Source organism: Mus caroli, unplaced genomic scaffold, assembly GCF_978045245.1.
Source record: "Mus caroli unplaced genomic scaffold, Mus_caroli_1 scaffold_9, whole genome shotgun sequence".
Lineage (NCBI taxonomy): Eukaryota > Metazoa > Chordata > Mammalia > Rodentia > Muridae > Mus > Mus caroli.
The window spans coordinates 4,971,922-5,116,100 of NW_028227264.1; the positions used below are offsets into that span (position 1 = coordinate 4,971,922).

The 144,179-nt window shown below is 41.7% G+C and overlaps 1 protein-coding gene and 1 long non-coding RNA gene across 3 annotated transcripts; one reads left to right on the forward strand and one right to left on the reverse strand.

The window, feature by feature from the left end:
• Positions 1-26,803: 26,803 nt before the first annotated feature.
• Tab2 (TGF-beta activated kinase 1 (MAP3K7) binding protein 2) lies at positions 26,804-78,705 on the reverse strand. 2 transcript variants are annotated; one of them, XM_029482453.2, is made up of 7 exons: positions 78,360-78,705; positions 47,263-47,450; positions 41,098-42,598; positions 32,563-32,723; positions 32,264-32,357; positions 31,180-31,260; positions 26,804-28,638 (listed from the first exon to the last, which is right to left on the reverse strand). In XM_029482453.2, exons 2-7 carry the CDS (start codon positions 47,362-47,364, stop codon positions 28,496-28,498), a joined length of 2,082 nt encoding a protein of 693 aa, XP_029338313.2. In that variant the 5' UTR covers positions 47,365-47,450; positions 78,360-78,705; the 3' UTR covers positions 26,804-28,495. The 2 variants fall into 2 exon arrangements, with proteins under 2 accessions (XP_029338313.2, XP_021030399.2); XM_021174740.3 differs by lacking the exon at positions 78,360-78,705 and adding an exon at positions 55,715-55,853.
• A 26,965-nt stretch (positions 78,706-105,670) lies between these two features.
• On the forward strand, positions 105,671-116,475 carry LOC110304026 (uncharacterized). The gene is made up of 3 exons (XR_002378998.2): positions 105,671-105,729; positions 108,762-108,997; positions 116,253-116,475. It is a non-coding gene; the product is annotated as an uncharacterized LOC110304026 (long non-coding RNA).
• The last annotated feature ends 27,704 nt before the right edge of the window (positions 116,476-144,179 follow it).

A 144,179-nucleotide genomic window follows, 5' to 3' on the forward strand; every position in this document is an offset into this window, starting at 1 on the left:
AAAGATAGAAGGCCATTGTCCAGACAGTCAGACAGACAGAACACCTGTCCATAACTATGTTCAAACCTGAGGATTGAACCAAGCCTTAAGATGTCCCTAGCAACCTCCTCTCCTATTTGGTGACCCTCATATCTGCTTATCCACAGTTAGGTGGGGAGGATGCCACCCAACACCCCTATGGCTGAAGAGGTTTTTTTGGAGTAAAAGGCTGGCTTTGCTTCCTTTGTCTTACATCTGAGCTGATGTTTCCAGGACACTCACTGTCACAATGGCTAAGTGTGAAGGGGTGAGGGGTGGACGTGGGGGTGGGGCAGCTGGAAATGAAGGGCAATGGACCTGACCCCACTGGATAAGTAATTTGTTGTGAGTTTCCGAAGACACACAGATGAGGGACACCTGTCCAAGTCTCAGAAACAGAAACGGTGCTGAGAAAAACAGAAAGACAGCAGGCAAGCATTCAGAAACCTGCGAATGCCATGCTTAAGTCTGGCCAGCTGGCTGACAGTGACTGGTGTTGCTTGACTGACAGACACTGACTGACATCACTGAGTCATGGCCCCAGTGACCCACTAATGGATGTCTTTGGATCATTGACACAGACAGAGGGACACTGACAGTAGCTGGCACCAACACATTCACTAAGTTAACACTAATCCACTAACAGTGACTACGTCATTAACTGATGGACAAGGGTTGTCTGAGTGACAGTGATGGTGACTGACTGACAAAGACAAACTGGTCTGATTCACTGACTGGCACTTACCGGGTGGCTAGCATAGATTCATTGATCTACGGACAGGGATTATTGCCGCAGACCCTCTGGGCCCCTTTGTCTGCATGGAATAGGTCTCTAGTTGCGGGTGGGCAAAGCGTCGGATGAGATGACAGATAGATGTACACAGGAGAGGTTGTGTAGAAGCTAAATGTAATTTGTCAAATTGAGCATCAAACACTTTATACAGACTCCAGGAGTGAGTTTCCATGAAACTCTTCTGCCTCGTGAGTAGCTTCCAAGTCTCAGTCTGTCAAGCTGACTCGACCGGAGTGCATGGTAGATTATGACAATAAGGAAGTTGGGTGACATACCCGCAAGGTACAAATGAGGTTACCGGATGCTTAATGACTCTTACACAAAACAGAGGAATTAAAACACAAAGACTGGAAGGAACTGGGCAATAAAAATAACTGAGACAAAGTCAGCCCTATCTAAGGTCAGCTGTAGTCTTATAAGCCAGGTGTGAGGTCTTTACTCTCCTAGGGCAAGGGCTTTCACACCCAAGTCATGGTTCTAACTAAGGAGTTCCACTCTAGCTAACCATCTCATGAATAATGCAATACTCTAAAATCACAGCCTGATCTACTTCCTAAACCATTGTAAATTCCTGTATATGGGAGCGACTTGGCTTTTATTCTAAGTGATAGTGTAATGCCAGAGGCAATTCTGTATGTCACTGAATAGCAACATTCTTACTGAATTTCCAAGCCCATGGTCTGCTCAAGGACTTTCTAGGACTGTTGAAACATTGGCGAAGGCTTTAGCTATGTCAGAATTCAATCTTAAAAGGCACTTATAATAGGATAATACTAAAAGAGAGTACATGGATCCATACACATGGATCCATACACTAGAAACTTAATGCATGGGTTAGAGAGAACGCCAGACTCCAGGAGTGAGTTTCTGTGAAACTCTTCTGCCTCGTGAGTAGCTTCCAAGCCTCAGCCTGTCAAGCTGACTGACTGGAGTGCGTGGCAGATTATGACTGGCTGACTCTGAGTGACTGACATTGATTATCTAATCTAATTGGCTGTCATTGAGTGACTGTCGCTGATCATGACTCCCTGGTTGGTACTCTTAGATGGATGCTGAGCACAACCAACTGGCTGCTCTGCCCAACTGGCTGTTGAAAACGATTGCTTCAATAGGGTCACTTACTCTTGATCATTCCGATTTTATCTGCATTCAGAACGACTCTCGAATGTAGTATTTGTGTGACTATGGTGAGTCGCATCAATCTCCACAGCTAGGCAGTTGCTGAGAGGCATTCAGAGTCGCATTTCTTCACAAGTCTGAGGCCACACAGCAAGGGAACGAGGCTTTCTTTGCAGAGGTTTTGTTCATGCTGTCCCTCCCCTTTCTCACTGCCACTGTCACCATCTCTCATTTCCTCCACTCAAAACCACTTGTTTGTGAATCCTCTGGACTCCATGTTTTGCTTGACCGTGACTCTTTTCCTCCCCCACTTTCCTTGGTCTCTTCCTCATCTCTCTCTCCTACCCTTCCTTCAGCCATGCTCCACAATTCCTCAGCTAACAGCACTGGAATCTCCTCAGGCTCCTTCAAAGCTATCTTTTCTTAGCTTTTCATTCCCACAGTTCCACACTGCTTCAGGGCACCCTTGCAATAGCTTTGTTTCTCATGGTTGCTTTTCTTTATTGGGTACTTCTTTGTAGCTAGGCCAGACTTACTGAGCAAGCTACACACACTTAAAATGTATAGATTCTGCCTTATGCTGGTGTCCCAAGCTTCCTGGTCAGTTAGGACGAGGAGGCAATGTTCGAGAAAGAACAGAGTTCAGAAGCCCCTGTGACATTGGCTCTGACTAGTCACACCACAGCACTTCACTTCCTGGGCAGAGATGGGAAGGCACTGACTCAGCTCCTGGAATACTCTCTCAGAGAAGGGCATTCATCACAAGCCATTTGTGGCGACCAGAGAGAGATGCTGACTGACTGAGGACTCTGAGGGCTGGGAGACTTAACAAAAATACAGTTCATTCAATGAACTCGATGTGGTAAATTCTTAAGATGATATTGTTCAACGGTGCAGGAGTTGACCATATATTGTGAAGTAGGAAAGTAGATTCTTTGAAAAAGAGATGTATTACATGATATGTTCCAGGAAGACATTTTCTGCCTCCCAGTGTTCCTTGACTTGGTTCAACTCCAGGGAAGATTTTTGGGGGCTGGGGGAAGGTTGTTTTCAAAATAGTCCTTCAGAATCTGTTTGTTGCAAATGCAGTGGTTTATGGTGTTGTAGAGCTCTGACATTGGCCAAACTCTGCCGGGCTAACGTCAGAGCTTGGCCAACGTCTTGTATTTCTTGTATTCATCATCAATTCACACCCAGGGTAGGGCTCCTAGTGTTTGGCCTGTGACCATCTCAGAAGAGTCCCCCAAAGAGACTCCCAGAGCTGCTGTCTTCAGCACCCAGTAGCCTACACTCTGGTTTCTCCCTCTTTTTAGGCACCAGCCTCTTCAATGCTGACTGGCTGAGAGTGAGCAGAGTGTACCGTTGTTATTATTATTATTAAATAATTTCCATTTATACTGATAGATTATAAGAGCCTCTGGCACTCTGGAAAGCTGGACTGGTTTATAAACTAGGGAGGGTCAGAGGGGGCTCTGAGGAACCCCAGGATTCCTTCTTTGGGGCTGTAAGGGACTGCATGACTGTTGGGCCTTATTTGGCCAGATACTGAGGCCTAGTGAGGAAGCCTGAGCCTTTGCTCGAGTTTAGAGACCTGTCTTACTTACATACTGGAGTAACTCATTCACTTCCAACCTACTTAAGCCTGCCTCTGCCTAGCTACCACTGATGTGTCAATTTCTTATAGGCCCCATGAGATCACCATCCCACACATCATCACACCCCATACCCTCCATCACTCTTCCCCACCCGCTATGTCATCTCACCTCACCAAAAATGCCCACCTCCTTCCCCAACCCTATATAAACAAAAGACTGATACAATAAAAGGAGTTCCTGCTTTGACAGACTCCCAGCTCTGGGTGGTTATAGCTGCGACACTCACCATCCCGCTTCAGCCCCAGAGAGACTCAGCTGGACCCAGTGCTCTCCTCTAAGGCCAGCAGAGCCTGCACTGACTTAGTACTTTCATGTCATACGAGCAGAAGGAAACTCTGAGATTCCAAAGGGACCCCTTAGTAAAGCAGAAAACCTAACCCCCCTTTGTTGCTTTTCTCATACTTCATACTTCTTATACTTCAGGACAGTGCTTCTCAGCCCTTCTAAGGCTGCCACCCTTTACCATAATGTTATTTTGTTGCTACTCTTTGGACTGTAATTTTGCTACTGTTATGAATCATAATCTACACAATTTTGGAGATACAAGTTTGCCAAAGGGGTTAAGACCCACAGGTTGAGAACCACTGCCTTAGAGCATCTAGTACTTTGCAAAACCAGATGTGGCAATGACTGCTCTGTGTCCACACAGAAGCAGATGTGAGAAGTACAAACCTGCACCCACAGTCCTACAATGTTCTAACAATTTATTTATTTGATACTGAGACCAGGTAGAGGATTGACATCTTCTTCCACTCCACATCCCTTCCCCAGCCTCAGCTGGAGCTTGGTGTGGTGAACGAGAGTAAAAATGCCCAGGAGACAGAGCAGTATCAGATTCCACATGGATTCACCTGCTTTAATTTGCAGTTGATTTTTAAAAATTAAAAAAAGTTATTACTTTTAGATTTTTAGAGTCCAGTCATTATGATTTTTTAAAATTAAGACCAAAAATTTAATCAAAGTGGATTATAGGCCTCAGTGTGAAAACTAATGCTATAAAAGCTCATAAGAGCCCAAGAGACCTGCCTCCAGAGCTGATTGTGTGTTACAGAGCTCCATACCCAAATACCACTGGGAGAGAGCTGGTCTTCCAGGATTTCAGACACACCTGTGAGCACAGGTAAGACCACCACTTCTGTTCAAATTCCTGGCCCAAGAGAGACCTGCCCAGAGCCATCAGGACACAGGAACCAAGGAACATCTGGAGACAGGATCCTTCTGGTTTCTGTCTGCACCCTCAAGCTGACCCTCCAGGGCCATACCCAAATTCCTCCAGGAGAGAACTGGCCTCCCAGGAGTACTGACACACAGGCTTGCAGGAGGGACAAGCCACAGTCAGAGACAGCAAGATAACCAGATGGTGAGAGGCAACGACAAGAACATAAACAACAGAAACCAATGTTACTTGGCATCTTCAGGACCCAGTTTTTCCACCACAGCAAGCCCTGGTTACCCCAACACACCAGAAAAGCAAGACTGATTTAAAATGACATCTCATGATGATGATAGAAGACTTTAAGAGGGACATAAATAACTCCCTTAAAGAAATACAGGAAAAACAGCTCAAAGCCATTAAAGAGATAACACAAAAATCCCTTAAAGAATTATAGGAAAACACAACCAAACAAGTGAAGTAAATGAACAAAACCATCCAAGATCTAAAAATGGAAATAGAAGCAATAAAGAAATCACAAAGGGAGACAACTCTGGAGATAGAAAACCTAGGAAAGAGATCAGGAGTCATAGATGCAAGCATCACCAACAGAATACAAGAGATAGAAGAGAGAATCTCAGGTGCAGAAGATACTATAGAAAACATTGACACTACAGTCAAAGAAAATGCAAAAAGCTCCTAACCCAAAACATCCACGAAATCCAGGACACAATGAGAAGAAGAAACCTAAGGATAGTAGGTATAGAAGATTTCCAACTCAAAGGGCAGGTAAATACCTTCAACAAAATTATAGAAGAAAACTTCCCTAACCTAGAGAAAGAAATGTCCATGAACATACAAGCAGCCTACAGAACTCCAAATAGTTTGGACCAGAAAAGAAATTCCTTCCATCACATAACAGTCAAAACATCAAATGCACAAAACAAAGAAAGAATATTAAAAGCAGTAAGGGAATAAGGTCGAGTAACATATAAAGGCAGACCTATCAGAATCACACCAGACTTCTCACCAGAGACTATGAAAGCCAGAAGATCCTGGGCAGATGTTATACAGACCCTAAGAGAACACAAATGCCAGCCTAGTTTACTATACCCAGCAAAACTCTCAATTACCATAGACAGAGAAACCAAGATATTCCGTGACAAAAACAAATTTATACAGTATCTTTCTACAAATCTAGCCCTAAAAGGATAATAGATGGAAAATGCCAACACAAGGAGGGAAACTATGCCCTAGAATAAGCAAGAAAGTAATCTTTCAACAACCCCAAAAGAGGATAGCCACATAATCATAAAAATAACATCAAAAATAACAGGAAGTAACAATCACAATTCCTTAGTATCTCTTAACATCAATGGGCTCAATTCCCCAATAAAAAGACATAGAAAAAGAGACTGGACATGTAAACAGGACCCAGCATTTTGCTGCATACAGGAAACACACCTCAGTGTCAAAGATAGAATTTTCCAAGGAAATGGTCCCAAGAAACAAGCTGGAGTAGTCATTCTAATATCGAATAAAATCAACTTTTAACCAACAGTTATCAAAAAGGATAAGGAAGGACAGTTCATACTCATTAGAACAACAATGCTCCAAATGCAAGGGCACCCACATTCATAAAAGAAACTTCACTAAAGCTCAAAGCACACATTGCACCTCACACAATAATAGAGGGAGACTTCACACGCCACTCTCAGCAACGGACAGGCCATGGAAACAGAAACTAAGCAGAGACATGTTGAAACTAATAAAAGTTATGGACCAAATGGATTTAATAGATATCTATAGAACATTTCATCCTAAAGCAAAAGAATATACCTTCTTCTCAGCACCTCATGGTACCTTCTCCAAAACGTCTCCAAAACATATAATCGGTCACAAAACAGGCCTCAACAGATGCAAGAAGACTGAAATAATCCCATGCTTCCTATCAGATCACTATAAATTAAGGCTGGTCTTCAATAGCAATGAAAACAACAGAAAGCCCACATATACATGGAAGCTGAACAACACCCTACTCAATGATAACTTGGTCAAGGAAGAAATAAAGAAAAATTAAAGACTTTACAATTTAATGAAAACAAAGGCACAACATACCCAGACTTATGGAACACAATGAAACCAGTGCTAAGAGGAAAACTTATAGCTCTGAGTGCCTCTAAAAAAAAACTGGAGAGAGCATACACTAGCAGTTTAACAGCACACCTGAAAACTCTAGAACAAAAAGAAGCAAATACATTCAAGAGGAGTACACAGCAGGAAATAATCAAACTCAGGGCTGAAATCAACCAAGTAAAAACAAAAAGAACTATATAAAGAATCCATAAAACCAGGAGGTGGTTCTTTAAATTCTTAGCCAGACTAACCAGAGGTCACAGAGACAGTATCCAAATTAACAAAATCAGGAATGAAAAGTGAGACATAACAACAGGAACTGAGAAAATTCAAAAAATCATCAAATCCTACTACAAAAGCTGGAAACTTCAACAAAACTGGAAAATGTGGATGAGATGGACAAATTTCTAGCCAAATACCAAATACCATCAGATAAACGATCTAAACAGTCCCATAACTCCTAAAGAAATAGGAGCAGTCATTAAAAGTCTCCCAACCAAAAACAGTCCAGGACCAGATGGGTTTAGTGCAGAATTCTATCAGACTTTCAAAGAAGACCTAATACCAATACTCTTCAAATTATTCTACTAAATAGAAACAGAAGGAACACTACCCAATTCATTCTATGAAGCCACAGTTACGCTTCGTCTTCTTCCTTGGAGATGGAAAGGTTTCTGTCTAATCAGGAGCCTATCACAATTTCCTTTCATTTATGTTTTTTTATGTTTGTAGAACATGATTTTAATATTTTTGACTGTTGATAGTAAAAAAACAGAATAGTTATTTTAAGATATATTTCATTGTTATGTCTCATTTTTCATTTCTGGTTTTGTTAATTTGGATACTGTCTCTGTGCCCTCTACTTAGTCTGGCTAAGGGTTTATCTATGTAGTTGATTTTCTTTTCTTTTTTTTTTTTTTCTCTTTTTCTATTTTTTTTTAAATATTTTTATTACATATTTTCCTCAATTACATTTCCAATACTATCCCAAAAGTCCCCCATAGCGCCCCCCTCTTCCCTACCCACCCATTCCCATTCTTTTGGCCCTGGCATTCCCCTATATTGGGGCATATAAAGTTTGCAAGTCCAATGGGCCTCTCTTTCCATTGATGGCCGACTAGGCCATCTTTCGATACATATGCAGCTAGAGACAAGAGCTCCAGGGTTCTGGTTAGTACATCATGTTGTTCCAACAATAGGGTTGCAGATCCCTTTAGCTCCTTGGGTACTTTCTCTAGCTTCTCCATTGGGAGCCCTGTGATACATCCAATAGCTGACTGTGAACATCCACTCCTGTGTTTGCTAGGCCCCAGCATCGTGATTTTCTCAAAGAACCAGCTCCTGGTTTGGTTGATTCTTTGAATAGTTCTTTATGTTTCTATTTGCTTTGATTATTCCCTGCTGTCTATTCCTCTTGGATGTATTTGCTTCTTTTTGTTCTAGAGCTTTCAGGTGTGCTGTCAAGCTGCTAGTGTAAACTCTCTTCAGTTTCTTTTTGGAGGCACTCAGAGGTATGAATTTTCCTTCTACCACTGTTTTCATTGTGTCCCATAAGTTTTGGTATGGTGTGTCCTCATTTTCATTAAATTCTAAAAAGCCTTCAATTTTTTCTTTATTTCATCCTTGACCAAGTTATCATTGAGTAGGGTGTTGTTCAGCTTCCATGTATATGTGGGCTTTCTGTTGTTTTCGTTGCTGTTGAAGACCAGTCTTAATTTGTAGAGATCTGATAGGAAGCATGGGATTATTTCAGTCTTCTTGTATCTGTTGAGGCCTGTGTTGTGACTGATTATATGGTCAGTTTTGGAAAAGGTACCAGAGGTGCTGAGAAGAAGGTATATTCTTTTGATTTAGGATGAAGTGTTCTAAAAATATATGTTAGATCCATTTGGTTCATAACTTCTGTTAGTTTCACTATGTCTCTGTTTAGTTTCTGTTTCCATGACCTGTCCGTTGCTGTGAGTGGGGTGTCGAAGTCTCCAACTATTATTGTGTGGGGTGCAATGTGTGCTTTGAGCTTTAGTAAAGTTTCTTTTATGAATGTGGTTGCCCTTGCATTTGGAGCACAGATGTTCAGAATTGAAAGTTCATCTTGGTAAATTTTTCCTTTACCAGTATGAAGTGTTCTTCCTTATCTTTTTTTTAATACCCTTTGGTTGAGAGTTGATTTCATTCGATATTAGAATGACTACTCCAGCTTGTTTCTTGGGACCATTTCCTTGGAAAATTGTTTTCCAGCCTTTTACTCTGAGGTAGCGTCTCCCTTTGACACTGAGGTGCATTTCCTGTATGCAGCAAAATGTTGGGTCCTGTTTACATAACCAGTCAGTTAGTCTATGTCTTTTTATTGGGGAATTGGATCCATTGATGTTAAGAGATATTAAAGAAAATCGATTGTTACCTCCTGTTATTTTTGTTAGAGGTGGAATTTTGTTTGTGTGGCTATCTTCTTTTGGGGTTGTTGAAAGATTACTTTCTTGCTTGTTCTAGGGTGCAGTTTCCCTCCTTGAGTTGGTGTTTTCCACCTATTATCCTTTGTAGGGCTGGATTTGTGGAAAGATATTATGTAAATTTGTTTTTGTCGTGGAATATCTTGGTTTCTCTGTTTATGGTAATTGAGAATTTTGCTGGATATAGTAGTCTGGGCTGGCATTTGTGTTCTCTTAGGGTCTGTATGACATCTGCCCAGGATCTTCTAGCTTTCACAGTCTCTGGTGAGAAGTCTGGTGTGATTCTGATAGGTCTGCCTTTATATGTTACTCGACCTTATTCCCTTACTGCTTTTAATATTCTTTCTTTGTTTTGTGCATTTGATGTTTTGACTGTTATGTGATGGAAGGAATTTCTTTTCTGGTCCAAACTATTTGGAGTTCTGTAGGCTGCTTGTATGTTCATGGACATCTCTTTCTTTAGTTTAGGGAAGTTTTCTTCTATAATTTTGTTGAAGATAATTACCTGCCCTTTGAGTTGGGAATCTTCACTCTCTTCTGTACCTATTATCCTTAGGTTTCATCTTCTCATTGTGTCCTGGATTTTGTGGGTGTTTTGGGTTAGGAGCTTTTTGCTTTTTGAGTTTTCTTTCACTATTGTGTCAATGTTTTCTATGGTATCTTCTGCACCTGAGATTCTCTCTTCTATCTCTTGTATTCTGATGGTGATGCTTGCGTCTATGACTTCTGATCTCTTTCCTAGGTTTTCTAACTCCAGGGTTGTCTCCCTTTGTGATTTCTTTATTGCTTCTATTTCTATTTTAGATCTTGGATGTTTTTGTTCATTTACTTCACCTGTTTGATTGTGTTTTCCTGTAATTAAGGAATTTTTTGTGTTTCCTCTTTAAGGGCTTCTAGCTGTTTGTGTGTGTTCTCCTGCATTTCTTTAAGGGAATTATTTATGTCCTTCTTAAAGTCCTCTATCACCACCATGAGAAGTGATTTTCAATTAGAATCTTGCTTTTCCGGTGTGATGGTGTATCCAGGACTTGCTATCGTGAGGGAATTGTATTCTGATGATGCCAAGTAACCTTGGTTTCTGTTGCTTATGTTATGCTTGCCTCTCACCATCTGTCTATCTCTAGTACTACCTGCCGTGGCTATATCTGACTGGAGCCTGTCCTGCCTGTGATTCTGGTTGTGTCAGAACTCCACAGAGTTCAGCTGTCTCTGTGATCCTGTGAGTCTGGGATCCAGTGGTTCTGAGATCCTGGGCTTGTCAGAGCTCCTGGGAGTAAAGCTGCATCTAGGACCCTGAGATCCTGGTGGGACCAAGCTCCTGGAATCCTGTGATACTGTCATTCTGTGGACCTGGGTGTGTTAGAGCACCTGGGAGTGGAGCTTCCTCTGGGTGTTATGGGACTGGCTTCGGAGTTTGCACCCAAGGTCTGCTGAGGGCACCAGCCCAGACTGGAAGAATCTGTGCCACTGGTCAGGTGGAGTTCCTGGGCGCCTGAGTCCTGCTGCTCCCAGTTACTCCCGGTGTTGGGCAGATGTTGTGTTCTCCTCACCTCTGATCCTATGATTCTGGGTGTGTTAGAGAGCCTGGGAATGGAGCTTCCTCTGGCTGTTGTGGGACTGGCTCCAAAATTTCCTTCCTTAGAGGACTTCATAAGAGATTTTTTTCTACTATCATGTTTTATATTCCAAATAGATTTTAAAAACTGGTTGAGTGCATATTACTTTTAGCTTCAGAAGATATCATTTATATTTAAGAGGTATTTAACTATTATTATAAATTATTTTGATGACTTAAAATGTCAATACTGAGTTGTATATTTTAAAATAATTTTTATTAGTTTAATAAAAAAATGAGATCTAAAAAAAGCAATATTGTGCTCAGATGATGAAGGTACAGCTACAGCCTGTACCATAGTAACAATTTAATATTATACTAAAATGGCATCATTTAAATAGAAAGAATGGCCCAAGATGAGACCGTGAGTTAAACACTTTAAGTCACAGTACCAACAGCATGATCTAGCACACAAAATGTGGTAACCTGACCTGCTCTCTGGAAGGCAGTGTGGCGAGAACAAGACAAGCCACAAATGGGAAAATTTTTTATCCTCTCTATTCATATGTACAGAATACACCGAGAACCCCTAGAAACCAATCACTAGACTAATGAAAACATGGATACATAGCTTTATTTAAGAAAACACTGAAGGGAGATGGCTCAGTGGTTAGGAGCATTTGCTGCTCTTACAAGGCACCTGAGTTCAGTCCCCACACCGTCAGGTGACCCACATCTGCCTATAACTCAAGGTTCTGGATTTCCAATGCCCTGTGATGTGTAAACCCACACAGGCACACATATATACACAATAACAAAAAGCTTTTTAAAAAAGATATGAAGCTGGGGGAATTGCTCATCAGGTAAAAGGCCCTTGCCGTGGAAGCCTGGTGACCTGAGTTCAGTACCCGGAATACACATAAAAGTGGAAGGAGATATTGACTTCTTAAAATTGTCCTTCCATCTCCACAAGCACGCGGTGTCATGCAGTTCCCTCCCATCGTAATAAATAAAACAAAAAGGTAAAACTCTGTGGGTGGCCATGCATTTGAAAAGATGCTCAATATTCTTAGTTTCTGACGAAATGTTAATGAGAAACTACTACATATGTATTAGAAAACTTACAATTCAAAAGGACAGATGATATAAAAAGATCATCTCCCCTACCCTCTACAGTTATGGCTGGGGCAAGGAAGTGGGATATCACTATTGTGACCACTAGGTGTCGCGGTTGCAGCATGGCTCTTTTACCTGGGTGCCACCCTTCCTGCATGGCTCCAGGGCCCAGCGATCGGACAGCAGTTGGCGATTGAATGTGGTAAGTAAAGCCACATTTACCACCCATCAGATATAGTAACAGCACGGATAGCATGGATAACTAGAAAGGCAAATTAAATTCATTTTCACTTTATATCCTACCTCAAACTTTAGCAGATAGAAAAGTCCAGAGAATATAGCTATGTGCTTGAATGGAATCTTAATATCGCTCACGCTTGAGTTCAGTAATAATAATTTATAATTTTCTCTAAACAGATATTGATACACATTTAAATGGAACTACTCTTGGATGCCTTGCAGTTTTTCATTACTATCGTTCATATCATTATCATAAACATGTTCTTTTTCCTTCATATGCTTTCACTGTTTATTGCTCATACATTGATTTTTGTTTGACTAAATTTTGGATTCCAGAACTCAGTTCATCATTGTTGAGACTAATCTTGTCTCCTCTTTATGGTTTGTTTTCCTGTCTTGGGAACTATAACTCAATACTGTAGATTTCCCAGAGAAATATAAAAAGTCACTGGTGCAGACACTGGCCTTGTCATTGAGAAGGCGCCTCAGGCCTTTCTGTCATGTATTGGGTATCAGGATCAACCACTCCCAGTCAGCTTCCTGCTCCTTTCCTAAGGGAAATTACCACACACACACACACACACACACACAGACACACACACACATACAGAGCTCACATCTAGACTCCGACCATTTCTTTCCTAAAAGAAAAAAATCCATGCATTTGAATATGAAAGAAATAACTACAGACAGCAAGATGGCTTCCATGCGCAAGGTGTGAGCCACCAAGCTGGAAGACCTGATTTTTCATCCTCAAAATTCAAATGGTAGAAGGCGAGAACCAATCCACGAATCTTTGGCTTCCACACACACTGTGCCATGCAACAAATAAATAAATGTCAAATGAACCTAACGAAGGGGATTTGTGTTTTGTCTCAATCAAGAAATGAAGCGACCCTGCTGTACAGCTTGGGGCCGCTTGCCAGCTTCATCCAGGCCTCCGTTCTCTAAGGGGTTTCTCTTTGGGTGGTACCAAGCCCATTCCATCAAGACAGTTGGAAACACAGAGTGAGTAGGGCAGGGAGAACAAGAGAGTGGGGGCTGGAATTTGAAGGAGCTGTGCGGGCTTGTAGGGAGGAGTCTTCGGGGAGCACAGCAGCCAGGCTGGGAGGACTCCCCTGGTCAAGAAACTGATATTCACAATTTTTTTAAAACTAAATTTTAAAATTTTTTTCTTGTGTGCTGGTGCTGTGCTAATGGTGGTTTGGGGTTTGTTTTTTGATACATTCTTGCTAATGAAGAGCTGGGAAGGTGGATGTCTAGTAACAACGAAGCTTGCTTGTTACTAAGTACTTTGGCAATAGCATCAGAGGGCGTAAAATATGAGTTACTTTGCTTATATCTAACAATTTATCTTGGGTGAATTCCAGAAAGTTTTAGGCCAAGATATTTTTATGTCTCTAAATATCCTGGCCTAAAGAAGGGGAACTAAATAAGTGCGCAACAAACTAAGTAGATTCCTGTCTCCGCACGGGAAAAATGGAGTTCTAACCATATTGTATTTGTAATCTCTATCGATGAAAAAAGCCACAAACAAAAAAGCAAAACAAACCCCTCAAACAAAAACCCCAGGGGCCATCTTAGCTTTAACTGCCGTACCCACTCCCAAACATGCTTGCTGATTTTCCCCCATTACTTCCTCAGCAGATTATAAAGGATAAAACTGTAAGTGGAGCGTGTTGCTGTCCCTAGCAGAAGAGGGTTCGGAGTCAGCTTCAGATAAACCTGGGATTCCAGTTAACGTGGTGGTTCCTTGTGTCCTGACCCTTCTTCATGCTGACATTTCTGTGCTCATTTGGCGAGGATGGTCTGGTCTTGACGTCACCCAGGACGAGCTTCTGACAGTAAGTCTGCATCAAGCTACATGCTACACGGCTGGTCTGCTGGCCGCTTTCCTTGGTCCCGTGGCATCATAGGACCAGTTCTTAGACACTGGGATTGATTTGACCCAGAACACCTTGGGACTGCCACTTCTCCCACGCAGAGCAAAGACAGAGCAGCAGATAAAGGGTGGTGCATAATTTTACCAGACAGGAGAAGAACCAGTGTGAGAGAGAAACAGGAGAGTGTTTTTAGTAAATACCCTATGCAGGAATGAGCCCGGAAGCAGGGAGTGAAGACCGGAACACAGAAAACCGTGGCTGGAACCATGGCGAACTCCTTCCTGTTGTAGCTTCTGGAATGCTCACCGAGTCGCAGCACTGTGCAGGATGCTGTCTGTGCCTTGTCACTTCATCTCTATCTGTAATGTGATTTGGACACGAAGATATGCAGAGCAATGGACACAAGCACACAGGGCTCTGGGCACCTGATTTTGCCAAGAGAGAACACTGGAGAGCAGAGAGCCTCTTCAGTGTGCCATGCGGTTAAGCAAACTGGATATCCACATGTACAAGAGTAAAACCGGGGCAAACTACAGAGATGGCTCAGATGGAAGAGCACTGATGCTCTTCCAAGAGGATCCACATTCCATTCCCAGCACTCAGAAGTGTCTGTAAGTCAAGTTCCAGAGGCCTCTTCTGGCCTCTGTGGGCACCAGGCACACAACTAGCTCATAAACATGTAGGCAAAACACCCATATATCATCATCATCAGCAGCAGCAGCAAACAACAACAAAAGGAGTGTTTGTCCAGAGGACTCAAGTTTGGTTCCCAGCACCCATAGATATGTATGTGTGTGGATGTTTATGTATATGATGCATGCATATGTGTGTGTATGTATATAAATATATATGACATGAAGGAAGAATGGGCGCTATGAGGAGGAGGAGAAAGAGATTTAAGAAAAGGGAGACAAGGGGAAGTAATGAAACCTATGTGTCAGGAGAGCAGAAGGAACCAGAAAGATGAGAGAGGATAGGATGGGAAAGGCAGTGAGAAGGGCTAACAAAAAATGGAAGTATGATGATGTGCACACATAGAACTGTCAAAAGGAAACAGGTGTCTATATGCCAATACTAAGAAAAGATTAGGGTGGCGGGAAAGATGAGGGTTGGGTGACTTGTCAAAACCCTTTCCCAGTCAAGTACGGCAGCTTGTACCTGTAATAGCAGCATTTGGAAAGCTGAGGCAGAGGGATTACCATGAACTCCAGGCCAGCTCAGACTACACAGTAATCTCAAAGAACCAAAGCAAGAAAACATCACACTAATGGTGGGGTGGGGTGCAGCATGGGGACCCCTGCCCGGGCTTCCTCTCTTAAAGGGACCGCACTGTGGGTCTTCTCCCAGCTTGCTTTTAAAAATACTCTTTAATTGATTCATTTTTATGTGTATGAGTGTTTTATCTGAGTCTATGTATGTGCACTCCACACATACCTGGGGCTCCCACTTGGAAGATGGGGTTGGATCCCTGGAACTGTAGATTGTGAACTACCATGTGGATGCTGGGAACTGAACCCAGGTCCTCTGCAGCAACAGCAAGTGCTCTCAACCACTGAGCCTTCTCTCCAGTCCCATTTCCCTAACTCTTTTGATGTTGTTTTGAGACAGGGTTTCTCTCTGTAGCCTTGACTCCTAGAACTCACTCTGTAGACCAGTCTGGCCTCAAACCCAGAGGTCTGCCCACCTCTGCCCCCACCTCTGGAGTGCTGGAATTAAAGATGTGTGCCACCATGTGCCACCACCATCTGGCCTGCCATTCCCCCAACTGGACTCAGGCTGGCACACAGGGGTGACTAGAGATGTTTCTAACATTTAGATTCTCTGCTTTTGGGTGGTGTCTCTAGTGGATGAGGGAGGCCTATTAAAATCTTGAAAAACAGAAGCCTCTCATAGGACATCAGTTTAGACTCAGAGAGATTCTTTATACCAGGCATATTGCCCTCTTTCTTCAGATTACTGGGCAGAAAGCAGTTACAGATTGGGAACAGATTGAAGTTGGAGACCTGGACCCACCGGTGTGAAACAGACCTGAGCTGTCCTGTCTCTATGGCTGGCCAGAAGGGTGGTTTTTTTTTGGCCAGGCTTGAATCTAGACTGCTCTAGTTACCATGCATCGTTCTCATTACAGATTTGTGAAGTTGAGCAAGGATGGTCTAACTCAAGCTCACTTGCCTTAGTGTCGCCGTGAGGTGGGAGAGAAAGAAACTCATTCTTGTGCAGCCTAGGGAACAGTTCTGTTTAGATTTTCACATTGTGGCTTCTGGCATGGCCCTGACCATGGTCCAGGTAGAGTGTGGACACAGATAACTTCACTCCCCAGCAGGTACAGTGGAGGGCTGTGAGTTCTTTTCCCAGGGATCTTTTCCTAGAGTCAGCTGATGCTGTCTTTTGGAGTGGAAACCCTCCACTCGGATGGAAATCCTCCTCCGCTTTTGGACCATAACGGCATTGACCTTGTAAGACTATGTTTCTGGAGGCAGGACTGCGGAGAACTTGCTCAAGCTTTTCTCTTTCAAATTTTCCAGCCAAGCAATGTTTTCAACATAAAATGTTCCCTTGTAATTATGCTGTCTGTTTTTGGATTTTCCCCTGCTTGACTTCCGTTCTGTTTAGTCAGCAGTTCGGGGGCTCAGGCCACATACCAAGCCACCGCCTGAAGACAGCATCGAGTGTGTCAGGGAAGCCAGGACTCAGGGTCTGGAGGAAGAGCGCAGACATCATTTCCTCCCTATTGCTGAGTTTAATGTGGAAGGTGATTGTGTTTTTGAGGTGCTGTATTCTCCCCCTTCCCTGTTAGAGGGCACACAGACAAAGTGGAAGAGAGAGAAATGAGAAGTAATGTCAGCTACAGGACTCCCTCCAACTTAAGCAGGAGGAAGGAGGCAGACCACAGCGGAAGAGACAGCCAATGTAGGATCTGGGATAAAATTTCTAGCCCTCAGGGTACTGGGGTACCCCTGACTTTGAGCCTGCCTATGCCCCTTTCCAGCCTACCTCAACTACAGTAGCAACAGCAGCAACCGTGTCCAGCTAAAACTAGAACCAAAGTGACTAAGACTAAATTCTTGAGCATTTAGCTCTGAGCATCAGGGTCTCTACAGCACAAAAGACAGAAGCCTGAAAAATTCAGAACAGGTTTCTGTTTGTTGTTGCTGTTGTTTGTTTGTTTTGTTTTTCCCCATTAAAAGCACACACACTTGGAACTGTACTTGGTCTCTGAATTTGAGTTCTTTTCTGAGACAGAGTTTCATGGAATCTAGCATGGCTTCCAACTCCTTAAGTAGCCAAGACGACTTGGAAGTCTTGATCTTCCTGCCTCTATATCTCCAGTGCAGGGATTAAAGGTGTGTACCACCTCAGCTGCATTAAAATGATATTTTCAAAGTTGTCAATTCAAAGACAAGGAATCTCAGGAAGTGGGTGGCATAATGTTAGCCCATGAGTGCCAAGCCCAGGATGTGGCTATGTGTTTAGTATCACAGCCTCTTACCCCTTAGATATTGTAACTCTGAATAAATCTGCAATGGCAGTTCTTCTTTTTTAAATTGAATATTTTCTTTATTTACATTTCTTTTCTTTTTTGTTTTTTGTTTTTTTTTGTTTTTTGTTTTTCGAGACAGGGTTTCTCTATATAGCCCTGGCTGTCCTGGAACTCATTCTGTAGACCAGGCTGGCCTCGAACTCAGAAATCCGCCTGCCTCTGCCTCCCGAGTGCTGGGATTAAAGGCATGCGCCACCACGCCCGGCTTATTTACATTTCAAATGTTATTCCTTTACCCAGTTTTCCTCCCTCCTGGAAACACCCTATCACATTCTACCTCCCCCTGCTTCTATGAGGGTGTTCCTCCACCTACCCACTCCCATCTCCCTGCCCTCAATTGCCCTATACTGGGACATCTATACAGCCTTCATAGGACCAAGGAACTCTTCTTCCATTGATGCCTGACAAGGCCATCCTCTGCTATATATGCAGCTGGAGCCATGTGTATTCCTTTGTTGATGGCTTAGTCCCTGGGAGCTCTGGGGAGTCTGGTTGGTTGATCTTGTTCTTCCTATGGGGTTGCAAACCCCTTCAACTCCTTCAGTCCTTTCTCTAACTCCTCTATCAGGGATGCCACGCTCAGTACAATGGTTGGCTACTAACATCTGCCTCTCTATTTGTAAGGCTGTGCCAGGGGCCTCTCAGGAGACAACCATATCAGGCTCCTTTCAGCATGCACTTCTTGGCATTCACAATAGTGCCTTGATTTGATAACTGTTTATGGGATGAATCCCCAGGTGGGACAATCTCTGGGTGGCCTTTCCTTCAGTCTGTGCTCTACACTTTATCTCCATATTTGCTCCTGTGAGTATTTTGTTCTCCTTCTAAGAAGGACCGAAGCACCCACACTTTGGTCTTCCTTCTTATTGAGCTTCATGTGGTCTGTAAATTGTATCCTGGTTATTTGGAGCTTTTGGGCTAGTATCCACTTATCAGTGAGTGCATACCCTGTGTGTTCTTTGCTATTGGGTTACCTCACTCAGGGTGATATTTTCTATTTCTATTTATTTGCCCAAGAATTTCATGAATTCCTCATTTTTAATAGCTCTGTACTGGTCTGAACCATCTGATCATGGTTGGGAAATTGCTGGGCAGCCTCCAGGCTGTTATTTAGGGAGTGCAGCTGATGGTATTTTAGCTATAGGAAAATTGACCGATTTTTGTGTTTTGGAAGGAATTTGGAAACAGAACAGCCAAAGGTGAGGAACAGCTTTATGAAGAGAATCCAAACTTTGAGAATGCCTGATGCCTGGCCCAGATCATCTCTCATATCCCACCCCTGGCAAAAACCAAGGCTGGCTGTGTAGGACTATGAGCCCAGTTGTAGTGAGAATCTGTAATAAGCATCACCTGTCAATAAACAAGCCAATAGCCAATGAGCTGAGGCAGAAAATAGTAGGTGGGACACTGGCAGGAACAGCGAGGACTCTGGGAAACAGTGAGAGAATAAAAGGAGATGCATAGAGAGATGGAGATTGGAGCAAGATGCTGAGAGGGCTGGGGAAGACTTGAAGGAAGAAGGGGGCAGAGACTGAGGAGGTCAAGCCTCCTCATATGGTCAAGCCATTTAATAATAAATAATTAGTCTTAGAGCAGTCATTACGGGATCGTGGGTCAGGAAAGGAAAACTTAGAAATGGTTTTTACACACAGTGGGGTCATGAGGCTCCTTCCCAGATTTAAAAGAGCGATCCTGTGTGAGTGGAAGCCTAAGGTTCCAGGAGAGCAGGCATATGGGTATTTGCTACAGTATTCGTGTGGACAGTTCCAGAAACTGGATATAACTCATGAAGGCATAGCGTGTGTGTGTGTGTGTGTGTGTGTGTGTGTGTGTGTGTGTGTGTAGTGGTTTATGTACTATTATGTACTATTAATTCAAGTGAAGTTTTACATAAGACATTTTAGCGACAGTAAAGATCATGGTTGTTCCTCGGCAGGAGGATGGCTGTGCTTTCTAGTTGTCCATGGGATGGGGCCTTATTCTCTATTTTCTGACTCTTATGGGATCTCTGGTTGGTGACTTGTATGCTTCTGAGCCCTCCGCCCCAGGGGGAGGGGTGCTTCTCTCATGGGTGTTCGTTCTACACAGTAGACACTTCTTTTGCTAAAGCCTCTTTTAAAAAATATTTATGGTTTTACATTTCTATACATTATGGGTTACTGTTTGTGTCTCTATTGTAAGTCAGGCTTTGACATCTGATCACCAGGGCTCCTGAGGGACCTTTGCAAGGTAATCAGGTCACAGGGCTGAGTGAATGGGATTGGGGCCTTGTAAGGGGCATGGATGGGAAACACACAATCCCAGCACTCGGCAGGCTAAGGATGATAGTGAGCTGGAGGCCAACCTGGGCTACATCGGAAGACCAACAGAGTAAAACAATATGAAAGAGGCCCAGAAGCCCGACTTCCCCCTATGAGGGTAAGGCAGGAAGAGTCTATGATTCTGGAACAGTCTTTACCAACTTGAATTAGTGTTATCTTGATGCTGGGCTTCCCCAAGCTTCTAAAACTGTGAGAAATGTTATTGTGTTAAGGCACATGGAATGGACTCTATATGAAAAGATATACTCATGACAACTATATAGTTTATATACGATAGTATGTTCCCTCCATGAAGTTTACATTCTTTTAATATTGTACTTTGTGTGTGTTGAGTGGTGGCTTGTATATGCTTGGCCCAGGGAGTGGCACCATTAGGAGGTGTAGCCTTGTTGGAGGAAGTGTGTCACTGTGGAGGGTGGGCTTTGAGACCCTCCTCCTAGCCACATGGAAGCCAGTCTTCTGTATGTCTTCGGAACAAGATGTAGAACTCTCAGCTCCTCCAGCACGTCTGGTTAGACGCTGCCATGCTCCCACCTTGACAACAATGGACTGAACCTCTGAACCAGTAAGCCAGCCCCAATTCAATGTTGTCCTTTATAAGAATTGCCTTGGTCATGGTGTCTGTTCACAGCAATGGACACCCTAACTCTGACATCACCGAGGGAGTCAGTACTCTTCTCCCATGTGGGTACTGGAGACTGACTTCAGGTCTCCAGAACTCACTGACCCCTGAGTATCGCTAAGGGCCAGTGAGTATCTCTCTCCTCATATATAACCTTGCTACAGTGAGCATGTAGCCCATTTTAATCACCCCCAGTCTGTGTGTTTCCCTCTGCAGCAAGTCCTGTCTTCTAGCCTCAGCTTGCCGTCACTGTAGAGCGTTTCTGTCTTTCCTGCGGATGATACAGACAGGATGGGGTCTTGTGTGTGTGGCCACCTTCATGCAGTACGACACACTGCAGACCTATCGACATTGCATCCGCCTCTGCCCTGGTAGTACTGAGCTGCATTCCGGTGTATAGATGTTCCAGAATCTACGCCTGCCTCTTGATGGTTCATTTCTAGTTTTTAGCAACTATGAGTAAAGCCGCCATTGACATCTGTGTGAGTCTGTGTCTGAGCTCACATTTTCCCCTCTTGGGCGGCGCACTCTCATTTCTTCAAAGGCAGTGCCTCACAACTGTTGAGGCATGAGTGGAGCCAGTTGATTTTCAACTCTTGCCCAGGTGCTATACTTTGTGATCTCAGTCCCTCCCTGTTTCAGCTCTGCATGCTGTCTGTTCTTTGAGTTCTGAGGATTACATGAGTTAATATTTGGGAGGCAGCAGTACCTAACACAGCTCCCGTCCATGCCCAGCTTGTCTGCCAATGTGATTGCTTTGGGTGAGAGAGAACTTTGTGGAATGTGTCACTTATGCTTGGCACCTTCACTACCAAGCTAAGCAACTGAGATCATGGCCACTTAAGTGGTCAGCATCTTGACATGTCATCTACAAAGTTCAAAGTTCATGTCTGAAAACTTCAAAACTGAGTTATAAAACAAACAGACAACAAGCTCCCTAATGTTTTGAGTAAGTTTATGATTTTGTGTTGGTTGCCATTCTTAGTGATCCTGGGGTTCATGTGGCCTTTCAGGCCTGGGCTGGACTCAGCTGCCAGGTGAGAAACCCCACAGTGAACTCAGATGCAGAGCTCTTTCTTCAGCATCAAGGCCCGAACTGTCACTCACCGCACATGATATGAGAAGCAGCGCCACTCTCTGTGCTTGGTTCTTGTGGGTGACACAGATGCAGAGAGATATGTTGATGAGAACCCCTGCAGGATGGAATATTCACACCAAAAAGAGTAAAGTTTAACTGAAAACATTAGATGTATGACTAAATAGCCTGGAGACCAATGTATGGATGAAGAGGAAAAGGAAACAGAAACCAGCAGACAGGGTAACTGGAGGTCAGCTGGGCCCAGGCAGAACACTATTTGATGACCCCTTGGTGGAACAGCTCCTGCATGTTCTAGCAAGGAACCTGAAGCACACAGTGTGTGCAAGTCCAGAAACCAGGCCACAGCCTGTTTCCCTAGTAAACCAGCACACCGACTCCCTTGCTGAGCAGTAATTTATGAGGTATAGCAGGGACAGCTGGGCCCTCAGCAATGGAGAACAGATCGTATTAGGGAAGACATAGCTGCTTTGTCCAGAGCAGGAAGAAGGGAAACGCTACCACTCAATTATATTGAGGATGAAAGGGAGCTTTTTCTTGGCCTCTCAGTATCATGCCTATTAGAACCTGGAAGAGCAGCCAGGGAGGCATTACGTAATCAAATGTCCCACTCAGGGAATGGTGACTGCTAGGCACACCAAAGCTCAGCCAGAATCCAATTCTAGGGTTGTCAGGTTTCTGTGCTGGAGACTTGCATTTGGGCTTTCAGAACTCAAACAGGAAGCCCGCACACTCTCTGAGAAGTGCATTATTGACTAGGGACAGAGAGGAGACAGGCTGGAGTTAACGGGGATGCAGGAGTAAAGCCTGAAAACAGTGTACTCTGCTCATTAGAAATGTAGCGACTGACATTCCGGGTCATTCACGACCATGACAAAATTCACTTCCTCTTCGCTGCAAGGAACTGCCAGCTGTGCCTCTCATCAGCTCAGTAAAGCTTGGCTATCTGGATTCACAAGGCATACGTGCTGCCCTGTTCCGAGACCACGATGGCAGGTTAGCACAAGGCCATGGCAAAGACTTAGTAAAACCACAAAGGTAGTAATTAGGACTTCAAGCCAACTGCTACAATAAGCCACAGGCCTGTTTCATGTCACATATTACACGGAGTCTTGGTTACATGGGCTCATTGTACAAATACACTCGTGGGTGCTGTCTTTGTCTGAAACCCATCTTTCTGTCTTTCCTGGGACACAGGAATGACAGGGTTATCATACACTTGACATTGTTCTTTTCTTCTCTTTTCTTGACCAGTGAGTCTTCTTTGTAAAAATATCCTCTCATGTCCCTCTCTGTTCTAATTCTCTTTACCCCTCTCTTTAAAAAGGCCAATTTCAGCCAGGCGTGGTGGCGCACACCTTTAATCCCAGCACTCGGGAGGCAGAGGCAGGTGGATTTCTGAGTTCGAGGCCAGCCTGGTCTACAAAGTGAGTGCCAGGACAGCCAGGGCTACACAGAGAAACCCTGTCTCGAAAAACCAAAAAAAAAAAAAAAAAAAAAAAAAAAGGCCAATTTCCAGCTTTGAAATAAAAATCAAATTGATGTAACAAAACCTAGGGACCTTAATTTCAAATGGCACCTTGTGAATGTTTTAGAGTATCCACAGGCACATACATCTCACCAGCACAAGCTGTGTAACTAACAATGTTATTACTAATAATTAACTAATAATTAATAATTATTAACTACTAGTGAATGCCATCCTTACATTTATGAATCCCACTTTACTTATATTGGCATTCCATTGTGGTCTAGCCTGGGAACCTATCATTTATAAGATAGCTACTATGGGGAAATACATGAAGCTCCAAAAGGCTGCCCTCATTGGTGAAGTTGAATAGATGTAGAAAACATTACTTGGCTTTCAGATTAACAGTCATCACCATTGCCAGAAAGACTTGGCACATCCCTTTAATCCCAGCACTCAGGAGGCAGAGGCAGGTGGTCTCTTGAGTTTGAGGCCAGCCTGGTCTACAGAGCGAGTTCCAGGACAGCCAGGGCTTCACAAGGAAACCCTATTTCAGAAAACTTAAAAACCAACACTGCCCCCCCCCCCCAAATAAAATCACCACCATCAACAATTATCAGTCTCTATGTCCCTTATTCCACCAGGGAATAAATCTAGGGTCTTGTGCATTGGTGGGCACATCACTGATTACATATCCAGCTGACATCTTACCGTGTGTGTGTGTGTGTGTGTGTGTGTGTATGTGTGTGTACTCTATCAGAATACATGTAAATGAAGTTGTCAGAACACTTCAGGGATATGAGGGGAGGTGCAATATAGAAGGCCCTCACCACTTTAAAAAACTTTTATGTGGTATGTGTATGTGTTCACACATGGGATGTGAGAGGAATACTGTGGGGAGCCAGTGTGTCTTTTCACCATGTGGGTCCCAGGGATTGAGCTCAAGTCCCCAGGCTTGGCAGCAGGTGCCTTTACCCGCTGAGCCATCTTGTTAGCCCAATGACTTCAAGGTCTTGGCCCTGTCCTTGACTGGTTAAACTGAATGAGAGTCAGGGCAGACAAGGCAGACAAAGGTGGGGATGTGCAAGGTCTCTCAGGGAAGCAACAAGGCCAATTTAGATGTCAGAGAGGCTTTTATGGAATCGATCCTGCCGAGGCAGCAAGGCAAGCCCAGTGAACCCTGAGGACAGGAAGGGCTCTGGACAGGAACCTGCAGACGAGGCACTCTCTCTGCCTCTCTGTAACGTACTACAATGCTGGAACAGGATAAGTCCCAGGCGTGGAGTGGGGAGCCAGTTACAAGCCTATGAACCCATGGCGGCTAGGTTCCCAGGTGGGACTGTCTGTAGCAGAGAAAGGAGGGAGATGAGGGAATCTGCAGCGAGAGGCAAGGGAGTGTTGGATCTATTTTAGGCCACACGAAAGTGCAAGTGGGCAATCCCCAAAGTGTCTTTTGAATGCAGCATTTGTCATCTTGGAGAAATAATTTGTTATACTTTGTTATAAAACACACTTCCTAGACAGCTGGACAAGCCACAGAAACATGCACGTGATCTTTAGGCCACATTTACATTATCCCATGTATGCACACCCATATGCATACCCTGACATTAAAAAAAAATTAAAAAGTATCTCTGTAAAAAAGCAGGCTGGAGGACAGCTGTTGGTAATGTGGTTTCCTAAGAGAACCCAAATTCAGCCCCCACCCCCACCCCACCCGGCATCTAGGTGTGCTGGCCCACACTTGGTGCTAGGAAAGCAGCTCTTGGAGGATGACTGTTCTCTGGCCTCCATGTACACCCCCCCTACCCACAATCTCTGAAGAGCAACCTACCTTTGACATTGAGAGGACTTCAGTCTCCGTGACTAAAACACCAAGTGATCCACAGAAATGAAATGTCCGTAGAGCCTGGCAGTGGGGGCTCACACCTTTAATCCCAGCACTTGGGAGGCAGAGGCAGGCAGATTTCTGAGTTCGAGGCCAGCCTGGTCTACAGAGTGAGTTCCAGCACAGCCAGGGCTACACAGAGAAAAACCCTGTCTTGAAAAACAAAAACAAACAAAAGTCTTTAGGGTAACTGACAAAATCAAAAGGCAGGGCATCTCACGTGTTAATTGTGCTGTGGAGAAAAGGCAGAGGAACCTCAGGGAGCTCACACTGGGGGACCTCTAGTCTCTGTGGGCACTACTCACATACAGCCACACCCAGACACACATTACATGGAATAAAAGAAAGCAAATGGCTGGGTACAGTGCACACAGGCCTGTAGTTCCTGCACTTGAGAGGCTGAGGCAGGACAATGAGCCTAAGGCTAGCCTAGGCTACTATGTAGCAAGACCTTGTATAGAAAAGATACAAAGTGCTGGGCTGTGTTGGCCCATATCTTTCGTCCCAGCACTCAGGAGGCTGAGGCAGGCTGAGTTCCAGGCCAGCCTGGTCTACAAAGTGAGTTCCAGGTAGCCAGAGCTACACAGAAACCCTGTCTGGAAAAAAACAGACATAAAAAGTAAAAAATGGTGACTTAAAAAATGTATTTTTGTTTACAAAAACTTACAACGCGTGTCTATGTATGTCAGAGGTGGTACCAGAAGGTAACTGCTACCTTGAACTCCGTGTGTCCGTGTGGATGTGGATGCTTGTGAGCACACCACACCCCTGTAGTTAGAAGACGACCACCAGGAACTGGCCATTTCTTCCCACCATGTGGGTTCTGGGGACTCAGCTCTGCCTGCTGAGCCACCTCATTGGCCCTGGCTAAGGTTTCAGAGAGTTCCTTCAACCTGGAAGAGAGTGTCAGTGTCTTAGGATGGTGGCACACGCTCCTGTCATTTCTAAAGTTGGCTTCCAGACACTGTCCTGTTCAGGCCTCCTATTCTTTGGCAAAGAAAAAATTTCTCTCACTAGGTTTCAAAAACTCAAGGTAGGCCTTCACACACAGACCACGTCAAAGACGCCAGCAGACACACAGGACTTGGCTTGTCTCCAAGTCTGACTATGAGAGTTCCCTTCAGAGAAGCACCACCGTACACCAGGACAGTACACATCATGGGGCTTAGTAAACATGAGCTGACACCTAGGCCAATGGGCCCAAGAAGTCACGTGCTTTTGAACAGTAGGGTAGAATTTTTAAAAATTAAAACGAAACAAACAGCTAAAGTACACCATGAAAAGAAGGCACCATCCACTTTCTTCCTCAGGTGAAACCTGATCGATAAACCGGACAGCCAGACATGGTGGTGCACGCCTAGAATCACAGGGTTTGGGAGGATGAGACAGGGGACTACAAACTGGATGGTAGTCTGGTCTTATCTAGTGAGACTCTGCTTACAAGACCGAACCAGGTAACTCATCAATCAAGACGCCCAAAAGAAACCGGTCTACAGCAATGGACAGAACTCACAGAGGCCATGCTGGGAGCTCGTGAGAAGGGTCGGGTGTGGGGGTGTGGGGGGGAGGGGTGCTTCCTCCTGACTTCAGCCAGCTATGGAACACTATGCTGGTACAACTGTCCCACAAACTTCAAAGACAAGCCACAAAATCCACATTAGAATATAAGTTTTTTTAATTTTTATAAATAACTTATCTGTTACAAAGATAGTTTACCCAGCTAAATCACAAAACCATCAACTCAAGATATCCAAATTACGTTTTATTAATAAAACAAGTAAAAACTGATTTACCAATCTTCACATAGAACTGCAGAGGAAGCTGAAAAACAAGGCCTACTTTTAAAACACAATGCATCAAATGTACGAGTTTTGGGGTCCGCTGCCTAGTGACCTATGGTTGCCGTATCTCTTTCCATACTCACAGTGCAAAGCCGGAAGGCAAGGCTCTGACCTTTTTAACACTCATCCATAATAATCCTGTTTATTTAAAACATAGCCACTTGTGAACATTTACAGTGGGACAATCTACATTATTTCCTATTTTTTTTTCTTATATTTCAGCACTTCCCTTAGCCCCATTCCAAGCACTGATAATTTCATAATTCTTTTAAAATGCATACGGTTATTTTTTCTTGATTTCATTTAGTTATATACATTCCTGATCATATGAATATTTATTTTCCTTACAAAAATATATCATCAAAATAAAGAGATGTCTGAGGTTGCTTCAGTGTTCAAGTCTGCTTGTTTTCTTTCTTTTTTCCAGCTTTTCTTCAGTTGTCCTAAAGATGACTATGTTTTATAAATACACATGACTGTGCCAACAGTACGGCAGCCACACTTCTTCCCGGGAAGAAGAGGCTGCAGGAACGGCTGCTGAGGCTGCTTCTTAAAACTGCATTTTCTCAACAAGAGCCTCCCATGGAGTTCTATGGGATACCACACAGATGGGGCAAGATGGCAGTGGGTTTAAATACTTTCTGCTTTAAGCTGCTGGAGAAGACAAAACGACATGTTTGGTCACCCACTGCTCAAGTCAGTGTAGAGCGTGACCGCGACCGTCCGATATGGCTGCAGTGTTTCTTGCAGTGACTCACATGCAGCACCTGCATGTCTTCTCAGCACTGGCACCAAGGGACAAAGGACAGGAGGAGGAAGGGGAGAGGGAGTTATGTTGTGCACAGTTTCATTTCATTAATGCTTTCTACCTTATGGCATTGCTTTTCTCAGGTAAGGCTTAAAAGGAACATGATCGTGCTTACTAAAGGGAAAAAGGACATTAGTTAACAAAAGTCTATTACACTATACATATAGAAATATAAGAAGATAATGGAGAAATCAAAGCAGACGTGAGAGATCTGTACAGTAGGAGAGGCTTGGGGAGCGAGCGCACTGTGGATGTACAGACAGACACAGCTTTCCTTTTATCTCACACCTAAATGCTGGCTTCACAGAGACGTCCTCAGAAGGCAGAGGACAGGGCCAAAAGTACCCCAGATTTGTGGCGTTTCCCACGTCTACTGGCACTGTGTGGCAGCAGAGTTCTTAGTCAAACCTTGTTCCTTCTCTTTGTGTATGTAGTGTTTCACCAAAAGCTTTAAAAACACAAAAAGCAATCATCCTGTCCCTTCCTCCCGCCAGGATCAGTAGTGACAAGAGGGGAGGAGTCCTGGGGACACCTAGGCATTGACACGGTGGCACTGGACATGGTCAGGCAGCAGGCAGCCCGGTCTCTCAGGCCTTTCAGGTGATGAATCTCACTGCCCATGACATTAGATTGAGGTATCGTTAGCTCTGTGGGCTGACACTCAACACAGCACACCACTGTCTCGTCACACCTTCAACTGGACTAACTCCTGTGGCGGTGAAACACTTTCCCGATGACAGGCGACGTTCTTGAACTTTAGATGTGGCTTCAGAGGAAGGCGGGGCCTTTGGCTCAGAAATGCCGCGGCATCTCACACTGTTCACAGCGGATTAAGGCCGGGTGATTGAGAAACGTACAGGCAGTGCAGTTCCACTGAGCACCCTCCTCCTCCTCTGCGTCCTGGGTCTTTGGTGCTTTGATGGTGGACCTTTGATCTGTAAGGAAGAAAAGAAAAAACAATTTTAAGTTAAAAAAAAAAAAAATCACAAAATCTACCAAATGGTGACCAGATAAAACAACTGCTGAACTGACCATGCTTCCCCTACGGGGAGGAGCACCGTGACTCGTGACTCGACACAAACACGCCCATGGCCTAAGGGAGAACACTGGTGTAGCTCCAAGTGCAAGGGAAGGAAGGGTGAACACTCCTTACCATCCCCACTGACTGTCATGTCAGACTGTGAAGGGTCCTGCTGACTGTCACCAACCCTCCTGCCTTCTCCTGGGTGCCGGGATTCAGTGTGTGCTGTGACACTTGTTTTTAAACAACTACTTTCTAACATTTATAGTTTACACTTATGGCAGTAACAAGCTGAAAAAGTAAGACAGAGTCAAAAAAATCATTCCATTTTCTTGTTGTATTTTTAAACCTCAGACATGACATAAGAGAGCCCTGAATCTGGTTTAGAACAGCAGGGAGCCTTCTGCAGTGTTCAGTCCTTTGGTATACAGCTACCTGCAGTGGTCAGTCCTACAGCTCCTTAGATGCCATACACAAAAGTCACCACCCTCAGCAATGCCAAATGTTTCCATCTACCAAGTGTCAGCTTCTATTTAAATTTATAATCTAGTTAATTTGTTTTACATTTATGCATTTTGTGTATGTAAATGCATAAGTATGCATGTATCATAGCAAGTATGTAGAGGCCAGAGGCCACCTTGGGGAAGTTGTTTCTTTCTTTCTACCATGTGCAGCCAGCCTGGGGAGTGAATTTAGGTCATCAGCACCAAGAGCCCTTAGCATTCAACCTTCGTGTGGCTACATTTGAGTCACTGTTTGGATACAGAGGGGCCAGCCCCATTTCTGTGCATGTGGCGACTTGACTTTACTAACTGGTCCCGTGAGAGGAGGTGAGCACTGCCGCACCTTGCTTGTCCCTCTTCTGTCCCACTGCTGTGTGTCAGGGAACATGCTTAGGCCAGTACTGCACTCTTCTGATCACTGTACCTCTGTCATCCGCTCTGAAGTAGGAGTGAGCTATCTCCAGCTCCATCCTCACTCAAGGTGGCTCTGCCTATTTAGAGTCCCGTCTGAGGTTTATAATATTTTTCTCCTTTTTATAATGACATTGGAATTTGGTAGAATGTGTAGATTGGGGCTGAAGAGACGGCTTCGCAGTTAAGCATACGGGCAGCTTTTCTACAGGACTGAGGTTCACTCCCCAGCAGCCACATGACAGCTCACATGTTACAGGTGACCTGACACCCTCACACAGATACAACACACACTAAAACAAAACAAACTGTACATCTTAGATATTGTAGGTAATTCAACAGTATAATTTTTGTAATCCATGAACATGAATGTTTCTGATAATTTCCTTCTTCAGCGTTTATAATTTTGGTATAAAATTCTTCTGCCTCTTTGGTGGAGTTTACTCCTATTTTAACGTTTTGATTGTTACTGTGAATGAAACCTTTTTTTGGTATCTGAATTTCTTTTGCATAACTGTAAAATAAATAACTGATTTTTGTGGGATGAATCTGTATACTGCAACATTAATGAATCCACTAAGTCGTTTTTAACAGTGAATGCGTGAGACTATGACTAATACTGAATCTGATAAATACGACATTTTTCTTAAAACACAAATACCTATAAAGCTTAATTTATAAATTAGGTATATTGAAGGAGCAGTAACTCATAGTAAAATAGATTATTAACACTGTATTAATGAAAGCTATCTAAAATTTTACTTCTCTTAGGGCTAAAAGCAAATTATGCATCATAATTAGTAGTGACAATAGTGACCTAAATAGACATGCCTATATATTTAACTTCAGCCAGTCAGATTTTTGCACATAATTTCATTTGTACACATATCCTAATGCTTGGCTCAAATACACAGGCTTATTTCATGTCTTAGCTCTTTAATCCCAGCACTTGGGAGGCAGAGGCAGGCGGATTTCTGAGTTCGAGGCCAGCCTGGTCTACAAAGTGAGTGCCAGGACAGCCAGGGCTACACAGAGAAACCCTGTCTCGAAAAACAAACAAAAAAAAACTAAAACAAAACAAAAAAAAAAATTCTGTGACTTTCAATGTTGGAAAATGTTTCTAGATGATAATACTTTTTTGAAATTTACCTGGAATTCAGGATATATGACTACTCAGAATTATACAAAACAATGTTCTCAAAAAAAAAATGAATTTCTCTAAAGTGCCTGCCTTATCACTATTTACACATTTAAAGACAGTAAATTGTTGCACTTTGTTTTAGACCCAAACTTTCTATTTTGGGAGTCCACAATAGGTACGAAGGTCTCAAACATACTCTAAAAAGTTACATACGTCACACCTTTGCATGCTCCCCACCCCAGACAACAAACAAACAAACAAACATCTCCCTGAGGAGTCAGCCCATGTCAGAATGCCCACGCTGGAAACACTTCCCAAGTGGAAGGTTGAGAACATAAAAAATAAACATTTTCTAGGATTTTGCTTTCCAAATAGTCTCACATTTAATGGATGCACTAACCTTTGGGTTTTGGTGGCACAGGGCCTACAAATCCAATATTGTCATAAAAGTTATGAATAGCGCTGGGGTTAAAATGTGGTCCTGAAATATATAAAAAGGAAATATATCAATATTTATAGCTCAGAAATACTTGATTTTACTTTTTAAAGCAAGAAATTCTAAAAATAAGCAGAAGAAATGCTTTAGATGATACCTGCTTAATTTCAAATTATATATAAGACTTCAAAAGCCTATCTCAGAACATAGATCTAAGATAGTGCGCATAAACACAGGCAAGTGATCAAGTGGGAAGGAGTGAGGTTAGCACTGTAAGAAAGAATCAGCAGCAGACCCCTGGTTCTCCGTGACAAGGTAAAACGAAGGCGTAGTGGCATTTTAACATCAATTAAGAAAGGTCCATCATCGTTCAGTTTAATGGATGCTCGATTCAACACAGAAATGGGACTCAAGACTTTTTCGTTACGTTTCTTTTTTCTACTTAAATTTTGTATATTTCTATCCTCCCTCCCCGCCCCACACTTCAGAATTAGGTTTCAGTGATAAAATTTCATTTATGTTTTCTATGGAACTGAGTGGAATCTAAGTATTTTTTACTACAATAAGAAATCAATGCTGGTGACTAATTGCTTGAAAAGTATCAAGTCCTATCACTGTCCATAGACTATAACATACTTTTATGTCACTTTTCTATTTTATGAACCAAGACAGTGCCAGTGATATGAGGACACACAATTCTTGAAAGAAGAAAGGGAAAGGGAGAAAGCTACATGGACACATCCTTACGAATACATCCTGTACGCAGTCTATACCCACAAGCCAACCCTTTGACATGCAGCTAGAAAGACAAGCACTGTCTTCCCTTACCTACCACAGGCTACAGCAGAGCTACAGGAGAGCTAAAGGCTACTGCCGTGTGTTTGCTTTTTTGACCAAGCACATATTTACTGAAGGCGAAAAAGTCAACTGTTCTTTAGCCCTTTCTGGCTCCAAAGCTAAATACTCTGAGACAGTGACTGGTAAGCCACAAGAAAAGACTTGGCAGATCAATTCAATGAATTTCAGCTGAGAATGCATTGAACCTTACCTCGGGCTTGAAAAAGATCAATTTCTTTGGTTAAGCAGTCAATGTCAATCTGGAGTTGTCTATTACAACTTCTCAACTGCTGCATTTCTTCGAGCTGAAAAATAATTCCATATAAAAAGGTTTGTATTGAATTCTCACGTCATCAGTGAACAAAGAATGGAGTTGGCAAGGGGAGGTAAGGACAGAAAAACAAGCATGAACTAAGAGCATCTGCAGAAAACTAGAGCAAGCCTTTACACTGTGGCAGGCAGCCTGCTCTCCTGATCGAGCACAGGCCAGGGTGGATGCAGAACACTTACTGACGGTATCTGGGAAATGGAATTTGATCTCTTCAGGCGCCTTCGAGTTAGATTATTTTCCATCTCATTGACCTCAGATTTGAGTTTATCCAGCTTTTTCTTTTGCATCTCGAGCTCTCTTTGAAGCCGTTCCATCCTGGCCTTCTGGTGCACCAGCAGGGCTGCAACAAGAGCATATGCGTGAGGACCCGCCCACTCCAGCAGCGACCTCTTCAGCAGACAAGCATTTCTGGGACAGTCTGCCAAGAACCCTAGAGCTACATTACAACAAAACATTGGGATGCACTTAAATTTTCAAAAATCTTGACCTGGAAACTTTTCATTACTTAAGCAAATATTGCCCAGCTAAAAATGTTTTCACAGTTTGAATGAAACCTACACTACTATGGCTGAAGACAGTAGTCTGTTACTTTTTAAAAGATCCTAGCTTACTAAACTAACCGAATTTGCTCTTTCAGTAGTTCACATCTGACTCGTGGAAAGGACAAACCTCTTTCCTCCAGTGTGACACCACGGTCTATATTCGAGATATTCTAACATGATCATTTTACAGACATTTTATACGGGAGTATGGAATGGGGTAAATAATTTTGATTATAACAAATAAGAATGACTTCAAACCACATGAATATTAACAAACTGCCCAAACTTCAAATTAAAAAGTGCCATTTAGAGTAGCAATAAGTCTTATGACATAAATGCTGAGCTATCTGGAAACGTTCATCAAGCTGTCAAAATTGATGTCTCTCCCTGGGAGCCAGCCCTGAGAAATGGAAACCTTGTCTTTTAGGACACTGGATTGGAAAGACACCTTGGATGATGCTACCCAGAAAAAAATAAGCTGATGTGAGAAAGTACCTCAAGTCTGCAGTATTTTTAGTGCTTCCTATGTTCAGAAATGTTTGGATACACACAAATACTTGCCATCGTATCACACTGCCCCAAATATCCAGTACAGTCGCATGCTATGCAGGCTTGCTATGCAGTCAGTAGGTCTACCAGGGCCTAGATATGCAGTAGCATTACCATACTGGTCTGGGCACTCCATGTAATTGTATGATAAATGGACTGGCTCCATGGCACAGTTTTCAGACTGACTCACTTCCTGCATGTTGTTTACCTGTTCAATTAACACAGGAACCCCAGGGGCAGGCAGAGTGTGTGGAGAAAAGTCAGCATCTGAAGAGTGCCGGTTAAAAAGGTCCCCAAGTGAAGAAAAAGAAAATATAATTCTACAAGATAATGGAACATTTGTTCACCTAACTAACCAAATCATCAAAGAGTACAGATGAATAAACACATTTTCAAAGTTTGGGAGAATGTGCAAACAACAGGCAGCTGCTGATATATAGACAAATATATGCTGATATCATGACAAATGACAAAAAGCTAAGTCTACAGAAAAAACCACACAGCAACTACGGTGAAGGGAGAGAGAATGCTGGAGACTGTGAAAGCGAAGTAAAACTCAAGTACTAGAAAATAGAAGAGAAATAGGAAGTACATCTTCCAAGAAGTCCGCCAAGGTCTTGGAAAGAATGCCCAAGCCCAGTGAATCATCTTTTCTTCTCTGTGTTTCCTCTACCGGCCGCGCTTCAATCTACACGGAAGCCCATTCTTAAATGCCAACATGCTAAGTGTTTAGGGATTATAAATGAAAGGAATCGAGATGTAATATCTAAATGAAATACCCAGTTTCTAAATTAAAATAACCAAAAGAAAAATAAAGAATGTGTGTTTAAACCTATTCACCAAGAAAGGACATGAAAGACATAGAAAACAAAAAAATTGACAAGAACAATAGGGACACAATGCACAGGCAATCCCTCACCCTGTGGAGCTCACAGAAACAGGGCGACTAGGGCAAGAGAAGATAGCAACATCAGGACTCCAGAGAACCTTAAACAGATGAAAAAGGGTGTGTGTGTGTGTGATACTAACACATTCAGTGCTTTTAAGTCTCCTTGTCAAAGTTAATGAAATAAAAGTAATTTAAGCATGCCACCCCCTACTGCTGCTACAAAACTGCAACGGAAGCTGTTGGTTACCGGGGCTGTCCCAACACTGCTTCTGGAACACAGGAATCCTAGAAGAAGCTGCCAGATTCTGAGGGACACAAATGTCTTTTAATTTTATTAAAAACTGTAAAGACATTTCCAAGTTTTATAGTGTAAATTTTAGGCACTAAAAATAATTCCTAGTTCTTACAGAAACACAAAACTCAAAACTACTAGAAGAGAATGCACTTATTAAAGACTATTCATTGTAAAATGTTCCAGGTATTAATGATTATAATGATTTTAGATTTATTTTTTTAAAAAGATTTTTGTCACTAAAATGTAGCAAGCCCTTATTTCTCAAGTTTAAAATTTATATGATTTAATATGCCTAAATTAGGTATATGACTAAGCCATATTCAAGTTAGAATGAAGAAAGTCCAATGTCAGCTTTTAAAATAAATCTAAATTCTCTGGACAGCAGAGATTGTATCTGTTTTATACATTCTGTGTTACTACTAGACATCTACTTGGTGCCTGAATTACAGAAGATTCAAAGATGGCAGCTTTTAAAAGCATCTTGTTTTCATTTGTTTTTACCATTTTTAAGGCTAGTTGAAATAAGATCTTGCAGCAGGGCCTGTATTCAAGCAACAGACACAACAAGGAAACTGAGCTGATGCAGAAGCTCTGTACCTGAGCCATCCACATCATTTACACTCAGTACTGACAAGACATGAGCACTCTTAACACCACTGCTGTGGCCTCTGCGAGGCACTCACTTGTTGGCATTATTTGCACATGCAGTTTTACAGCACTGAGGTACAGACACCATCTAAAGCTTACTTCAGAGCCTGCTTACAGCTTAAACAGATCTCTACTTTCAAAGGAGACACACTGCAGTCTTCACGTTTGTGATGGAATGTCATGAAGCTAGTTCCTTGTGGCTTCAAGGAGCATCACCATAACCAAAGGCAACATTTCTGCTGTCTGCTTTTCTGAATTGTGGACCAGGAAAAGGTTTTCTAATTATGATATAAATGCCAGAAACTCGAAGGGGAAGAGACCAGCAAATGTGAATACACAAAAGTAAAGCATTTACACCATTAGTGAGCACAGTAAAAGGCTCAGAAAGTTACAAGAAAGTAGACCAAGTCCCTTAATAACAGGCATGCTCACAGAATAAGCATGGCCCCTCCTGAAGACACTCATGTTCCCTCACTGACGAGTTAAAAACCTCCACACAGAACATTTCTATGACAGAACAAGGAAGTATGTTCTTTGCAGTCATCTACTCACTCGACAGAGGAGAACACTCTGTGAACACTACTATGAAAGAGCTCTATGTTCATAAATGGGGCACATGGACTGACTAGTCAAGAGGGCTAGGAAGCCTCACATAGAAAACGGCCACATTTCTTGTGGTAGTCGCATGGTGAGATACAGAACTGCAGTTTACTTAGAGCTGGGTCTGGCTAAGGGACCTGCTTTACCAAAAGAACTCTCTTACCCCTCCCCCCCCCCCCCCCCGCCACCCCCTAGCGTGACTGATCTGCTAGCATTTCTCTTGTCACAGAGCAGAGATGAACTTTTGCTATCTGGTTCTTGGGTGGAGATGGTGCAGAACAGACCCCACCAGCTAATCTAGTAATGACATGCCTATGAGGCAGGGAGAGCTTGAATTCAAAGCTTATTTGGGCATTATAGATAAAAGACCTATATCAGAAAAAGAAAAAAATATAATATAATATTATATATATGCTTATTTGCATAAGCATATCTCTGGTTTATTTGTGATAATATCTAATATCATATAAACATTACATAAACAGCTGTTATACTGTACATTATACTGTACATTATAAGCTGTTATACTTATTTAGTGAATAAGTCTGTATGTCTGCCGTCCAGATGCAATCCTGATTAAGTCCAATTTATAAACTAAGGTTAGATGTGACTTAACCCATATATTTACAGATATACATGTGCATAGTATGTACTAAAAATGTGCTTTTATGTGTGTATATGTAGTTGTATGTATATATGTGTATATATGACTGACTATAAGGAGAAAGAATGTTAATAGAGATTGTATTTAACAATTAAGTAGATAGAGGTGGAGACATATTTACTGTATCTTTTTAAATTTGCATACTACTTTTGTAATACTTTTAAGATACCATTTTTCTTTGTTTTTTTTTCAAGACAGGGTTTCTCTCCGTGTAGCCTTGGCTATTCTGGAACTCACTGTATAGACCACTTGGCTATTCTGGAACTCACTGTATAGACCAGGCTGTTCTGTAACTCATAAATATTCACCCACCTCTGCCTCCTGAGCAATGGGATTAAAGGTGTGCACCACCAACGCCCATCAAGGCACCAGTTTTAAGACATAGCTTGCTAGGCAGAGCTCTCCAATGGTGGGACATGCTGCTCCAGAAGGTAGCTGCTAATAGATCTACAATCACTGGGGCTACTGTCTGATGGTGCAGGATGGGGAATTAGACTGGTAACCCTGGATACAGAGTGCTGCACATTTAAGGAGTCTTTTAATTCTAAGAGTGACACCAAACTAATAATGGTTCCTTTAAAGAATGGAAGAGCCGACAGGTGGGAGACTCACTTGAAAAAAACAAATCATAAGGATTTTGATATCAACTTGTAATTATTGAGATGATTATTTAATAATGTGATTACAGTTAACATAAAACAAAGTTCTATGGGAGGCACTTCATAAGATTAAACCAATTTAAAAGCTGTAATTTAAATTTTATTTCCTTTTGAAAAAAAAAATCACTGACTTTGTATGCCAAGCAGAATTATTAACTCTCCATAGCAGTGCTGTGACTTGGAAGGAAGTGCTGGTGAGAAACGACAAGGAATGAGAAACATAAAACTCAATCAACTTTTTAATGCACAAGTTTTTTAACTTGAATTTCTTATATTTTGGTTGTGAGCCTAGTCTTTAATGGCTGAACCATTTCTCTAGCCCACAGACTATATGAAGCATGAAGCTCAAGAAGGAGGAAGACCAAAGTGTGGATACTTTGGTCCTTCTTAGAAGAGGGAACAAAATACCCATGGGAGGAGATACAGAGACAAAAATGTGGAGATGGAAAGGCCATCCAGAGACTGCCCTACCTGGGGATTCATCCCATATACAGTCACCAAACCCAGACACTGTTGTGGAGGCCAACAAGTGCTTGCTGACAGAAGCCTGATAGAGCTGTCTCCTGAGAGACTCCACCAGTGCCTGACAAATACAGAGGTGGATGCTTACAGCCTACCATTGGACTGAGCACAGGGTCCCCAATGAGGGAGCTAGAGAAAGGACCCAAGGAGCTGAAGGGGTTTGCAGCCCCACAGGAGGAACAACAATATGAACTAACCAGTACCCCCAGAGCTCCCTGGGACTAAACCACCAACCAAAGAGTACACATGGAGGGACTCATGGCTCCAGCTGCATATGTAGCAGAGGATGGCCCTTGGTCCTGTGAAGGCTCTAAGCCCCAGTGTAGGGGAATGCCAAGGCCAGGAAGCAGGAGTGGGTGAGTTGGTGAGCAGGGGGTGGGGGGGAGGGGATAGGGGATTTTTGGTGGGGAAACCAGGAAAGGGGATAACATTTGAAATGTAAATAAAGAAAATACCTAATTTAAAAAAAAAGAATTTTTATTTTAGGCTCAGTGAAGGCAATCAATTGCTCAGTAAAATCAATGCTTCTGTTGGTATTAACAGGATGAGAGAATCACAAATATGGCTGGAGACAAGACACTGAAATCAAATTATTAAACTATGATTTATGTGTGTCCCTCAATTATTCCTAGAGAGGTTGCTTGGAGAAGGGAGACTGAGTGCTAGTCCGCTGAGCTTCTGTCACACATAGTATGTACCTTTCTTTTCCCTGTGACAACAGTCTTACTGAGGAGTGTCAGCCCAATGACAGCATGCCACTGTGGGGGAGGAGGAGATAGCCCCTTCCTTTTCAGCAGCTACTGCTTGTAGTGGTCTCCATCAGGAGGGAAGAGGAATGTAGCTTATAGCTCAGCGGGTTCTCAGCAAAGTCCAAACACTAGGAACAGTAATAAGCACAGAGGCACCAAGGGATGCCTTTCTTCTAGGTTTATGGCAACCTGGAAAGACCCGAGGAGCTGGACTGATCAAGCGAGGTACTGGCTGAAAGGAAAAAGAGGGGCTCCGTGGGCAAAGCACTCGTCACATTCATAACTTGATAACCTGAGATTGATCCCCACAAGCCATGTAAAGGTCAAAGGAGAAAACTGACTCTGAGTGAATCCTCTGAGCTCCACTCAAATGCTGAAGTACATGCATCCCTACCCACATATGCAAGTACACAAGAATGCATGTGTGAACATAAACACACTCAGAACCACACATACTCATACTGTAAATAAACGTTAAAAAAAAAGAAAAAGCCAAAAAGTAGATGAGAAGGCACGGCAGGCATGAGAGCTTTTACTGTGAAGAGAGAGCTATCACCTGCAGTGACCGTTTTGAACAGTATCCCTCTGGCTGCTGGGTGCACGAGGACTACAAGGAGGCAAGGGTGAGGGCCAGGTGCTAATACACTAATCTGAGAGGTAGTGGCATTTATGAGGACAGGGACTATGTGGGTAGGTGGGAAGACAGGACTCTGGATAGACTTGGAAGGCTACCTGACAGATGTGACCATGAACTAAAGGAGTCAAGTATGTTCCCATGGTTATTCTAACTGACCAAGGGAAAAAGAACCTGGTGGGAAAGTCACAGGCTGCTTTAAGAATCAGTAAATTTGAGAAATCCATCAAACATTCCAATCAGAGCTTCTGTGCACACAAGGTGCCTCAGGGAAGAAGTCTGGCTTAAGAGTTACCAAGTTAAGGTATATATAATGTTATTTAAAATCAAAGGCCAGAGCTGGGCATGGTGGCAGAGGTCCATAATTCCAGCACTTGGGAAACTGAGGCAGAAGATTTTGTCTTGGGTAGAGATGGACTACATAGGACTATCTTGTCTAAATAAATAAGTAACAAAAATCAAGAGATCAAATGAGATACTCAAAGAACAGATAGGAAAGAGGTTAAGAATTTTATTAATCGTGAGCTAGGAGACTCTGGACTCACTAGAACCAAAGAAGTGGAGGAGCAAAGACGTGAGCAGAGTCAGGGGAGAATCAGTGCTTCATGGACAAGAGGGTGGCTGATCTCCAGAGAAGAGAGAGGAAGGCTCAGAGATGTCTACTGAGGATGTAACAATGCCATCACCAAAGACCTTGACAGTAGTTTTCTGGGTGACTGCACTGGGGGGAAACTTGATTGTAGTAGATTCTAGAGAGAATGGGAAGAAAAACAATATGGAGATAGTGTATTTAAGGAACCTTTTGTTTTTCATTTAAGTTAAATACAAATAACTAATACTTAAACTGTCCAGTTAAATGCAAATGTCTACGTTATTGAATTTGTCATCATAAACCCTTTGCTCTACATTTAAGAACCAGCAAATGCTCAAACCCAGGAGCCAGGCTGTTAGGAGAGGCGGCCAAGATGATGGAAGACCTTAGCAAGTTACAGGAACTCAGGCACTGCTGAATGTAAAGAGAACCAGTTTCAGGGAGTCATTGTATTGGGGTACTATCAATTTTAACCTAATTTCTAGTGCAAACACAATCATTCACAGACCTCTACAACACACATGAGCATCAGCTCACTATACCAAGATGCTAACTGCGAAATTTAAGCTGGGCCCTGGACACGCGATGTTTTAAAATTACAGGATTATGGAATGGGAAAACCACCACAGCCTAGCATGGATGAAGAATCAGTGCGATTTCATCTGTTTCAAACAAAACACGACCAAAGAGTCAGGGTACTCTAAGGGATCACCCTCACTGAAGCAGGGGGAGGACAACAGGAGAGGGAGGTCTGGAGGGGAAACTGGGAAAGGGGATAACATTTGAAATGTAAATAAAATATTCAATAAAATAAAACAGAAGGAAACTTAATAATAAAGTCAGTGTATCAGAAAAAGATTAAGGGGCTGGAGAGATGGTTCAGTGATTTTGAGCGCTTGTTGGGTTTATAGTGGACCTAGGTTCAGTTCCCAGCACCTACATGGTGCTCACAACCATCCTTAACTCCGGTGCCAGGGGATATAATACCCTCTTCTGACTTCTGTGGGCACCAGGCAAGTATATGGTACAAAGACACATAGGTAGAATAATAAAACATTATTCATACTATGAAACAAAATAAAGAAAAACATTTAAAAACAAGCCAAGTTGATTTTCTGAAGCACTACGAACTATAAAACTCCTGATTATAACCACATTAAAATTTACATGAATAGTTTCAAATTCTAAAATAGTATTTAAAGATGAACGTTGGGCCAGGGATATAGCCAAGTGGAAGAATAGTTAGTGTAGCAAGGCCAGTATTGCAAAACAAGAGATCAGAAGGCATGCTGATGCCCTCTTCTGTTGTGAAATCACATGTACAATAAATCCAGCATGGAGAATATCCACCCCCTTTAACATTAGCATTACCTTGTGTGTAGGCAGCATCATCAGATCCCATACTCAGTTTCCGGGCTTCGCTTATTCTATCCACATGTGCTAAAGCAGGGTCTGTGAGGTGCTGAATGTTCTCTGTTTCTACGTAATGGTCAGGATGATTTAGAAGATTTGTAAGTTCAAAGGTGGGGGAGACCACCCCTGGGGAAACAGCAGGGGGCTTATTGGGGGAAACTGTAATTTTGAAAGTATATTTTGTGTTGGGTTGAGTGACCACCACTCGAGGAGACGTTGCAGAGTTACCACCTAACACTCGGCTTTTGGGTGGATGGTGATGGATAAAGGCAGGACCCATGCTCACTTGCCCAGACATGTTCCTGGAGGCTGCAGATGGCCCAGAGTTTGTAGATATGAAGAGTGTTGGTTGATTCCGCATGCCTTGCTCATCTCCTGTGGTGGCATTGGCTGAAATATAGACCTTGGGTTGACTACGGGAGATCATCTCGTCAGTACTTGGAGGACTGGCAGCTATGTAAACAGTGGGCTGATTTCTATTTAAGGTCTGGCTGTTGACCAATGAGGAAGTGCTGGCAGTTCGAGGTCCAGGAGAACGTAATTTTGAAGAACTGTTTCTTTGTGGGGGTTCAAGTTTGATTTCTATCTGGTTCTTTCGAGGTCCTGTTGAAATATTCTGAATGTTATATTGGCTATGGGCAGAAGACTGAGAGCTACCAGATGAGTGAATGGTTGGCGGTTGTGGAGTAGTTGGCGAACTGATAGGCATGTAGACATGAGAGGTCTGATGGCCCTGCTGATTCGGCTGCTGGGTTGAGGTATGTGGCAAAGGATTGGATGCAGGATAAGTAGTCCAAGGTCCAGGCTGTGAAGGTTGATAGGCTTGCTGAGGGTTCATGGGATTAAACTGAGATACCCAGCCAGAATGTTGTTGTGTCTGTCGAGTTGTACCACTAGGAGTTGTAATATAAGGCCTAATATAGATAGAATTTCCCTGTGGACTGTTCAGTACAGGCGGAGGTACACCATGTATGTGCAAAGATGTAGGAGTACTACGGCCAGTCTGTATGTTTGGGGCTAAAGTTACCATAATAGGATTAAACCTGGGAGTCTGTTGAGAAAGGTTTGATGTCCCTTTGCTGCCTAGGTGAAATCCAAGATGCGGTGTTGAGTTTGAAGCACCAGATGTACTGGGCATCCCAAAAACATTAAAGCCTTGAGGAACTTGAGCTGGTGCTGTCTGTGGCTCCTGCTGAAACAGTTCGTTATTGGACTGCCCACCGTGAAGCTGTCCATCACTAACGCTGTGTGTTAAAGTCCTGCTTCCATTCACTCGACTTCCTTCTCTTCCATGGTGGTAAACATTCTGTGACTGCAAGTCCAAGTTGAGAGAAGTCATGTGATTGCGTAGACCAGAAATTCCAGACTCATCTGAAAAATTCAGGTCTCCTTCACCATAAAGATACCTTGTACTCTCCTGAGAGAGAACAGCACAGCAGGCATCCAGGTTATTATTGTTCTACAGAGCAAAATAAGGACAGGTTAATCTTAGTCATGAGAAGTGAATACACAGACTATCATTACCACAGAAATACTTACACAACTAACAAGTGAACAGATACTATAATCACAAGAGACCTCTTTTGATTTGAGAACCATTTTAGGTTTATGTTTATTAACTCTCACTACTAGTGTAATGGAAACATTTACTAGTAACAAATAAATGTAAACCAAACCACTGTCTAAGAAGCTACTTAGTAAATGGATGGATCCAAATACAGTAAAATGCAGCCTAATTAAAAATACAAGTTTTACAATGAACAAAGTAATCAACTTTAAGACTATAATAAGGTATAATTAAATTTTTTTTTAAAGTGAAATGATAAAATGCAAAGTTCTTCCAAGCACTTAGAAAAGAAGTCAGTATTTACATAGCCAACTGTTACACAAATTCTTTTAAAGATCGCCCATCATCTCAGTTCTACCTGTGCTTCTTCCTCTGGTAAAAAACATGCATCTACAAATGAAATATAAGCACAAAGTAGCCAACAAAAGAACTGAGTTCATGTCTCTGCCTTCAACAGAGCCTAACAAAAACCCATTCCAGAGCAACATGCAGAAAGAAGCAAAACCCAAAACAAAGTGTTTTTAAACGAAGTACCACACCATTGGTCATAAATTCTCCAGAAGCTGGGTGGTGGTGGCACACGCCTTTAATCCCAGCACTCGGGAGGCAGAGGCAGGTGGATTTCTGAGTTCGAGACCAGCCTGGTCTACAAAGTGAGTTCCAGGACAGCCAGGGCTACACAGAGAAACCCTGTCTTAAAAAAACCAAAAAAAAAAAAAACCCTTCAGAAAAATACTTTTTGGAAATCAATCATATATGCAGCAATCTTTGAGCTTGTGGAAGATTTGAGTTTTCATCCCACTAAAGAGCCTGTAACTCAATCAGGTAGACAGTTTTGGAAAATGGCAGTGGTCAGTTCTCTCAGTCCTAACCTCTCCAGCCAAGGACAGTTAGCTAGGTTTAGAATACTCCAGTTAAATTCTAAGTATTTATACAATACCACAGACAGGCATAGCTCTCACCTCTCACCAAAGCAGTTTCTTTTTGCAGCAGAGACCATTACATAAATTTACAACTGGTCATAATGCAGAGAACTATGGGGTGGGTGCCTGGCATCAATGGGTACATCTACAACACAACCTCTACACCACAGAACAGAGGATGATGCAATTTTAGGAGCTAGTGGATCAGGATGCCTGCTGTGAGACAGCGTCTTCTGGAACCACAGGGAGGCTACGTGCATGAAATCCTAACAATATGGCTGCCTAAATAAGACCGGCATAATGACAATACCACTTAACATGTCAGCATGGACAAGGAAGCTACACAAGGCACCATCCCTAGAAGAGGAGCTATAGGCAGTCAATGGCTGCTGAGAGAGGGAGACCCAGTCTTCACCAGGCACCATCCCTAGATGAGGAGCTATAGGCAGTCAATGGCTGCTGAGAGAGAGAGAGAGAGACCCAGTCTTCTCCAGGGATGAGCCCTTTAATTCCAAGTGGTCAGCCCTAAACACATGTACATTAGAGTGAGACAGCTCAGTGACCTGTTCCAAAGAGACAACATGGAAAGCTCCAGAAAACAGCAGTAGAGGTTTCTCTCTCTCATGAACATGTGTTCACATCCTTGCACCTATACATACTAATATACACATTAATGCACACACACACACACAGAGCCCTGGATTAATGAGTTAGATATAGCTTGATGGTTCACAGAGAACACACAAGTTGGACGAGGAGAAAACAGTCAAACAACCGTCCCCAAATCGAAACCAGTGCTGACATAGAAACCCTAGGCTCTCGGGGAAGGGAATGATAGCGTCAGGGGAACTATGTTCCAAACACAGTCAATGAAGCATCTCTAGCTATAGTAAAGGTTCACATTGGAAACTTCGTAAAAGGCATGGTTGGGCTTAAGTAATGGAGGATTTAAAGAAATGAACGGCACTACACTTTGTGATTATAAGCAGCTGAGAGAGCTACTGAACCCAGATGAACAGAGAAGTAACAACAAAAGAGTATTTTGAGAAAACAATTCTGTTAGTAGATAAAATGTAAGGAGATGAATATTCTTTTGACAAAGCAGCCAGTTAGAAGGCAGGCAATAATACGTATCTGATAATGCAGGTGAGTAATAAGAGACCAACTAATACATCTTAGACACGGGAGAAAAAAACTCGGAGCACTGGATGGAAAATTAGGAGCCAGAAAGAAATCAAGGAAGTTAAAATGTCTACCAGCAGTCAGAGAAAATCATGCCAGAACTTTCATTAGGAAATGATGGTCCACACACACCATCTGAACAAGGAGAGCAAGCAAGAAGAAAGACATGACTGATACACTTCCCCTTCCCCAGTGATCCTGCCTCTGGAATGCTTGGTTTGTCTTTTCAATACATCAAGATTACACTCAAGTATACATTAGAGTTCTTTATTTTTTGAAAACACCCTAAGCAGTTCTATAAAAGACTTTATGTTTCATTCCCAGTTTTCTGATTTTAAAATATAACTGGGTGCAGGGCAGTAGTGGCTCATGCCTTTAATCCCAGCACTCAGGAGGCAGAGACAAGTGGATCTCTTAAGTTTGAAGTCAGCCTGGACTACAGAGAGAAAAAACTCTGTCTCAAGACACCAAAAAAGAAAAAAAAAAAAAAAAAAAAAGGAACAAAGAAAAGAAAAAAAATCATTGAACTGTAAGTGTTCTAGGTAGTTCTTTCAATATCAAATCTGTGAAATTTGTTAAAGAAATTATATTATTTTTCTATTAGTTTTTCAATGACTCCCTAAACACCCTTAGTATAGCTTTATTTTCCTACACATTTCTACCTCCTATCTAACTAAAGAAGTGACACTTGGGCTTTGAGAGGCGGCTTGCCTTACCCCTCTTCCCTGTTTCTGGCTCTTTTCCCACCTTCTTAAAACGCTGACTCCCACTTTATTCCTTTTATGCTGGTTGGTCTCTGTGTACTTGACACAAACCTAGACAAATCTGGGAGTGGAGATCTCAGCCAAGGAACTGAATCCACCAGCCTGGCCTGCAGGCAAGTCGATGGGATATTTTCTTGATTAAGGACTGCTGTTGGAGGGCACCAGCCCGGGGCAGGTAAGTTACAGTTGCTTAAGCAAGCAAACTGAACAAGCCAGTTAGCAACACTCCTTCATGGCACTGCTTCAGCTCCTGCCTAGAGTTCTCCCTTGGGCTCCCTCAGTGATAGACTAATCTGAGAGTGTAAGATGCAATTAAACCCTTTCTTCCCCTAGTTGCTCCCCAGCAATAGAAACCCACCTAAGACACTTCCCTTTTCTCTTTCTTTTTTCCATTACATTCTACATTGATAACTGTCAACTAACTACTGACTCATTTACCAAATATTTAAAACGGGGAACTTCCATTACTGTTACTCTTTTTAGAACTGTGAGTCATGTATTCTAGCAGTTAATTTACCTGGATTATATATACTGTTCTGTGAAGATTTTTATTCTCCTCGAACAGTAAAGAAATGAAGTAAAAATGAGGCTCATAGATGTTACTGCTGGTAACCATCTAAACCTGAACTCCAGTCTGCTTATTCTAGAACACAGTCTACCCACTGTATAAAGGAAGCAGGTACGCGTGGACACTTTCATGTTCCTGAGGATAACTATGCTGTAGAGCATGACATGAAGCTATAGAGTAAGCTGGGATCCCAGACCCCAGACTAGTGTACTACAGTATTATAGTCAAGACACCCGAAATTCATCTTGAAGAACATGGAAAAAAAATTCAAATGGCAAATATATAGTAACCCGTATTTACACTGCCAAGAAACAATAATATCTTCATTTAGAAAGGATTCACTTAGGAAGATGATTGGTGGGACTCAAACTAGGTTAAGGCTGAAAACATACAGAACAACTCAAAATACAGATAAATGACGATAAGGGTATGAGTGACATATATGTAGTCACTATAAAATAGGATAAAAATTTCATACATTATCAAATTTTAAAAATAATCTTTCAAATTTCGAAGGATCTTCAAAATGCCTTTTGGGGGAAGATTTCCAGGTTAAATGAATGGCCAGCTGCAACTATCACTAAATACTAAGAATTATGGATTTCTAGAATTTTGTATACTAAGAAAATGTAGAAATTGGAGAGATTAATTGGAAAATTTATAAAGTAAACTTAGAAATATAAAAAACATTTTTCTTCATAATTGGGAAGTTATGCACTGTTCATACAAATCCCTCATGTCAGAGATAATAGACTGACAAGCAAACACTGTTTTGACAAATGTACCAATTAATAGAAGAACAAGCTTTCTGACTCAATTATTTTTCCCCCCATTTTCATACAAAGATCTGGGATTTCACAAGTCTGACGAGAGGATGAGGAAAAGGGAACAAGACTATAGAGAGCAGAACTCTTGTCTATAGGGCAGACAAGGCCTGTATTACAGGCAGGCACTGAGAACCGTATTTGCCAGAGGCCATGTTACTATGAGACACCAAAGATCATTTTTCATTACAGTACAGTAATGCTAACAGAGTTTTTCTCCAATATCTAAAAAAACACCAGGTTAATATTATAAATAGTATTGTATCAATAAATCCAAAAATCATTGAATACTAACCTGTAACATGCACCTGGATACAACAACTTCAGGCACTTCTGGGAATTTTTGTCGCAGGTCATGTAAAACCTGAAAATCAATTTGGTGGCTTCCTTGGGCCATTCGTATGTCGCCTGCTCAGGTCTATCTCAATAGGCAATTCTAGGCCTGAGTGGAATTAGTACTCATCTCTTCTGGCCAAGCATTTTCTGTGAAAGAAAGAAGAATTATTGAGAACTGATTTTAGAATGAATGTTGCTATGGATTTATAATCACAGCTCCTAACTATAAAGTATAAACGTGTTACTTAGGTTTAATGATTTTCATATAGCTATACATACTTTTGTTTCTAATAGACAATTTTGAAATGATCGAATTCCTCTATATTTGCATGTTCTACAATGGCAGAAGATGCATCTAATTAGGAAACTGCTGGGATGCTCTCTCGTCTTCCCTCATTCTTTAAGGGAGAATCAGGATCCCCTAACCTTTCTTAATGAGTACACGGGAGAGCCTTAGGTACAAACCTTCCTTGTTTTACCTAAAACCTTTAAGAATGTGGCTCTAAAAGACCACATGTGTTTTATCTAAAACTTAATGCTGCTATCTATATGTTGCTTTACAATCAACTCCTCTACACAAAATAACTAAGTCTTTTCTACTTCAGCTCTCCATTATCACTCACATGGACAGTCTCCTGTTCACATAGGTCATTCTCTTCTTCCATGTTCATCTACCACCAAGTCTTATTGTGTTTAGTTGCAAAAGTATTTTGTATCTGATGATTCTTTCTCACCCCTACTGCTTTTTTCTGGCCACCTTACTCCATCTTAGCTATTACTGCAAGTCTCCTAATGGTCCCCCTCTACCTCTGTTCTTTGTGTCAGTTTCCCTACCTCCCACATCCTCAGTCTTTCCCCATAAGCTATCTTTGTGAACAGTACAGCAGAGTAGCCCCTCTCTCACCGCTGTGGCTTTAAACTGCACACCATGCAGCCTCTTGTGAACTACCGCATTCCTGCTCCCACTGTTGCTAATGGCGTCGGAGGCTTTGGAACTGAACCCCCTCAGATCCTTGAAGGCTCTGTCTACTTCCTTACACTAGCAAGTGCCTCCCACTGAAAAACAGGTTCCCCAACCATTTTTCCTTTGTTAAAAAAAACAAGCCGGGCGTGGTGGTGCACGCCTTTAATCCTACCGCTTGGGAGGCAGAGGCAGGCGGATTTCTGAGTTCAAGGCCAGCCTGGTCTACAGAGTAAGTTCCAGGACAGCCAGGGCTACACAGAGAAACCCTGTCTCGAAAACAAAACAAACAAACAAACCAAAAAACCAAACCAAACCAAACCAAAAACACATCCACATACTATTTTTCCCTGTGTGACATTTATAAGTGACCTCTAGAGGATCAAGACCTCTAAGATTAACTACTGTACCCCCAAGACTAGACCAAATCTAGGTTCATAAAAGATGCAACATCATTAAATGAAAGTGTTACTGTAAAGTTTCTTTTCCATTACAGTTTCTAAAGCACATTTCAAATGACTTAAACTCAGAAAAATAATTTACATGCAATATTAGGAATGGGAAAATAAACACCTAAATGAGAAACACCTTCACTAACTAAAGATGAAGACTGAAAACGAATTCTAATCTCTTCCATCATTAAAGCATACACAGCATGTTACCATTGGCTTGCTTTCCTACACACTGAGGACACAAATGAGAAACATTCACATTGCCCAACTACACTTTCTGCCTACTTTCTGAGAGGTCAGAGCAGATCATGGAGAAAGAGGGACTTGAATTGGAAGGCTAATCTTGTGTACTCTCTCTACACTAGGTTTGCTCTCTGAACTCCATATATGAGAGAGACACTTTGGAACAGCCAGGTTCAGGTTAGAATATCCAATCTGAGATAGATTCCGGGGTTTATAGTTTAGGTTCAGCATAGTTAACTGTCCCCTAAAACAAACCAAGAGTCACTATCCACTGGGGAAACATAAAAGAATCCAGACTTTCTACATGCCATCCTTGTCCTTAATTATATTCTAAATGACTAAAATCAAACAAGAAAAACTAATCCATACTTAAGAAAAAGACAACCAATGAAGAACAGGCCCAAAATGACTTAGCTACTGGATTTAGCAATATGGACTTGAAAGTAGCTCATGAACGCAAGGGTGAATATACTTGGACTTCTCAGGAAATAAGTAGAATATTTTTTTTGTATTCACATATATGAAATTTGTATGTAAGATCTATTTAAGAACTAACATATGTGAAACAGAACTCCACTGGACATGCTTATCTACAGCAGAAGAGAAGAAAATAACGCAGTCTGGAGGATGGACAGAGAGAGCTGTAAGTGGACGGGGCTTCCAGACCCTTTGGGTGCAGCAGGCAGTACCCAAAGCTTTTAATGTCCTTGTAATTAGAGACCGGAAGCCAGGACACATGTAAGTAAGTGGATAGAAACAGACAGACAAACCTTATGGAAGTGTGATTACATTTTTCTCAAGTTAGTAAATGTTGCAAATTTACAGATTTAAGGAAAACATACAAAAGGCCCAATATTGTCTGCTACAAACCAGGGAAAGAAATCTTAAACACAACCTGAGAAATGACACCTATGGCCAGCGAAACAGCATACTTATAGACCGAGTTCACGGTCTAGCCCAAGGTAGTTTTGAATGTGGGGCAATCCTCCTGTCTTAGTTTTTTTCTAAAATACACAGTGAAGAGCAGTGCTGCAAAGTGGAGGAACCATGACCTCTGGTTAGCAGGAAATATGCATACAGAATTCTTAAGACACAGAGGGGTACTATGCCCAAGTTAAGGAGGAACAAGAACAAATTCAGTAATTCCAATGTTAAGAAATAATCTATTTGAGTCAGGCAGGCATGTTGGTGTACACCTTCAATCCCAGCACTCCGGTGACGGGCGGAGTTTGAGGCCAGCCTGATCTACATACAGAGTGAGCTCCAGGACGGCCAGGGCTATGCAAACACTGCCTCGGAAACCAAACCAAACCAAACCTAGCCACACCAAGCCATGCCAAACCAAAGAAAACTTGGTGTCACTTGTTTGTCATTTACTGCTTAAGTGTATTTCAGCAATATTACTGTTGTGCAGGAAAGTAAGATTTTGGTAGAATATATTCAAGGAATGTTGTTTGAGGGTCTCTTTACTACTTTAATGTGTAGTAGCAGAGAAGATGAGCAAGACAGAATTTTCCAGACTTCACTGGAACACCACCACATACTGGTATCTATCTTATGTGGAGATGCTGGAGGGAAATGCTGCCATACAGACACAGAAATTAAAATACAGCCCTTCGTTGGCTGGGAGCTTATGGAAAGGCTAGAATGGTAGACCAGGAACCCAGGAGTCCAGCTGTCTGCTCCCCCACCACTGGGGTTTTAAGTACACACCACCAAGCCTACATTTTATATCTATGTGTTCTAGTACTGAACTCAGACCGAGCCACCCACCTGAGCTCCCCCAAAGCCTAAAATCCTTAAATAAAAGGAACTGATAGGGTTCCTTCTATGAAATTCTTAAGAAATACACATAAACATGACAAGAATTTTCTTTCTATTAAAGCAATAAAAAAGAAGGTAACCATGGTAGATGAAAAGAACAAACTTTCCTACAAAGTAGAGTTCCCTAAGAGTAAAGGAAACAATATTCAGCTTTAGCCCTGGGAGTTTCTAAAGGGTTTTTGTTGTTAAAAAGGGTAAAGAAACAAAGAGGAAAAAAACATGTTAATAGTTAAAAATGGAAGTAACCAACACTATATTATCACAAACTAAATGAAGTAACTAATGTATATAGAATAGAACACACAGTAGTTGCTAAGTAAAACTCTGAGGATTCTAGAAATGTCCTCTTCGGCAAATCATTGAATTTCAATACTTTAGTTATCCTCCTATATAAAACAATGACAAAGTATTCAACTGTCATGAGAATCCAATGAATATTTCATGTTAAGATGACAATGACAGCAAAAAAAAAATCAAGTATCAGTAAAACAGTAAAACTATCATTTTATTTTCCTAAAACAGACAAACAACTCAGAAGTTTACAAGACCACACAGTGTAAGTTAAATATATTATTAAGCCTGACTAGCTTAGGGGAAAAAAGTATAAATAGGTAGCAATAATGATTATTTATCTTGAATAGTGTGGGTTCTCACAAGATAGGAAGGAACCACATTTTAGTAATCAGAGCTTCATGCTACCCTTGCTGCAGAATTTTGAAGTTGATTTAATCTTTGAGTTGTTCCTTTTCAGTTTTCATAGAACAAATGATTGATGTACGTTAGAAAAACTGAGACAGCTAAATGCAGATCTTATCAATATGTAAGCCTGTGGCCAAGCACTCGAGAAGTTGTAGAAGCTGTGTATACAAAGGGACCTTCACTGAGGGAGCTGGAAACTCAAAGTACAGCTATGTGAATGTGAGGGATGAAGCACGGTCATACAGTAGGTCGGCTCTGGAAATGAGGGGAAGTATGGGCAGAGGAAAAAGGGGACCCTGGGGAAAGCACACTAGGAGGACATAGAAGGGCGTGCAGTCGTTGACAGAAGAAACCTCACCGGTACAGTAGGTTTTATTAGCGGCCCAGAGATATACTTAAGTACAATTTTAATATTATTACTGTACACATACCATTTTGAGACAAGATCCCAGGCTGTCTTTGAACTCAGTCTATCTGCCTCAAACTCCCAAGTTCAGGGTTACTGTTTCACCCTTATACAATGTGAATTTACTTGTAAAAAAATTAATTATTTTAACAAAGAAAAAAATGTACCTGCTGAATATCAAACAATAATAGAAAGAAATACAACTTTCACTTCTCAAACACACAAGGATCCTCCCTCAGTTTATGGACAAGAAGGCAAGGAGTCCACTTAAGTATATTCTAGAATTGACTCTGGGGTGACTTTCTGTAGAGTGTGAAGTGCTGAGCTGGGAGAGTACAGTAGAGTACTCAAGAGGCTAGAAAACTGTAGTGGTCGTGCGCTGTCAGACTATTACCAACAATGCAATCGCACTGCTCAGGACCAACCCCTGACTGCTAACAAAAATCTTGACACAAAAACATCAGTTTCACTATTTCAAAGTGGTGAGTCTATCTTGTTCACTGCTGTACACTAAGTACTTAAAAACTATATGGTAGGGATACAGAGATGGCTGGTAGTTAAGAATTCACACTGCTAATTCAGAGTGCCCAGACTCAGTTCCAAGTACCCATGCTGAGATAGCTCTAACCACCTGTGACACCAGCTGAAGAGGATCGGGCCCCTCTAGGCCCTGCACTAGCCACACTGTGCACTAGCCACACTGTGTTACACTTTTCTTCGGTTTCAGAACTTTTTGTTCATTAATTCATAAAGCTCATTCTCACAGGCAAATGTTAGGTTTTGTTTGAGGTAAAGTACAATATTTGTTACAGTATTTATACATTATTACTTTTGTTTCAGTTTTTTTTTTTTTTTTTTTTGAGATAGGGTTTCTCTGTATAGTCCTGGCTATCCTAGAACTCACTCTGTAGACCAGGCTGGCCTTAATCTCAGAGATTTACCTGCTTCTGTCTTCCAGTCATCATCACCTGGTCATTTCTTGACTTTTAAACATGACTAAAACTGGATTATATTTGTAAAAGGTTCTTAGCTTTAAAAATGTTTACAACTCAAATTTTTAAAAGCTGTATCTCTTTTTTATTTTCCCTATCAGCTCTGCACTGTTTTAGGGAAGAATACTTTTAGTAATTTTTAGGAACATATACATCAAATTTTAACAGAACTAGATACATATCAACACCCCTCTGACCGTCAGATGTTAGAACAGTAGCCTCTCCAGGGTTCAATGGAAAGGCAGGCAGTTTTTCTCTCTCCCTACCAGTATGTCTTAATGCTAACTCTAACTCACGTTGCTTTTGTGGATTGGCTGACATTATCAATGAGTTATTTTGAAATAATGTCTTTCCCATAAAAAAAACTGCTGTGCAGTCGGAATAGTTGGATGATGTTATCTACCATCTTTTAAAGTTCCAGTAAGTTATAGAGTCTTCTGACCTAAATGAAGATTTCCAACTGAAACCTAAAAGGAGAATCAAATTATCTAAGCATACACGTTCCCCTGTTGCTGTAGTATATATCATATTATAGGCCAGGTAAGTAATACTTGATATGTGATTTATTTTTAAAGAATTTATAAATGTCATATGTCATCAGCCTAAAAAAGTCAGTTTTTTTTTCCTCCTCTTATTCAGACAGGGTGCTACTATGTCACCCTAGCTGGCCTGGAATTCTTTGTATAGACCATCAACTCATTCCATCTGCCTCTGCCTCTAGAGACCTAGGACTAAAGTGGAGTGCCACCATACACAAGCCATCAACACAATTTTTCTAATAAATTACTGGAATTCTATTTCTTGAAGTGTGATGTTACAATTTTAACAAGATAATCTAAACATATCTGTCAATATTATTTTTCTATGATAGAAATAAAAATTATAGCCATTCAACAAAAAATTTGAAATTTAAGTACTATTACCATTTAAAATAAAAATAAGAATTGCTAGACCTGGTAGTGAATGCTGTTAATCTTAGCCCTTGGGAGGCAGAGACAGATGAAGTGAGTTTGAGGGCAGCCTGGTTTATGTAGTGCTCTAGGACAACCAGGGCTATCTAGAGAGACCTGTCTTAATGAAGATTATAAACAATCTTCAGCACTGACTCTGTCATAGAATTTATAATATGGAATCACACTGCAAAATCAAATTAACTGCCAAGACAATAATATAGCAAACCAGCTATTCAAATGCTAAATTACTTTACCTTAGCTATTATGGTCTAACCTAATACATTTAATAACTTGAGTGAGCAAGTGAATAAGTATTCTATAAAACCAGACAACTTCGCAGGCTGAGAACATTTAACTTTTTAAAGAAAAGCCATATACATTAATAGTCATAGTGTGATTTATGCCCTCCCTTTTTAAAAGGAAACCTTCCTATGGTCCCATTGCTTGGGAGGCAGAGGAAGGTAGATAGATCTCAGTTTGAGGCTAGCCTGGTCTACAAAGCAAGTTTCCCAGGAACAGTCTGAGGGTTACATTGAGAAACTCTATCTTGAAAAACCAAAACCAACCAAGCAAATAAAAACCCATCCCAATTCCTTCACGTAGTACAGTGCCTTAAGGACATGAATGCTGACACTGATTCTGCCTCCCCTGTACAAGTTCTTGAAGGAATGTGCAGGTCAGCCACGGTTGCAATTGACGTTTTGTGGTTTTGTGGTGGGTGCTGCCATTTTCTATGGATTAAGGAAAGTGCAATAAATCTGAGACAAACATATTATATAATTGACTACCTTGTGCATATTTTCCACTTCATATCTTATTATTTTTCCAACACGTTAGCATTTTTCTATGGAAACAAATTTACTTTCCACTGCCTTCTTTCACTTAATTTTTCAGATAAGATATCCTGAACATAAATATTTCTAAAAGAAAACAGGGACTAAGCATGTTAATAAATCCTTATTTATAGGTAACAAGAGAAATGAAAACCAGAATGTTAGAAAAACTCATGTTCTAGTCTTAGAGCATAACCATAAGCATTTATAAGTAATGAATTAACCTGACATATGAAAATGATAATAAAGTTGAATATTAATTTATTCACATGTGGTGGTCTTGTACTATTTGGTGACAGAGCCATCTCAATGCCCCTCCCGTTCACACCAAACAACAATCACCTTCAAGGAGATAAACTATTGCATTGCTATATTAAGGAAAATTATGAGTCTTTTTCTTAGTGTAGTAAGACATCCAAATTACTAAATATAAGAAACTGATGGAAAATATCAAGATGCAGAGTCCATGTATATTAAACATTTTGTTATGGCTTCTTTTAAGCAATCAAGTAATATTTATTTGCATATACATGCAAGTTAACTGAAATACAATTGAATTCAGGTAAATACACCATGTAAATACAGAATTTTGTTTTATCTATAAACAACAAACCCCATCATTTCAAATGACTGGAAAATGTGTTAACTTCATGTGAACACAGAAGAAACAGAACAGTTAAGGACACTCATGTAGTCCCCAATACTACTTGTCTCTCACATGGACTCTGGAGAGGGACCGTTGTTTGATGCTTACTTTTCAATGGAGTCCAGTGCACTATTTTGCACATTTGCAGGACTTGACTCTGTAGCACTTCCACATCATTTCTCTTAAACTGCTTCTGCAGTAATTTGCTACTACTAGCAAACAAACTAAACTAGAAAGACTCATCAGGCAAAAGGTAAGCTACAAGTTAATGTTCACCATGTGTTACAAGATGTTAGGGAGGTGACCATGCCACTCAGGTTAAAGCAAGGGAACTAGAAGTTGTGAACTGTGTGTTGTTATAGATCACACAGCCTAAGCTTGAGTGCCCCAACTTTTGCATACCTGGAAATAGAAAAACTCAAACTGTAGCTGTCCTTGGATGGCTCATTTGCAGTTTACAAATGTTTAACTAAGTAACTGCAGTGAGCTCATCTCTACTGGATACTTCTTTTCCAGAGCAGGTCCAGGAACTGGGTCTGGAGCCTTGAAAGTAGAAGAGAAACTACAGTAAACCTAGAGGTAGGCAGAATAAGAACTGTGGAGCAGACAACGTGAGGTCTGAAAGCAGCAGTCCTACAGCCTCAAAAAGAACATTCAAGTAGGAAAAAGCTTCTTTGACACAGCAGCCAGGGAAATCGATTTACTTCAGTAGACAGTCTTCACTTGCCCCAAGCCTCACAATTCCCCATCCTGGGAAGTAGGAAGGAGCCTTTAGGAAATCTCCAATGGTTCCCAACACTAGCCTGTGCCTGAAATCAGTACAAACTGTAACAGAAAAGCTACAAGACCTATTGTGACTGATAAACTTGGAATTATAAGAATTTATAATCTCAGGTTATTTACTCTTCCCTCTCAATATTATGTTTCCTGTTATCTTTTAACTGCTCTCCTATCTCTTTGAAAATATTTTAGATATATTCAAGCAATGAAATGAATTTCAAGTTCCAACTTTCTTTTGTTAAGACAGGGTTTCTCTATGTAACCCTGGCTGTCCTGGAACTCTGTAAATTAGGCTGGCCTCGAACTCAGATATCCGCCTGCCTCTGCCTCTGGAAGAAGGCTGGGATTAAAGGCACTGGCTCAAGTTCCAATGCTTAAAGGGGATGGCAGATAACAGGTCATACGATGCGTTTCTTAACCAATTAAAACCTGCTTTTCTGTTACCAAGACAGTCATTTGTAAAAAATATTTCTTAGGCCCATATTAAAACAAAAACAAGGGCTGGTGAGATGGCTCAGTGGGTAAGAGCACCCGACTGCTCTTCCAAAGGTCCAGAGTTCAAATCCCAGCAACCACATGGTGGCTCACAACCATCCGTAACGAGATCTAGCGCCCTCTTCTGGAGTGTCTGAAGACAGCTACAGTGTACTTACATATAATAAATAAATAAATCTTTAAAACAAAAACAAAAACAAGCTGGTAACGCTAGAGGTTAGACAAACAGTAGGCTATTAAAAGTGGTAGTCAATGTACTAGTTAAGTTTTAGGGACCAGGAATGATGTCGTTGCACTTGATTCTCAGTAGGCTGGCCCCTTTAGAGTTCCTCTAAGAAGTGAATCCCACACTAGGTCAACTGAAGTATCTGTTCTATCAAATATGAGGACTGTAATGGACCAAGATGAAAGAGTGAGTGAATGCAGGTAAAGGTTGAACAAATAAACCCCTTGCAGTTCTCGTACAAACCAACCTAGAAAAAACACAGTAAAAAATACTTTCCTGCTCCTGGTGGCAAATACAAGCTTTCCATGTTTTGTGATGGTATGTTATAGAGAAAAGAATCCTAGATGACAGGGACCTTGGTTCAACTCTCACTTCAATATGGCCTTGAATAAAAATTTTCCGAGCCCAAAGTTCCTGTTCTACCAAATGGCAGACAACTGGCTAGTCATTCCACCTGGCTGCCTTAAGTTTCACTGTGTACAGGAAGCACCCAAAGCCTGCTGCATATTAAGTTTCCAATACATTGTTTTGCATCACTAAAAAATGAAACACATTCTTTTCTGTTTGCTTTATTTCTGCTCTGAACATCGAGGTGAACTTAAGCTTTCATTTTCATAAATCCTAAAGCAAGAGCCATGTTTAATAAGCTTTAGGTGTAATGAGAGTGCCTCACATTCTTAGAGATGTGAGTGATTTATCAACACTGGCTTCAGAAGAGCTACAACAAAGAATAGATGAGACAGCTCAATTCTCACAGCTGAAGATAAACAATGATGGAACAATTTACATTAAGGATATAAAGATAGTTGGTAGAAAACAAGATTCCCCCCCCCCTTCAAGTAAAGTAGAAAATAGGTGTGCCAATAGATTTGTTAGAACCTAGCTCTAGAATGCAGAACTTAAAACAACAACAACAAACCCAGGAAAGTAAATAATCCATGATATAACTTGATTTTTATACAGTTAAAGAAAATAGCCTTCTACCACATATGGGTAATAATTTCCCTCTTACTGATAGAATAGTGGTTTCCACACAAAATTATTATTTACCAAATATGGCTCTTAGATCAGATTACAACTCCTCTGCCATTTACCAAGTATAAAGCAAGTGTCACAAGCCACAAGGAATTTAAGAAAAACATTTCTTTACAGTTACTTAAAATGTATTCATATCACAACTTTCTTTCAAAATAGTTTTAAAAACTTGACATGGAAGTATGTCACTCAGATAGGATTTTATCTGTATATTCCTCACAGAGGGGAAAGAAAGTCCTGAGAGATTCCCTGTCACTAACTCTTTTGGAGAACTTTCACTACTTAAAGACTCCCAAGGAGGGAGAGCACTGTCGATAAACCAATATAATTTTATAACTCGCTCCCATATTGAAATCTCATTACTCACAGTAACATTTCAGCTTGTTCTCTTGGCTGTTTTCCATGTAGAAAGTATTAGAGAATAGTAGACTTGTCTCCTCCCTCTCGATCACACTTGGCTTTACTTACGTATTTACTTTTGGTCTAACTGTATTATGGAGCACCTCCAGGACAATGTTATCTAACAGTGATGTTGGGGGTAGGGAGGATGGCAGGCAGGTCTCATTACGCAGCCAGGTCTCCTTTTGCCTCAGCCTCCTATGCAGTTATAGGCAACATCCCAATAGGCTTTGATTTATGACTTCTTAATAGGAAGTTGGCATTTTCCTAAATACTAAAATGGGAATTCTAGCATCTTACCATTTTCTAGTACCAAAATGGTGGTTTCTGGTCTGAGATGTGAACACAGGAATATCGCTATATTCTTCTTTTTAAAAATAACTTGAAATTCCCCTCTTCCACTTTTTGATATCCTTTAGGTTTTCCACACCAGAGTTCAACTAACACTAATTAATCTACAATATTATTATAGTGATATAATGCTGGAGACCACTTGATAAATTAATTAAGCATTTTTTTCCCACTAACTTTCCTGAGACTGGTCTGTAGTCTTTTATTCTATTTTACTACCATGGTATGTTTGGCTTTGTAGAAAGAACCTCAAAGTTCACCTTTTCCTCTCTTATGTTGTGAAATAGTTACCTGATGCTTGAAGTTCAAAAAAAAAAAAAAAAAAATCAATGTTTAAAATCTCCAAGGTCTGGTTACTCTGTGTAGGGAGTGTTTAAGTTAGACCTTTCATCCTGTGAGTCCAGACCCTTCCATACTTCCTTTTCTCCCTCCCTCTCTCCCTTTTCAGGATCTCCCTTTAACTAAGAACATGTAGAAGTCTTAGTCATCTTAAACACACTGCCACGTGCATACACCGAAGTTGCCAGTTAAGTCTGAAAGGGATTCAGCAAGTACTAATTCATAAAACAACTTATTCCAACTGCCCTCTACATTTTAGCCTAGCTAGTGGGAAGCCAATGAGCACAGAAGAAATTACAGCAGCGGCGTAAGAACTGAAACAACACAAATAAGAAACAATATTCAGGCTCCTTTCCTGCTTGCCACTCCCACTAAAATCCATTCCAGTTTGCCTTCTCCAGTTTGGGTCTCTACATCAGAGGTCAACAAAGCTATAGATTCCCCCTCTAGCTTTTGGTTTTGAATGCATAAGATAACCATGATTATGTTATTTTGAAAATGCAATTTGACAGGTTCAATGTGACACATCCAAATATGGACTGAAATTGAGAACAGTGATTACACCGGAGATGAGGAGGAGAGCGGTCAATAAGTGAAAACAAGGTTGTAAAAGCCCAAGGTAAACAATTAGAGGGAAGCAAGGTAGAGAAGCAGCACAGTTACCTTAAAGAGGAACTGCTGACACTGCTGTGCTCTGCTGTGAAAACCCTAGCCCTTTCACTTCCGTGTGCACCTCTCCTTCAAATCCTAACCTTAGGTATCTTTAGGGTCATGCAATTTAGATTAAAATCTATTAAATGTACCTTTAAAAGAAAAAAGGCAGAGTCTCATATACTCTAAGCTGGCCTCAAACTCTCTGGGTGGTTGGCCCTCTTGCTTCCACCTCCCCGGTGGCATAACTACAGGTGTGCATCATCACGCATGGCTTATGTTTTGCTGAGCTTGGGGCCTTAGGCATGCTCAGTAAGCATTCTACCACCTGTGCCATTATTTACCTACTGCTAAATCTACTTACTTTAAATATTTAAGTTTCAAAAAAAATATTCTTGTGTATAGTCATCATCCATGGCCCTGTTCTTAGAAGGGCATTTTTTGACAAGTGCATTCTCAACACTGAGCACATTCCAGTCTTTATCTTCTTCCTTTTCCCTCTCCATTAGTCCCCTTTGCTCCCACTATAGCTTTATATCAGTGTTATATACAAATACATGGTTTTACATATTTTTATCACATCTAGCAACTGAAAATGAGAATGTATATGGTATTTGTCTTTCTGAGACTGGCTTGATCCACTTTCATCTACTTTGTTCTTCTAAGTGGAAAGCATTCTATCTGTGTACATACACCACATTTTCTTTATCCATTCCTCTGCTGTACCTCTGTGACTTGACTTGGAGGCCTGGTTTGGGTGCATGACATGATAGATCTATGTTTAGGTCTTTGAGAGGTGTTCACATTGATTCTCACAGTTGCTGGACTACCTCACCCGCCCATCAGCAGTGTACATGGGACTTTCCTTCTGCTCCTAGCCTTGCCAGCATTTATTATTATTACTTGTTTTCTTAAAACTGATCCACTTTTACTTCCCATCAGTTCTTATATCTGTAGAAATCCATTCTGGCTTTCTGAACATATTCAAACCACCTTTCTTCCCTCAGTGAGCAATGTTCTTGCTTAGAATGCAATCTCTCCACTTTTGACACATGCTAAAACTACTTCTTCAAAATCAACCTTAGTTTGACCTTCTTCTTGAATTCTTCTCCCCTGCTTCAGTCCTCACGGCGACACTCAGAACTACTAATGCGCCTGTGGACTAATAAACACCACGAGTCATCACCATTCTTGTACTGTTCTATGTTTTTGGTGACATGGACTATGTGCTTAAATATAGGACATTGCCTATATGCAATATTGACACATAAGGTGTACAAAATAACTAAAATGTTCTTAGTCCATTAGACTTTTGTTTTGCAATTTCAAATACCAGAAAATACATTGGGAAAACCAAAATTCCACTAGTTGATGTGGGTTGAATATGCTTGACTTAGGGAGTGGCCCTATTTAGAGGTGTGGCCTTGTTGGAGGAAGTGTGTCACAGTGGGTATGGGCTTTAAGACCCTGATCCTAGCAGCCAGGAAGCCAGTCTTCTAGCAGCCTTCAGATGAAGATGTAGAACTCTCAGCTCCTCCTACACCACGCCTGCCTGGATGCTGCCATGCTCCTGCGTTGATAATGGAATGAACCTCTGAACCTGTAAGTCAGCCCCAATTAAATGTTGTCCTTATAAAAGATGCCTTGGTCACAGTGTCTCTTCACAGCAGTAAAGACAGCAGCTAAAATGGATTATCTAAAACCCCAATGAGAACCTAGATGCTCATTAAAAACCCATGAAGCCGGGCGTGGTGGCGCATGCCTTTAATCCCAGCACTCGGGAGACAGTGGCAGGTGGATTTCTGAGTTTGAGGACAGCCTGGTAGCCTGGTCTACAAACTGAGTTCCAGGACAGCCAGGGCTATTCAGAGAAACCCTGTCTCAAAAAAAAAAAAAAGAAAAAGAAAAAGAAAAAGAAAAGAATCCATGAACTTATTTACTGAGCAGTAAGGAATTTCATGAATTTATTAATTAAGTTAGTAAATTAGGGAAGGAATACCTTAAAAGTAGGAACAAAATACTTCATTTCAAAGTATCTACAACACACACCTAGACTCTATGGACTAAGTTTCTTACATATCTTAGTGGCAGGCCTTGGATTAGAACCTGGATTTTGACTCATTCTGAAGCTATAAAACACACACTTTTGTCTTCTGCAAAGAGGTTTAGTATGCAAGGTGGGTACATGTGCATACGGTCCCCTATTTCAGAACGTCATGAAACATATGCAATATAAAGAAATAGACTTGGAACTAAAACATACATTTATTAATATAGATATATATATAACATACATGATGTAGTTTTAAATCTACATATAAAATTCATAAATACAAATTTGAGGGTTTTAATTACTTTACATAAGTAATTTTACCTAGTGATAGGAGATGAATGATGTCCTATTTACTGATTACTATTTGGATTGTAAACACAGCATGTGGTTGCAGTTTTCTGTAACTAGCTCTAACAACTTACTTTATTTCACATATAAAAAACCCAATCTATCCATGGTCTAGGGATGGGGTGAGATGATAGTCACAGCACTGGCATATCTCTAAGTATTCTTCACACAGGTCAGAGAAGACCTCAAGCGGAGAACAGGAATGAGGGTAGGAAATAAGGGACTGTTCTCCACACATAATAAGCTCTGCTGGTGGCTATGACTAAAAAGAACATACTTTTTCCTAAAGGGAAGCTCTTAGATTACAGCCATGGAATTAAGACAGTGAGGGAGGGAGAGAAAGGTGGGTCTGGAACAAGTAAACCAGCACCCCGACAACACACACACACTACCAGCTTTAACAGAACAACAGACCGAAACTCAACTCACTGACTCCTACCCAATAATGCATTGCAAGCAGTGTGACCCTGAAGCCAAGAACCTTTCCTATCTTAACACACTCAAGTATCACTGATCACTACCACCAAGCTTTCTTGCATTCATCCCGCTATTACTACCGTAATGTTCTGGTTCTGCTATCTGTTACCTTTATAACCAATTAACAACAACCTTTTAGCTGATACTTTGTCCTACTCAACAGCTTTTCTTCTTCTTTTTTAAATATTTATTTATGTGTATGAGTATACTGCCGCCATCTTCAGACATACCAAAAGAGGGCATTGGATCCCATTACAGATGGTTGTGAGCCACCATGTGGTTGCTGGGAATTGAACTCAGTGTATGAGTATACTGCCGCCATCTTCAGACATACCAAAAGAGGGCATTGGATCCCATTACAGATGGCTGTGAGCCACCATGTGGTTGCTGGGAATTGAACTCAGGACCTCTGGAAGAGTAGCTGGTGCTCTTAACTGCTGAGCCATCTCTCCAGCCCCTCAATAGCTTTTCTAAGCTGTGTTTTACAATAGCAACAGGCCTATTAACTGTCCAAAATATAAACTGGGTCCTATCATATTGTTCCTATGAGAAGCAAGGGATCTTTATAGTTGACTGGTATTGACTTTGGGTACACGTCCTTGGCGCTGAGATAGGGAACGCAAAGGAGGAAAAGTAAGAAGGGAACTTATAAAACAGAGCCAAGAAGGTTAGTGTGATGGTTTGTATATGCTTGGCCTAGGGTGTGGCACCATTAGGAGGTGTGGTCTTGTTGGAGTAGCATGTCACTGTCCTCCTGGGCTTTAAGACCCTCATCCTAATTGCCTTGGGGAGTCAGTTTTCTCCTAGGGCATTCAGATGAAGATGTTGAACTCTCAGCTCCTTCTGCACCATGCCTGCCTGGATGCTGCCATGTTCCTGCCTTGACAATGAACTGAACCTCTGAACCTGTAAGCCAGCCTCAATTAAATGTTGTCCTTATAAGAGTTGCCTTGGTCATGGTGTCTGTTCACAACAATGGAAATGCTATGACAATTAGCTACATGAAATCACAAATGAACTGGCATCAAATTCACTGTACCTGTTCATCTCTGTATTTCAACACTTGTAATACCCAAGGCCAGCTTAGGCTATAAAATAAGATGCTATTTAGAAAAAAGAAAAAAAAAGTACCAAGAAGGCCAAATGAAAAGAGAAAATGTAAAGCTTTAATAACAGTACGTGTCAGGTAACTGGGCCAAATGATTTATAATGTGTTTGCTCGTTGAATGCTGCAAATAATCATGAGAAGCAGGTACTTGGTCAGATAAGCACACTCTGCTTCACCCACATCACTGAAATAAATACGAGTTATTACATAGCCTCTTCCTCCTGTTCCCGGTGCTCAAACCAGGGCACTAAGTATTCTTATATTGGTGTCAACAATATCAGAGAGCATCATATACATCCTATTAGCTTGTCATAGACTGACTGTACTTATCTGTACACGAGTGTACAAGGATACATACATAACACACACTACGCATCTGGAAATAATACTTTAGTGCTAGTAGATAGCTCATTTGGAGGGACCCGAGTTTGATCCCTAGTACAGATATTTTTTAAAAAGCCAGGTGTGTGACCTGTATAATCCCAGCCTTTAGGAGGCAGAGAAGGTGTATCCCTTGGGTTTTATGTCCAACCAGCTTAGTTGAACTGGTAAACTTCAGTCCAGTGAGAGATCTTGTCCCAAAAACCATAGTGAATAGGCTCCTTACAGGAGGTGTTCCTTTGGCCTGCATATGCATTTGCACGCATGCACAAATAGTATTTAAAAATTACCTACTTTCCTGCTATTTAAATGTACAATAGAACAGTAAAGGTTCACAGTGTTTTTGTCTTATACAACTCAAAATGAAAAAGAATATGTAAATGTTTTATAAGTACAATATCTGACAAAGAAAAATGTAGCTTATACCTATTTCTGTCATCACCTGCAAACAGCAAGGCTAGTTAGAAAGGACATTTTCCAAGACATTTCTATGCTACTGTGTATTGTATGAGCCCAGGCTACCATAGGCAATGTGTAATCTACTCAACACCATCCTGGACCACAAAGAGGATGTATCTGTAGACCCAGCAGCACTAGGGAAGAATGACAGCACAAAGCAAAATGCAAGCTTTAGTAGCTTTGGCTGGTGAAGGTTAAGTTATGGTGCATTCTCCAGCAGTGAGATACAGATTTAAATGTCTCAAGGTCCTCCTACTCAGAAAGATACACAAATGTAACCTGGATTCTTAAATACATTTGTTTTCAAAGTCAAGTAAGTGTACTGACTTTAAACCTTGGTAGGCTGTGTGCATCATTCATTCACAAATATTTACTACTAGCCTCTGTGCCACAGCATTGTATTACAGTGTTAAAGGACTCCTGGGACGGCAGCTGTTACTGCCATGCCCGCTGCATCCTTGCATATACCCAATGAGCTTTCCTTTTTCCAAAAGAAAATGTTTAAAACAACTGAGTACAAAATATTGAAAAATTAAGACAATTATAACAAATTGGTAAATCCTACAAATAAAGCAATGTTAGCCATCTATAAATCACCAATAAGAAAGTACCATTAGAGCCAATGATCAGTTACAGCAGAAAAAAGGAGATGTTGTAAAAATATTTCCAGAAGTTAGTGAAGTGTAAAGCAAATCTGAGTGGGCCCCAAGGCTCATGCTTTCCTTCAGCAGCTGAGTCTGAGCTGTGCCTCTCCTCCTCAGCTATGTCTCTCTGGATGGCTTTGTGGACAAGAAATGCTGTCAGAGGACACCATCTGAGGACTTAACCATGTCAAGCTCTTCACAATACTCACAAGACCACTTCAGTTTATAAAGGCTTGGACAAAGCTCTGAATTATCAGTAAAGAACTAGGATAACTAATATTAGAACCACTCATTTATGTAACAAATAAGTATAGTTCAAAACAAATGTAATCTTTAAAAATCCATCCTCAAAATAATCTCCCAACTATACAATTCCTGGTGTTCTTAATATCAGATAGCCAATGTTTGTTGACAAGCAGAACTAATCCACACTGTCACAAAATCCTTTACGTTGCTACCACACTAAATGTACTAAACCGAAAGGAATTACAATTCATGACAAATCTATATTTCCTCAACTGACACACTTATCTCTAGCCTCAATCTCACGCCTAAATTCCACTTTAAACATTGAATGAATGGCCCACTTGATGCTATGAATTCTCATTAGAAGGCATTTGAGAGCTGATGTTCAGAAGCAAGCTCCTGACTGCCTAGCCCAGTCTCAACCTGCCATTTCCCTCCTTTCCCAACTCAGTCAACAGCAGCTCCACACTTCCAACTGCTCTGGAAACCCCTTGGGAGTCCCTCCTGAATCCCCGTTCATGCCTCACATACGATTCATCAGCAGCTCCTGCCCACACAGGGCCTGCAACACATCCACACCCTGACCTTTTCTCACCCTTTACTGTTATTACCCTGGTTCCAGCCACTCTGCCTCTCATCTGGATCACTGTAGTAATTTTCAATGATTTTTCAATCATTTTCTTTGCTTACACCTTTGTTCTATTTTCGTAATCTACTCCACACACTGCAGAGTAATGTTTTAAAAAGGAAGTTACCTGTTTAAAGAAGACTATACAATCAGTTAATGATGTATAAAAAGTATGTGACATCGTCCAGGACCCGACTGTGATAAAAAAGTTTAATCAACTAGAACTAGAAAGGGAACTGATAAACAGCACCTACAGAAACCATTCAGCCAATAGATCTCTCGAGATCAAAAACTGAACACATCCTGAGATCTGAAAATAGGTAGCAAGAGCTGTAAGACAAGAAAAGAAAAGGCACACAAACTGAAAAGGAATGAAAATGGACTGGGCTCACAAGTATACTGAAAACTCACAGAACCTATCTAAACAGTTTTTCAAAAGTCTCAGAATACAATGTGTGTCCTCAGAAATCAACTATATTGGTGTATGTTAACAATGAACAATTAAAAGGCAAAGTTTAAAACATAATAGCCACTTACAACTGCTTGTAAGGCCTAGGTATAAATCTACAAAAGTGTGTATAATATGTATGCTGTAAACTACAAAAAGTAGAGGAAGGAAATAAATAAGTAAGCAGAGAAAGAGACTATGTTCATGGACTGAGTTAGTAAGAATGTACATTTTCTTCAAAACTGACCTACAAGTGTAATTCCCACCAAAATCCCAGTGGTACTTTTTAATATGAAAAAGAAACAGAATAGCCAAAACAATTAAAAACAATGAAGTTAGAGAAACTTGATAATTTATCATGTAGTTACAGCAATCAAAATAGTGTAATACTAGTGGGAAGGACAGATCCAAAGAAAAAAGAAAAGAATAGAAAATCCAGAAATGAACCCTTGCTATTATAGCCATGTGACTTTTGTCAAAGTTGTAAAAGCAATTCAATTTACTCTAAAGGCAAATATTCAACCCAAACATCAGACCTTAATATAAAAATTAAATCAAAATAGATGGCACATTTCTGTATCACATTCAAAACTTTTATAATAGGAAAAAAAATCTTTGAGAACAGATGAGTTCTGAAAGTTAACAAAAAAGGTAAAATCCATAGAAGATAAAATGAATAGAAATAATAGCTAGACTTCATAAAAAAAACCAAACAAACCAACTTCTATGTAAAAGATGCTGTTAAGAGGCTAGAGAAGTCACACGCTAGGAGAAACTCTGCAAATCGCTAAACAAGAAACTTGATCTAGATGCGTAAAGCAATCTTTAAACTCAGTAAAAGAATGTAAAATATGTATAGAATCTAGGCACCAGACCACTGAGGAGACATCAACAGCAAAGAAGCACATGAAAACATATTTACATGTATTAGGGAAATACAAATTAAGCTACAATGAGATATTACCTATTAGGCTGGCTGAGATGAGAAAATTGACAATACTAAGTGCTGGTGAAAACACAAAGAAACCAGATTCTTGTACAGTTCTAAGTGCAATGTAATCGGCACAATAACCCTGGAAAGCCAGCCAGCCAGCCATCTTTAACAAGCAACCATCTTTACTTTTAGAAACTAAAGAAAATGAAGCATGATTTAGAAAGAGCTTATACCAGACAGTGGTCAAAGAAGAATCACCTATCCTATGCCTTTTCTAATTCCCTGATCCAACAAACTGCTATATGTACCAATAGTTCATTTCTTGTTAGTGTACTATGGTTTAGTCATATGCTAATCTGAAGGATTTTGGATTCTCTATTCTGGGGCTATAAAAATTCGGCTGGGAGTTGTGTTGTATTTCATACACAAACTCGATGTTAAAAGCCTTAATGACTGCTTCCCCCCTCACATTCTTTGTATCCAGTTTACTTGCCCTTACATATCTATCTGAGTGCCCTCATCCCATTCACATATATATGCCACATCTCCGAGGCCAAGTAGGAACATTGATTTTCTATGCCATGTTGTGACTAACATCCGCCATTTGGCACACTTCACTGCCCTGATGACCATATCTCATTGTTAGTGAGAATAATAGTCACCTGCTCACTCAAGTAACTATACAAAATCTGGCTACTTTCAAGAAGCGAAAAAACTTTCCAATCATTAGTCTTTTCTGTTGAAATAGGCAAGGTGTCTTTTGTAAAAAACGGTACTTCTGTCCAGCAACACAGAGAACAGAGAGGAAACCTCGGAATCCTCTGCTTCCGTGAGAGCCAAACTGACTCACCACTTCTACCTGGGTGCACTCACGTGCACACCCAACATACCACTCACAGCTTTATTCTCATAATGTCAAACTGGAGACCCCAAAGTCCTGCAAACTAATGTTTTTAAAAATTATAGTACACCCCAACAATATTATGCTTTTTGGTACTAACAAGGAATGAATACTGATTCATACAACCATCTGCATGGATCAAGGGTACTAGAGTCAAAATCAAAAGCTAATTTCAAAGGAAACATAATGCATGGTTCCATTTATGCAACTCTTAGTGATAAAACTAGTGTTGATGGGGAACAAACTGGTGTTTGTCAGGGGTAAAGGTTGAAGGAAACAGACTATGAAGGAACAAGACAAGAGTTTAATGATGACTAAAAAGTTTTACTCTGACATCAGTCTAACTATGATGACTATCTAAATCTATCCACATTATAAAAAGATACACACACACACACACACACACACACCAATGAATAAACCACGGTCTAAGATGTAAAGAAAAGCAAATTAAGTTTTATCTGAAGATTCTTGTTGGCTTCCTACCTCGTCTTGGGTAAAATCTAAAGTCTAACTGTAGTTAAAAGCCCTACAGGGATGTACATACTTAGGCATCATTTCCTATTTTCCCACTGCCTCACTCAGGTTCCTAAGGTGTTCCAGCTCCTGGAAGATAGCAAACAGGCTTCCCATGCACAAGATATCTGCATTCGCTACACCTTGTATTTGGAAACCCTTACCTTTATCATTTCATATTCAAATACCTGCTCAAATACTACTTATACAAAAATCTGTTTTCTTCCATGTAAATAAAAATCACCTCTTTTTTTCCCCTACAAAGGAGTGTTAAAACCCTTATACAAAACTCAAACAACTTGCAAACTTCATTGTTCCCTTGCTCTGTTCTTTATTGGCGATTGCTGTAAGGACCACCAGGATCAATCCAGGAATATGTGCTCTTGAGCTCTACTTCACAGTTTCCCTCCTCAACCCCACTCTTCATTCTCACAGCCTGAATTCTGATCCCTACCAACTCTAAAGCAGCACAAAGCCTGTCTCCCCCAGTCCAGCACTCTCCTGAAGCATTTTCTCCACTGTGGCCAGTCTTCACAATGTTAAGCACTTATGTTCCGTCAGTAACAAGACAAAGTCTTCTTTATAGAGGACACACATATCTTCATACGCTGTCCTCTTCCTAACTTACCATCTTACAAACCATTAGAGCTTAATGTATCATGGGGCTGGGCGGTGGTGGCGCACACCTTTAATCCCAGCGCTTGGGAGGCAGAGGCAGGCAGATTTCTGAGTTCAAGTCCAGCTTGGGCTACAGACTGAGTTCCAGGACAGGCTATACAGAAAAACCCTGTCTCAAAAAACCCAAAAATTATTAATTAATGTATCATGGAACTATAAACAATTTATAGACCTTCCTACCTCCATATTTAAGGCATACCTTTTCCTATGTGAAATGAAATCTCTACCCTCAACCTATGTATCTCTTCCTTGTCTTTCTAACTCTCAGATTAAGTGCAATCTCTCTTATGTTGGGCTGCTTAATTGCCTACTGAATCAGGCCCTCCCTCCCATAGATTCCTAAAGGGCTTTGTCTAACCCGGTCTTAGCATGTGTCGTAATATATCACATTCTTCTGCACACATCTCTAGAACAAGAATGACATTTTAGTAATCTGTCCATCCCCTTCACCTAGTAAGTACCTGATGCAAACAAAGCAGGAAGCCTAAACTACTCAGTCATTCTATCACGAGTTGCAAGACATCTATGGGTAACATACTTTTTAAAAAAAGTATAGGAACGAGACACCATGGAAGAGCTCCAAGATTTCTTTGCACAGGTGTGAAACTGAAGCAAATAAGTGTCTTCTGGTTCTTTTAATCGTGTGACACTATAAACACATTGAAATACTGATTAGTACCTACTTTTAGTTATAAGATTACAAGCTCAATTTTCCCATGGACCAGCTATCTTTCTCTAAAAGTACTTCTCGTTCTACTTCCAAACTGCAACAATGGTATAAGACAGTCATCCTCTAAATCTATGTCACTGTTCAGGAGTGGAAAATCTCATGAAAAGAATGAAGATGTCTCACTCAGGCCAAACAATCACTTCAGCTTAAAAAGCTTTCAGTGTGCAAATATACTTTTTTATGTAAGAAAGCAGAATCACCATATGTGGAAGTGGGAATTTTCTTTTGAAATCCCCATTTCCTCTTATATTTATTTTTCCATTTTCTGGGAAATCATCAAGAAGATAGCAGACTAGCACTTAATTCGGGTATAACTATTCTACCTGCCAGTCACAGAGCGAATACCAGCAGTTACTTTACCCTTGGTGTATACACAGAATATGTTTGTGCTAAGTGGTTTTATACTGAACATGTACTCTGTTCTGAATTCTTTTTTCCCCCTCGAGACAGAGTCTTATGCATTCTAAGCTAGACTCAAACTCACCAGAAAGCTAAGGATGACCTTGAACTTTGGTATCCTCTTGCCTCCTCCACCCCAGGACTGGGATTACAGATATTCTTTAACCATTTTTTAATCAAAACTGTTTGTGACTGTATTGCCTACTTCTCTATAACTATATCTACTTATGATAAACACCAATAGAAACCTATAATCCATAAATGTTAGTATAAAATAAGAACAAAGACACAAGACAATAAGAATAAAGTAGTTCCGGCGTGGTGGCGCACGCCTTTAATCCCAGCACTTGGGAGGCAGAGGTGGGCGAATTTCTGAGTTCAAGGCCAGCCTGGTCTACAAAGTGAGTTCCAGGACAGCCAGGGCTACACAGAGAAACCCTGTCTCGAAAAACCAAAAAAAAAAAAAAAAAAAAAAAAAAAAAGAAAAGACTAAAGTAGTGCTGGAAAGATGATTCCCTTTAAAGACTAGACTTATAACCAAAAAAAGAATATGGAAGCAAATATATATCCAAGAGGCTTTATGTACAGTTGAGTTCTAAAGGGCACAGGATTCATTTTACGTTTTTGGTGCTACTTCTCATTGACGCCAACTAGGGTCCAGGTAGATACTGTGCTAGGTAATATAACACAGAAAATATAGTCACAATTACTATGTAAAATAGGCAACACAATATTCATTTTGAAGAGACATCTTGTGTATACACCCTCACACACATAATACAAAATAATAGTCTTTTAAAAAGTTTGAATAACAACAACTAAACTCCAGTGATAACAGTTTAAACAACAGTATTTACTATATCTGAGTAATATGAAATTAGACTCGGATGATTTTAAAGCCAGATCTTTTAAAATTAACCCTCTAACACCCTGAAATTGATGTACTTAAGCAGCACTGTCTCCAGTGTCGGAGAGGAAGTACGCCAGGCGACTTCATTTTCTACACCTGTAAGTAACCTTCCCTCACTAGCATCCTTCAATGGTTTCTCTGCCTAAAAATCTCCCTCATTAGTTCTGCAAGATCAAAGTGTTCAGATGAAATTGTTATTTCTATTCCAAAGTATTTTCTCTCACTGATAAATCATAAAAAATCATCCTGCTGACCAGCAGTATCTTTGGATCACACAACTTCACAGACAGGAAGTCAACATGGTATGCTCAATCCTGCTAACACTATAAAGTTAACATTAATATATAAAAGGTCAAATGAAAAGTCATTAATACAAATATATGTGTATAAAATGCTAACACTCAAAATTATAGTCTTATTTAATACCTCAAATAAACTAGGAAGAATTTACTAATCAAAATTACTCTATAATGGACCCATGTCCATAAATATTTCTCTTAATAATAAGCATACAGTTCTACTAAACTCCTATTTCTTTACATTCTTGCCTTTCTTTTTTCTCTCCTCCATGGTCCTTCCCAACTCTACATTAGTTATTAGCTTCTGGGACTTCAATTAGAAGGCCTTAATTTAGTCACTTCTTCTTGTTCCTTGAAAGAAACAAGAATGCTATGTTCTCTAATAAGGCAAATAACAGAGTACATATTTTTACATTACTTCTGCTCTCCTCTGCTGGACCTGCCTGTGAATCAGACTCTTTTCCTGAAGCCCCGGGAGCTCATTCCACAGTTGATTAGCAGACAAGCAACGCAGAATCACAGACACTCAACTGCCACTTCATTTATTTCCCAAATAAGACCATAGTGTGCCAAATCTCAACAGACAACAAGTGCATGCAATGTGAGGGCTGTCTTGGCTGTTTTTATACTATTGGGTATGTCGGTGAGTGCACGCACCTACCATGGTATGTGTGAGGTCTGAGACAACATGGAAGGTTAGGTTCTCCTACTGTGGTGGTCTATGGACTGAAATTCGGCTTGTCAGGCTTGGCTATAGGCAATTATACCCGCTGAGCCAGCTCTCAGGTCCAGTGATGGAAAGATCTATCTTTCTTTCTTTCTTTTCCCCCTTTCTTCTTTCTTTTTTTTTGTAATTCAAGAAATACTTTGTGTAAATGGCTCAAGGATTTTTGGCCTGTTCAGTTTTTAAATGTTAGGAAATCTAGAATCATTATTCACTAGGTGAAGGACAGCCTGTGCCAGGAGAAAGCTGACCAGTGTTAACATGAAATGTACAGAGAATGGGCACTGCTAAAGAGAGTGCTGGATGTTTTCCCCTTCCTGTGCAAACACCATTATTCTTATGTCAGGAATTGAAGCAAATAATTGGACTATTTAGTTCATAAGATGAGTGCAGATCAACCGTCTCAAAGGGATTAAATAAATGACCTTTTAAATTAGTTAAGCTATATAATTATACATGAATTATTTTTCTATTTTGCCTTTAAAAGCTACTAAATCCCACGGGGTGTGGTAGTACATGCCAGTGACCCCAGGTACTTTGAAGGCTGGGGCAGAAATACAAGTTAAGAAGTCAGTCTGGACAACTTGGCTAGACCTTGTCCCAAAACAAAACAAAACAAACAAACAAACAAACAAAGAAAAGATTGTGCTACCTTAATGGTAGGCCATTGCTTAGCACGCACCGAGTTTGGTTCTCCAGACAGAAGGAGTTACTATTACCCCATTTCATGTTCATGTCAACAGCATAAGAGTTAATAACCAACAGCCTAGCTGCAAATATAATTAATCCATTTCTTTAGATTTCTAGGATTCTTTCTCAGAAGTTTTGCTAGACTTAAACATTAGTTATAAGATTTTCCTAACAATTTAGGCTATGCATGAGATTAGATGCTCAGCCAGGCTTATATATCTTATATATCTACATCACAGCTTTAGAGAGGCAGGACTGCAGTGAGCTCGAGGCTAGCTTAGGGTACATGGCAAACCTCTTCCTCAAAACAAAGCAAAACTCATACACTCGAAATCTGAAGTCTACTGTAACCCATAACCTTTCAGACACAAGAGTTTACAGAGCATGCCTTTAATCCTAGCACTCTGGTAGCAGAGGCAGGAAGATCTCTTGTGTGTTCGAAGCCGCACGACTTAAGTTTTTTGAGAACCTATCTCAAAAACACAAAAATAATAGTGGTGGGACAAAGGACAGCCATTACAAACCACTCAGCATCTGGCCTGCTGAACTAGCTCCAGACCATGCCCTCCCCAACATGTGAGGAAGGCAGAGAGGAATGGAAGCCATGCTCTGTGATCTATCCTGAGAAGCTCAATGTAGTCACCTCCCAGTGGTACAAAGATTTGCAATTTGAATGGTTATTCTGTTTTTTTTGTTTTGTTTTTCAAAATCTCATTCACAAGCTGCACATTTGGCCTTTGTAAATGTTTTCCCTAATATTGTGTAAAGTGTATGAAATACCCTTGTTTATACAGTATGGGAGAAAGTCTATGTGCCATACATGCACTGTGCTACAGATCTCAAGGGTCTGCATAAACTGGCATTTTATTCAGTTCTTGTTGTCCATTTTTCAAAGTGTTTAGGTTCAGTTTATCAAGCTAAATGACAGGCCTACAATGCTCCTTCACCAGAAAGCTGTAATGGTCCTCCTGTGTTAGACTAGATATGACACAAACCAACTCTCCAGAAAGCGTCCAGTGCCACTATACTACAGGCGAGGCTGCTCTAGGTAGCCAAATGAAATGTGGATTTAACAATGCCCATACAGTGCTGGTAGAACTTGCTGCAGTTACCAACTCAGCCACGTTTATTTTGCAGAGCTCCAGAAAGGCAGAAAACAAAAAAGGCACACTGTATCCATCCTCTCCTGCTCACAACGTGTGTTTAAATTTACCACTATCAGCAGAAACCTTAGCCAATTTATTTTACAGATTAGAAAACAGGTTCAGAGAAGCTAAGAAGTCTTAACTGGCTCTAAAGCAAGTGGCAATGTAGAAGGTGGCCAAAACTAGGATTCAAACAAGGGTGGTAAATTCCAGAATTTTCTACTGAGTCACAAAGTAGCTTTCTAAAGTACTAACAATAGGAAATCCCTACTAATTGAAATTCTGTAACAATTTGTAATTCTGAAGCACAAATACAATTTTGTTTCCAAGTTATAAAGGATATTCTTAGTCTAAGAAAAAAATGTCACTGGATAGTTCTATTTTCTGAAATCAAGATTGGTACTGCTGCAGAGCTCAGGTCAAACAATGTCCACTGCTCAGCCCCCATGCTTGCTTTCCTTGTGTTTTCCCCGACACATTTTACTCACTCATTACATCTCTACCTATAAACTATATGAGAACAGTCTTGTCTGTGTTCAGTGTACTACATCTCCAGACACTATAAGCAGTGCTTAATAAAAACTTGAGAAGTGAATGAAAACTTGGTTCCCCGTAGGGATTCGATGCTCAGTAGCACTGCTCTCCTTCTGTGTATAGTAAAACTTCTGAAATGGAACTGCTGATTAATATGAGGGAGGGCAAGGACACACCTGTAAGCACTGCATTAGGAGGTTGAGGTCAGCGCTCAAATCAAGACCCCATCTCAAACAAACAAACAAACAAACAAACAAACTGAACAGGGTCAATAAAATAGTCACATTCAGCAAAACTTTATCAAACACCACTGGAAGGTGGAGGTAAGGATCTACATAAATTAAGTTTTGAATTAATGTACTTTTAAACTGGCAAAACCTAAAAAATATCTTACAGAAATCTTCAAACATCAACTTGTCGGCTAACAATCCTCAGAGTCAAGAAAATCTAAGTGAAATATGTAATTCCCCTCCCATTTCCTTCAAAAAACAAAACTAGAAGGGTGATTGTGGGTAAAGCACCCCTTGTAATAAACAGGCTGTCCTGAGAGGAGGATACTCAGAAAGTGACAGTCTTCCCCTTAATACTGGCCTCTGTTACCAAGCTCACAGCTGAGGGAGCGCGCAGTACCTAGCAACTCCCAGATACTTAGGACTTGCCTTTCTGAGGAAGTGTGTATTCTTGACTTTTTAAGGGTCAGAATAATTTGGACATAAAATATTAAAATACTGGCAAATACTTAGGGGACCATAAGCCAGAGGTCAATAATGTGAACATATATTTAATTTTCATTTTACTTCAGTATCTCCAAATCTCTTACCATCTGAATACAGTGGTAAGTGAAGACACACACAGCTTGTGAGCACTCATCAAAAGAAAAAACTCTCCTTAATGCAGTTCAGCAGTCACTTTGCTATACTTGGCAGGCATCTACTCCCCACACTTCCATATTCCTGCAAACTGCTCATCCAATCCTCTACTAGCATCTTCCTCAGCACACCTGTCTCTATTATCGCATAATCCTGATTTAAAGAGTTCTTATTAAAAGAAAGACAGCATAAGTCAATGAAAACAAAAAGCATTACTTCTGTTCTCTGAGGCGTGTGATATAATGAAATGTAAACGCTACTCTATGATTTATAATCTACATTATAAATATTTCCAGGAACTTTTAAAAATATAGGAAGGCAAAACTTCTTTTCTAAAGTATCCTGATATTCATAAAAATAAGCATTTAGTGTGTATGTGTAACTTCAGGGTTAGAAAATTCATCCTACTGGAGCTTTACTATCACATGCCTCATAAACAAGCAATCTCTAATATACCTTATGCTTATTTCTCAAAATGAAGGTGGCTCACTGAACCAGTTCTTTGGGAATTTTCCTTACATAAAAGAGGAATAAAACTTTTATTTCTGTCAAGGCACAAAGCCAATCATGTTAAGACCTTTGCCAGAGCATAAAACACTCAGTAGGGACATAATTGGGAGTCTGGGCAGTGCCCACCTAACTATGCAGAATTTGCCTCACTTAAATAGGTGTGGTAACTACACATCTTACCATAGCCTTGGCTAAAGTTAAGCACCTCTTTCCACAGCTGACTTAAAGTCTGCTCGTTGAGAAGCATTGTCATTTGCACCGTTGACCATTTCATCTACTTATGAATTATACAAACACAGGTTCTATTATGAGAGGTCACAGAGAACATTTTGAATAGTGGTATTTCCCAGAGTCCTTTGGAAACCATTCTAACTCAGAAAAAGCTATCTGATGAAACAAAAAGAAAGTTGAAGCGATGGCATATATTCAGTGGCTAACATAATAATTGCCATATTCAACTTTCAGTTTGATTCTTTAAGACTGAAAACATAAAGCACTCTCTATTACACACTGGTGTAGGGGCAAGCAGAGGTTCTGAATCACTGGAATTTTTGTTCTGTTTCCTGCTAATACACAGATAGTACCACCATTCAACCTATTCATTGCACACACGTGTTAAAAGCTGCAGAAGCCTTCCTGGACTATCTGGATACTAAGCCAACTCATGAAGCTGAAACTTTTTCCTAAGGATTGGAATTAAAGTAGCTAGCTAAAGCGCATAGTAAAAGAAAAGGCAACTGTTCATTTATTAGAAATATGTATGGTTTCAAAAAGGTTTCAAGTTCTGCAGTTTTAAAAGTAATCATGGATTCACCTTTACTAAGACATTAAGGATGTTTTTGAAAAGGTGTCAAAACTCTTGCTGTACCAAGTGTGTTAAACAGTGATAACTAAAAGCCAAAAACAAAAACAAAAACAACCAACCAACAACAACAACAACAACAAAAAAAACCCCCTCATTTGTACCCAGTGAAATTCCTAGCAAAATTTGAACCTGCTTAATGAGCAACATCTTCTTTGAGTAAGCTAGGACAAACTCATTCCTTTTATAAAATGGCAATCAACCTAACCCTAAGATTTGGCACTTTACTAACTTACCCAGCACTGACAAAATGGATGCAAAGCTGGAGTGTCTGGCTGCTGCCTCGAATACTGTATTTGTGTCCAAGAACTTTCCAATGAATAGAAGCCCATCTACCAACAGCCTGCAATGCTTTTGGGAACCCGAACTTCACCGAGACTCGAATAAAAGCTCCACGAGGCTGCAAGTCTCCACCACTCTCCTGAAAACCCCTCTTATCAGAAACATTTGAAGAATTCCTCCATAACAATTAAGCCGACTTGAATGGAAACTTAGCATCTCAAATATACTATATATGGAATGAAACTTGGCCAAACACGTAAATACAAACTCACACGCTCCCTGACACTTTCGGTCTACAACTCTGAGCCAAGGATTCTACAGCATCAGCAGCAGACAGATCCACCTGTCACCTGTCAGCAACACCCAGAGACCCTTGTTAAGCCTCCCGCTTCCAACCACTATCTCGGGGCAAGAAAATCATAGTAGTCTTGTGGACTCTAAGGGGGCCAACCTCTTCACAGCGGGGCGTGCTGCCCATTTGGAAGAAGGCTGCAGACAAGCAAAATCGGAAAGCAAAGCGAGCGAGGTGCTTCCTCTTTACCCTGCACTTAACTTCCCCGGGCTCTCCCTTAGCTCGCGGGCCCCGAAGTCATCGTTATCCAGACCTGGGTTCCCCCAAAGGCGTCTGGTTCCCTCCCTCCCACTTCCAGATCACAGGCCTGGGGGCGGGCCGGGGGGCACGGCACCCCCACCCCCGGCTCTCTCCGGCCCTGGGCTCCGGGGCAGGCCCGGTCCCCCTCCCCCGACGCCCCGGAGCCCAGGCCAGGCCCCAGGCTCCCCGCCCCCACCCTCCCCGCAGGACTTGGGGGGCCTCCCTGCGCCTCGCCACCGCGGGCAGGAACCCGGCGGAGCGGCGGACGAAGGCGAGGAAGGCGCGGACGCCCCGCTAGGGCTTCGCGCGCCAGGCAGAGCCGGTCCCCGAGCCGCTGCAGGCGCGGGGAGCCGGGCTGGGGGTGGGGGGGATCCCGCCGAGGCCCCGCAGCGCCGTCCGCTTACCCTTCGCCGCCGCCGCGGCTTCCCCCTCCTCCTCGTCCGCCGCCGCCGCCTCTCCCACTTGGGCAGCCGTCTCCCCCGTCGTCACCGCGGCCGCCGCCAGCGCCGATTCCACCCGGCAGGGGGGACACCTCAGCCCTCCCTCGCTCCCCGCTCGGCCCCCTCCGCCCGGCCGCCGCCGCCGCCAACTCCCTCCGGCCGCCGCCGCCGCCGCTCGCGGCTGAGGGGGAGGGGAGGGGGTCGGCCTGGGGCGCCCCGCCGCCGGCGCCTGCCGCGGATCAAAGCGATGGCCGGGGCGGCGTCGCCGCGGCCCGCTGCTCGGCTCCGGCTCGCACGGCCGCCCTGCCTCCCTCCGCCCCCACCCCCCTGCCGCTCGCCTGCCCTCCCCCCACCCCCCCAGCTCTCGCTCGCTCGCCCGCTCGCGCCGCGGCTCCGCCAGCCCAGTCCGCATCAAAATACGGCCACACAATATGGCGGCGCGGCGGCCGGCAAACACCGCGAGATCTGAGGCGGCGGCCGTGACGAGGCCTCCCTCCGCCGGGTGGCGGGGATGCTCTGTCCACGCCCCACCTCCGCCAGCCGCCGTCCCCACTCCCGGCTCGCCGTGGCCGGAGGGGACGCGTCCCGGCGCGGGCTGAGGAGGAGCACGCGGGTCCCTCACGCTCGGACAGGGAGGGAGGGAGAGAGAGGAGCCGAGCGGTGCGCGCGCCGCCGAGGGGCTCGCGGCTCCGGAAGCGGGTGGCAGGCTGTGCGAGCAGGGCGAGCCGTGCGAGCCGGCGGCCCCGCTCGGGGAGACGGGCGGGACCCTGCAGGCCCTGACGGGCCTCGGGGCAGGTGGGCCTGAGGCGGAGGCGAGCGCCGGGCCTGCCGGGCTGCGGGGCTGCGGGGCTGCGGGGCCGCGAGCCGGACACACCCCCTTGGAGCCCGGCCGCGCCCAGGCCGCGAGCTACCGGGTGACCCGGGAGGGACGCGGGCCGGATGGAGCCCCGGCGGTGCGGGACGCGTCCTGGAAGCCGCGGGACCCGAGCGGAGTTTGGCTCGGGCGCTCGACTTCCCTTGATCAGCAGTGGGGGCCCGGAGAGAGATCGATCTAAAGAATGTTGCGATTGTAACTGCACTTTCCTAGAAGTCCTAGAAGCAGAGCCAAAGACACTTTAGCTTCGAGGGGAGACGCGGGGGAGGGGACACTTCTGGTTTCTATCTTCTTAAAGATGTGTTTCGTTTTCCCTCGGGATGGGGTGGGGTTGGGTGGTGGTGGTCAACGTTCAGATGTTTCTCACAATGTAATATATTTTAAAATCTTGGCGGTTTCATATGGCAAAAAAAAAAAAAAGGCTTTTTTTTTTTCTTGACCCTGTCCAAAGTGTGCATATCGCTGCCAGTTTCTTCCTTGAAGAAATTCATACTACCGAAAAAAAATCCGGAAGGACTATTTTTATTATTCTGTTATCAGTATAAGCTCCATAGGTGCTTATTGCTTATTGTTTTTAAAGCCTCCTTTTTAAACACTTAAAACCCTTTCACTTCCTTTTTACACTCAGTTTTACAAAGTACCTGAAATATTGGGGTTTAGCTCCACTTAAAAACTTTTAGTCCGTCAGAAGTCAGAGTGCTAATGATTTACAACATTGGAACTTTAAAATTTTTCTCTCGGTTGACATTAAGAAAGTAAAAGTATATACTTTGAAAAAGTGTTTTTTCTGTGTTCGAAGTAAAAGTAAATTATAATTCACATAGTAGATGCTGTTTTCATGAATTCACATAACAGAAGTCATTGAGCCCTAATACTACAGCAGTTCTCTGAGGAATTATTTCCATAGTCAGTGTAATGATTTTAGATCAATTGAAGAAATTATTAAGTAAATGATGCATCTTAAACTGAGGCACAATTCGAACATATACTGCTGAAATAATAGAAGTGGGTTAAGTAAAAAATAGTTTCTGTTCAAAATTTGTTTTCTGAAATGTACGTGTAAACATTTTAATAGAAATATGTTTTCCATATAAACTTAAATGTAATGGGTTTGAGTAAAGGAAGAGAAGATATAACTGTATATCCTTGCCCAAATTTGAAGAGCTTGGATCTCTAATGAAGAGAAAGCCCCAGATAGCTATGTAGAGGAAAATTCTATGAAAGAACTAATGCCTTTAAAAACAAACAAACAAACCAAACAAACAAAAACAAAAAACAAAACAAAACAAAAAACCCTTCTGGGATCTTGTAAGATCAACGATCCCAGATTAAAGGATGCTAAAGAGCATGGTAACTTTTTTTTTTTTTTTTTTTTTCCCCCCCGAGACAGGGTTTCTCTGTGTAGTCATGGCTGTCCTGGAACTCACTCTGTAGCCCAGGCTGGCCTCGACCCCAAGGTGGATCCCTTGCTGGAAAAGAAAAGGTTACAAAGTATTTTGTATTGGGATAACTGGGTAAAGTTGGGTATGGACTACAGATACAATGTAAGTATTATGTTATCTTTAACCTTCTGAAATTTGTTCTGCATTACACTATTCTTAAACACACTGAAGTGTTAAAGAGGTAAAAGAACACAATGTATAAAACTTTACCCATGTGGCCCAGAAAAAAATATGTATATTCTATATGCCTTCTTTGTGTGAATATATACTTCCTATCTGCCATACACATACTGAGAGTGGTGATAAATTTTAAATATTGGTAATCAGAGGCATTTTAAAAGTCATATTTGATGAATCTAGGCCATTTGTAGTGTCTCAAAATGTTTTGAAAGTTTGGTTATGAGCTTGGCCTTTATCGGGTAACATCTGCCCAGCTCTCAAAATCACTTAAGCCCAAAAGATCTTGCAATTTCTGATAAGTTTGACACTATTTCAAAACAAATACTTTTAGAAAGCCAACCTGGGCTAGAGATGCATTGTAGTGCTAGAACACACACCTGTGTGAGGCCCTGGGCTTCAGCCTCAGCACAGCAGTAACAGCAAAATAGAGGAGGCCTTTCAACTCCTAGGGGCTTCCTTAGCTCAGCAAGGGGAGGCATTTAATGCGCTCGCTCGAGAGAGATGGTCCGTCCGTCCTCTTATTTTCTCCCTACAAACAAACTGGAGGCTTGGGTTATCTGGGTATGTTTTCTAACATTTTCAGTCTATTTGATTTGGAACATACATAACTAGGAATTATATAGTTGATAATTATGATTTCTATTTATAGAGTTGGTGGATAGTCCTCTCTAGCCACAAGACTAATGAAAATAAGGGTAGACTGTGTCTTCCAAGTATTCTTTGTAGTAGCTACAGGAAACTGGATAAAATTCCATTCGCCATTCAAAACATTTTAATGTGGTTTTGTGCTTTCTGATTGAGCAAGCACTAGCTACCTGTGACTATTTAAATCAAATTAAAATTCATACCCACAGTTGCACTGCCCACATTTCAAGTGCTCAATAAACCATGCATTCCATCTTCACAGGAAATGCTGTTCCACAGAACTGGTAGCTGAAGAGATTACACTTTATAAATAGCATCTGCACAAGGTAGCCGGTGATAGTCACCATAGAAGCGCAGGAGAGGAGCTAGTACTGTGCAGGGCGTGAACACAGGAGAAGCAGGGCAAGCTGCAAGAGGAAGACTGCACGGGGCAGGTGGAGGTGAAGCCAGAGGGTTCCAGGCAGTGACAGCTTGAACAGTGTAGGAGAGAAGTGAGAGAAACACATAATTTGGTGTATCTATAGCATACAAGATATAAAGGAAGGCAGAGCTGCGGAAAACCACAAATGCTGAGCCTGGCCTGTTCTTGAGGCAATGAGAGCAACGTGAGTTTATACTAGAGAAAGAACATGATTAAATAAATGGTTCTTTAAGATGGATGCCCTTATAGCTGTCATGACACCTCACCTGGTTTTTGCTGGACTAACCTGAAGATTGATCTCTAGATCCACATAATAAAACTGAGGCAATATGGCAAGTATCTAATCCAAGCATTGAGGAGGCAGAGATAGACTGATCCCAGGGGGTTTGTTGGTAAGCTATTCAGGACATTGGACTAGGGGTGAAGCCACAGATTATATAGCAGTGCAGTAGTCCAAATGAGAGACACTGAGAGGTTGCTATGGTGCGATCTGTTATTAAGATATTTTTAATGGCATTTAACAAATCTTGATTTAGAAGATGGCGTAAGTAATGAACCATGGTGGTGCACACCTGGAATCCTAGCACTTAGGAGGTGTAGACTGCCAGGTGTTCAGCAGTCTCCTCAGTTCCAGTTCCACAGTTAGAGGACAGTCTAACCTAAAACATCTTATTAAATAATATAAAAATCTAGACCTCACAGATTTGGGGACTTCAAGACAGGGTAGACCTCAGTCTAAAAGACTTTAAAGTGCAATAATGCAGTCAACATCTGGGTTCTTTTCATTTCTGCTCTGCTGTTTTGGGCTTTCGAATCTTCCTCAGGCTAATAAGATGGTCCTAGTAGTGGCAGGCATCTGGAATGTTAACATCTAGAAGAGGAGAGGAGGAGGAAGAGCAGGAGGAAGAAGGGAAGGAAAAGAGAGGAGGACATGTTTTCCAAAACAGCTTTCCCTTTTCTTCCTGTGATGGTCAATCTTGATTGTCAGCTTGATGTGACTTAGAATCACCTAAAAGACACATCTCTGGGCATTGCTATGGGGGTGTTTCCAGAGGGGTTTAACTGCTGGAAAGACCTGCCTCAATGTGGGTGACCACCTCCTGGACTGGTCACCCAACCAAATGAGACAGTCACCTGCTGGTATTATCCACAGAGATCTTGGGTGGGGTAGCGGTGTCTGGCCTGGGGAAGGGTTCAAGTGAAGGGGAGAAGGGAGTCGATTAAAGCTGTCTTCTCTGGCTGCTGCTACTTCAAGACACTGCTATGATAGACCAGATAGGCCTGGCAGCCTCCAGCAGGGAAAGCTTTGGGAGAGAGCCCTCTTTCCCAGGAAGTGTTACCGCTCTTATGTGACAAATGCTCTCAGATGGCAGAGTAATTCTCACACACCTTTATTCCTTCTGGATAGGATCTTATATACATTTTGGGGTGGGTTTGGGTCTGACAGCAGATGGTTTCTATTGGCTTGGTCTGAGATGTTAGGGATGCCTTATCTGCATGTGGAGGGAGGGGCTTGGGGTGTTGGCCTTAGCTGACTGATTGTCATGATCCTCTCCATGGGGGGCTATGGTCATGTATCAGGGGCCTGATCAGAAGCAGGTGAAGCTCCTACTGTCCTCTGGTATGAGGTTCCGGGGCTTCCAACCCACTCAACCTTACCTTACCAAGTTTTCTGGCCCCACAGTGACCTGAGCACCGGCCTTCATCTCTCTCTGCTTCCTAAGTGGATGCACTGTGACCAGCCACACCTTTCTTAGAAAAATGGATTGTATACTCTGGCTTGAATCAGAAACTTCCTCCCCCTCCTCCTTTAAGTGACTTTTGTCAAATATTTTGTTATGACAATAAGTAATGAATATGGCTCACTTCTTCCAACTAGTTCCTTTCCTTCCCCTGGGTCATATTTGAACCACAGACTAGTCTCTGGTTCTCACAGTGAAACAGGTTTTGAATAGTAAGGATGGGGACATAAGAGTCAAAGATACCCTGAGGGCTTCTGCCAAATGACTCAGGACCATAGAAAAAGGATCAGATATGAGAGGAAATGTGGTTCTTGTGACTGCTCTGGTTTTGGGATGGCAGAGATGAGAACTGGGAGGTGGGGGGCAGGAGAGGAATGGGGTGAAATAATGAGTCTTGACCATTCGAGAGAAATATATAAAAATAACATGAAAAACACAGAGGAAATGTTTGACTTACATGCAAAGGGAAAGCTATTCCTAAGATTTCTATGGATGTGCGAAGGCCTAGAACAACAAGATGATTCTGAAGAACAAAGCTGGAAGACTTACCCTACAGAATTTCAAAGTTCATTATGAGGCTCAGTAATTGAGACAGTGTGGTACTGGCAGCAGACTAGATGGATATACCAAAGGAATATAATAGAGAATCCAGAAATAGAACTCGGGAGCTTGATTTACAGCAAAGTCACTGCCACAGTTCAGCGAGGAAAGGATAATATTTTGAACAAATGGTGCTGGAGCAATTGGCTACTCATCTGGAAAGAAAGGATATTTGACTCCTACCTCACTCCTATACACTAATTAGTTCAAGATGACCATAGTCCTAAGTGGGGAAGGTTTTAAACAAGCTTGTACTAATCAAAAGATATGATCAAGAGAGTGGGTTGGGAAGAGAGACTATGTTTTAATATACACATCTGGATAGTGGACTCATATCCAGAATCAGCAAAAAGAATTCTGTAAGTCAGTAAGAGAGCCAAGCAGACTAAATTTTAAAATGAGAAAGGCTATTGTTATGGGAGGTTTTTCTTTTTCTTTTTTTTTCTTAAATTTTGAGACAGTGTTTTATGGCAGTTCAATCTGGCCTTGAATTTACTATGCAGCCAACACAAGCCTTGAACTCCGTATCCATGGGATTATAGACAAGCATCACTATGCTAAGCTAAGAGACTCCAGAACAAGTGCTCAACCTAGACGACTTCTAAATGACCAAGAGATACCAGGAAAATGTTCAATATAACTCCTTATGAAAGAAATGAAAACAGCAACAGAGATGTACAACAACCCAACCTATTGGTTTAGTTTATCCAGAGAGCCCCACTACATCTGGCTGTCACTTGTCTACTAAAAACACATTCACAAATATTCATAACACATTTATTCATGACAGCAAACCCCAAATGTTCACAGCATCCTTCCTTACCTGCTGAATCATCTTGCCAACTACATTCTTGTTCTTTTTTAAAAGGGGTGTGTGTGTGTGTGTATAGCTGGCAAGATGGTTCAACAGGTAAGGATGTTATGAACATATGTGGTCAAAGATAACTTTGCAGAGTCAGTTCTCTCCTTTAAACTTTGCATGGGGGTTGAACTCAGGTTATCAACAGACTTGTATAGAAAGCACCTTAAACACTGAGCCATCTTCCTAGCCCAGCATCCTCATTTTTTTCTTTTTTGTTTTTTTTTTTTGTTTTTTGTTTTTTTTTGAGACAGAGTTTCTCTGTATAGCCCTGGCTGTCCTGGAACTCACTTTGTAGACCAGGCTGGCCTTGAACTCAGAAATCCGCCTGCCTCTGCCTCTGGAGTGCTGGAATTAAAGGCGTGTACCACCAGGCCTGGCTTGCATCCTTATTTCTTAATTGCCCTGAATTGGCAATGACACAAGTATTTACTAAGAGAAAAATGAGTAAATTGTGGTATATTCATACAATGAAATATTATTTAGCAATCAAACAGAGCTAATTCCTTTATCAATAATAAGCTGATCTTTCAAAAAGATGGTCAAGAAAATTCAAAGGAGCAATAGAGAGAATTTTTTTTTCCCTTCACACTGTCACATAGGGACAACAGGTTTTCAGGTCAAAAAGATGCATCTGAAACTCTATCTTATACTAGATACAAAAATGTGTCTGTTTTGTGATGTCACTGTGGGGAGAAGTACCAGAGGCTGTGCTGAATGAATTGAAAACTTTAGAGAATAATAAATCTAGGTCTATGAGAAATCAATACTCCTCTTTGTTAGTTCCTCATTGTCTTAGGAGTAGACTTGCAAACAGATGAAAAGGACACATCTTTCTGTCTTGGTCTTTCTTCTCACAAGCCTTACCTACCCACTTCCATAAAAGGTTTCATTTGTGATGGTTTCTGTCTGTATAAACAATGGACCACAGGTTACAACTATCACCTCTCTGTAAGCTGAACTCAAGTGCTAAATATGTGTGCTTGCATTTGATGGTCAAGAAAACTTCCTGACCCCCAATGTCTTTAGTTTCAGATTAGAAGAGATTCTAATCATTGACAGTGTTAGCAATTGCTCTATAATTTGTAAACATTGTCCCCCCCACCCCCATCCCTTTCACATTTGTGCATAAAACCCAGCACTAGGGGAGCACAGGCAGGAAGGTGAAGAATTTGAGATTAGCCTGGGCTATGTTGTGAGGCCTTGTCTCAAAAAACAAAACAAAACAAAACACCCCACTATCAACAACAATTTTTTGAGGTATGATGGATAGAATCCAGAGTCTTATAGATGCTATCCCTTAGCTACACCCCAAGTCTGTGTAACCCAAAGAGACTCTTCTCTCTATAAGTTGCTTTGGTAATGGTGTTTTATCACAGCAGTAGAAAAGTAACACATGAAATATATGTTCAGATGAACAAAGTCAACAAAGTAGAGCAAAATACAGAGTTCATGATTGCCACTGTTTGGATTTTTGGTGGTGGGGGGGTAGAGCTGAGATTAGTACATGTTAGGCAAGCACTCGAGCTACACGGAGAACAGGCTTTTAGAGGAGAGACAGCTGGGGTCTGGAGATAGGTTAAGACTGATATGACAAACTCTATTAGACAAAACTTTTGTCAGAAGCATGGAATAACTAGACGTGCATCAGTGTCATTGCAGTTCTTGGTCTAGGAAGTATTGCCATGAATATCTCTTGAAACTTCAGAATCTTCATGTGGGAACTGTATGACCTGATCTGCAAGAAGGACTGTGTTAGTAACATGTGATATTTAAGAACTTTTATAAGGGGGAATTGTGTTGTTGCTTGTTTGCTTTTGTATTTGAGACAGGGTCTCACTCTGAAGGCTAAGCCAAGCTGGAGCTCATTTTGTATCCCAAGCTGGCCTCAGACTTTCAACAATTCTCTTCTCCAGCATCCCGACTACTGAGATTCGAAGCATGAGTCGTTTTGTGTGTGTGTGTGTGTGTGTGTGTGTGTGTGTGTGTGTGTGTACCTATTTAAGAATAAGGCTCTAGCCAGCAAGATAGCTCAGCAGGTAAAGATGTTATCTCCAAGACCCATGTAAAGTTGGATGGAGAAGGCCATTTCCCAAGAGTTGTCCTCTGACGCCACATGTACCCTCTTCCCACATCATGCATACTCACGTACAATAATAATATTAATAATAAATTAAAAATAAGCTCAAAAGATACATAGCACACTGGGAAAGTATATGTGTGAAGGCAGGGTCAGTCATTCTGCACATATTCTGAGTATCTTCTTCCTTAGGTTAGGCATCATGGTAGAAAGCAGTTCTCAGCCTGTGGGTCGCAGTGTCCACAGAGGTCGCATATCAGACAGCCTGCTTATCATCTTTATGCTGTGATTTATGACAGTAGCAAAATTACAGAAGGAGCAATGAAATTATGGTTGGGGGTCACCACAACATGAGGAACTGTGTTAAAGGGTTAGGAAGGTTGAGAACCACTGAGTTGCCTATATTATAATGAAGAAGCTGATTTGGGACTTTGTGGAACATATATTTAACAGAGACTGAGTTAGAGCCCAAATTATAAAGGTTATTAAGATTATAAAAAAAAAATTTCACAGGCCAACAAGAAACTAAAAGAAATGAAATGCTGGGCTGGAGAAATGAGTCAGCGTTTCAGAATGCTGATTGCTCAAGTGCTAGCAGGGGACCTGGGTTGGGTTCCCAGCACCATACCGGCTGTGTGTGTGTGTGTGTGTGTGTGTGAACTCACATACTCAGTATAAACCAACTGTAACTCCAGCTCCACAGATTCTGACATTCTTTTTCTGTCCTCTGTGGGCACCAGCATGGTGCACATACAGATAAATTAAAAAAAATATATATAAGTAGCAAAGGATGGCCTTATCTGACATCAATGGGAGGGGAGGCCCTTGGTCCTGGGGAGGTTTGATGCCCCAGCGTAGGGGGATGCTAGAGTGGTGAGGCGGGAGTGGGTGATGGATGGGGGAGCACCCTCATAGAGGCACAGGGAGGAGGGGAGGGGAAAGAGAGGGATGGCATGAGGGGTTGTAGAGGGATAACCAGGAAGGGCAATATCCTTTGAAATGTAAACAAATAAGATGAATAATAAAAATAAATTTAAAAAATTTAATTAAAAAATTTAATCCCCCATCTCTTAGATCCTAATTCTGATCAGCTGGAAGGCTTTAAAAAGCAAACTTAATAAGAAAACATTGCTAATGGCCAATAAATACAGAAAAATGCATTCAGCTGCAGGAGTCACTTTCACTGAAGTGGCACTGCAGGTTTGTTTGTCTATTAATGGTGGAGAGATCTTTTTTTTTTTTTTTTTTTTTCCGAGACAGGGTTTCTCTGAATAGCCCTGGCTGTTCTGGAACTCACTTTGTAGACCAGGCTGGCCTTGAACTCAGAAATCCGCCTGCCTCTGCCTCCTGAGTGCTGGGATTAAAGGCGTGAGCCACCAAGCCCGGCTGGTGGAGAAAATCTTGGTGGTGGCATTCTGAGAGAGGGGCATTCTTAAGTCTTCGTCGTGGGAGTCTGATTGGTGTCAGCCTCCTTCCTGCTTGGCAATTTAGCAACACACATTGGAATTTAAAATATGCAGACAGTTTAACCTAGAGAATCTACTTTGGGGAAGAAAAAAACAAAGTAGGTATCTATTTGAAGATATGACCTTCAATATTGCTTATAATAGTTGAAAAATAAGAAGAAAATGATGTATCTTATTAAGTGATGAGTTAAGGCCCATTGGTGTAATAGAATATGATACAGTGGTTAAAAAGGAGTTATCCACACTGACCTGAAAAGGTGACACTCTATTATAATGAGTGAAGAAGGTAGATAGATTTCATAATAGATGACAGAAAAAATATATAGCATGCTCTGGTCCCCTTAGAGGGGTAACTGTGGGTTTGAATGGGAATATGTATGGAAAAGTTTAAAAAGACTCTAAAACATAAAAGAGATTGTCTTTGGGTCGACCATTTCATGGTAATCCTTATTTTTATACCCTTTATTCGGTGGCATTTTCTCAATTTTTAGTGGTGAATATGATTATGTTTAGGTCAGTCAACAAAACAAAACTATCCAGAAGTCATTTCTTATACCCCCTGCCCCTCCGCCTATAGCGTTTGCTTAACCAAACTGGGATTTTTTTTTTATTAAGACTCGAGTTTTGCACATTCATATTTTTCCTGTCCTAAATCAGTAAGGAAACCTTTGGAAATCATAAAATATTCCAAGAATTTGGAACAAAATGACAATCACAGAGGACTAACCTCATTTCCAAGATGGTTAAATAGAAGAGGGAGGGAAAGAAACCATGGTGGGATCCGAGACAAGAATTTGAGTAGTGCTGGCTTCACAGTCTGTTCCTTGGAGGGGGCTGGGTGGGAGAATGGAGAAGAACCAAGGCGACTGCCACTGTCTTGTCGTCCCCCCCACCCCCCAGACACTAGACATTTCCGTAATGCTAGGCTTTAGAGTCCCAGAGAGTAGCAAGCCTTTTCCATACCGCTTTCTTCCCAGCATTCCTGGATGGAACTAGATGTTCTATCTGTAGAGGAAGACCTACAACCACTATTGGCAGAAAAATCCACCGGCTCAAATCCACCCACCCTACCCCCTTTCTGTGGGTCTCAGGGGCCTGTCATAGTTTAGATAGAACTGTTCTGTGACTCACAATGCTACCAATCCACAAAGGACTAATGACTAAGTCTCAGATCTCGGTGCCCTGGGGACGAGGCAGATTCGGTGGACTGTTTGTTGTAAAGAATCTACCATTTCATACAGGCCCCAAGCTAAACTGAGAGAGGTACAGTTGCTGTGTGTGAGGATGCGCGTTTTCAAACACTTGGTAATAGGTAGCTCTTATTTTCAGAAAATGTTTACAAAGTACAAAATGGAGACCGATAAACTTTGCATGGTGAATTTCATGTGGTTTATTTGTGTGTGTGTGTGTGTGTGTGTGTGTGCGTGTACACCCACTCCTACCGTCAGCTGCCTGCCCTGGCCACCCCAGAAGTGTGTGTTCAATAAGACTGTTTAGTTCCAAGTCCTTAGACCCGGAGAGTAATCTCTGCTCCCTACTATTTCTCCTTATTTCTCTTCGAATAAAATTCCAATGTAAATTTAAAAAAACATGAAGACAGTCTTTGCTGTGGTGTTTGGAGGTGGGCTTAAGGAGAGACACTAGATCATTTTCATGTGTCTAGACCTAATTATTGGTTTACTTACTAGAAAAATTCACAAACTTTTCTAAACGTCTTTTTTTTTTCTTTTTCAAAATAAATGTTGAAATGTATGCTATTGTAGCATGGAAAAGTTTGTGAATTCTAGAGAATTTTATAATAATAAGTCTATGTGTCTGAATCTGAGGAAAAATGACATGTTTATAGAAATACTTGTAGGCTCCAGTTTCAGCTACTATAGCATTTCTTTAAATAAAATTTAAAAGGATGTTACCTCAGGTTTATGAATAACTGTCTTGTGTCTATTTCACTCACAGTCGGCACCAGGGAGGAACGCTGTGTTCTGTGGTTTTCTTTTTCCTTTGAACTAGTTTTCTTCCCACATGATAACATCAGGGGCTTTGATTTCTGACATTTTCTCTGTTAGCAGTGAAGACCAGGCAAGAGGTTTGAGATAAGGAAATGATTAGAGGAACTTCATATATTTAATGGCTCCAGGGTCCCAGCAGTCTTGTGAGATTAGATAGGGCAATCAGCAAAGGAAAGATATTCTTATTGACAGCTTATGGCAATATTTGAATTTTAAGGCTGTCATGAGCCAAGGTACAGTGAGAGTTCATGTAGCAGAACTCGACAGTAGATTATGTAAGTAATGAATACTGTCACCCCAAACCAACTCCATTTAAAATCAACATTTCAGAAGGACATTTGAACAGAAAGATATCCTATTCCTATCTATCTATCTATCTATCTATCTATCTATCTATCTATCTATCTATCTATCTAACTATAAATCTTCTGTCTATCTTTCAGTGTGAGTGTCTATGCCACAACATGCAGATAGAGGTCAGAAGACAACTTGCGGGAAATATCTCCTTCCACCAAATGGGCCCCAGGGATCAAACTCAGGTTGTCAGGCATGGATGCGAATGGGTTTGCCTGTCGAATCATCTCACTGGGCCAAGACATCCTAATTTTTCTAAAGATTGTTCTCTACATTTTCCAAGCGATATTTATTTTCAGGCTTGCAGGGTGCTGTCCTAAGGCATGCTAGCCAGGAGAGTCGAGGTTTTAGGCAAAATGAAGGGTGAGTGGGATAATTGTGGTGTCCACTGTGTGGATTACGTGTTTGCTACACACTTGCAAAATCAACCAGCTCAACAATGAAGTCAGAATGGGTCAAGCCTCATCCCCGTGCTGGCTTGCCTGCCATTTCTTCTTTTACCTATCAGAATGTACGTATCAGAACGAACCCTCTTGTGATGAGCCTGGGCATACTCCACTTGGGAATCTCCACAAAGAGAGTTGACCTAATGAGCATGGACTCTTCCAGATTGAATGGAGAGGCTTTGGTTACGGGAAGAACAGGGAAAACCTTTGGGAAAGTTGGTTAGCTGGGGAGAAAACCTACTGTGCCCATCAGTAAAAATAGAGATATGATCATTCCAGGAACATCTTTAAAGAGACTGAGATCTTTCTTCTTGGGAAATAGCACCAGGCATCAGAAAAACAAATTTAGAAACTTTAGATAACACTTCCTTGGGTCAGTTCAGGACCCAGGAAGATAGAAGACCACCGTATGGAGAAAGCTGGTGGATGCAAAAATAGAAACAGAAAGAGAGTAAAAGAAAAGACAGACCCTGAACAATGTTACCAACAGTGACATAAGAGATATGATATATACTTCATATATAGCAATACATGATATATGATAGCTAACCATATTGAATCACAAACTCCCAAGCACTTACAAACTAGGATCCAAACTGCTAAGCTGCTTAAACAAAGTTCAAAAGGAAAAGGCAACTAGAGCAAACCTCAAATCCAAACCACCACCAAACACCTTAGCAGTTTCTCAGTGTTTAGCTGTAATGTTATGTGCTGGTTAGCTTTTGTTCACCTGAGTTACTGAACTATCTAGGTAACAAACTAAAGTTACCTAGAAAGAGGGAACTTCACCTGATAACTTCCTTCTATCATATGGGCCAGAATGCAATTCTGCGGGGGCATTTTCTTGATTCATGATTGATGTGAGAACACCCAGCCTGCTGTGGATGGTGCCACCCCAGGGTAGATGGTCCTGGGTTGTTAAGCAATAAGGCTGAGCAGGCCAATAAGCAGCAGTTCCCCATAACCTCTGCATCAGTTCCTCCTCCAGGGATGATGTAACCAAATAAACCCTTTCCTCCTCAAGGTGCTTTTGGCCTACGGTGCATGATGACAAGCACAGGAGCCAAACTAATACACCACGCCGACAGCCACTTTCCCCAGTCCTCCTGTCAAGTACGTTTGGACTTTTGAAGTGCTTACTTTTGCAGGGACAGAGAGTGACTCAGAGGAGGGAGGAGGCGAAGGCAAGATGGAGGCAGATGCAGAAGATCCTGAATAGCCACAGGTAGTTATGATATCATAAAGGATAGAATGATTGGGATAATTTGTCTAATCTAGGTGGGCAGCTTTTATCATTATCAATTGGCTCTGAAACTATTGTATTGGCATCTTGTTGAGAATTTATTGATATATATATATAAATCTGACTTGTTAATTATAAGCTTCTAGAGTTTTTTGTTTGTTTGGTGTTTTGTTTTGTTTTGTTTTGTTTTGTTTTGTTTTGTTTTGTTTTGTTTTGTTTTGTTTTTGACAGGGTTTCTCTGTGTAGTCCTGGCTGTCCTGGAACTCACTCTGTAGACCAGGCTGGCCTCGAACTCAGAAATCCTCCTGCCTCTGCCTCCAGAGTGCTGGGGTTAAAGGCGTGTGCCACCATGACAGGCGCTTCTAGAGTTTTGTTTCTACTAGGTTGTTCACTAGTATTGTGGCAGCTAACGGTGGGATGGACCGTTGTTGCGCGGGCACTCAGGAGCTCTGGTCCCAGCAGAGAGTTGGCGGACAGAGAGTGGCTGGATGGAGCACGGAACTTGGTGGTTCCTTTTTACTATTTCCCACAACATCTAATGCAGATCTTTTGAGCTGGGAAAGGATAGTCCTTAAATCTGGATTTTTGAGGTGAGAAGAGTCTCTTTTAATCCACTTGAGCTGGGAAAACCCACCTCTAATCTGGGCCAGACCTGCTGGCAACCTATATAAGGACATAGAAGATGGAAGCTTTAGCTTTTTGCCTGTGTGCTTTCCCCTTGATAGCAAGTCCATTCCTTCATTGGCATGAGAACCTATTTCTTTGGGATTCCAGCATATACCAAACACCGGCTGAGATATTCAGCCTCGTGGACTGAGCAGCTACTGGATTCTTGGACTTTCCATTCACATCAGCCATTGTTGGATTAGCTGGACCACAGCCTGTACGCCATTCTAATAAATTTGGTTTCTCTGTATTTAGAGAGATTCACCATAGAAGTTCTTTTACCATGACTAGTATGGATGAAGCTACTAAGTGAGAAGAGCTTTAAGACTGGAATGCAGCACTTGGGAGGCAGGGGCAGGAGCAGCTCTATGAATTTGAGGCCAGCTTGGTCTACACTGAGAGTTCCTGGAAAGGCAGGGCTGCACAGTAAAAGCCTGTCTCAAACCAATGTGGCCCACTCTTCCTTGATTTAGAGTTGATAGACATGGGTTCTTACACTTCAGAGATGATCATCGTTTCTGTCTTTTACTTTTTAAAAATTTAATGTACTTATTTTACATCTGATGAGAGCTTCCCCTCCTCTCCTTCTAGGCCCTCCCTCTCATCTGCTCTGCCCTCATCACACTCCCTTTCACCTCAGAGAAAGGGACGCCTTCATGGAGAGCAACCTGCCTTGGTATATCAAGATGCAGTAGGACTGGGTGCATCTTCTCCTATTGAGCCCAGACAAGGCAGCCCAGTTAGGGGAAAGGGACCCAAAGGCAGGCAACAGAGTCAGAGACAGCCCCTGCTTCTGCTGTTAAGGGTCTCACATGAAGACCAAGCTGCACATCTATTACATATGTGTAGATGTCCGTTTCAGGCTCCATATCCTCCGTTACTAGAAGTTTTAGCTAGGGTCACTGTACTGGCTGGTTTTGTGTGTCAACTTGACACAGCTGGAATTATCATGGAGAAAGGAGCTTCAGTTGAGGAAATGCCTCCATGAGATCCAGGCATTTTCTCAATTAGTGATCAAAGGGGAAAGGCCTCTTGTGGGTGGGACCATCTCTGGGCTGGTAGTCTTGGGTTCTATAAGAGAGAAGGCTGAGCAAGCCAGGGGAAGCAAGCCAGTAAGGAACATCCCTCCATGGCCTCTGCATCAGCTCCTGCTTCCTGACCTGTTTGAGTTCCAGTCCTGACTTCCTTGGTGATGAACAGCAGTATGGAGGTGTAAGCTGAATAAACCCTTTCCTCCCCAACTTGCTTCTTGGTCATGATGTTTTGTCTAGGAATAGAAACCCTGACTAAGACAGTGACCCTCAGGTCTCTGGGAGTTTCCATTGTCCTAGGTTTCTAGTTTGTCCCAGAGATGCCCTATCCCATATCCCAGTTGTCTCTCCCTCTGTCTTCTCCACACTTGATCCCTCCTGTTCCTCTCTCCCACCTAGTTCCTTCCCTCCATTCACCCCCTCCCCATGTCTATTTATTCCCCTTCCCAGTGAGATTCAAACACCCTCCTTGAGCCCTCCCTGTTATTTAGTGTCTTTGGGTCTGTGGATTGTAGCATCACCCTCTACTTTATAACTAATATCTACTTATAAGTAAGTATATACCATGTGTGTCTTTCTGGGTCTGAGTGACCTCAATCAGGATGGTATTTTCTAGTTCCATCTATTTGCCTACAAAGTTCATGATGCGTTTGTTTTTAAAAGCTGAGTAGTATTCCATTGGGTAAACAAATCACATTTTCTGTATCCATTCTTCAGTTGAGTGGTTCTTTCCAGTTTCTGGATAATATAAATAAAGCTGCTATGAGCACAGTGGAACATGTGTCTTTGTGGTATGGTGGAGTATCTTTTGGAATATGCCTAGGACTGCTATAGCTGGGTCTTGAGGTAGAACTATTTTCAATTTTCTGAGTAACTGTCAAATTGATTTCCAAAGTGGCGGTACACGTTTGCACTCCCACCGGCAATGGAGGAGTGTTCCCCTTGCTTCACATCCTCTCCAGTATGTGCTGTCACTTGAGTTTTTGATCTTAGCCATTCTGACTGGTGTAAGATGGAATATCAGAGTCGTTTTGATTTGCATTTACTTGATCACTAAGGATGTTGAACATTTCTTTATGTGCTTCTTGGCCATTCTCTGTTGAGAATTCTCTGTTTAGCTCTGCATCCTTTTTTAAATTGGGTTATTTGGTTTGTTAATATCTAATTTCTTGAATTCTTTATATGTTTTGGATATCGGCCCTCTGTCAGATGTGGGGCTGGTGAAGATCTTTCCCATTCTATTGGCTGCTGTTTCGTCCTAATGACAGTGTCCTTTGCAGAAGCTTTTCAGTTTCACAAGGTCCCATCTATTAATTGTTGATCTTAGTGCCTGAGCTGTTGGTGTTCTGTTCAGGAAGTTGTCTCCTTCACCTATGTGTTCAAGGCTATTCCTCAGTTTCTTTTCTATCAGCTTTAGTTTATCTGGTTTTATGTTAAGGTCTTTGATCCACTTGAACTTGAGTTTTGTGCAAGGTAATAAATATGGATCTTTTTTCATTCTTCTACATGCAGACATTCAGTTAGACCAGCCCCATTTGTTAAAGATGCTTTCTTTTTTACCTTTGTATGATTTTTGGCTTCTTTGTCAAAAGTCAAATGTCTACAGGTGTGTGGGTTTATTTCTTTGATTCAATTCCATTGATGAACCTGTCTATTTTTATGCCAATACCATGTGGTTTTTATTACTATTGCTCTGTAGTACAGCTTGAGATCAGGGATGGTGATACCTACAGAAGTTCTATTGTTCAGGATTGTTTTAGCTACCCTGGTTTTTTTTCCATATAAGGTTGAATATTTTTCTTTCGAGATTTTTGAAGAATTGTGCCGGAAGTTTGATGGGAATTGTGTTGAATCTGTATTACCCTGGATGTGCCTCATCTTGTGATCATTATTTCTTATTGAAAGAATAATAGTAAGTGCAGAAATTATCACTTCATTATCTTGTTAACATTCCATTGACCTTCATTTTAAAGAAAACTTCATAGTTGGATCAATCTATCAATCAGTCTGTATTTATGTATCTATGTATTTATATATCTAACCTATCTACCTAATCTATATTATCTATCACCTACCTATTATTTGTCTGTCTGTCTACTTACCTATTCTCTGTCTATCCATTCATCTGAACTTCCCTCTTGTTCTGCCTTTGCTGGAGTTTCCTGCGTCTGTAGGAAAATAATTCACATATCCCTTGAAGCTAAAATTCAGAAGTGCTGATTTCTTGCCATACCTTCTATGGCGATTCACCTAAAGTGCCAGAGATGCTAGAGATTTGCACTGGTGAAGTTCTGTGGCTGCTAACCGTGATGCCAAGAGTGCCCCCTCTGTCAAGAGATGCAGCTTCAATTAACCCGTGATGTTGCTGGGCTGATGAGCCCAATTAGTGGAGACTCCATGGGTAAGAGGGAAGGTAGCCTCCCACTACCATGCATGTTCTACCCTGGTTATCCTACAGCAATGCTCTACAATCCTAGACTGTTGTAGCACCTGCACAGCAATTTCTATTTATGCGTAGTTTTGTTTGTTTGTTTGTTTTTGACAAGTTATCCAACACACTAGGGCAAGTGAATCAGGATCCTTCCTGCCCATGCAGCAGAATGCAGAGTTTACTTCTATGACTTGGTCCCCAAAGCTAAGGGTTTGGAGTATGTCTTGCTCTGCTCTCTCCAAGCTCATTCATTCCTGCCATTGCCTCTTCAGCGACTATTCCCACACACTAACATTGGATCTGATTTTTAACCATACCAGAGAGTGGTGGTGGTGGCAGGCAAAAGATGGTTCCAGAGCCAAGCCTGGAAAACAAACTCAAGCAAACAACAAACAACAAACTACAAAACAAAACAAAACTCTGCTGTGTCAAACTCAAGCCAGTCTCAAGGACAAACATTTGGTCAGGAAAAGACTGAAGGAAAGAGAGTGATCCCAGTGAACTTCTTATAGGGTTATGTTGAATTTTAAAACAACTTACAGAACCATTTGATTTCACAGCTAGGGGGGAATTTAGGCTTTTTAACTTTTTCATTAAGTTCTCTTATTTTACCTGCATAGAGAGTGACGTGTTTTGCTCAAGGTCAGGGTTATTGGCAGACTAAAGTATACTGTCAGGACTGACTCTAGTGATACCATCTCATACCAGAAATTGCACGAGCTTGTCTTATCTGTGTGTTCTTTCTTTTATGCCAGGGAAATAGGACACTTTAGTCCCTGGAATCACATATACCTTGTATGAGCTTAAAATTCAATAATAAATTGGCATTTTATGATGGACTCTTATTTGGGCTCACTAGAAATAGAAGGTGTATCCATAGTTAACTGTGCTCTTAGCAAGATCCAGGTTTCTATTTATTTGTGCCTAGATTCAAAACTTCTCCAAGAATAAGAAAAACATTCTGTCTTCATTCAGAGCCTTAGTTTTTATCCAGTACAGAGAGCAGGAAAGAACAGAATTATCTCGAGTCCTACACACTCTTAGGCTTAGCTTTCCTCTGTGAGCTGGTAAGCTGGAGCTCACCAATACACACTAAGGTAATTGTTAGAGCCTTTTGACCAGCATCAGATATTTCAATCCAGGGCTAGACACTCAGATGAAATTTTCACTGAAGTCGGATTCTTGACATAGTTTCCCCACCCCCACCCCAATGCCTTTCATTTTCTGTTAAATACGAGATATGGAAAAATGTTAACAATTGTTAAAGAACAAACATAAGCCCCATCCTCATTTGGCATGAGAGAGAAGTTTTAATCCAATCCCCAGCGGGAAGTTATGATTGATAATGATGTAGCAAACATTTTTGTTTTTTCCTTTTCTAAAGTAAAAAACAGCAGGGGTGGGTGGAATGCACTTAGACAGTTATGGAATTAACCCCTATAGCTGGGATTATTTTACAATTTAAGAAATTTTATCAGGAGAAAATTAGTTTTTGCTGAAAATGGTATTTGCTGCTAAAATAAGAAAAACGAACAGTTCTATGTGACCTAAAACACCTTCAATATTTTAATTATTTCTTAGAGAAAAATAGGAAACTCTTGCTTCCTAATTCATAAATAAATCAAAGAGAACAGGTAACGGATTTGAGGTCACGAGTAGTAAATAGTAAATTCTTCTGCTGAGGCTGCCTTTTTGTTTCTTTGAGGCAGAATCTCACTGTGTAGCCCCAGCCTGGAACTCACCATGGAGACCAGGCTGGCTGCAAATTTGCAGAGAGCCACCTGCCTCTGTTTCCTGAGTGTTGGGATTAAAGGTGTGCATCACCAGGCCTGGCATGTACTGCATTCTTGATTTAAAATTACATCTTTCTACCTTTAACATTGCATGTTTTACCCCAGAGAAAAATGTGTTCCTAAGGCTTATCACAACGACCCACGCTACTCCAAACCATCAGAATAACTGTGAAGCTAATTATTGGTATGTTTGCATGGGCTTGTCCCTCAGTGCGCACGTGTGCATGGGTGGGGGTTGGTCCTCTGTGTGGCAGTACCAAGGTACAGAAGCATTGAGAGGTGGGGCCTGGGAGGAAGTACTATTGAGGTTAGTGTGCCAGCTGCCTTCAGTGGGGTTAATGTGGTTCTGGTGGAATCCAGTCAGCCCTCACCACAGCTGACTGTGATAACCGGTTGTTGTCTAGTTTGCTTCCTTGCTGTCACCATCTTGCATGTGCCTTTCCTATACTGCTACCAGAGGCTGAGCAGTAGAGCCATCCAATTGTAGGCTTAGAATTTTGAAAACCTACTTTCATTAGGATTCTCCTTAAAACTTCTCTGACAGTTTGGAATTTGGTAAATGAAAATAGATGATGAGAATGCATTGTATACGGTATACACTCTTAATGAAGCCCATTATTATATATAATTAACATAATCTAATAAAACATTAAAAAGAAGATAGGATTTTTTTTGGTTATAGTTCTGGTTGATCCATGAAGTGTGGAATTTTGGACTCTGTCAATTATTTAACAGTCTGATGACCTTGGTCTGTTTTTTTGTTTGTTTGTTTTTTTTTTTTTTTTGGCTCAAAGGTCCCACATGACAGGGAAATTGAGGCAGGGAAGTGACTTGCTCGATGCAGTTTTCAGCATCATATCTACAATTAGGAAGCAGAGATGGATGTTTGTGCTCCCCCTTTATACACAATCTTGAATCCCAGCCCAGGGAATGGCTAAACCCACAATAGGCCATCTTCCTAAAGTAAGTTAACCTAATTAAGATTATCCCCCATTCCCACAGGTCCATCTTCCAGTGGACTTAAGATCTCAACTAGAAAATTGAAATTAGCTATTATAGGTCTTTTAAGAGGAAACGTTATCATGAGGTTGTCAGGACCAATCCTAATCTGCTATGACCACTGTCCCTCTGCCCTTGTAAGTTAAAGGGGGCTGTGGAGATGCCCCAGTTGGGGAAGGGTGCTTGCTGGTAGTATGGAGTACCTGCATTTGATCTTCAGAATCCATACAGTGAAGAGAGAACTCACTTTCGAAAACTGTCCTCTGACTCTACACATGAACCATAGTGCATGCATGCACAGCCAGATAAAGCAACATACATTTAAAAAATGAACAAATTGGAATATAAACAGACACCAAAGGGAGATCACACAAAGTCAGGGAGGAGGCAGCCACCTGCAAGCCTCAGAAAGGCTGACACATCTTCTCTCACAGCCTTCTGTAGCCGGTCTTAGCTACTTTCCTCTTTTTCTCACCCTTTATCCCCCTGCTTTCACCCCCATCATTAGATAGGAGAAAAAGAAGGATAGAGAGGAGAGATAGATCCTGAACCTATTTCCTCTCTTATTGTTTCTTCTTTGAGCACCACTACTAACCACAACCAAGCTCCCTGGATGACCAACAGCCATCCACACCTCTTGAAGGCCCCTAACATCTATATACCCTCTGAAATGTGCCGAGAATTCCAAATGTCACACAGTTACTGGAACCATCTGCAGCTGGCAAATCACGCCCCTGCTGGAGCATGAGGCAAGTCATAGTCAGCTACTATGAACAATCTGAAGCAGCCCGATATCCCACACCTGGGATTAAAACAAAACCGTATTCTTATACTTCTCTCTGTGGGTTTTTTTTTTTCCTTAAGAAACCAAAATTCCAAAATTGTCACTGTAGCCCTCAGAAGGAACCTACTTTGTAGACACTGTGATGTTGCAATTTTGTATCCAGGACCTTGAGCAAATAACTATCTCTGATTCAAACCAGTAGATACTTTGTTGGCCCAAGAAAACTCACAAAACTAAAGAGTAAAGTCAGAAACTCTGAAATTGGATGCTTAGCTTGCACAGAAATGCCAGGGTTTATAGCTCATCACTCACAACTTTGTATTTTTTGTCAGTCCCCCCCCCCCCCCCAGGAGAACTAACTTTGCTATTTCATGTTTGATACTTTCTTGTCTCTGCCATGGAAACAATAGTAATAATAATTTTAAAAACTCACTTTATTGGATTAACTGTGTGTCTTAGTTAGGGTCTGCATTGCTGTGAAAAGACACTACAAACAAGGCAACTCTTATAAGGACAACATTTAATTGGGGCTGGCTTACAGGTTCAGAGGTTCAGTCCATTATCATCAAGGTGGGAGCATGGCAGCATCCAGGCAGTTATGGTGCTGGAGGAGCTGAGAGCTCTCTACATTTTGTTCCAAAGGCAAACAGGAGCAGACTGACTCTTCTACACTGGGAGGAGTGTCAACCCCCTGCCCCCACAGTGACACACTTCCTCCAACAAGGCCACACCTCCTAACAGTAGCACTTCCTATGGGCCAAGCATATTCAAACTACCACACTGTTGTTAGGAAGCTTGGCTTGAGACGGTGGTTTCTGGAGTCATTGATATTATTTTTAAGAGCAGCCTAGCTCATTTGGAAAACCACTCTGCCTGTCAACATTTTAGTCAGAGGTGACCTCATGATGTACCTGGAAAAACCAATTTATTCACTTCATCAAAAATTCAAGCTCTGAAAATTGAGAAAGAATAAAATCTTAATTAGCTTGTGTTATATGATTTTTTTCAATTAAAGAAAAACAAAGGGACTTAATTAGATGAAAAATGCTAAGGAAATAGGTTGTATTGGTAGTTATGAAAAGACTCAACTTTTGAATAAGGTCACTGTTAGTTTGTAGAGACTTTAGAGATGTTTTTGTTTTCAAATAAAAAATGTGCTGGATTTCTTAATTCATGACCTTTATTTTATGCTTAATTTACTTACTGGAGCATCATCGACAGCATAGTCCAGTGCAGTTTTAAAACTAGCTTAATGATTGATTCTGCCTCTATAAAAATGTCTGCTGTTCCTTTATTCTCCTTTTTAAAATAGGTAGATATTCTAGAGATTCTTTCTGGCAGGTTTAGACCTGCAGTGTTGTTCAACCCCTGGCTTAAAATTAGCTTAGCCGCCCCAATCACTGATTCTAAATGTGTGCTTAAATTGGTTTTCATTTAGATTTCTTTGCTTTGTTTCATGTGTATGTGCGCCTCGCCTGCATGAAGGCCTGGTACCCTTCGAGGTCAGAAGAGGGCATTAGATTTCCTGGAGTTGGAGTTATGGTTGCTTGTGAGCCACAACTGCAGTTAAACAATGTGTAAAAACAAACATTTAATCAGATTTTTAATTATCATTTTAACCAAGCTTTCTTCTTTCCCCTGTTTTTCTCTTCCCTTCCCTCCCTCCTTCTTCCCCCTTTTCTTCCCTCCCTCCCTCCCTCCCTCCCTCCCCCCCTCCCTCCTCTTCCTCACCGACAAGGACTTATGTAGTTGAAACTGATCTTGTAACCAAGAATAGCTTTACTTCAAATTCTGGATCCCCCCCCTTACCTTCCATCTCTACCTCCCAAGTGCTGGCATTACAGGTACGTGACACCATGGCCTGCTCCTAAGCATTTTCTCACTTGAAGGGCTTTGAACCCACATGAAGGGCTGTGAACACACATGAAGGGCTGTGAACACACATGAAGGAAGGGCTGTGAACACACATGAAGGAAAGCTATGAACACACCAGGTAAGACAAGGATTACTCAACTAACCCTGTTATGTAACTAGTCTCCAGGCTTTGTTTTCATAATGCAGCACTGAATACTTTTATGTACATGAAATAGTTTCACTTAATAGTAGGCCATTCTCTTTAGAATTGGGTAGGGAGCTGGTGAGATGGCTTAGTGGTGATTGCTGTCAAGCCTGACAGCTGGAGTTTGATCCCTGGTACCCATATGGTAGAAGGAGAGAACCCATTATTGTAGGGTGTGCACTGATCTCCACATGTGGCACACAGGAATGAATTAAAATGTAATAAAAAAATTTAAAACACCTAAGTAAGGTCCCATGATAATGATATTAATCCCTTCTGAGCAATTTCTCATGGGAGACCAGTTCCTAATGGCTTATTTACAACATTCTAGGCTTTTTCTAGGTAATTACATCAATATTTCAGGGAGTGTTGCCCCCCCCCCCCTTTGACCTATTCATCTTCCACTGGATTCCTCCTTTAAACAATGCCACACTGGGATCAAGCTTTCTCTACAGCAACCTTTGCATGCACAGCACAGCAGCTTCTGAGCTTTGGGACAGCTGACATTTTGAGCCAGGTAATTCAATGTGTTGTGATGTCGTCCTGTCTGCTGTAGGATATTTTGGATTGCTCCGGGTCTCTGATCACTAGATGCTAGTTGTACCTGCTCCAGGCCCATTGAAACTACCAAAATCTGTATCAGACATAGATATATGAACCTGGGAGGAGAAAATTGTCCCCCACATGGTGGAAAACCACCACATATAAGGAAGTATATTGTGAGAGAGGACACAGGTGAATTAACTGGGCAAGACAAAAGCAGGAAATAGGAAATAGGGGATAGGAGATCTTATTGGGAGAAGTTCAAGTGGAACCTCTTGATAGAAGCAATGGCAGATTGTAGTAATCAAAGAAGTGAGCAAGGCATGAGAAATGGGGAAACAAGGAGGGCTTTGCTTGACCATGGCTTTGAATAGAGTGACTGGGATTCCCTGTGTGGAGCCTAAGGTGGACGGACCCCAAGGCAGCTTTTATTTCTTCATTTCTCATTTTCTCAGTTTTCTTCCATCAAGTATCCATCTCTTTGTTCTTTTTCTTGCATTCTTTCTTTCTCCATACCTCCTTTCTCAATTCTTTTCTCTGCTAAGATAGAAGAGTTTTTAAGTGAGAAGAAAGACAGTGTGTTGACATTTCTTAAAGTGACCATCATTTGGTTTATGGCTTGCTTGACCCTGTCTGGTTCTACAGAATCCATTCTTCAGCCACTTTCTCATGGGGTACAATTTTGCCCAAACTTTTCTCTGACCCCTTTCTTCGGGAGGAGCATCCTTCCTCCTCCAAGCTCCTCCTGCAATCCTTCCTTCCCACTCAGTAGTCACACTGAGTATTACTTGTGTAGTTGTTACTATCTAGGGCTGTTGATAAGGGTTAATATGCTTGGCCAGTTCACTAATTAACAGGAAAAATCTTGAGTGTGTTACATATCATCGGTGAAAAAAACCAAAAAACAAAAAACCAACTCAGACAGAGAGAACAGAAACAGACAGAATCAGCCTGTAAAGACAGGCTTTTATTAGGGGTGAGGAAACACGTGTAGGGAACAAGCACACGACAAGAAAGACCTTCCATAAAGTAGAGGTGAGAGCTACTGTGGAAGAAGCGGGGCCCTTCCTTGAGGGCTGGGGGTTTCAAAGACTTTAAAGGGTCTTCTTCCCTTAATTTAGTGTTGGCGGGTTTGAAGAAAGACAGGATGGCAAATTGGCTCACAACTGTTGTTTAAACACGTGAGGATCTGGGCTTGAACTTGCTGGGCCAGTCCATCAACAGGGGGCCTTATTGGTGAAAGAAAATCCCACAAGGCCTTTGTTTCAAACTTCAGGTTTTTGTCTCAGGTCAGAGGAGTGAGAAAGAAGCCAGCCATCTTTCTTACCTAGTCATGGCCCCTGTCCGTGTCTGACTGCCTATCAGGGATCTATTTCCTTGTCCCTTGCAGTTGTATTTTTTTGCACATATAGATGTTATACAATTCATATATATATATATTACCCTATAATTTTTAGCTTAGTATAATGATTATGTAATTTCTTACATTTTAAAATTAAAATTTAATCCCAGTGTTGCTGGTATATAGACCCTGTTATATTTCAATATCTGAACAATTTCATGGAAGCATTTGAATTTTTTCTCTTATGCTTTAGGCACATTATTATAAAAGTTACAAAAATATGTTAGATGGAATGATAATTACAGTAACTTAGGTATTGAATTATAAGTAAGAAATTTTATATATTACAAGAGAAAAGTATACTGGTTAGATAGAGAACCTTGAGTTTAAAATATTTTTGGTAAGTTTCTGGAAGAGAGGAATTAGCTTCTTCTAAGATATGAGGAAATACCCCAGCAGATTGGCCTGTGAATTCTGTAGTGTGCTTTTTTGCAATTGGTGATTGAGGTGGGCGAGCCCAACCCCTTCTGGTTGGTGCCACCCTAGGATAGGTGCTTTGGAGTTATTAGGGAAGCAGGTGGAGCAAGGCATGAGTAACAAGCCAGTATGCACCATTCACCCATGAGCTCTGCTTCAGTTTCTCCCGTCAGGCTCCTGATTTGAGTTCCTGCACTGAATTCTCTCAGGAAAGATAGACAGTTACCTGAAACCGTGAGCTGAAATAAACCCGTTCTTCCACCAACTTGCTTTTGGTCACGGTCTTTATCACAGCATAGAAACTCAACTAAGAGAGATGACAAGCCAACATCAAGCTAATATGTCAATGCATTTCTTCTATAAAGCCAGGTAGGCAATCAATGGCTTTTGGTTAGAATCATGAGGAGAAAGAAACATTTCTATTTTGAGGTTGAACAGTCTGCTGAAAGCCAACTATATAGGTCACATTGATCTAATTTGCCATTAGGGTCCTTTAACCGGGTCACTTGATCTCATGAGTAGCCCAGGTGACTGAAGGTAGAAACACTCATCCACAGAGGTTCTAATGCACCATTGCTTATGTCTCATGGAGGCCGTTGGTTCTTGTCTCAGGTACCAGACTCCATCACACTTTTTGCACTGAGGTCTTTGTTTATGCCCAATGACTCTAGCCAATGGAATGCTTTTATTTTGAAGACTTAATTTGGTGAGGTTGAAGAATAAGACTGTATTTTCTTCAAGCACTGTTTTTAATGAATCTTTGTCCATCTGCTCCACTAGGTTAGCTGCAGATCCTTAAGCATCTTGGGCCAATCCTCTGACTTTTCGGTCACTGAGAACTTATCGAAGTAAGTCTAGTTTAAACTGTAGTCTCACAGCACATTCAAAATTCTTCTTTAACCATGGCAGGCAGGCCTTCCGACTTGAAAGATACTGAGCACAGGAGGCACATGTCCTGTCCTTCTGTTCCATTTCTGTATTCAAAGTGGAGGACTTAAAGATGAAGAGCCAGGATGGAGACACCAACTGTACATCCATGCTCTACAATGAGCTATGGCTGAGGCTGCCTTTCCTGTGGCAGATGTCTTGAGGCTGATTGCCCCATGGACGTGTGAATATGCTCTGGGGAGACCACATGAAGCCTCCCCACTGTGTGATTCCCTTTCTGGAAGGTCTAGCATTGGCTCAACCTCTTCCGGATTGCTCCACACCCTTTCCTCACCCCTAGAGTCTGCCCTGTTATTTGATGCCACCTCTTGTCTGGCACACCTTCAGACTGGGATGCCTGAAAGTCTACTTCCTTCTCAGCACCTGCCCCCAAAAGCCACTCAATTTACAGGAAATGCAAGTGGCCATTCCATGTCAAGAATAGAAACTCATGTTCCTCACCCCCGTATGTCCATTTCCGTTTCTTCTATGCAGATCAATGATGAGAAAAGCATCCATTTTACTCCCTCAGGATGCCACTTTTGCCTTTTGTGGTGTCTCTAATCTTGACATTCTTTTCATGCTGGGCATCTTTGTTATGAGGTATTGTCTGGCATATTACAGGATTCTTAGCTCTCTACCCACTAGAGGAAAATGACGGTGATCAAAAGACATTTTCATGTTCTCCCAAGATCTGGCAATAGGGTGACTAACTTTCATACGTTAGGGATGGAAAGTCCCGTGCCATGATAGAAATGTAGAAGACCACTTTCCTAAGTCTATCCACGCTGACCAAGCCTGTGAACACGATACTTTACGTGGCCAAAAAAAGCTTTACAGAGATGATTATTTCAATGGGAATTTCATCCTGGATAGTTTAGGTGAACTTGTTTTAATCACAAGGCTCCTTCTAAGGGGGAGGCAGGGAGGACAGAGTCAGAGAAACTGCAGAGGTGGGAGTGATGCAGTTTCTGGCATAAAGGTAGGAGTGGAGCCAGGAGGCAAAGAAGGCAGGAAGCCTCTAGAAGTCAGAAAAGCCCAGGAATTGATTGTCCCCTGGAGCCAGTAGAAGGAACGTAATCCTGTCAGCACCTTGGTTTTAGTTTAATGAGACTTGTGACCTCCGGCACAGTAACAGTGAGCATGCATTGCCTTAAGCCACAAAGGTTGTCCTAATTTCTGATGGTGGTGGTTGGAAACTGAGGCACCCAGGAAACTCCTCATCCAGACCCAAACCAGAATTGTTTATCCTGGGCATCTGGGAGGGAATTTCTCTGGTCAAGAAATAGCATCCTGATTTTCAGGAGTGCTTTACCTGAGCCTTGCTCAGTCGGCCATGAGAAAGGCTCCATCCCTCTCTCTTCTAGGATGAGGAAGAAATTGTCTCTCTCTCACTGCGGGGGGTGGGGTGGGGTGGGGGATCACAAGGACAGTTACTCAATGGCCTCCTTTTCCTGTCTCTGCTAACTCAGTTCTTGGGCAATTTTGAGTGGGATTAAACTTGTGTGATATCAGTTCTATGGCTGCATCTGATGCCGTAAATTCAGCCTCCTTCAGGTTCCAGCTGAAAGGATTATTTTGTCATCCTCAGCTCTGGCTTTTCTTTTTTGTTTTTTGTTTTTGTTTTTTGAGACAGGGTTTCTCTGTGTAGCCCTGGCTGTCCTGGAACTCACTTTATAGACCAGGCTGGCCTTGAACTCAGAAATCCACCTGCCTCTGCCTCTCGAGTGCTGGGATTAAAGGTGTGCGCCACCACCGCCCGGCAGCTCTGGTTTTTCTAAGGCAAGGGCAGGTCTTATTCAGTCTCAGTTAATTCACAGCCGCTCAGAAACAACTGTGGGTAAAGCCTTCCATAGTTTGCAAAGGTAACTGGAGTCTCTGGGTCTCCATAACTAAGATGATCTGGTTTGGAACTTGACATCCTCCTGCCTCAAAGTTTTGAGTGCTGGGATTGTAGGTGCACGCCCTCAGGCCTGCAGAAGATGTGGCTTTAGTTAAAATACCCCTGATTCCCACCCATGATGGATTGCTATTGCTAACTAGTGATTTAAGTAGAGTTCACAACTGCCCAGCTAAAACCTTCCTAGCCTTGGCTGTGGATGAGTGATTAAGATCTGGTCCTAAGGACATTAGTGACTTCTAGGTCATGTCCATAGAAGGAAATGACTTATGCTTCCTCCCTCTTTTCCCTTGGGGAGAAATGCAAATAAAGTGCTGGTGAGTTAGCTTTCCTGAGCACCTGAGGATGGGAGAGCCACAGGATAGATAAACCTGTATCCTTGGATGACCTAATAGAGGGGAGCTGGCTCTCCACCCTTCCTGGCATACCAATGACATCATCCACATCCTTAAACAGAACCCCTGTTCATTATTTTCTTTATGTTCTGTATGATAGGTTTCCTATCCCAGTTAGCTTTAACCATCAACTTGACATAGCCCAGAGTCAGTGGAGAAGTGAATCTCTGTTGTGAGATTGTCTAGATCAGATCAGCCTGTGAGCATAACTGTGGGAGATTGTTCAATGGTGTAAGAGGGCCCACTGTGGGCAGCACCATCCCTACGCTGGTGGATCTGGGCTGCATGAGAAAGGTGAGCGTGGGACCATAAGTGGGTGAGTGACTGCATGAACAAGCCAACAAGCAGCCTTCCTCCATAGTCTGTTTTAAGTTTCTGTCATGATCTCCCCAATAATAAACTGTAACTTATAAGAAGAAATAAGCCCTTTCCTAAGTTGTCCATGGTCATGGCGGTTGTCACCGTAGTGGAATGAAACCAGAATAGTTCTTTAAAACTGTGTGATGTTGATGTTTTTGATAATACCCTCTACTTAGTTGTTGTTAAAACATAAGAACAAGGCATGTGGGGTTGGGGGGGGGAGGGATAATGGCACGGCACATCCAATGTTATCATTATTATGCCATCCATGGTCCTCTGATAATTCTGTTCCTTGTAGCAGCAGACAGTGGCATCTCTCATTCTTCAAGACCTGGCTTGGCCAGTACCTCCTTCACGCTGTCTTCACATATGCCCATCTCCTGGAGTGCCCTTTCTGAAGTTGCATGCAGTCTCTCAGTGCCACATGGTTCCTCTGGATCCAGAAGGAGAAGAAACTGAGAGGCACAGCTGGAAAATGGACCACATGTGCACTGGAGATGTTCTTTCGAAGCTCTGCGGTGGCATGGGTCTGTGGTGAGTTGCTACAGTCTGGATCCCAGGCTACTGCTTTTGAAATATCTATGTTTGGTTAGCAGGTAAAGTTGTACATTTTTATAGAAAGCATGAACTTATGAGTTCATGTATGTGTATATAGTAGCCTGGCTAAATTAATTAACATTATTATCTCTTTCTGTGTGTGTTATATGTGTGATAAGAACCTCTAAAACCTCTTCAGGTAGCAGTTTTCAAGTATATAGTGTATTGTTTTAACTATAGTCACCATGACTAAAATATGTTTTTTTTTTCAACTGAAAAAGAATAATTTAATTTAAGAGAATGAGGAGAAAAGTCATACTCGAGGCCATAATATCTATCTATCTATCTATCTATCTATCTATCTATCTATCTATCTCATACATGTACATATACATGCATACACACACAGACACACACACATATATGTATATATACATATATATACACATATATATGACAAAAGATTTGTATATAGAATAAAGAACTCTCCAAACTCAATGACCAAACTACTGAATGAGAGGACAGGCTATTTCATCAAAGAGGTATATGGATAGCAGAGAAATCCATAAAAAGGGATGTTTAACATCACTAATCATTTGGGGATTTCAAAATACCATCAAATGCTCATTTTAGAGCCCTTCAAATGAACACACGTGAACCTCTGCAAACATTATCTGGGACTGGGAGCATTTGGGACTTTGATCTACTGCTGTGAGTGCAAAGGGCACAACCCTTCAGAAGTTAAATGTATTTAACTTAATAAATTAATAAATTAACTTAATAAATTAACTTAATAATTTAATAAATTAATTTAACTTAATAAATGTATTTATTGTGACCCAGGATCTCCTCTCCTGGATGTTTACTCAAGTGAAATGGACACTTATGTGTCCATTTCAAAAACCTGTGTGTGAATGTTTATAGCGGCTTTATTCATAATCACTCCAAACTGGAAACAAACCAAATGTCTTTCACCTGGGTAAACAAAATTTGATACATTTACATAGCCTGGTAATCCTACACTCAGCAATAAAAAGGCTAGGTTACTGACAGATGGAGCGACATCACAAAGTCTTCCACGCATCATCTCAGTGACAGCAGGCAAATGCCACACTGTAAGGTTTTATTTTATGCGGCGAATGGCAGAATAATCTTGCAAAAGTGAGATGAAGACACACAATCGATCAGTGGGTGCCAGGAGCTGGGGCTCGGGAGAAAGTTGAACTGCAAAAGAACAGAACGGTTTGATCAGGGCGATGGAGCTGTTCTGCTGTCTGAATTCTATTTATTCCATTGGCATGGTGGTTACAGAACACCATGCCTGTGTGAACTTGAACAACTCTGCACTGGAAAGATTAATATCTGTTACGTGACCTGTATCTTATTGTCAAATGGAAAAAACGAATAATGTGTAAGCTTACAAAAGTTATTCATTTTAATTTTATGTACCTGTGTTTTGCTTGTGTTTATGTGTGTGCATCACACATATACTTGGTACCCATAGAGGCTTTGGGTCCTCAGGGATTGGTGTTATATAGAGATGCTTGCGAATCACTATATAAGTGCTGGAATCAAACCTGGGCTCTCTGGAAGAATACCCAGTGCTCTTAAGTGCTGAGTGATCTTTCCAGTCCCCAGAGTAAGATTTTAATGAATCTCTTTTGCTTTAGTGTTATATAGTATGCACATGGTATCAACTATGATTATGCACCAAGAATATCTCCTTTCTCCATGTCATCCAAAATGAGTCCTAACTTTCAGAGCCTAAGACTACTGAAAACTTGATGTTTATGATATACGCAAGGAGCAAATCATTTTCTTTTCACAGCAGTAAAAATAGCTTACACTTAGATACTTTAACTAAAATTTTGTTCATCTTAAACAAAACAGTGTGTTATGTTTTTATAATCAGTTAGTACTAACTAAACAACCAATATTCCTTTCTGTTTGTTGGTTTTCTGAAACAGGGTGTCTCTATTCTGCATCCTTGGCTGTCTTGGGATTCACTACGTAGACTAAGCTGGCCTTAAGGTCAGCAGCCAGCATAACCCAATGTTCTTGAGCATCTTTTTATTCTTGCATGGAGAATCCAAACTGTAAGAGGTTAAAGGCATTGCCAAGGCTTTACCGTGAGTGCTTTGATAAGGACATGCCAGCTGTAGCCCCTGGGAGCATGCTCAGTCTACAAAATCACACTGAAAAAGAAACCTAGCTGGAGACATTTGACGTGTTCTGTAACTGCAAGACTCGAAAGCAACCACTACTACCGTGCTTTTAAACGTTTTTATTATACAGCTGGCACATATTTATTCTACAGAAGTTAGAAAATATGGATAACTTGATTTAAGAAGTTGCCTCTACCTAGCCAGGTGTGGTGGCACACACCTTTAATCCCAGCACTTAGAAGGCAGAGGCAGGCAGATTTCTGAGAGTTCATAGGCCAGTCTGGTCTACAAAGAGAGTTCCCGGACAGTTAGGGCTAGAGAAACCCTGTCTTGAAAAACCAAAAATAAAAAAAAAGAAATAAAAAAGAAAGAAAAATGCACATAAAGTATATTTTATTTTAAATGCAGAAGGAAAATCCCTTCCTTTCTCCCGCCCTCCCCTCCCTCCTTCCCTCCTCCCGTTCCTTCTTCCCCCTCCCTTCCCTCTTCCCTCCCTTCCTTTCTTGCTTCATTATCACTGTGGGTGATTCTCTTCTGGCACTCAAATCACTACCAGGAAATTCTTTTTGAGGTGAAGTCCTCATCATCAGCATTTTCCTCCTCTTTCTGCACTACGGGCTCGCTTTGGGCTCTTCAGAGTCGAGTAGTCTTCCCGCTCCTCAGTGAGAAGAAGTCAGGGCATCTTGGAGCCTTCAAGCTTTCTGATACTTTCATGGCAGTGAAGGAGGACCCTGGCAGATGTCCAGAGTAGAGGCACCATGGAAAACATACTCTGTCTTTAAGGAAGACAAAAACTGAGCTCTTATCTCATATGGTGCACACAGTCGGGAGATGAAATAATGATTTGGGGAAGATATGCACCACCATTTGTAGGTCACTCATCATGACAATCCTATGTGCAACCCCCGTCCTTAGGAGAATATGGTGGATTCATAGGTTAAAAGACTTGTGTAAGGAACACACTGAGTAGGTTCTGTGGGCTGAATTTGAGCTCAGTCCTACTCAAGAGCCCACTTCCCTAATGGGGACTCTGAAGGGGCAAGATTCTTAACTTCTTTGAGGAAAACTTATGGGGGGGGGTGTATATTAGTTAGCCTGACTCCATGTGACAAAGCACCAGACACAAACAATCTGATTGAAAAAAATATATCTGGGCTCATGGCTTTAAAAGGCTCAGTCCATAGACACTGGGCTTCATGTCTCTGGTGAGGTAGAGTATCAACGTGGTGGGGAAATTTGGTAAGCAGACAGGAAGCATACTAAAAGATGGTGAGGGTAGTTATAACCTTCCATGGCTAGCCTCCCCTGACCTACTTTCTCTATCTAGGTTGCACCTCTTAAAGTTTCCATACCTTCCAAAATAGTGTGGGAGTCGAGAACCAAGAGTCCAAACATATAATCCTATGAGAAACATTTTACATTCAAATTGTCACAGGATGGTCAGAAGTTATTTTTAAAACACAAAAAGGGAGATTACCTGTCTAGATTCTCACCAAGTAGAATTAGCCAGGTGCCATATTTATTTTCAGGACTTTCTTTTAAAAAAAGAAAAAGAGAAAAACCATTTGTGGAGCAAGTTTTGCCATTAGTAACAAACAGATAAGAAGTAAACCCCCTACCTTCTTGGTGTTAATGCTGAAGTAGATGAGAAAGAGACAGAGCAAAGACCTAAACATTGAAGCAGAGTGACACTAAGTGGTGTCTTAGCTCCAGATCTCTCTTCCGCCCGTTTTTCAATGCAGGGGTAAGCTGGCTGACAAATGCTTGTGCCCATCCTTGGATCCTTCCTACAGTGGGTACTAGAAGGAGCCTGGATGGCAGGGAGAGGATGGTGGGGCATGTGAGGTTCATGTTGTATGTCTTACAGAGGTATATCAGATTTCATCAGAAACACCAGCATTGGCTGCAGGTACCATTTCTTTGTTGATTAAATTCCAGCTTTGTAGGGACTTTCTCTTTTCTTCTCAGTCTTCTAAATTTTAGTAAGATACAAACCCTTTCTTTTGCTCCCTAATCTTGAGGGGCAGTCATGGCTATGTTTTGGAGTCTTCACAGTCTTGGAAACTTGGTGGGTTTTGTTTGTTTGTTTGTTTGTTTGCATTGGAGGTTTATAAATAACCAGTTACCATTTATTTTTTTGTCTCCCAGTTCTGCCAAGATAGCTGGTGTGGATTCTCTTTTATTCCTCACCATACGTTTGCTGGTGAAGGTAAACTTGAGTCATGGTTTCGGAGATTGTAGCAGCCCCTGGGGCTTTTGGATGGCCTTCCATATGAGGCTTATTTCAGAGACAGTCTTTACAAGAGTCACATGTGTATTCTCACTCTTAGCTTATTGGTTTTATAAACTCAGTTTGTTCAATGTGCCTGGTCAGCCAGGTTCTTGGCAATAAGCTCAGGCAAAACCAGTTCACAGCAGAGAAGTATTGAAGGTAGTCCTAGCCACATCCCTGCTTTGATGCCGTGGACTTGATGCACATGCTCCGGGTACCCCTTTTCTCACTCTGTGGTCCAGGCTACGGAAAAAGCCAGTCATGGCTTGTGGATCCTCAGTGTGTATGAAAACCGGGACAAAGGGAAGCATGGACAGTCTTATCAGCAAGGGGGTAAGGCTATGACAGTGTGACATTCATGTCCCCTAAGGGAACAGTCTACCAGTTAGATTGGAATGCCTGGATTTTTTTTTTCTTAGCTGAACAATGACATAGACATTCAGCCAATATGGGCTCCATGAGAATTCTTTTCTCTAGATGACATAAAAACTAATCATGTACTTATCTATGTATCCTAAATATTCCTTTTGCACATGGGTTTGACCGTTCCCCTCTTTCATATTTAATGAACACCAGAAGCTGACTGCTAGTATCTTTATTTCTGAACTTAACTTGTAAGATGACGTCACTTGAAAGCAGATATAACTTAACATATATTGTTTTAACTGGGGTCATGACCTTGCTTCTGATACTTTGCATGGTAACTCGTGGTAACACTCAGGGATTGGCTTCAGACCAATAGTACGTCAGAGGGAAAGGCATGGGCAGGACTGTAGTTGAGCAGAACGCTCAGCAAAGTAGGAGCTAGTGTGCCTTGCACAGGGGCGACCTCCCAGTTGGCCAGAGAAGAGAATTTATGTGGGACCTGTGGTGGATGACTGATGTGGGTCAGTTTCAGATTGTGGAAAGCTTGGGATTCCAGGCTAAGGAGTTCCTACCTTATATAGGCATCAGGGAGCTATTGTAGGCTTCTGTGTGCGGCTTGGGGAGTTAGAATTGAATCTCAGCCTCATGAGTCCAAGTTCAGAGCTCTGCAATACAAACCTTGTTATTCTCTCTCTCTTCTTGTTTTCATAAAACTTTACTTTCAGTAATGATGCTGGTTGGAACGGTGCTTGAAAGGGGGTGAGTGGTTGGAGGGAAGATGGAGGGACTGAGGGAGCTTAAAGAAGCGGGAGAGAAAACACAAACATAGACCACAGAAGAGGAAAGTGAGCTATTGGTTATTATTTCCAATCCTGTGGATATGAAACTCTATCCCAATTGTGGGAAGCTGAGAACGGCCACAGCAAAATAAGAGAGAAGCAGTCGTCGCCTTAACAGTGATGCTCAAGATACTGGAAGAAAGAAGGTATAGGCTTACGTTATGGAAATATCTTTAACCTCAACCAAATTCCAAAGGCATTGTAAAAGAGAGCGCTGGCGAGGCTGGCGAGGCTATGTAGGGTCTTCGCCATTAGAGACCCACAAAATTGTAAACCTTGGAAACTGCTGTGCTTTAAAAAAAAAAAAAGCTTCTGAACCCTTGTCATTTAAAATGCATTTTTTCCAGCATCATTTCAAATGAGTCAATGCAGTATTTCCCCCACACTGTGCACTTTCAGGCTCCAACTCAGTGTTTGCTTAAATCAGATTTAGACATGCTATGATTCTAAGCACCAGTATGTCCTAAACTCCCAAGTGACTCCAGCTAGCAGGAACGAAAAAAACATTTGATCAAAAGTGACCTAAAGTAACCTAGTGGGCTTCCCCACCTTGGCCTGTCTATCTTTTTCCTGCTGTGGCTCACACTTGCTTCTTAGTCACCAGTGTTCTTCTCTGAAGCCAGGCCCCTTAGACTTCACAGTCCCTTGCTCCTTGCTGTTTTCTGCCATGTATTGTTTTGTGTCAGGGGATGTGCCTAAGGTGCTAATGTGATACATGTTAGGGTCTCCACAGGGGTCCCGGTGCTCCGTCCTCTGTCTTTATTCAGAGTTCGAGGCCAGCCTGGTCTACAAAGTGAGTTCCAGGACAGCCAGGGCTATACAGAGAAACCCTGTCTCAAAAACAAACAAACAAACAAACAAACAAACAACAAAAACAAAACAACAAACAAAAACAACAACAACAACAAAAAGAATTCCCCTGCCGTGGGTATAGCTCTTTATCAAAGTCTAGGAGGACTTATTCCTTACATTAGGCACAAATAGCCACTGGTTATTTATTGGTCATTTTAAGGCCAAAGCTCTCACTGAGTTTGGTCTTGTGGTTTTGAAACAATACTTCTGTTGAGGTTCTTGCACCCTGAACCTTGGGAAGTGGGAAAAGGACATTATTTCACTTTAAGGTAAGAATCATTCCCAGCAACCAACAGGGACACATTTCAGTGGAGCCTCATTGTGAGATCGAGGAGCTTCTAGATCTCCAGGCCTGTCACGGAGGTCATTCTCCAGACTCTGGCTTCTGAGTTCTAATCCACCTGGCAAGCTGGAGTGCAGGCATCTCTTCAGTGTACCCTGAGACTCACTCTCTGCAGCCTCTGTTGAAGCTGGCAGCAGGCGGGCTGGGAGGATGCCCTGGAAAGGAGAGGCAAGCAACACTGCCAGACTCCCCAGTTTCCAAAGTGGAGAGAAGATCTGCTGCCCCAGAATGACCGCCTACCAGCCAGCCTGTAAGAGGGCTCCTCCTGGGAGGCATGCTTGCCTTGGACTGCTTGGGTGACTCTAGTGTGCCAGCTGCTGGTCTACCCCTCATACCTATTAACAATTCCTTTTAGGGAAACTGATCTCTTGGGTCGTAGAAACTAAAACCCTATTAAGTTACTCTGTATTTGCAGGGCTGAGGAGGGAAGCTGTTTTACAACCGCTGGAGAAACTTTGTTGGTGCCATTCATCTGGAATATTCTGTCCATCTCTACCTGATCACACCCTAGCAGCCATTTCTGGTTGCTTGACATGGTATGTTCTCTTCGAAGCCTTCGCCAATTTTCCCAACTTACCTCTCTTACACATTGTTCGTACTGGAAATTCCTCCAGGGTGGTGGCTGATGGAGCTTGGCATGCAAATAGTACATACCACCATAACATTTTGTGCAGAGTTGGCTGCCAAATTAAATTGAGGTTTCTGTGTCTGCATAGTAATGGGAATTTGTTAAATTTAGGTAAAAAATGTTTTGATATGGATAACTGCTGATTTATTTCTAATGAAAACTATCTGGTTTTCTGTAGTAACCATAAAATGACTCATTGCTCCTAACAAGTGACGATATTTTAACAGCTCTGAAAAGGAGCTGTTCAGCTCCTTCATCATCAGATCTTCTTAGTATTTGTCCTTTGCCTTAATTCAGGAGAAAAACGACATTCTTAAAGTGTGCCAGATGAGCTCTTTTCCACAAGAGAACATCGAATTTAAAGCAAAAGACAAGATATTTAAATATGAAATTCTTTTTTTTTTTTTTGGTTTACTTGAACTTAATGTGTGGGACAAAGCTGGTCATGGAAGGAGCTAAAATTGTGGAGATGGTGGGCAGTGAGTTGGATCTGCTACATGTATGTGCGTGTGCATGTTCATGTGCATAGTGTGTACACATGATCATGTAGAAGCCAGATAAGGATATTGGTGTCCTGTTCTACCATTCCTTCATCTTGTTCCATTGAGATAGGGTCTGTGACTGAACTTGGATCTAGACTGGGGACCAGCAAGACAGAGTCTGTCTGCATTTACCATGACAACAGGGTTGTAGGAGCATGCTAGGCTATGTCCAGCTTTTTATTAGTGGGTGACAAAGATTTGAACGCAGGTCTTTCATGCCTGCGTAGCTCATGTTCTTACGTACTGAGCCATCTCTGTAGCTCCCAGACTTGCTACTTCTTGATGTCTGGTTGTTTTCCCTAAATGGTGAGGAGTCTTATTTAGCCAAGGAACACAGTTTTCTCAAGGACCCCTCCATTAGCCCAGGATTTATTTTGCCAGGTAACAGTTCAAACATCTAGAATTTTTAATGCAGAAAAGCAGATCTTGTCGTTGATTTTGATGTTTCCTATATGAGTGTGGCCACCATCAAGAGTCCAATAATATTCTTTGCTTATAATATATGAAATATCCTGTTTAAAATGCATGGTGGTTTCCACTAGGCTGGTGATTTTAGTTTACAATTGCCTGACAAAGAGGAATTTTTTCAAGGAATAGCAATTGTTGATGATGTTCAACCACTATCACATTTAATGGCCATCGTCAGACAAAGTCCCAGCTGCTTAAAGACAAGACTCCTCATTCAAGCTGGGTCTGTGCAGTCAGTGTCCGGATCTTCTCTTGGGATGCTGATGTTTTCTTCCCTATCCAGAGAAAAGAGCTGGAAAATTGTGCATGCAAGGAAGGGCTGGACTTGGTCCATGGACTCACAAAAGCTGTAGCCACTGAGTCTTAGCTGGGTCAGGTGGCTCTGCTGTTCCCTGAGGAGACTCAGACTCTCCTTTCTCATTCCTTTTTTGTCCCACATCACTCAGATGTCATTAAATGCAACCCTGGCGTTGAGCAGCGCTGTTGCTCCCCTGTGGTCCCACTCCACTCCACCAGTGCCTGAAGTCTAACTTGCTCAGGGAGACTCTGCTTCCATCCATCTTTGTGGTTATCAGACTGGAAATGTGTTTTTCTGTTTAACAGAGCCCCTAGAATTGTTGGTATAAAGTATGCTATGAAGAACACATGCTTTTTAAACTAGCTCTTTCATCTTTAAAAAATGAAAGTATTGAGCCTCAATCTGCCCCAGTACCAGTAGAGATGTAGCTTAATTTACATCCTCTCCTTTAAACTCTTCAGCAAGACAATTACAAAGCTGTTTCACATGACACAATCAACCTCCCAGACTGCTTCTGTATGCTCCTTCATGTCTCCTTTAGAAGGGGGAACTGTGGGACACCTTTACACAGCAAAGAGCACACTGGAAAATTTCAAATGTCAACACAGATTTTGAATTTCTGTTTGTTAGTATGAGGTAGCACCTCGCTCCTTATGTCTTGATGGCTTAGAACTTGTTATGTAGTCCAGGGTGGCCTTGAACTCACAGAGATCTTCACATCTCTGCTTCCAGAATGCTGGGATTAAATGCTGGGTTACCTTTCTATAAACAAGAATGGTGGAGAATCAAAATATGTTCAATCTTTGAAGAGTTTTAGTCTGTCTCCCCTTTCCTTTTCAGGTAAAGTAAATGAGAAAGGGTCATGGAGATTTTTAATGGAAAATCTAAGCTTGGAGCCATAAGCATGAGGGGTTTGGGGCATAGCTTGGGATCAAGTTCTTGTCTGTGAGTGGTCCCCAGCACTAACACAGTAAAACCCAACAGGTGAGACAAATTCCAGGTTTTCAACTTTATCAATGCACACATATTATAGCCTTTACTTGTCGAACTTTTAAGTATTTCATAATTATAACAAATAGCAATACATCATCCTTTACAAAGTCCTTTGGAATTATGCATGTAACTTTGGAAACAAAGATTTTAAGCAAGGAATAACATACATATAATAAGTACGCAAGACTTGAGCCCAGAGCAGTGCATGTCCTTCATATTGTTATACCTGTGCAGCTGCTGTTTGGACCCAGAGAGTAGATTTGTGCTTCCTAGAGAGCTCCTTAGGTCTCCTGTCGCAGGCTGTGACTGCTCTGGCTTGTTTTTGATCATTATGTGCACGGGAATACCATATTCACTCTTTTGAGTCAGGCCTCTTTCAGTCAACATAATATCTATAGAAGTATCACTCCATAATGTGTACAGGGACAGGTGTCATTTTTCCTTTTCTTTCTGGTTTTTATAAAGTTTGTACTACATGCTTTTTTCCTGAGAGGTGAAAAAAATATATTTTACTTGAAAAAAAATTGACACATACATATATACATATGTGTGTGTGTATGTGTGTGTGAATATGTGTGTGTATGTGTGTCTGTATGAATATTTGCCTGTGAGTGTGGGAATATGTGTGTGAGAATATATGTGTATGTGTGTGTATGTGTGTGTATGTGTGAGTATGTGTGTGTGAGTGAATATATATGCTTCTGTATGCAAATATGTGTGTATGAATGTGTGTGAGGGTGTATGAATATGTATGTGTGAGTGAATGTGTGTGTGCATGTGTCTCTGTGTATAAATATGTTTGTATGTTTGTGTGTGAGTGTACAAATATGTGTGCTTATATGTGTGTGTGTGTGTATTTGTCAAGCTTGGGTGTTGTCTTCAGTCACTGTCAACATTGTTTTTGTTTTTGCTTTGTTTTGTTTTGCTTTTGTGTTTTAACTTTTTGTCTTTAAACTTTATTTGTGTGTGTCTACCTTGTGTTTGTGGTTGCTCTCAGAGGCTTTGGCTCTCCGGGAGCTGGGGACAGAGGTGGTTATGGCTGTCTGAAGTAGCATTGGAAACAGAACCCAGGTCCTCTGAAAGAGCAGAAAATGCCCTTAACCACCTGGCCGTCTCTTCAGCCCCCACTTGGTTTTTATGAGGTCAGATCTGACATTGGTCTGGTGTTCACCAAGCAGTCTAGACTGGCTGTCAAGCAAGTTCAGGGATCCACTCACTTCCATTTTCCTAGTGCTGGTATGAGCACATTCAGTCATGCCCAGCTTTTGGTATGGGTTCTGGAGTTGAACTCAGATTTTCACATTTGCATGGCAACCACTTTACAGTTGAGCCATCTCCCACTCACCAACTTAACTTTCCCCCTCTTTTATTGAAAATATGTTTTCCTCATGTAATATATCCTGATTACAGTTTTCTCTCCCTCTGTTCCTCCCAGTTCCTCTCTATTCCCCTCCCATCCTGATTTATCCCCTTTCTGTGTCTCATGAGAAAATGAACAGGCTTCTGAGAAATTGTAATAGGATATGATATTTTGAGACAAAAACTAGCACATCAGCATTGGACAAAACAAACAGAAGAAAAAGAGCCCAAGAGAAGGCACAAGAAACACAGTCCTTGTCATTCTCACAACTCAGGAATTCCATAAAAATACTAATCTGGAAGTCATAATATAAATGCAGTGACTTATAAGGGTAAAAAGGTAGAAGAAAAAATACACATAAATGAAATTAAAAAATAAAAACAAGATTGAAGAATAAGAAGAAGAGGAGGAGGAGGAAGAGAAGGAGGAGGAGGAGGAAGAAGAAGAAGAAGAACAAGAAGAAGAAGAAGAAGAAGAACAAGAACAAGAAGAAGAAGAAGAAGAAGAAGAAGGAGAAGAAGAGAAGAAGAAACCCTAATATGACATTAGGCAACCAGGAGCCTCCTGCCCATGTTCCGGGTTATGAGGGATGATTGATTGGTTGATTGGTTGCTTGATTGGAGAGAGCCACTACAGGATGGCTTTAGGCTCCTCAGCAGCAGAGGCATTAGCCTCTGGAGGACTGAACCCTGACTGACAGCTTCCTAGAAGCTCTTTTTATTGTTACACAAAAGCACTCCTTTGAGTGCAAGTCAGTTTCCACATACCAAAACTTCATATCATGAGTTGTCTTGAAAGGCCTAACCATCTCTCAGCCATAGGAGACTTCCGGGCTTGCCAGGCCGGTCTAAGTAATGCAAAGGCTTTGGGAAGCCTTCAAAAGAATAACCCCCCCCTAAACTCTCAGATAACAATTACTATCAAAAGCCTATTTTAAAGCACAGGTACACAGCACTCCTGCCTGATACAATGGTTCTGCTAAAATTCTTCTACAACCTTCAAAGATGTTGAGTTATCTTTTTCTGCTGTCCTTGTAACCTACCCTTAAGAGAAATTTGTTTTCCCAGGGAAACTAAACCATTAAAAAAAAAAGTTCAGCATCCTTAGTTATCAGAAAAATGCAAATGTAAACTACTTTGAGATTTCATCTTACACCAACCAAAACGGCTAAGATCAATAAAACCAGTGACAGATCATATTGGTAAGGGGGTAGAGTTAGGGACACAACCATCCATTGCTGCTGGGAGTGCAAACTTATACAGAAACTATGGAAGTCAGTGTAGTGGTTCCTCAGAAAGATCTTGATCTATCTCAAGATACAGCTCTACACTCTTGGGCACATCCTCAAAGGAGGCTTCATTCTGTCACTGAAATACATGCTCACCTATATTCATTGCTTCTCCTGTCACAATATCCAGAGATTGGAAACAACTTAGATGCTCCTCTGCAGATGAATGGATAAAGAAAATGTGGAACATTTATATATAGTAGACTATTATCAGCTGTTAAAAAATAAAATCCACAGGTAAATGGATGGAACTAGAAAAATAAGTCATTCTAAATGAGGTGACTCAGACCCAGAAAGAGAAATATAATATGTATTTGCCTATATGTAATTATTAGCTGTTAGGTCAAAGTTAACTAAGCTACAAACCTTATAACCAGAAACAGGTATAGAGTAAGGGACTGGCGATGGGATACAGATCTCCCTAGGAAAGGGAAATAGAATAGTTATGGATGGTGGGGGGGACCAGACTGGGAGGAGGATCAAGTCGGGGGGCGTGTAGAGAGGGATGAGGCATGGGGAGAGACGGGTAAAATTAAGGGCCATTTGAGGAGTAGTATAGAAACCGAATACAGCAGAGACTTCTTAAAATATATACATATATGAAGGTGGTCTTAGAGAAATGGCCAAATAATCGGGGAGCTCCAATTGGCTATCTTTTGTCACCAAATAAAATTTCAAGTACTGGGATTACATCTAATTGAGATGTTGGCTAAAGGAGCACAGCCAGAATCCCCAAGCATCCCAGGCTGTTGCCACGACTACAGGTTGCTCTCCACAAACTGACAGCAAGGCCCCACTGCTGAAGACAGCACTTGCATAACTCACTGAACATGGAGAAGTTGATCTGGTGCCTACACAGAGCCTTCACCCCCATGTGCTAGAATGTGATACAGGAAGGTCCTCTGCACACTGCCAAAGAGAAACAGAAACACCAATCCAGTCACAAATGCTTTGATCGACAGCTGTGTCCTGCCTGCAGGATAGGCTCAGGCAATAGTAGCACAAAGCTCGTGGGAGTAACCAAATGATTTGACTTAAGGCCCAATCTGTGAGCTGGAACCCTTACCTGACACTGCCTGGGTGACCAAGAACCTGAGACTAGATAGCCCAGGGACCTAGGATAAAGCCAAATACTACTGTTTTAAAATAAAAAATGAACAGAAAACCACATAGCAATTAAATGACTCTTAATGACCTTCTGCTATGCTTATAGATCAGTGCCTTGCTTAGCCATCATAAGAAAAACTTCCTCCAGCGGTAGATGGGAACAAATACAGAGGCCCACTGCCAAGCACTATGTAGAGTGAGAGACCTTGGAATACTTGGCTGTAAAAGGGAGCCAACCAATGTCTCCCTTCGGGGTTCAGGAAACTCTGCTGAAGAGGAGGCAGAAAGACCGTAAGAGCCAGAGGGGATGGAGGACACCAGAAGAACAAGGCCCTCTGAATCAACAGGATTAACACACACAGGAACTCACAGAGACTGAGGCAGCATATCCAAGGCCTGCACAGGTTTGCAACTGATAGAGTCCTACAACTGAAAAAATAGTGGACACCTGTTCCCATCCCTAATCCAGAATCAATCTCCAATTGATGACCACTTGCAAATGAAAACCCCCAAATGTATTTTTTTTAATGAGTTGATTAAATGCCAGCTAATATGTCTTACCATATACTCAGACTCCAAAGAAGACCTCTGAGAGATTGGACTGCTCTCCTGCTTCTCTAAAAGCTCAGACCTTGAGTTTGCAACCAATCGACAAGCTGTACTGTATCTAGTGCATTCAGGTAAACAGGATGACCCTGGAGCCTGTCCTGAAGACGTGGGTCCTGGGTCAGTTATCTGCCCCTTTATGTGAACATGGAAGCATGTTAGAAAACAACCTGGTGCCATATTTTATGATGCAATGAGGCCTCATCAGAACAAATGTAGCCTGTCCCATGGTCTCCTTTGAAAGCCTTCGGAGTTTCTCTTGGCAAAGACTGAGAAGGAAGTATGCTCACATGTAGTGTGCTAACAAATTGTTGGGTGGCTTTTGGAGTCTAGATATTTAGTGTACGGTACTGGAGGCTGAGGTTGTCCAAGAGCCCCATCTTTGCAGGATGGTAGAAGTCACAAGACACTGAAGAGCAAGCTGACCAGAGAGAGCTGCTTTGGTAAATAACAGAGCTCCTCCAGTCCTCGCCTCTGAGCCACAGACCCACAGAAGCACACTTGGATTGAATGCCTTCCAAGGATCCCACTTCTCCACACGGCTGCAAATGGTAACCAAGGGTCTAACACATGAAGTTTAGAGAATATATTTAAACCATAGCAGGAGGTTGTGAGACCAAACTGAAGGGAAAGAGCCTGCGAGTCCCGCCCTATCTTTCACAATCCTATAAAATTCACATGGCTTTTCAAATCTGCCAGTATCTATTTTCTGACTCTTTAATATGTAGAATTGAGTCTCTTCTTTCACAGAATCTAGGTCATGGACTGTAGAGGGAAAACCAAGTCTTGAGCAAAGGAGTCTTATCGAAGGCTTGGTTTTGACAACAATGAGCAGGAAGGGCGATTTGGGCAGCTGGCTTCATCGTTCTTCCTTTGTAAAATATACACGTTTCACTAATGGGTCTCTTAACACAGTGTGGAAGTTTCAAAGGCAGAAAATTATAGACTCTATGAGACAGCTTATTTTATATCTCAAGGCTCTCCACACCCTTTTATTAATAAGCACTTGTAAGACAGGCTGTCTAATTCTTCTGGAGATTTCTGAATATCCTGTTCGCTTAGGTGCGGCTGGGCCAAGTGCCACTTCTGATCGTTGATGTCCGTGTTGCTGTCTCACTGAGCATCTTGTCTTAAGGCATCCAGATGAGGTAATGTGGAACTGAGAGGCAAAGGACAGATGAGAGAAAATGACAGGTTTAAGTCTCCTAAAAATCTAATCCATTCCTTGGGGAGGTAGACATGCTTCCTCGGGGTTAGCACCCCTACCACACATCCTGTGTGTGTTCACATGTACATACATGTTTTTATATGTACATACAGAGGTGTCTTTTCCCACTTATCTTTCTCTGTCTTTCTCTATGCCTCTCTCTTTGTATCTATCTCTGTCTCTCTGTCTCTATATTTCATTTCTCTCTTATTTTACAGTCAGATATTAGCAGCCTTGCTTTCACCAGTGATCTTAATTCCTCTTTACCATGTCACATGATGTACACATGTTCTGAAAATTAGGCATTGACACCTATTGAGTGTGTATGGTTAATCTGTACATACTCTGTGTAAGCATATAGCAAATGTTGTCAGATAAAAAAAACAAGACAGGCTAAGTGTGATTAATGTTTTCTGTGTCAGAACCTGACTTAATTAGGGGAAAATAGCACCTTTTATATAAAAACTCTGAACTAATGCATAGGTAGTGAAGAACAGTCATATGTTCAATTATTGACAGGAAGGACATCCCCCCCCCATGTATAGGCATGCAAGATGAAAAATTGAACAAGAATGTGTACTTATGTGGGAAATGTATGGCATGGGGTGGTAGTGGCAGTGGTTGATGGTTGTGGTGTGTGTGTGTGTGTGTATGTTTATATGTAGATAGTTATATGCCAGAGCTGGCTCTCACTAGCTTGTGAGAGTCATTGTGAGCCTACATGTTCATAAATTCATATTCAGTGAGCTCATGTTGAGTGGTTGAAGTGTAGCCACAGTGGGAATATTTACACTGTAGAAATTGGCAAGTGGTTACTATAAGCCAGAGGTTTGTTTTCCCTGGAGAACCCATTGTTAAATGTTAGCCAGAACATTGTTGGTATAGAGACCTTCCATTTTCAGTCAATGTACACAGAGACACTGTATGACATTAGGTGGAGAAGGGGGTAATCCCCAGGACTAGGCAGGGCAAGGTTACCATGACAAACATGGCTGCCCCAATGCTACCTAGACTGTTCTTGTTATTAGAGCAGAGGAGTATGGAATGGATGAGGAGCTCATATGGCTTGCTTGAACTTTCCCTTCCCTGCTCAGGCTTGCCTCACTCCTCTGGTACCTCTGAGATCATGTCTGCCCAAATATGAAACGACTGCTAAAATGTGGATTCCAAGGCCCTGTCACTAGAAATTCCAACTGAGAAGGACTTGCTGGATCTGTATTATCAATGACCAGGCTCTTGACATGAGTCAGCTTTACCTGTCAACCTTGATGCAGGTAAGAGTCACCCGAGAAGGGAGTCTCAGTTGAGGGATTACAAAGATTAGGTTAGCCTATGTGCATGTCTATGGGGGGATTGTCTTGACTGTTAACTGATGTAGGAGGGAGAGCCCAGCCCACGCTTGGTGGCATCCTGGGCAGGCAGTTGTGGGCTGTATAAAAAGCTAGGTAAACAAAGGTTTGCAAGCAAGCCAGTAAGTATCAGTCCTCCATGCTGTCTGCTGCATTGAGTTTCTGCCCTGACTTCTCTTTTTTTTTTTAAATTAATTTTTTATTAGGTATTTTCCTCATTTACATTTCCAATGCTATCTAAAAAGGCCCCAATACACTCCCCCACCACCACTCCCCTACACACCCACTCCCACATTTTGGCCCTGGCATTCCCCTGTACTGGGGCACACAAAGTTTGCAAGTCCCATGGGCCTCTCTTTCCAGTGATGACCTACTAGGCCATCTTTTGATACATATGCAGCTAGAGTCAAGAGCTCTGGGGTACTGGTTAGTTCATAATGTTCTTCCACCCACAGGGTTGCAGTTCCCTTTAGCTCCTTGGGTACTTTCTCTAGCTCCTCCATTGGGGGCCCTGTGATCCATTCAATAGCTGACTGTGAGCATCCACTTCTGTGTTTGCTAGGTCCCGGCATTGTCGCAAAAGAGACAGCTATATCTGGGTCCTTTCAGCAAAATCTTGCTAGTGTATGCAATGGTTGTCAGCGTTTGGAAGCTGATTATGGGATGGATCCCTGGATATGGCAGTCTTTAGATGGTCCATCCTTTCATCACAGCTCCAAACTTTATCTCTGTAACTCTTTCCATGGGTGTTTTGTTCCCAATTCTAAGAAGGGGCACAGTGTCCACACTTTGGTCTTCATTCTTCCTGAGTTTCATGCGTTTAACAAATTGTATCTTATATCTTGGGTATCCTAAGTTTTTGGGCTAATATCCACTTATCAGTGAGTACATATTGTGTGAGTTCCTTTGTGATTGTGTTACCTCACTCAGGATGATGCCCTCCAGGTCCATCCATTTGGCTAGGAATTTCATAAATTCATTCCTTTTAATAGCTGAGTTGTACTCCATTGTGTAAATATACCACATTTTCTGTATCCATTCCTCTGTTGAGGGGCATCTGGGTTCTTTCCAGCTTCTGGCTATTATAAATAAGGCTGCTATGAACATAGTGGAGCATGTGTCCTTCTTACCAGTTGGAACATCTTCTGGATATATGCCCAGGAGAGGTATTGCTGGATCCTCTGGTAGTATTATGCCCAATTTTCTGAGGAACCGCCAAACTGATTTCCAGAGTGGTTGTACAAGCTTGCAATCCCACCAACAATGAAGGAGTGTTCCTCTTTCTCCACATCCTCGCCAGCATCTGCTGTCACCTAAATTTTTGATCTTAGCCATTCTGACTGGTGTGAGGTGGAATCTCAGGGTTGTTTTGATTTGCATTTCCCTGATGATTAAGGATGTTGAACATTTTTTCAGGTGCTTCTCTGCCATTCGGTATTCCTCAGGTGAGAATTCTTTGTTCAGTTCTGAGCCCCATTTTTTAATGGGGTTATTTGATTTTCCGGAGTCCACCTTCTTGAGTTCTTTATATATATTGGATATTAGTCCCCTATCTGATTTAGGATAGGTAAAGATCCTTTCCCAATCTGTTGGTGGTCTTTTTGTCTTATTGACGGTGTCTTTTGCCTTGCAGAAGCTTTGCAACTTTATGAGGTCCCATTTATCGATTCTTGATCTTACAGCACAAGCCTTTGCTGTTCTATTCAGGAATTTTTCCCCTGTACCCATATCTTCGAGGCTTTTCCCTACTTTCTCCTCTATAAGTTTCAGTGTCTCTGGTTTTATGTGGAGTTCCTTAATCCACTTAGATTTGACCTTAGTACAAGGAGATAGGAATGGATCAATTTGCATTCTTCTACATGATAACCGCCAGTTGTGCCAGCACCATTTGTTGAAAATGCTGTCTTTTTTCCACTAGATGGTTTTAGCTCCCTTGTCGAAGATCAAGTGACCATAGGTGTGTGGGTTCATTTCAGGGTCTTCAATTCTGTTCCATTGGTTTACTTGTCTGTCGTTATACCAGTACCATGCAGTTTTTATCATAATTGCTCTGTAGTACAGCTTTAGGTCAGGCATGGTGATTCCACCAGAGGATCTTTTATCCTTGAGAAGAGTTTTTGCTATCCTAGGTTTTTTTGTTGTTCCAGATGAATTTGCAGATTGCCCTTTCTAATTCCTTGAAGAATTGAGTTGGAATTTTGATGGGGATTGCATTGAATCTGTAGATTGCTTTTGGTAAGATAGCCATTTTTACAATGTTGATCCTGCCAATCCATGAGCATGGGAGGTCTTTCCATCTTCTGAGATCTTCTTTAATTTCTTTCTTCAGAGACTTGAAGTTCTTGTCATAGAGCTCTTTCACTTCCTTAGTTAGAGTCACACCAAGGTATTTTATATTGTTTGTAACTATTGAGAAGGGTGTTGTTTCTCTAATTTCCTTCTCAGCCTGTTTATCCTTTGTGTACAGAAAGGCCATTGACTTGCTTGAGTTAATTTTATATCCAGATACTTCATTGAAGCTGTTTATCAGGCTTAGGAGTTCTCTGGTGGAATTTTTAGCGTCACTTATGTATACTATCATATCATCTGCAAAGAGTGATATTTTGACTTCTTCTTTTCCAATTTGTATCCCCTTGATCTCCTTTTGTTGTCTAATTGCTCTGGCTAGGACTTCAAGTACAATGTTGAATAGGTAGGGAGAGAGTGGACAGCCTTGTCTAGTCCCTGATTTTAGTGGGATTTCTTCCAGCTTCTCACCATTTACTGTGTTGGCTACTGGTTTGCTGTAGATTGGTTTTATCATGTTTAGGTATGGGCCTTGAATTCCTGATCTTTCCAAGACTTTTATCATGAAGGGGTGTTGGATTTTGTCAAAGGCTTTCTCAGCATCTAACGAGATGATCATGTGGTTTTTGTCTTTGAGTTTGTTTATATACTGGATTACATTGATGGATTTCCGTATATTGAACCATCCTTGCATCCCTGGGATGAAACCTACTTGGTCAGAATGGATGATTGTTTTGATGTGTCCTTGGATTTGGTTAGCGAGAACTTTATTGAGGATTTTTGCATCAATATTCATAAGGGAAATTGGTCTGAAGTTTTCTATCTTTGTTGGGTCTTTTTGTGGTTTAGGTATCAGAGTAATTGTGGCTTCATAGAATGAGTTGGGTAGAGTACCTTCTGTTTCTATTTTGTGGAATAGTTTGTGAAGAACTGGGATTAGACCTTCTTTGAAGGTCTGATAAAACTCTGCACTAAACCCATCTGGTCCTGGGCTTTTTTTGGTTGGGAGACTATTTATGACTGCTTCTATTTCTTTAGGGGATATGGGACTGTTTAGATCATTAACCTGATTTTGATTTAACTTTGGTACCTGGTATATGTCTAGAAACTTGTCCATTTCATTCAGGTTCTCCAGTTTTGTTGAGTATAGCCTTTTGTAGAAGGATCTGATGGTGTTTTGGATTTCTTCAGGATCTGTTGTTATGTCTCCCTTTTCATTTCTGATTTTGTTAATTAGAATACTTTCCCTATGCCCTCTAGTGAGTCTGGCTAAGGGTTTATCTATTTTGTTGATTTTCTCAAAGAACCAGCTCCTCGATTGGCTGATTCTTTGAATAGTTCTTCTTGTTTCCACTTGGTTGATTTCACCCCTGAGTTTGATTATTTCCTGCCGTCTACTCCTCTTGGGTGAATTTGCTTCCTTTAGTTCTAGAGCTTTTAGGTGTGTTGTCAAGCTGCTAATGTGTGCTTTCTCTAGTTTCTTTTTGGAGGCACTCAGAGCTATGAGTTTTCCTCTTAGAAATGCTTTCATTGCGTCCCATAAGTTTGGATATGTTGTGGCTTCATTTTCATTGAACTCTAAAAAGTCCTTAATTTCTTTCTTCATTCCTTCCTTGACCAAGGTATCATTGAGAAGAGTGCTGTTTAGTTTCCACATGTGTGTTGGCTTTCTATTATTTATTTTGTTATTGAAGATCAGCCTTAGTCCATGGTGATCTGATAGGATGCATGGGACAATTTCAATATTTTTGTATCTGTTGAGGCCTGTTGTGTGACCAATTATGTGGTCAATTTTGGAGAAGGTACCGTGAGGTGCTGAGAAGAAGGTATATCCTTTTTTTTTTAGGATAAAATGTTCTGTAGATATCTGTCAGATCCATTTGTTTCATAACTTCTGTTAGTTTCACTGTGTCTCTGTTTAGTTTCTGCTTCCATGATTTGTCCATTTGTGAAAGTGGTGTGTTGAAGTCTCCTACTATTATTCTGTGAGGTGCAATGTGTGCTTTGAGCTTTACTAAAGTATCTTTAATGAATGTGGCTGCCCTTGTATTTGGAGCATAGATATTCAGAATTGATAGCTCCTCTTGGAGGATTTTACCTTTGATGAGTATGAAGTGCCCTTCCTTGTCTTTTTTGATGACTTTGGGTTGGAAGTCGTTTTTAGTAGATATTAGGATGGTTACTCCAGCTTGTTTCTTCCTACCATTTGCTTGGAAAATTGTTTTCCAGCCTTTCATTGTGAGGTAGTGTCTATCTTTTTCTCTGAGATGAGTTTCCTGTAAGCAGCAAAATGTTGGGTCCTGTTTGTGTAGCCAGTCTGTTAGTCTATGTCTTTTTATTGGGGAGTTGAGTCCATTGATATTAAGAGATATTAGGGAGAAGTAAATGTTGCTTCCTTTTATTTTTGTTGTTAGAGTTGGCATTCTGTTCTTGTGGCAGTCTTCTTTTAGGTTTGTTGAGGGATTACCTTCTTGCTTTTTCTAGGACGTGGTTTCTGTCCTTGTATTGGTTTTTTTCTGTTATTATCCTTTGAAGGGCTGGATTTGTGGAAAGATAATGTGTGAATTTGGTTTTGTCTTGGAATACTTTGGTTTCTCCATCTATGGTAATTGAGAGTTTGGCTGGGTATAGTAGCCTGGGCTGGAATTTGTGTTCTCTTAGTTTCTGTATAACATCTGTCCAGGCCCTTCTGGCTTTCATAGTTCTGGTGAAAAATCTGGTGTAATTCTGATAGGCTTGCCTTTATATGTTACTTGACCTTTTTCCCTTACTGCTTTTAGTATTCTATCTTTATTTAGTGCATTTGTTGTTCTGATTATTATGTGTCGGGAGGAATTTCTTTTCTGGTCCAGTCTACTTGGAGTTCTGTAGGCTTCTTGTATGTTCATGGGCATCTCTTTCTTTAGGTTTGGGAAGTTTTCTTCTATAATTTTGTTGAAGATATTTGCCGGTCCTTTGAGTTGGAAATCTTCATTCTCATCTACTCCTATTATCTGTAGGTTTGGTCTTCTCATTATGTCCTGGATTTCCTGGATGTTTTGAGTTAAGATCTTTTTGGATTTTGTATTTTCTTTGATTGTTGTGCCGATGTTCTCTATGGAGTCTTCTGCACCTGAGATTCTCTCTTCCATCTCTTGTATTCTGTTGCTGATGCTCGTATCTATGGTTCCAGTTTTCTTTCCTAGGGTTCCTATCTCCAGCGTTGCCTCACTTTGGGTTTTCTTTATTGTGTCTACTTCCCTTTTTAGGTCTTGGATGGTTTTATTCAATTCCATCACCTGTTTGGTCTGGTTTTCCTGCAATTCTTTAAGGGATTTTTGTGCTTCCTCTTTAATGTCTTCTACCTGTTTAGCAGTGTTCTCCTGTATTTCTTTAAGTGTGTTATTAAAGTCCTTCTTGATGTCCTCTACCATCATCATGAGATATGCTTTTAGATCTGGGTCTAGCTTTTCAGGTGTGTTGGGGTACCCTGGAATGGGCGAAGTGGGAGTGCTGGGTTCTGATGATGGTGAGTGGTCTTGCTTTCTGTTAGTAAGATTCTTACGTTTACCTTTCGCCATCTGGTAATCTCTGGAGTTAGTTGTTATAGTTGTCTCTGTTTAGAGATTGGAGCAGACGCTGTGTTCCACACACCAGAAGTCTTAAGATCCCGTGGCGGGTGTCCTGGGTAGCTGGCGGGTGTCAGCCCACTCTGTGCCCTAGCTATCCTGGTGCTGGTCGGACCGGAAGGGGCTTGTGCCCCTACTCAGGCCAGTTTTCTGTTTTCCTAACTAATGCAGTCTCAGGTCCCGCACGATTGGATTGGAGCAGAGGCTGTGTTCCACTCACCAGAAGTCTTAAGATCCCGTGGCGGGTGTCCTGGGTAGCTGGCAGGTGTCAGCAGACTCTGTACCCTAGCTACCCAGGTGCTGGTCGGACCGGAAGGGCTGCCCTGACTTCTCTTAATGATTGGTTGTGACCTGTACATTGACATAAACCCATTCTTTCTCCAAGTTGGTTTTGGTCAGTGTTTTATCGCAGCAATAGACGGAAACTTCTGAAGCCAGAGCCAATACCAACCTTTCTCCCCTATAAGTTGATTTCTCTTAGGTATTTTGTCATAGCAACAGAACCTATTGTTACTAGCCATATCTAGAAAATTCTGAGGTTAGAGGCTCATGGGTCACACTGACTGGCCCATCCTGGAAGTTTCTTGAAGGCCCAGTGGGCCAAACATCTGTTGCCTTTTGTCTACATCTGTGATTTTTCAGTGAGGAGAGAACAGAGTCATATGAAAGAAATATAAAACCCATTCTCTACTAATGTGGTGACCTTTCAATTCAGTTTCCCATGTTGTGGTGAGCTCCCAACTATAAAATTATTTCTGTTGCTGCTTCATAGCTATACTTTTGCTACTGTTATGAATCATAATATAAATCTCTGTGTTTTCTGATAGTCTTAGGTGACCCCTGTGAAAGGGTCAGTCATCCCCCAGGGGGCTGCAACCTACGAGTTGAGAGCCATTGCTTTATAGTTTTTTCCCCTCCATTTCCATTTGGCAGCAAAGTTAATGATGAGTTTATTCTCATCTGAGTACAGGTTACTATGCTTCCCAGCATGTGAAGGAGAGGAAACTTTTGATGCAAATGTTATCCTGTAAAAATGTGAAAATTCACGGATAGTCAGTGCTGTGGCCTCTAAAAGCCTGAGTGTTGGCGCCCTCGGCGGGGGTGGGGGGGTTCACTGACCATGGCCATGGCTCCTGGTTGTTGTCCAGAACTCAGTCTCACAGCCATAGACAGTATCTGCTGAGAGGAGGATTTGGCTTTAACGAGACCAACTCAACTTATTTTTCAACTGCAAACCACTTAGACTGTGGCAATTTTCTTAGCAGGAAAAATTTTAGATGGCCATGTGGTTTCTAGCTCTACTCCATTCCTTCTTCGTTTTACACATGAGATATTTGGAGTCAGATTGCTTTTCTTTAAAACTATGGTCCAAATTAATTTATACTGCCTTGATTCAAAGGAGAGAGAAATTGCTACCTTTCAGAGTTTTTGACCTCAAATTCTCTGATATTTGAGATACTTAAAAAAAATAAAATCCTAGGATACAATTCGTCAGTAGCATGGAGGTAAATTTCAAGTAAAGAGTAATGAAAAATTTAATATAAAGGCTATAATTTTCTAAGGATGTCTGTTCCTTATTAAGATCAAGTGCATGTCAATCATCCAATAGTTTTGGAATATTCATGGGTTGGGGGGGATATCCTTGGGTTGTGGGAAGTATACTGGGTATCTTCCAATGTGTAAAAACCTTTCCCCAGTGTAATCAAAATTTTTATAATTCAATAAGTATATTTAAAATGATGGGAATGAAGTGTTTTCTATATCTCATTAACATGATTAATATAGCTTATTTAATTTAAAAAATTCCTGATTATATAGATGTTATGCTTGCATCTTAACCCCATCTGCATAGGTCACTTTTTTGCATAGAGAATAAAAGGATTTGTCTTCGGCACTATATAAATAGTTCTGAGAGTCAAATGCAATACTAGGTGTAAACGAGTTTCATTGGAGACTAAGACTAAGTTAATACAGTTTACACTAACAATTACATGCAGCTGGAATTCCCTGTTCAAGTGGAACATTTCAGTCTTCTGTTTCAGACTGATTTTTTTGCTCACTCCAATGCCCTTAAATGTTCTTGCTGGAATCATGGATCATCTCTTTGAGACGAGACCACCATATTATATTCCCTTTGGAGAGCAAGCAGTGTCCGTGTCTGGAGATCAATATTGTAGCATGTTTCTTCTCCTTTCATTTCCCTTTTTCTTTTAACATGTGCATTATTTTCGCTCAGCATTTGTGGAAGCCTTGCAGCTCCGGGTGGGTTTTTACAGACAAGCTGCTCAGAGAGTTAAGGGAGAGCCTGGTGATGGAGGTTAGTCACCCTGGCTCTGTAACGGCCATAGAAAGGGCCCCAACAATGGTCCATTTCCCTCCCTTTGCCTTTCTCTTTTGCTTTTCTTTGAAGTGAACCCAGATTCTTTTTTTTTTTTTGTGGGGATCAAAAATAAGCATGGTCTCTTTCTAGAGAGTCTTCTAGAGTTCTTCCCCAAACTCAGATATGACATGAAGAGAGGCAATTCTATATAAAGATGGTTTTCTGGTTCCTTAAAAAAAATCTTTTGAGGGCCCTGGAGAGGATAAGAACTCCACAGGAAGACCAACAGAGTCAACTAACTAAGTGACTAAGTAACCTCAGAGGCTCTTTGAAACTTAACCACCAAGCAAAGACCATACACGGTCTGGACCTAGGCCCCTGCAGCTATGTAGGAGATGTGCAGCTTGGTCTTTATGTGAGTCCCTCAACAACTGGAGCACAGGCTGCCCCTAAATCTATCACCTGTCTGTGGATCCTGTTCTCCTAACTGGGCTGCCTTGTCTGGCCTCAGTGGGAAAGGATGTGCCTAGTCCTGCAGTGACTTGATGTGCCAGGGTGGGGTGATACTGGGGTGAAGGGAGGATGGAGGAGGGACTGGATGTGCAAGGACCAGGAGGAAGGGGGCAGCAATCAGAATATAAAATGAGTAAATACTTAAATTAATGGAAAAAAACCTGCTTCCCCTTGTTTTTTCATTGTCTCTTGCTGGCTTACACAGTAACTTTGCATAGACATGCTAAAGCCCAGGACCACTGAAAGAGGAATAATTGTAATTGTATTATCTAGTGAATGTAGAATATAAGCCCTGCAAGGTGAATTAGGTTTAGTAAAGGCATCATCTTATGTGTCCATCTTGTCTACCCAATGATGAAGCGATGAGATGGAGGCATGTGAAGAAACACTTAAGATGCAGGTTGCACACTATCACACCAGATTCAGCCTCCATTAAAACCTTGCCTTATTTTCTTTCATCTATGAATATGCATGCAAACACATTTCACAAATCTGACTCTTTTTTGCAATCACTTAAAAAAAAAAAAAAAAAAGAACACAAAACCTCATGCTTTTGGAGGCTGAGAAGTCCACGGTCAAGGTGGAGGTAGATTTGGTTTCTGCTGAGAAACGTCTCAGCTTACAGAGGCAAAGTGTTCTGGTGTCTCTTTTTCTTCTCACAAGGGCACTAATCTTACAATGGGGTCCCATCCATAGGACCTCAGCTAACCTAGTTACCTTCCAAAGCCCCATCTCCAAATACTAACAGATTAGGATTTGGGGTTTCAATACTGGTGGAACAGTATTAACTCCATGGTATCCTGTCCCAGAGCGAATAAACTTCATCTTGATCTTACATGCAAAATAGATTAATTCTATTTCAACAGACCTAAAAGTCTCTACTCATTCTAAAATCAACTTCAAAATCTAAAGTTCAAAGTTCGTCTGAGTACTGTCTCTAAACCAGACATTGTTATCAATGTTTTGTAGATTGGTTCTTGAACAGTTTATATTCAGCATCTTTTTATCAAGTATTCTACAGTACAGTACCCAGACTAAAGTAGGTGTTGACTAAATATTTGATAAATGAGTATGTTATTTTTGTTGTCTTACCATATAAAAATGTAACTCATCACAAGTATTCCTTCCCTTGTTCATGCTGAGATAGAAATATCATGGGGTGAGGAAAGTACGAGGTTACTCATATAAATGTGGGTACACCACAGAAGTAGGAAGCTTTAAGCACATAGGAAACCTTGTGGGACTCTTCGTAGGGGGAGGCCAGAAGAAAGAACTTTAGATAATGACTATGGTCTACATATTACTGAGAGGCTCACCCATGGAACGTGGAAGAACATAAAGAGTCCAATCTGAGTCCAATCTGAGTTTAGAAATGTTCCTACATTCCAGGTCAGCTGCTGAGAACACTTGAACACAAACAGAAACCAACGCAACCTGGTCAAGATGTGTAGCAAACTGTGTTAGTGACAATCTAGAGGCTGTTATTCACAGATTAAAAACACTGCCTCACTTTCTCAGAGTGGCACAGATTTGAATGCTTCTGTGGACTGCCTTTTGTTCTCAGGCTAGCTACTCTGGAGACCTTTGGGCAGCCTCTATTGATCATCAGAGGTTAGCGCTTTCTTAGTCACAAAGAAGCAAGAAATAATGAGAGAGGATTTGGCAGAGTTTCGAAGAGAAAGTCTCTCTCTCTCTCTCTCTCTCTCTCTCCTCTCTCTCCTCCTCCTCCTCCTCCTCCTCCTCTGTGGTGTGTGTGTGTGTGTGTGTGTGTGTATGTGTGTAGAAGTCTCCAATGGGACTAGACACTCCTATTCTCCAGTCAGTTCCTGACAGAGTGAATGGTTGTGGGATTATCATGATTAACTCACACCGGCTTAGCCAAAGGGAAACAGTTGGTGATATGTGTACTACATTTTCAAGTACCAAGAAACCACAAAACCCCAATTGTAGTGTGGACTAAGCTCACAGTTCGTGTTTTGGCTTGATAAGGCTTGATTGGGGTGGCTCTGCTCCATATTTTTATCCTCTGTTCCATGTTCTCCTAAGATCAAAGGATATTTCTTGTGGTCACGGTGACAAAAGTCTTGGAGAAAGTGACTTCATGGCAGCCCAATCAAAGCCTAATCTTGGGAGTGAAACATGATTATTTCTTCTGTCTCATCCTATTGGCCCAAGAAAATCACATGGCAAACTTTACAGTAAAGTTTGAGGAAGAACAGATTCTGTCTGTGTGGTTGGAGACGTTGGAGATGCTGCTATGACAAAGATGCAGTGGAGCTGAGATGAGAGAAAACATGGTCATGGCTTAAAAGTTCAACAATGTCCAGATATTTAATGAAGATAAACACTAATGAAATATTTGAAAACTTAATTTGTTGTGTGTATGATGTATGTATGTATGTATGTGTGTGTATGTATGCATATTGTATGTATAATGTATGTGTGTATGTGTGTAAGTGTGGATGTGCATGTATTGAAGGTGAGGACGGAAACTAAAGGTTGCCCTCTTAAAGAGATAGGGTTTCCCTTTCTTTGTGTGTTGCCACATAAGCTAAGCTGGCCCCTCCAGGGACTCTCCTGTCTCCACCTCCATCTCACAACAGGAGAACTGGTATTACAGATGTGCACAGCTGCATTCACTGAGCCATCTCTGAATCCCATTATGGAATATTTTTAAAGATCAAAAGTAGTGTGGGAATTTTCATGATGAGCAAAGCACAAACATTTGAACATTAAACTTATTTTGAAAGACAAAAACTTTTGTCTTTCAAAATAAGTCTAATCCTCCATGGTTGCCCGACTTTCTGTCAACTTCCTAGGACTGCCACATTCAGGTTTCAGAGAAGCACAGAGAATACTTGTTCCGAGTTTGCTGTTTGTGTCCTCTTACATTTATAGCTCAAGTATCTGATAGTCCTGGGAGTCTCTGTGACATTTAATAGGAACAATCTCAAGCAAGTCCTGTCATGAATTAAGCTTCCTTGAGATGTTTTCAGGAAAAAAAAAAGAAACAAGAAAAATAAAACAAGAAAAGAAAATTGAGTTTCATTCAATGGTTAGCTTAAGAGTGCCTACAATTTCCAGGAAAATTAGAGTTTGTAAGGTAGTACAAGTGTTTTTATAGTAGCAAGGCCGAATTTCATAATGCTTTTAGATTTTTTAAATCCAGTACTTGTTTTGACAAAGTCCAGTGAAAGTCTTTTTGGAGCAGCCACAAATCATGCCATGGGTGCTTAACTTTTTATAACTGAGATTGGTGTAGGACTTCAAGAGCATCCGTTTATGTTGGGAGACTGTTCTCCTGTCTCATTTGGTGAGTGATCTGTTAATCCTGAGGCTGAAGATTTTGGCAACAAGAAAGTCTTCAAAGTTCCTAGGACTCCTGTGTGGGACTGCTCTATGTCCGTGACTGTTGCAGGATTAGACTCAGGATGATTTTCAAGCAAACCAAGAGGAAAACATGACTGGATCCCAAATCCTGTCATTTAAAGTGAGAATTCTTCCTTTAGTGTGAAATGCTAGGGCCACGCGTTATTTTTCCAACTGGGACTCACTCTGAGTCATGAGGGGTGAAACCACCTTCTACTTCATTTGACACCTTTCCCTCAGCCCATGCACCTGGAAACTTACAGGAGGAGGGGATAGAGTAGCGACCAGCAACAAACCAAGCAGAAACCTGCGTTCTGTAGTGCATAATGAGAAGTGACCAATACTCAGGGATCTGATAGTTTTATAGTGGTCCCTATGATGACCTGCTGTGGAGCCTGTCCCCACTCAGAGTTGAGTAAGGGACAGAAAGACCGTCAACAGGAAGAGGGAGGGGGTCAGCTCACAGTGATCTGTACATCCAGGGGGTTCGCGTGGAAACAGGAACAGAAATCACAATGTCAGAAAAACCGCTGAGAACAGGAGACCTCACACCATTTGAATATTAGTGTGAGCAAATGGGGTTTCTCAGGGGAGTCAACAACAACAACAACAACAACAAAGCATTAGCTTCAGGAACCTCTGTGGCAACGTGGCAAACTCGGACTATTGCTGCTAAGTGGGTTGGTTTTTGGTTTTTGTTTGGTGGAACATTGGCTACTTTTCCTATTGCTGAGACCAAAAGCTTGACAAGAAGTGGTCTAAGGGAGGATTTGCTTCAGCTCACAGTTTGAAGATCCAATCCATCATAGTGAGGAAGGCTTAGGGGTAAGAAGGGGTCCTGGCTGTGGCAGTAGATTCGTGAGTCCGCCTTTGCACATTTCAATGGGCCAGGAAGCAGAATATAAGAAATGATGGCATCCATGGGCTTCCTCCTTTCCCCTTTTATCCCATCCATGCTCCAGCCCACTGGAAGATGCCACTCAGAAGTACGGTGGACCTTTCCTTCTTCAGTGGCTTCTCTCTAGAAAGACCCACACAGACACATCCAGAGATGTGACTCCATCGTACTTCCAAGTAGCCACTGAAGGTCAACCATCACTGTTGGGGAATGTAATTTCCTGAGAATAATCACGACTGGGGCAAATCTACAGCAAAAGAAGGAAAAAGCTGAAGCAAAGTCCATCATGCTGTTTAGAAATGTAAGCCAAACTCTACTTCTTCAAAAATGCCTCCCTCAAAACCTATGTTATACAGTCTTAAGAGATGTAATTATGACACTTCCTTGATTTAAGAAAGTTTGGTGAGTTTTCATTGCTACAAACCCAAGCTTAGACTTCCCAGTATGCCATAAAATGCCCCTTAAAATCTGGCTCCACCCACTCTCACTCAACATCCACGCATAATAAATGTTTCCTGAGCTCCTAGTCTTTTCCCTTCTGGATCTGAAGGGTGCATGAAAGCCCCACCCTGCCCTGTCTCCATACTGTGCCATCTCAGGTCCTTTGCCATTTCCTCTTCATCTCTTCCTCTTGCTCATTGATTATGTTGCCTCTGTCTATAGTGTACTTCCTGTTCTTTGAGAGAGAACACATCCTTAAGGACCAAGTTCATGTTAGCTCAGGACCAACGTCTTCCCTCAACGTCCAAGTAGAAATAGTGATTCCTTTCTCTGTACGAACAGTTCAGAGTGGATAGTGAACAGTTCAGAGAGACAGCCTAAAAATGTACTCCCATTCTTTAGAAAAAATTTAAAGTTACTTCTCCTCTGTGTGCTTGTATGGGTAGGTGAGGGAAAGTGGGGAGAGGCTTATCAGATACCTGAAGGTGCGTAGGACAGAGGCTGAGAAGAGGGGGATACTAGTGCTCCTTTGGCAAGGGGGAGAGGATGCTGGAGACCCCAGACACAGACACATGGCTGAAGTACAGTTGTGTGTGTTGGGGGTGGGGAGTAGTCCAGCAGTCTCATCAGGATGTCTCATATCTTTTACAGCAGGTCTTGAGAAAATTCCTGACTTAGCTCACTGACAGCTTTCATTTCCCCGGAGGGTCACAGAAGGAATTAGGGAAATTGCAACCTTCTGTAAATTTTAATGAGCAAGGTGGAATTTGTATGAGCATAGTGTTCCTTACGAGCACCTTGGCAGAAAGTGTGATAGCTGGTAAGGGAAACTCAGACACATACAATTTTTATGAACTCTTGTGGAATGTTGACTTAAAATACAAGGAAAGGCAAACAGGATTCGGAGGCTCAGAATTTGAGAAGAAAAAGCCTTCATGTGACCTGGCGACCTCTGAACTGACTTTGTAAGTTGAACAGATCTGACTGACTGAACATAAGAGATCCCTCCCCAAAACAGCTCTCTGATAAGCTCTAGGTCTGAAGAGAGGTCCTGGAACTGGTAAGAGGATCATGTGACCAAGATGAAGCTGAGTAAGGAGCTTGGTAGGCTTAAGAATCTCTATAGAGACCAGATACCTAGAATGCACTGGGGCAGGAAAAACCAGGCAACAAGCATAGATGCTTACAGTCCCTTTCAGCCAGATCAAAAGTGCATGTTTGGGAGACTAAGAGAGCCCATGAGAATCCTCCTATATACAGGGAAGGGTCATCTGCATTCAGAGCTGTTTGGAGAGATGAATGAAGTGATGTATGGGAATCAGGTGGAATAGAATCTGGGGAGTGCCCGGCGTGCTCAGTCACCTGCATCCTCTGTGCAACACAAGTCCTGTCCAGGTCATAGGGAAATTGATGCTAAGGCAAGGAATAAAGTTTTCCCTCCTAGAGCAAGGAACCTTGTGGTGTCTGGGAGGAGGACTTGTTACAGATTAGAAGAAGGTAGGGAGGGAGGGCCGAGGAGGAGGAAGAGGACAGCCAGAAACAGAAGTTGACCCAATGGCATACACTGAGAATGAAGACAGGTAGAGCAGAGAAAACAGAACCCCGATACTGTCAGTTGGTTTAATCTTGCTAGCCCAGTATAGAGCTTGGAATAGTAAAAGGTCCAGCTATTGGAGAAAGGAAAGCAAAAGAGCAACCTCAAGGTGCTCTCCGTATCAGAGTCTTCATATCAGCCATCCTGCCTGAGCCACCAGCTTTCTGTGCTTGGTCACCCACAACTATTACCAGGAACATCTGCTCTGGACTTGGACTGTTTGGACATTTAGCTTTAATTTTAAAACATTGTGATCAAGTGGAGGCAACATGAGATGTCTCAATTAGTGCTCTTAGAAAAAGCCTTTGCAGGCTGGTGAGATGGCTCTGTGGGTAAAAGCACTTGCTGTTAAACCTAACAACTTGAGTTCAATTCCTGCATGTGGTGGAAAGAAAGAACCAACTTTCACAGACTTATGAGACTTCTTCGACTTCCACATGCTTGCCATGGTATGCACACAATACATGTGCATGTCACAAATGAATACATGTAGGATTATATATATATATATATATACGCATATATGCACATATGTACATATACACACATACACATATATATGCAGCATATGTATGTATGTGTGTATATATACTATATATATCAAGTGTTAAAAGCCACCTGCCTGAGAAACACAGTCAAACTTGACAATGAAGTTTAATTGTCTTACTTTAAAACAACACGGGACTTCTGGTATACCACAGCACTAATGGTAGAGAATACTATATGACTACTAACAGAAGGAGTTAGAGTACTGTCTGTGTTATATTCTTAAGTGAGTAAAGCAAGCTGTGGAAAACACCTTAATTTTGCTCATACAAAGCAACACCCAACTCTACAAACAGGGACAGAGGTAGCAGTATCACCCAAAGAGAACAAGAGAAGAGAGCTAAGACAAGAGATAACTTGTGTGTAGTTTTCCATTTAAACAACTACAATTTTTATTTATATAATTTACCGTTTGTTTTATTTGGCTAAATGCTTATGCATTACTTTATACTTAAAGTTTGATTTCAAATAAATTCATTTTAGTTTGTTTAATTATGTGAGTTTGTGTATGTGTGTGTGTATGTGGGTGAGTGGGTAGGTGTGGGTGAACACATGCATATCACTCCAATGCCTATGACTCCTTCCAGTAGCTGCTCTGAGCCCAGTTTGAGTAGCCAAGGGGCATCTCCATCCAAACCATCATCTCCTTCCCCAAATCTGAATCTTTGAGATCAATGAACACTCAATATATTGTTCACTCTTGTCACTCCAGAAAAACCAATGTCCTTGACCCTCTAAAAAATGTCACTTCACATTTGTCTGGCAAAGTCTTATCACTGAGGGTACCAGTGTTGGTCCAGAAGCTCAATGCGTTGGTTTAAGCTCTATCTAGCCCAGTCACACAGGGTGGTTTGATTGGGAGTGAGTCTTGAAATGGGGAATTTTCAATATAAATAAACACAGGGCCTCGTGAGAACTAAAAAAGCCAGTACAAGTGACATGCTTACATGCGGCATCTGAACCTGCCACACATTACCACTGTTATTATCACTGTTCTTTGTCATCTCAGGTTATGTTCTGTCACCACCCCTGGGAAGGACAACCCTTCTTGAATTCCCAAGAGTCATGGATTCCTTCCATTGTCCTTTGTCCGCAGCAGGCACCATCCCTTGGGTGCTTGCTTCCCTTTGCCTGATTACCTTTACTTAATCACTTCTTCTCTCCTCCTACTCTTGGGTCATGATCCACCTGAGGCCAGCAATCAAGTGTCTATTAGCCATGTTGCCAGCATTTGGCACTGTAACTTCATGTAGAATAAGCACAAAGGATGTTCAATGGATAGATGGTAAGATGGCTGGATGGATGGGTAAATCGACCCCAGGATCCCTTCCCCTTTAAGGCTATTTCTAAACACATTTGTGTTCACTTCCTGCCCTGCCTATCAGTTCGTACATCTTATTGTTGTGTGTTTAATTTTTCCTTAGCTTGCTCATGTTTCTTGATCCTTTATGGGCTTTCCAAACCCTCTTGTTTACTCTTCCATCAGCAGCATCTGAGCCTCACTAGGGGCGACTACTCTTTCCATTCTGCCAAGTTAGATGAGAGAATGTGGCCTTGAAGAAGGGTGGTGGCATCTTCCCTTGGAATTTTGTCCCTTGTCCTGAGGACAACGATGAGAATTTCAAGAGATGCTTCCAGAAAAGGAACAGATAGCTCAAGGAAGAGCCATCTGTCACCTCAACCTAGCTCCACATGTCAATTTCCCTTTTTTCACAGGCTCCTTCCTATTGATGGTGTATTATTGTGGTAACTATTGAGCCAGGTGAGAATCTGGAAAGGGACCAGTTAAAGGGGCCCTGCTAAGAAACGTCAACTTAAAAGTCAGCTCTCTACTCTAATGAGATAAAACCACTGGCAATCAGAACCTGGGGAAGAGCCCACGTAGAAGCACAGCCCACTCATATCTTGTTTGAAGCTGCAGCAGCAGCAGTAGAACATGTAAGGAAAGGGCTCAGATGAAGGGCCTGCTGTTTTGTAGGCTGTGGGAGGAGGGGAGGGTTGGTACAAGCCCATTTTCTTGTCTTAGCACACAACCTAGACACACTCTTGCCTCCTATAAACAAACTCGGTGCTGCCTCCAGCATTCCTTCCTCATTCCTCCTGACTGGCCTAATTGATCTGGGAGAACGAGATTACTTGGAGACCTGTCTTAGATTTTTTTTTTCAAGCTGCACAAGATATATTGACAGTATAAATATTTTTATGTCACCATATATCTTAATGAAATAACATTCATGTCTGGAGAGTGTGTTGGCCAGGAAAGATCTATTTTCCTAGATCAGGAAAGGCAGCAGGCAGCTGGCAGCCCTTTGGCTTGTCATGATATTGTGGTTGGGCAGACAAAAATTCTGCACAGGGACAGATTTCTGTAAGGAGAGATTTAACCCCTGCATTGATATTATGAATCGGCACATGGCTATTTTAGACATTGGCCCAATACAAGGCATAGCCAGTTTCTCTTCTTTTTAAGTATTGAACCTATGTAAAGACACTAACAGAATCTCAGACTCAGATTCTAATTTTGGAGAATGTTAATTTATAGCAAATAAATTGAAAGACTGGGTTCCCAGAGGTAGTATTTATGACTCACTGCCTGGTAAATAAAAATACTGTTGTTAATTCTCCTGTCTAGAAGGAGTGTGTGACCTCCATCCTTGAATTCTTTGTCTAGGAGTTAGGCATTGTGTAGATATGATGACCACTTTGGGGGCAAATCTTGGATAGGAGATGGAACAGGAGAAAATTTCCCACCCTTTTCTCCCTTCTCCCCCAGCCCTCTTTCTCATGTGTGTGTATGTAGACATCAGACATTAAGCTTGGGTGTCATCCCTTGGGTGATGCCCACCATATGTTAAAATGTTTATTATTTTATTATTGTCTGCGTGTATATGTATGAGTGCAGCTGTGAACATGCTGTGGCA

Coding starts and splice junctions, on each gene's coding strand:
- Tab2 (XM_029482453.2), bottom strand. CDS start 47,364: ATGGCCCAAGGAAGCCACCAAATTGATTTTCAGGTTTTACATGACCTG. Junction 32,724..41,097: donor TGATGCTGCCTACACACAAG/GTAATGCTAATG, acceptor CTCTTGTTGCAG/CCCTGCTGGTGCACCAGAAG. Junction 32,358..32,562: donor CCATTTCCCAGATACCGTCA/GTAAGTGTTCTG, acceptor ATTATTTTTCAG/CTCGAAGAAATGCAGCAGTT.